The sequence below is a fragment of the Oncorhynchus tshawytscha genome, linkage group LG27 (genome assembly GCF_018296145.1).
Source record: "Oncorhynchus tshawytscha isolate Ot180627B linkage group LG27, Otsh_v2.0, whole genome shotgun sequence".
Lineage (NCBI taxonomy): Eukaryota > Metazoa > Chordata > Actinopteri > Salmoniformes > Salmonidae > Oncorhynchus > Oncorhynchus tshawytscha.
In genome coordinates this window covers 18,023,885-18,168,063 of record NC_056455.1, presented here as the reverse complement: position 1 = coordinate 18,168,063, position 144,179 = coordinate 18,023,885, and the positions used below count along the sequence as shown (strand labels likewise).

Sequence of the window (144,179 nt, the reverse complement as noted above, 5' to 3'; positions counted from 1 at the left end):
CAGTCCCTTCTCCCACACCTCATCTGCCAGAACAGTCCCTTCTCCCACACCTCATCTGCCAGAACAGTCCCTTCTCCCACACCTCATCTGCCAGAACAGTCCCTTCTCCCACACCTCATCCCAGAACACCTCATCTGCCAGAACAGTCCCTTCTCCCACACCTCATCTGCCAGAACAGTCCCTTCTCCCACACCTCATCTGCCAGAACAGTCCCTTCTCCCACACCTCATCTGCCAGAACAGTCCCTTCTCCCACACCTCATCTGCCAGAACAGTCCCTTCTCCCACACCTCATCTGCCAGAACAGTCCCTTCTCCCACACCTCATCTGCCAGAACAGTCCTTCTCCCACACCTCTCCCAGAACAGTCCCTTCTCTCATCTGCCAGAACAGTCCCTTCTCCCACACCTCATCTGCCAGAACAGTCCCTTCTCCCACACCTCATCTGCCAGAACAGTCCCTTCTCATCCAGAACACCCCACACCTCTCTGCCAGAACAGTCCCTTCTCCCACACCTCATCTGCCAGAACAGTCCCTTCTCCCACACCTCATCTGCCAGAACAGTCCCTTCTCCCACACCTCATCTGCCAGAACAGTCCCTTCTCCCACACCTCATCTGCCAGAACAGTCCCTTCTCCCACACCTCATCTGCCAGAACAGTCCCTTCTCCCACACCTCATCTGCCAGAACAGTCCCTTCTCCCACACCTCATCTGCCAGAACAGTCCCTTCTCCCACACCTCATCTGCCAGAACAGTCCCTTCTCCCACACCTCATCTGCCAGAACAGTCCCTTCTCCCACACCTCATCTGCCAGAACAGTCCCTTCTCCCTTCTCCAGAACAGTCCCTTCTCATCTGCCAGAACAGTCCCTTCTCCCACACCTCATCTGCTAGAACAGTCCCTTCTCCCACACCTCATCTGCCAGAACAGTCCCTTCTCCCACACCTCATCTGCCAGAACAGTCCCTTCTCCCACCTCATCTGCCAGAACAGTCCACCTCATCTGCCAGAACAGTCCCTTCTCCCACACCTCATCTGCCAGAACAGTCCCTTCTCCCACACCTCATCTGCCAGAACAGTCCCTTCTCCCACACCTCATCTGCCAGAACAGTCCCTTCTCCCACACCTCATCTGCTAGAACAGTCCCTTCTCCCACACCTCATCTGCCAGAACAGTCCCTTCTCCCACACCTCATCTGCCAGAACAGTCCCTTCTCCCACACCTCATCTGCCAGAACAGTCCCTCCCACACCTCTCTGCTAGAACAGTCCCTTCTCCCACACCTCATCTGCCAGAACAGTCCCTTCTCCCACACCTCATCTGCCAGAACAGTCCCTTCTCCCACACCTCATCTGCCAGAACAGTCCCTTCTCCCACACCTCATCTGCCAGAACAGTCCCTTCTCCCACACCTCATCTGCCAGAACAGTCCCTTCTCCCACACCTCATCTGCCAGAACAGTCCCTTCTCCCACACCTCCTCTGCCAGAACAGTCCCTTCTCCCACACCTCATCTGCCAGAACAGTCCCTTCTCCCACACCTCATCTGCCAGAACAGTCCCTTCTCCTCATCTGCCAGAACAGTCCCTTCTCCCCACCTCATCCTCATCTGCCAGAACAGTCCCTTCTCCCACACCTCATCTGCCAGAACAGTCCCTTCTCCCACACCTCATCTGCCAGAACAGTCCCTTCTCCCACACCTCATCTGCCAGAACAGTCCCTTCTCCCACACAGAACAGTCCTCTGCCATCTGAAAGAACAGTCTTCTCCCACACCTCATCTGCTAGAACAGTCCCTTCTCCCACACCTCATCTGCCAGAACAGTCCCTTCTCCCACACCTCATCTGCCAGAACAGTCCCTTCTCCCACACCTCATCTGCTAGAACAGTCCCTTCTCCCACACCTCATCTGCCAGAACAGTCCCTTCTCCCACACCTCATCTGCCAGAACAGTCCCTTCTCCCACACCTCATCTGCCAGAACAGTCCCTTCTTCTCTGCCAGAACAGTCCCTTCTCCCACACCTCATCTGCCAGAACAGTCCCTTCTCCCACACCTCATCTGCTAGAACAGTCCCTTCTCCCACACCTCATCTGCAGAACAGTCCCTTCTCCCACACCTCATCTGCCAGAACAGTCCCTTCTCCCACACCTCATCTGCTAGAACAGTCCCTTCTCCCACACCTCATCTGCTAGAACAGTCCCTTCTCATCACACCTCATCTGCCAGAACAGTCCCTTCTCCCACACCTCATCTGCCAGAACAGTCCCTTCTCCCACACCTCATCTGCCAGAACAGTCCCTTCTCCCACACCTCATCTGCCAGAACAGTCCCTTCTCCCACACCTCATCTGCTAGAACAGTCCTTCTCCCACACCTCATCTGCCAGAACAGTCCCTTCTCCCACACCTCCTCTGCCAGAACAGTCCCTTCTCCCACACCTCATCTGCCAGAACAGTCCCTTCTCCCACACCTCATCTGCCAGAACAGTCCCTTCTCCCACACCTCATCTGCCAGAACAGTCCCTTCTCCCACACCTCATCTGCTAGAACAGTCCCTTCTCCCACACCTCATCTGCCAGAACAGTCCCTTCTCCCACACCTCATCTGCCAGAACAGTCCCTTCTCCCACACCTCATCTGCCAGAACAGTCCCTTCTCCCACACCTCATCTGCCAGAACAGTCCCTTCTCCCACACCTCATCTGCCAGAACAGTCCCTTCTCCCACACCTCATCTGCCAGAACAGTCCCTTCTCCCACACCTCATCTGCCAGAACAGTCCCTTTCTCCCACACCTCATCTGCCAGAACAGTCAGTCCTTCTCCCACACCTCATCTGCAGAACAGAACAGTCCCTTCTCCCACACCTCATCTGCCAGAACAGTCCCTTCTCCCACACCTCATCTGCCAGAACAGTCCCTTCTCCCACACCTCCTCTGCCAGAACAGTCCCTTCTCCCACACCTCATCTGCTAGAACAGTCCCTTCTCCCACACCTCATCTGCCAGAACAGTCCCTTCTCCCACACCTCATCTGCTAGAACAGTCCCTTCTCCCACACCTCATCTGCTAGAACAGTCCCTTCTCCCACACCTCATCTGCCAGAACAGTCCCTTCTCCCACACCTCATCTGCCAGAACAGGTCCCCACAGAACAGTCCCACACCTCATCTGCCAGAACAGTCCCTTCTCCCACACCTCATCTGCTAGAACAGTCCCTTCTCCCACACCTCATCTGCCAGAACAGTCCCTTCTCCCACACCTCATCTGCTAGAACAGTCCCTTCTCCCACACCTCTCCCACACCTCATCTGCCAGAACAGTCCCTTCTCCCACACCTCATCTGCCAGAACAGTCCCTTCTCCATCACCTCATCTGCCAGAACAGTCCCTTCTCCCACACCTCATCTGCCAGAACAGTCCCCTTCTCTGCTAGAACAGTCCCTTCTCCCCACACCTCATCTGCCAGAACAGTCCCTTCTCCCACACCTCATCTGCTAGAACAGTCCCTTCTCCCACACCTTCTCTACCAGAACAGTCCCTTCTCCCACACCTCATCTGCTAGAACAGCCCCTTCTCCCACACCTCCTCTGCCAGAACAGTCCCTTCTCCCACACCTCATCTGCTAGAACAGTCCCTTCTCACACACCTCATCTGCCAGAACAGTCCCTTCTCCCACACCTCATCTGCTAGAACAGTCCCTTCTCCCACACCTCCTCTGCCAGAACAGTCCCTTCTCCCCCACACCTCATCTGCCAGAACAGTCCCTTCTCCCACACCTCATCTGCCAGAACAGTCCCTTCTCCCACACCTCATCTGCCAGAACAGTCCCTTCTCCCACACCTCATCTGCCAGAACAGTCCCTTCTCCCACACCTCATCTGCTAGAACAGTCCCTTCTCCCACACCTCATCTGCTAGAACAGTCCCTTCTCCCACACCTCATCTGCCAGAACAGTCCCTTCTGCCACACCTCATCTGCCAGAACAGTCCCTTCTCCCACACCTCATCTGCCAGAACAGTCCCTTCTCCCACACCTCATCTGCCAGAACAGTCCCTTCTCCCACACCTCATCTGCCAGAACAGTCCCTTCTCCCACACCTCATCTGCTAGAACAGTCCCTTCTCCCCCACACCTCATCTGCTAGAACAGTCCCTTCTCCCACACCTCCTCTGCCAGAACAGTCCCTTCTCCCACACCTCATCTGCCAGAACAGTCCCTTCTCCCACACCTCATCTGCCAGAACAGTCCCTTCTCCCACACCTCATCTGCTAGAACAGTCCCTTCTCCCACACCTCATCTGCCAGAACAGTCCCTTCTCCACACCTCATCTGCCAGAACAGTCCCTTCTCCCACACCTCATCTGCCAGAACAGTCCCTTCTCCCACACCTCATCTGCTAGAACAGTCCCTTCTCCCACACCTCATCTGCCAGAACAGTCCCTTCTCCCACACCTCATCTGCCAGAACAGTCCCTTCTCCCACACCTCATCTGCCAGAACAGTCCCTTCTCCCACACCTCATCTGCCAGAACAGTCCCTTCTCCCACACCTCATCTGCTAGAACAGTCCCTTCTCCCACACCTCATCTGCCAGAACAGTCCCTTCTCCCACACCTCATCTGCTAGAACAGTCCCTTCTCCCACACCTCCTCTGCCAGAACAGTCCCTTCTCCCACACCTCATCTGCTAGAACAGTCCCTTCTCCCCACCTTCTGCCAGAACAGTCCCTTCTCCCACACCTCATCTGCTAGAACAGTCCCTTCTCCCACACCTCATCTGCTAGAACAGTCCCTTCTCCCACACCTCATCTGCCAGAACAGTCCCTTCTCCCACACCTCATCTGCCAGAACAGTCCCTTCTCCCACACCTCATCTGCCAGAACAGTCCCTTCTCCCACACCTCATCTGCCTAGAACAGTCCCTTCTCCCACACCTCATCTGCCAGAACAGTCCCTTCTCCCACACCTCATCTGCTAGAACAGTCCCTTCTCCCACACCTCATCTGCCAGAACAGTCCCTTCTCCCACACCTCATCTGCCAGAACAGTCCCTTCTCCCACACCTCATCTGCCAGAACAGTCCCTTCTCCCACACCTCATCTGCCAGAACAGTCCCTTCTCCCACACCTCATCTGCCAGAACAGTCCCTTCTCCCACACCTCCTCTGCCAGAACAGTCCCTTCTCCCACACCTCATCTGCTAGAACAGTCCCTTCTCCCACACACCTCATCTCTACCAGAACAGTCCCTTCTCCCACACCTCATCTGCTAGAACAGTCCCTTCTCCCACACCTCCTCTGCCAGAACAGTCCCTTCTCCCACACCTCATCTGCTAGAACAGTCCCTTCTCCACACCTCATCTGCCAGAACAGTCCCTTCTCCCACACCTCATCTGCTAGAACAGTCCCTTCTCCCACACCTCCTCTGCCAGAACAGTCCCTTCTCCCACACCTCATCTCTCTAGAACAGTCCCTTCTCCCACACCTCATCTGCCAGAACAGTCCCTTCTCCCCACCTCATCTGCCAGAACAGTCCCTTCTCCCACACCTCATCTGCTAGAACAGTCCCTTCTCCCACACCTCATCTGCTAGAACAGTCCCTTCTCCCACACCTCATCTGCTAGAACAGTCCCTTCTCCCACACCTCATCTGCCAGAACAGTTCCTTTTCCCACACCTCATCTGCCAGAACAGTCCCTTCTCCCACACCTCATCTGACAGAACAGTCCTTCTCCCACACCTCATCTGCCAGAACAGTCCCTTCTCCCACACCTCATCTGCCAGAACAGTCCCTTCTCCCACACCTCATCTGCTAGAACAGTCCCTTCTCCCACACCTCATCTGCTAGAACAGTCCCTTCTCCCACACCTCCTCTAACAGAACAGTCCCTTCTCCCACACCTCATCTGCCATAACAGTCCCTTCTCCCACACCTCATCTGCCAGAACAGTCCCTTCTCCCACACCTCATCTGCTAGAAGAGTCCCTTCTCCCACACCTCATCTGCCAGAACAGTCCCTTCTCTCACACCTCATCTGCCAGAACAGTCCCCCTTCTCCCACACCTCATCTGCCAGAACAGTCCCTTCTCCCACACCTCATCTGCCAGAACAGTCCCTTCTCCCACACCTCATCTGCCAGAACAGTCCCTTCTCCCACACCTCTCTGCCAGAACAGTCCCTTCTCCCACACCTCATCTGCAGAACAGTCCATTCTCCCACACCTCCTCTGCCAGAACAGTCCCTTCTCCCACACCTCCTCTGCCAGAACAGTCCCTTCTCCCACACTTCATCTGCTAGAACAGTCCATTCTCCCACACCTCCTCTGCCAGAACAGCCCCTTCTCCTACACCTCCTCTGCCAGAACAGTCCCTTCTCCCACACTTCATCTGCTAGAACAGTCCATTCTCCCACACTTCATCTGCTAGAACAGTCCATTCTCCCACACTTCATCTGCTAGAACAGTCCATTCTCCCACACTTCATCTGCTAGAACAGTCCATTCTCCCACACCTCATCTGCCAGAACAGTCCCTTCTCCCACACCTCATCTACTAGAACAGTCCCTTCTCCCACACCTCATCTGCCAGAACAGTCCCTTCTCCTACACCTCCTCTGCCAGAACAGTCCCTTCTCCCACACTTCATTTGCTAGAACAGTCCATTCTCCCACACCTCCACTGCCAGAACAGCCCCTTCTCCCACACGTCATCTGCTAGAACAGTCCCTTCTCCCACACCTCTCTGCCAGAACAGTCCCTTCATCTACCAGAACAGTCCCTTCTCCCACACCTCATCTGCTAGAACAGCCCCTTCTCCCACACCTCCTCTGCCAGAACAGTCCCTTCTCCCACACCTCATCTGCTAGAACAGTCCCTTCTCCCACACCTCCTCTGCCAGAACAGTCCCTTCTCCCACACCTCATCTGCTAGAACAGTCCCTTCTCCCACACCTCATCTGCCAGAACAGTCCCTTCTGCCAGAACAGTCCCTTCTCCCACACCTCATCTGCTAGAACAGTCCCTTCTCACACACCTCATCTGCCAGAACAGTCCCTTCTCCCACACCTCATCTGCCAGATCAGTCCCTTCTCCCACACCTCATCTGCTAGAACAGTCCATTCTCCCACACTTCATCTGCTAGAACAGTCCATTCTCCCACACTTCATCTGCTAGAACAGTCCATTCTCCCACACCTCATCTGCCAGAACAGTCCCTTCTCCCACACCTCATCTACTAGAACAGTCCCTTCTCCACACCTCATCTGCCAGAACAGTTCCTTCTCCCACACCTCCTCTGCCAGAACAGTCCTTTCTCCCACACTTCATCTGCTAGAACAGTCCATTCTCCCACACCTCATCTGCCAGAACAGTCCCTTCTCCCACACCTCATCTGCCAGAACAGTCCCTTCTCCCACACCTCATCTACTAGAACAGTCCCTTCTCCCACACCTCATCTGCCAGAACAGTCCCTTCTCCTACACCTCCTCTGCCAGAACAGTCCCTTCTCCCACACTTCATCTGCTAGAACAGTCCATTCTCCCACACCTCCACTGCCAGAACAGCCCCTTCTCCCACACGTCATCTGCTAGAACAGTCCCTTCTGCCACACCTTCTCTACCAGAACAGTCCCTTCTCCCACACCTCATCTGCTAGAACAGCCCCTTCTCCCACACCTCATCTGCCAGAACAGTCCCTTCTCTCACACCTCATCTGCCAGAACAGTCCCTTCTCCCACACCTCATCTGCCAGAACAGTCCCTTCTCCCACACCTCATCTGCCAGAACAGTCCCTTCTCCCACACCTCATCTGCTAGAACAGTCCCTTCTCCCACACCTCCTCTGCCAGAACAGTCCCTTCTCCCACACCTCATCTGCTAGAACAGTCCCTTCTCCCACACCTCATCTGCTAGAACAGTCCCTTCTCCCACACCTCATCTGCTAGAACAGTCCCTTCTCCCACACCTCATCTGCTAGAACAGTCCCTTCTCCCACAAACCATCAGCAAACCATTTACTTGTTATCCCCAGCTGTCTTTTTGAGCAATGCTAAAACTGTCAGATTGCATTGGCACAATGAGATGCTTGAGACATCATCAAAAAAAAGAGGCACAATAACACTGATGGTGTTTTGGCATGGCCCATTGGAACGCAATGGCCACACCACAGAATGATCATCTACACATAGTTAGCTGAGAACATGTCAAAGCATGTGTATTGCCCTTGGATTGAGAGATTTAATCCCAAACCAAATAGCACATCTGGATGAGATAAATACTATGCCTATTCTCTGACTTTCAGGGCTCTGTTGTGTTCTTACCCTTGCTCTACAGGCACTGTTTACATAGTGTTTCCATAGTAGCCACTGCCAAAAAGAGTGAATAATATCAGTGTTATCAGAGTCACCTGCGGTTCTGTTTGCTTCTTTCTGTGCCCATATCATACTTAGGTGGGCGTCTGTGGGTGGAGAGAGCGGACTATGAATCACACAGATTCATAAAGATACCACCCGCTGAACAATCAGGTGGTCAGCTGCTTGCCTCACCTCCGTCTACAATAAGCACTGCGCTGATTATCACTGAGGAAAGATCACACAAACAGTGGAAAACAAAAATCACATAATATAGAATAATCCCGTACACAACTCAAGTATGAGTAAACAAGTGTATATTTGACATGAAAGTGGCAATTATACAACACTTCACAGTATGCTGCTTGTCACAAGTCTGCCCAGCGGAACTGCAAGCATGGCATTGGTGAAACAATTCACTTTTCATAAGCCTTTAATGATGTTTTCACACCTCTTAATGCAGCTGTGAGAGAGAGTGTGTGTGTGGGAGTGTGGCAGCGGCGGGGGTGGCAGAGGAAATGGATTTATCATGGATCAGATAGCATTGTTCAAGTGAGTTAACTGCTTTCTACTATACACTGCTATTTGTATCATTTGTATCATTGAATGCGTGGAGTGTAACAATATACGGAGGCACTTTATGTGTTGGTCAGTGTGGTTTCACCTAATGCCTTCCACTCCACTGGGCAAATTGGTTAATGAGGGCTTGTGTCTGTGTGACAACTCTGGTGTAACGGTCTAATAATGCAGTACCAGTTTCTTTTTCATGGCTTGGTGTGTGCATGATTTACATCCACTATTTTTACATTCTGCGCTCTTTTTGTTGTCCAAGTAAATATCTATGATAAAACAAATACATTTATTAAACATGTAGTCATATGAATCACCTATATGTCAGATATTGTAGATACCATCCCTACAATGTCGTGATTTCAGCCATTCATGCTCATATCTTATCTGTCTATATTCTCATATCCTCTGTCTGTTCAACCTCAATGCCTCCAATGTGGCTCCCCTGTCATAGCTGCCAGATAGCATTCAAAAGAAAAGGAACAAGTAATTCTTAAAAGAAACAATCAGTGTGTAGGAACTCTGATGTTCCTTGACCTTTCAAATGGCATACTATATAGACCGAGTTACGGAAACCAGAGGGTCAAGTGTTGAACAACAACACAACAACAATCATATATGTGCAAACTTGGTATGCCCTCAAGCAAATTGAACACTGTCACCAGATATTTCACCTTGATATTCAGTAACACGAGACACTGTCACCGGATATTTCACCTTGATATTCAGTCACATGAGACACTGTCACCAGATATTTCACCTTGATATTCAGTCACATGAGACACTGTCACCGGATATTTCACCTTGATATTCAGTAACACGAGACACTGTCACCGGATATTTCACCTTGATATTCAGTAACACGAGACACTGTCACCGGATATTTCACCTTGATATCAGTAACATGAGACACTGTCACCGGATATTTCACCTTGATATTCAGTAACATGAGACACTGTCACCAGATATTCCACCTGGACCCGTACAAATCAGCTGGGCTTGACAATCTGGACCCCCTATTTCTGAAACTTTCCGCCGCCATTGTCGCAACCCCTATTACCAGCCTGTTCAACCTCTCTTTCATATCGTCTGAGATCCCCAAGGATTGGAAAGCTGCCGCAGTCATCCCCCTCTTCAAAGGGGGAGACACCCTGGACCCAAACTGTTACAGACCTATATCCATCCTGCCCTGCCTATCTAAGGTCTTCGAAAGCCAAGTCAACAAACAGGTCACTGACCATCTCGAATCCCACCGTACCTTCTCCGCTGTGCAATCTGGTTTCCGAGCCGGTCACGGGTGCACCTCAGCAACACTCAAGGTACTAAACGATATCATAACCGCCATCGATAAAAGACAGTACTGTGCAGCCGTCTTCATTGACCTTGCCAAGGCTTTCGACTCTGTCAATCACCATATTCTTATCGGCAGACTCAGTAGCCTCGGTTTTTCGGATGACTGCCTTGCCTGGTTCACCAATTACTTTGCAGACAGAGTTCAGTGTGTCAAATCGGAGGGCATACTGTCCGGTCCTCTGGCAGTCTCTATGGGGGTGCCACAGGGTTCAATTCTCGGGCCGACTCTTTTCTCTGTATATATCAATGACGTTGCTCTTGCTGCGGGCGATTCCCTGATCCACCTCTACGCAGACGACACCATTCTATATACTTTCGGCCCGTCATTGGACACTGTGCTATCCAACCTCCAAACAAGCTTCAATGCCATACAACACTCCTTCCGTGGCCTCCAACTGCTCTTAAACGCTAGTAAAACCAAATGCATGCTTTTCAACCGATCGCTGCCTGCACCCGCATGCCCGACTAGCATCACCACCCTGGATGGTTCCGACCTTGAATATGTGGACATCTATAAGTACCTAGGTGTCTGGCTAGACTGCAAACTCTCCTTCCAGACTCATATCAAACATCTCCAATCGAAAATCAAATCAAGAGTCGGCTTTCTATTCCGTAACAAAGCCTCCTTCACTCACGCCGCCAAGCTTACCCTAGTAAAACTGACTATCCTTCCGATCCTCGACTTCGGCGATGTCATCTACAAAATGGCTTCCAACACTCTACTCAGCAAACTGGATGCAGTCTATCACAGTGCCATCCGTTTTGTCACTAAAGCACCTTATACCACCCACCACTGCGACCTGTATGCTCTAGTCGGCTGGCCCTCATTACATATTCGTCGCCAGACCCACTGGCTCCAGGTCATCTACAAGTCCATGCTAGGTAAAGCTCCGCCTTATCTCAGTTCACTGGTCACGATGGCAACACCCATCCGTAGCACGCGCTCCAGCAGGTGTATCTCACTGATCATCCCTAAAGCCAACACCTCATTTGGCCGCCTTTCATTCCAGTACTCTGCTGCCTGTGACTGGAACGAATTGCAAAAATCGCTGAAGTTGGAGACTTTTATCTCCCTCACCAACTTCAAACATCAGCTATCTGAGCAGCTAACCGATCGCTGCTGCTGTACATAGTCTATTGGTAAATAGCCCACCCATTTTCACCTACCTCATCCCCATACTGTTTTTATTTATTTACTTGCTCTTTTGCACACCAATATCTCTACCTGTACATGACCATCTGATCATTTATCACTCCAGTGTTAATCTGCAAAATTGTAATTATTCGCCTACCTCCTCATGCCTTTTGCACACATTGTATATAGACTCCCCCCTTTGTTTTCTACTGTGTTATTGACTTGTTAATTGTTTATTCCATGTGTAACTCTGTGTTGTCTGCTCACACTGCTATGCTTTATCTTGGCCAGGTCGCAGTTGCAAATGAGAACTTGTTCTCAACTGGCCTACCTGGTTAAATAAAGGTGAAATAAAAAAATAAAAAAAATAAATAAAACCTTGATATTCAGTAACATGAGACACTGTCACCAGATATTTCACCTTGATATTCAGTAACATGAGACACTGTCACCGGATGCCAAGTTGCCAACTCTTTCCAGAGCCCTTTTCTTCCCCCATATAGCAGCAGTACAAACACAACCACGGCTCACAACACACAAGCAAAATAAACCCTCAAAAATCTATAACCACCGTTTGATTTTATGCCAATCAGGGCACCTGTTTTCCTCCTCTGATTGTGCATGTAGGGCCATTCTGTTGGCATGGAATAGAAGCTACACAAGGTGCCTTCTTTTTCTTCTGTCCTCTGTTCCTCCAGCTAAGGTGTAGCGAGGTGAATGACTACGATATAAATGTGACGCTACATTCATCTATATATAATTGATTGTCACATTGTGCAGTAAAAATGTAATACAATTACAATCAGATATGTCAGATAAGTTTGGAAAAAGGCACAGACATTATGTACATACAGTGATCTTGTGGTAAAACATATAAACACAGATTGAAATTATACAAATGTCTTCAGAAATAACCTAGTATATACACGGTTTTACAGGCAGTATCAAGTCATTGTAACACAAATTCCATTGGCTTGATGTAGAGTTCAAACACTCTCAGCCCGTTGATCAGAAATGTAGCATTAAAATAATGAAAGGTGCTATGGCCTTACAGAGTGCTTCTCTTCTCTATATGTGTATAGCGCTGTACATTTAAATAGACATTACTTGAATAACACAAAATATTAATGCAAGTTCCATCAGGTAACTGACTTCAGAGACAGTTATTTTACATTATAGGTAGCTTATCTCCAGTGAGGAGTTCTTCTCCACTGGCTCCTCTGGCAGTGGTTTGACACTCCCATTGGTGTGTCCATTATGCAGGGATGCTGGAGGCCCCAAGTTTGGGCCTTTCCCACCAATGTCACCAGCTTTGGCTTTCCTTTCTGGGGATACCACATGCTCAGATGCCCCTGGAGCTGGCGCCTTGGGTGTTAACAGGGCCAGGGAACTCTCAGGATGTCCGTTCCCATTCTGGGCGATCCTACAGATCTCCGTCATCTCTGTGACGTCCTCCCTGTCGTCATCATCCTCTTCCTCCTCCTCATCTCGTACGACCCTCCTCAAGCTCTCCCGGGGCTTCAGCACCCTCCTTCTCTCCTCCTGCTGCTGCTGGCGCTCAGTCAGGTCGTGGCTCTCCACTTTGCGTGAGGAGCGACACAGGGCCTTGCGGAAGCCCCGCTTAAAGTTTTCTGACAGGAAGCCGTAGACGATGGGGTTGGCGCAGCTGTTGGCGTAGCCCATTACCACAACAAAGTAGTAGAGGCCCGGGTACTCTGATGGCAGAGACACCAGCAGGTTGAGGATGTTGAGGGCGTAGAAGGGCAACCAGCAGAAGACAAACACGGCCACCACGATCACCACCATGCGCGTCACCTTGCGCTCCGATTTCCTGCGCTTGGTGGACGTGGCGTGGACCTTCTTGCCAGAGCTGCGGATCTTGAAGACGATGAGCAGGTAGCAGAGGCAGATGATGAGGAGTGGGCAGAAGAAACCCACTGTGGACGTGTAGATGATAAAAGCCGCCCGCCAAATGTCGGCCGGCCGAGGCCAGGAGATATTGCAGGTGCCGCCCGTCTTGTGGACGTTGGCGAAGATTACCACAGGCAGGACCACCAGGAAGGAGATGGCCCATACTGTGCCGTTGACCACCTTGGCCACCTGGGGCCGCCGCCACTTGGAGGAGCGTATGGGATGTACCACTGCCAAGTAGCGGTCAATGCTCATGACGGTCAGGCAGAAGATGGAGGTGAACTGGTTGATGGAGTCCACGGTCATGACCAGGCGGCACATAAAGGAGCCAAAGGGCCAAAACTGGAGGGTGTTCTGGACAGCCAGGAAGGGCAGGCCCAGCATGAAGAGCTCATCAGCGATGGCAAGGTTCAGGATGTAGATGTTAGTCACAGACTCCGTCTTGGAGTAGTGCAGCACAATGTGGATGACCAGGCTGTTCCCGCCAAGGCCGATGACACAGACGATGATGTAGATGAGTGGGATGAGGACCCCTGCTACACTGGGTCCTAATGGCATCTCTGGAATGTTGGTGGAGTTGATACAGTTGAAGAGAGTGTCGTTGAGGAGGGTGTCATTGAGGAGGGTGTCGTTGCATAGTAGCAAAGACAGGGGGAGGTGGGGGTAAGGGCTGGGGACTGTTCTGTTCTCCCACATGTCCTCTGCCATCTCTGAGGGGGCGGTGAGCAGAAGTCCAGGCAGGAGAGATGGAGGAGCAGGGGGATGTCTGTCTGTCTCTCTCAACTCCCACCCATCTGTCCTGTGGAGAGACCAGAAAGACTTATTAAACTGAGATCTTTCATATCTCATTTTTTATTGAGAAGCATCTGTAGCTCAATGGAGAGACACAAATTAAAAGGGATGTGACAGACTTGATGTCTTTTTTATAACCTTTATTTAACTAGGCAAGTCAGTTAAGAACAAATTCTTATTTTCAATGACGGCCTAGGAACAGTGGGTTAACTGCCTGTTCAGGGGCAGAACGACAGATTTGTACTTTGTCTGCTCAGGGATTTGAACTTGCAACATTCCGGTTACTAGTCCAACACTCTAACCACTAGGCTACCCTGCCGCCACACATGTCTGTTATGCCTCTTATGGGCTCTTTCAGGGCCAAGGCACAATAGTAGCCAGACAATACCTCATTGAGGGTTTTCTAAACAGCTTTAATTGTGTTCTTGCACTTCATTCAGGTGAAAGCCTTCTTTGGTAAATTCCCAGAAGCATGAGGTACATGAGAGAAGAAGACGTCAGTGTCTGGTTGTGTGAAAAGCTGCTGTTAAAACAAGTCTCAAGACAAATGAAGAGCTGGGGAAACAATGAGAGCGAAGATGAAACAAAACAAAAAAGAGCAGCAGGTGGTGGAGGTCAAATGAAATGATAAGTATGAAATTATGAAAAAGGACACCCAAACGGGATACTAGGTACGCAGCCCAGCATGAGTCAGACAGGAAATAATTAAGGCCAGGCAAGGAGTGAGGGCATGGAGAGAAATTGACCAGATCGCAACACCTGTCTTTGGCTTCTCTTTGTAGCTATTGACCCCTCAGACAAACTAAACAGAGTGTGTTCCCACAAACAGCCACTGCTGGGGCTAAATATTTACATTTTATTGGTAACTAGGTACTCTGGTGCACCACAGGCCACTGTGTGTAGCTCTTCTGCCAACACATATGCTGTCATTGGTGTCTATGTACTTGTATGAATGTAAATATGGAGTGTGTGTATGTGTGCACAGTTAATGTGAGACAGGAGAAATATCAGGTAAGCTCAAAGGCTTTGGAGGGCCCTTTTTGTATCTAGCTGTGGAGTCGCAATGCCACGCTGGGTAAACATCCACTACTGATGACGTCTAGGGGTTCTGGAACAAATTAACACCTGGCTTTCTCTCTATCTACCTCCTTCCATCATACTGTGTAGATCCCATGAAAACACATACAAGAATGACCCTGGATTCATCTCTTTATGCTACGAAGCTGTAACAGCATTGTATATCGTTTTAAATCACTTGCAAAAATGTGACTTTTATTATTTTTTATTATAAAGAAGATTATGTATTGATTTAACATAATGTCCTGGGTCAAGCAGGTCATCCTTTGTCCCTTGGTACGTGGTCCTGTTTCATAGGTACCATCATCACAAGAGAGGTATTTGGTCAGCAATGGATGTACTGAACTACAAAATGGACACATACACATGAATTCTAGGGACTTCCCACTGGGCAAAAACTGGTTGAATCAAGGTTGTTTCCATGTCATAAAAAATAAATACATGTGATGATGTTGAATCAACGTGGAAAACTGATTGAATTTGCAAAAAGTCATCAACGTAAGGGAATTTTTAACGTAAATCCAACATCATGGTGCAATTTTTTTGTTGATTTGACGTTGACTTTGCATTAGTTGACAATTCAACTAAATATACATAAAAATAGTAGTTGAACGGACATCTGTACCAAGTGGTTTAGAACATGTCATATTTATCACCACAGTTAAATGTGATCCAGTTTGGTATATTATCATGCTTTTCAAATCTATTCGTTTCTGTTCCATGAAATATGCATAATAATATTTTCTCTGTTTTCGGAAATGTAATTTAATGAATTTTTTTCAGGAAAATCAAGACCCTACTTATAATAGCACAGATGTGAGCTGAGCTCATTGATAGGGTTCATCAAACACTGTTTCCTCAGTTCACTAAAAGGTTATCATCACTTCAAAATCTGGAAGCTGAGGTGAAGCAGATTCAAAGCAGGCTTTCCACCTCACTGACGCTCAGGTTCTGATCTGAGGGAGATACATGAAGAAAGACCAACTGTGAAAATGTACTGGCAAAGGAACGTGAGAGATAAACAGATGTTTTAGGGGTTGAAATTAAACATTATACAGTATATACACTGAGTGTACAAAACATTAAGACAGACTGATCAGGTGTATCCGGGTGAAATATGTGATCCCTTATTGATGTCACTTGTTAAATCCACTTCAACGCTGCCGGGTTTTTCAAGCTCAACAGTTTCCCATGTGTATCAAGAATGGTCCACAACATAAAGGACATCCATCCACTTTTGACACCTTGTAGAGTCCATGCCCCGGCGAATTGAGGCTGTTTGGAGGGCAAAAGGATGCAACTCAATATTAGGAAGGTGTTCTTAATGTTTTGTACACTCAGTGTATATTTCTTAAATGTTTCATTTTGACTAAGAGCATTTTTCTACATTGCACAATTTCTATATTCTAAATGGTTTGATTATTTTCATGCGAGGTTCATACATTTACCATCCTCCAACATTGGTGCTGGTTTCCACGAGCTGCGGAGACACCAGAAGGAATGCGTTGGGATTGCTGCCATAAATCAAACAGAACCAAATCAAGGGCACACATGACAGGCTAACAAGATCACACTCTGAAGTCTTCAGCTCCACATGGAGAAGAGAGGGAAGCCATTGCATTTATCTTCATCCTTGGGTTATGAACATAACATTGTCACTAATGCCTTGATTTCCTTCAGTTATTAACATATTGTCAGTGGAATGGTCTTTGCACGATGGGACAGTTTTTCTCTGAAGACTCTCTCTTATCTCCAGCATTTCTCTTCTCTGCACAGAGAAGAGCAGCTCAGGACCTGTGGGCCAACCTTAAAAAGACTAGTACATTTACAAATTGGGGTTCTGAGCTGATCAGGGTACCATGGGGAAGGCAGGAACATAGTATGAATGCAGACCACACACGTCTTTCAATCAATGTCATTCTCTTTTACTCTTTCACTCGGGAGCCATTTGTCCAGCAAACAAATATTTCTGAATGAGTCTGGCCAGTCAGTGTGGCAGTGCGGAGCTGCCATGGGAAAAGAGACATTAAAACTAAGTGACTAATTCAGAGCCAGATCCACATAATCAGCCCTCTTAGCCAGATCAATTGTGTTCCATAGCGGGGAAGAACAGAAGACACATGCCTCTTAAAGATGATCACTAATGCATATGATCATACACGGTTTAATCGGTACACCCATCTAGTACCGGGTCTAACCCCCCTTTGCCTCCAGAACAGCCTGAATTATTTGGGGCATGGAATCATTGCTCAATTGATATCGAGGGACCTAACGTGTGCCAGGAAAACATTCCCCATACCACACCACCGCCACCAGCATGTACCGTTGACAACAGGCAGGATGAGGCCATGGACTCATGCTGCTTACACCAAATCCTGGGTTTTGTCGGAACAGTCAATGTTTTTCCACTCCTCAATGGTCCAGTGTTTGTGATGGCGTGCCCACTGGAGTCGCTTCGTTTTTAACTGATAGGTGTGGAACCGGGTGTGTTTGTCTGCTGTAATAGCCCATCTGTGACAAGGATTGACAAAATGTGCATTTCGAGATACACAGCACTGTTGTACTGCACCGTTATTTGCCTGATTGTCGCCCGTCTGTTAGCTTGCCATTCTCCTTTGACCTCTCATCAATGTGCTGTTTTTGCCCACAGGACTGCTGCTGACTGGATGATTTTTGTGTGTCGCACCATTCTCTGTAAACCCTAGACACTCTCGCGCGTGAAAATCCCAGGAGGGCGGCTGTTTCTGAGATACTGATTCTGGCGCACCTGGCACCGACGATCATACTTTAATTAAACATTTTATTTCACCTTTATTTAACCAGGTAGGCCAGTTGAGAACAAGTTCTCATTTACAGCTGCGACCTGGCCAAGATAAAGCAAAGTAGTGTGACACAAACAATAACACGAAGTTACACATGGAATAAACAAACATACAGTCAATAACACTATAGAAACGTATATATGCAGTGTGTGCAAATGAGGTAAGATGAGGGAGGTAAGGCAATAAATAGGCCATAGTGGCGAAATAATTACAATTTAGCAATTAAACACTGGAGTGATAGATGTTCAGAAGATGAATGGGCAAGTAGAAATACTGGGGTGCGAAGGAGCAAAAAAAAGAAATAACAGTATGGGGATGAGGTAGTTGGATGGGCTATTTACAGATGGGCTATGTACAGGTGCAGTGATCTGTGAGCTGCTCTGACAGCTGGTGCTTAAAGTTAGAGAGGGAGATATGAGTCTCCAGCTTCAGTGATTTTTGCAATTCGTTCCAACTGGAACTGGAAGGAAAGGCGGCCGATGTAGGAATTGGCTTTGGGGGTGACCAGTGAAATATACCTGCTGGAGCGCGTGCTATGGGTGGGTGCTGCTATGGTGACCAGTGAGCTGAGATAAGGCAGGGATTTACCTAGCAAAGACTTATAGATGACCTGGGGCAAGTGGGTTTGGTGACGAATATGAAGCCAGGGCCAGCCAACGAGAGCATACAGGTTGCAGTGGTGGGTAGTATATGGGGATTTGGTGACAAAACGGATGGCACTGTGATAGACTGCATCCAATTGGCTGAGTAAAGTGTTGGAGGCTATTTTGTAAATGACATCGCCAAAGTCAAGGATCGGTAGGATAGTCATTTACGAGGGTATGTTTGGCAGCATGAGTGAAGGATGCTTTGTTGCGAAATAAGAAGCTGATTCTAGATTTAGTTTTGGAATGGAGATGCTTAATGTAAGTCTGGAAGGAGAGTTTACAGTCTAACCATGTACAGTATGTATTTGACACCTATGTATTTGTAGTTGTCCACATATTCTAAGTCAGAACCGTCCAGAGTAGTGATGCTGGACAGGCAGGCAGGAGCGGGCAGCGATCGGTTAAAGGGCATGCATTTAGTTTTACTTGCATTTAAGAGCAGTTGGAGGCCACGGAAGGAGAGTTGTATGGCATTGAAGCTCATCTGGAGGTTAGTTCACACAGTGTCCAAAGAAGGGTCTGAAGTATACAGAATGGTGTCGTCTGCGTAGAGGTGAATCAGAGAATCACCAGCAGCAAGACTGACATCATTGATGTATACAGAGAAAAGAGTCGGCCCAATAATTGAACCCTGTGGCACCCCCATAGAGACTGCCAGAGGTCCGGACAACAGGCCCTCCGATTTGACACACTGAACTTGGTCTGAGTAGTAGTTGGTGAACCAGGCGAGGCAGTCATTTGAGAAACCAAGGCTGCTGAGTCTGCCGATAAGAATGTGGTGATTGACAGAGTCGACAGCCTTGGCCAGGTCGATGAATACAGCTGCACAGTATTGTCTCTTATCGATGGCGGTTATAATATTGTTTAGGATCTTGAGCGTGGCTGAGGTGCACCAATGACCAGCTCGGAAACCAGATTTCATAGCAGAGAAGGTAAGGTAGTTGGTGAACCAGGCAAGGCAGTCATTAGAAAAACCGAGGCTACTGAGTCTGCCGATAAGAATATGATGATTGACAGAGTCGAAAGACTTGGCCAGGTCGATGAAGATGGCTGCACAGTACTGTCTTTTATCGATGGCGGTTATGATATCGTTTAGTACCTTGAGCGTGGCTGAGGTGCACCCGTGACCGGCTCGGAAACCAGATTGCACAGCGGAGAGGGTACGGTGGGATTCGAGATGGTCAGTGACCTGTTTGTTGACTTGGCTTTCGAAGACCTTAGATAGGCAGGGCAGGATGGATATAGGTCTGTAACAGTTTGGGTCCAGGGTGTCTCCCCCTTTGAAGAGGGGGATGACTGCGGCAGCTTTCCAATCCTTGGGGATCTCAGACGATATGAAAGAGAGGTTGAACAGGCTGGTAATAGGGGTTGTGACAATGGCGGCGGATAGTTTCAGAAATAGAGGGTCCAGATTGTCAAGCCCAGCTGATTTGTACGGGTCCAGGTTTTGCAGCTCTTTCAGAACATCTGCTATCTGGATTTGGGTAAAGGAGAACCTGGAGAGGCTTGGGCGAGTAGCTGCGGGGGGGCGGAGCGGTTGGCCGAGGTTGGAGTAGCCAGGAGGAAGGCATGGCCAGCCGTTGAGAAATGCTTGTTGAAGTTTTCGATAATCATGGATTTATCGGTGGTGACCGTGTTACCTAGCCTCAGTGCAGTGGGCAGCTGGGAGGAGGTGCTCTTGTTCTCCATGGACTTTACAGTGTCCCAGAACTTTTTGGAGAGAGCTACAGGATGCAAATTTCTGCCTGAAGAAGCTGGCCTTTGCTTTCCTGACTGACTGTGTGTATTGGTTCCTGACTTCCCTGAACAGTTGCATACAGTTGCATACACGACAGGACGAAGACAAAGAAGCCTGACTGCTACGACATCTTGGAATGATACCACGCTCAAAGTTGCTTAGATCACTAGTTTTTCCCATTCTAACGTTCAATCGAACAGTAACTGAATTCCTCGATGCCTGTCTGCATGGTTTATATAGCAAGCCATGGCCACGTGACTCACTGTCTGTAGGAGCGAACCATTTTAGTGAATGGGGTGGTGTACCTAATAAACTGGCAACAGAGTGTGTTTAAAAAAAATGTTTCCATAGGCGCTTTCATTTCACTGTCATGAGGATATGTTGCTATGGAAAGGTTATTGAGAGACAGGGAGTGCCCTCGTTTTCTTGGGCATGATATAAATAGGACGACAATAACAACAAAAAACAACAGCAATCCAATGTTTTTTGACAACTGCCACCCAGTCCTACTCTTGGCTTCGTCATTCTCTTTGAAACAGGTGTCACAGCCTTTGATGCCAGTCTATTTTGATGCTCTTCGATTGGTCGAGGGACTTGACTCAATAATGAGCACTTTCTGTCATTTCTCCTCTTTGCCCATCTGAGATAATGTATACGACATGAAGTTCATAGAGATAATGATCTCTTAATTAATCATTTATAAACAGTTTAAAAATAGTTTACTTACCATTTATTAATCATTGTTCCTACATTTGTAAATGTCAACAAGCAATCTCTAAAGAGTAATGTATATTCCCAATTTGTAAATGATTAATAATGTTCTACTATTGTACTTGTAAAACAGTTATAAAGAAAGTATTATCAACTCATAAAATGATTTATAAGGCATTTGTTAATGGCTGACTAATGGTTTGATATTTATAAATGTATTTACATATAGTGCCTTCAGAAAGTATTCACACCACTTGGCCTTTTCCACATTTTGTTGTGTTACAGCCTGAATTAAAAAAGGATTAAATTCAGATTTCTTTTCACTGCCCTACACACAATACCCCATAATGTTAAAGTGGAATTATGGTTTTAGACATTTTTACAAATGAATTACAAATGAAAAGCTGAAATGTCTTCAGTCAAAATATATTCAACCCCTTTGTTAGGGCAAGCCTAAATACGTTCAGGAGTAAACATGCGCTTAACAAGTCACATAATAAATTGCATGGACTCACTCTGTGTACATGATTTTTGAATGACTACCGCATCTCTCTACCCCACACATATAATCATCTCTAAGGTCCAGTAGCAGTGGGTGGGTACAATCACCAAGCCAGAAAAAAGGCATATTACAACCTATGTGTTGTGATAATTGCGTTGTTTGCTCTATAACCTGTTAGTTCATACAGTATGCCTTGCGGCCATGATATATAGGCCTAAGACCTAGACAATAAGAGGACACAGTGGCAGAATAAATTCAACCCAACTTTTGTTTCATCACAAAACCAGAGAGCAACCTCTGTCCGGTGAAGTCCACAAAGCATAATGTATGTAGTTACAACTAAAAGATACCAAAAATGATTCAATCCAATCAATGTAACATAAATATGATGTGGCTGTCCATGGTTCTGATTTATGTGTGTGTGTTGATTCACCCTACTTGTAGAGAAATGTCAATGCTATCCTCCTCTCTTTCATGTTGACGAAACGTCTATGTCCTAGGCTACCTGGCTAACATGCTTGCTCGCTAGCCTAACTTCCTTTCATGGACCATGTTAGCTAGTTACAGTTTTTTCCAACTGCTTACACACAAAATCTTTTCATGTCACACAATTTTTGAAACCTCTCACTCAAAGTGCAAAACTACACACCAAATATCCAAAACCATAAGCTATTTCTCAGCCTTTGACTCAGTTATCAATTGCATAAAACACTTCTTTCAAAACACTACACACAATTCTCTACCTAAAACACAACCAATCAAAATGCTACAATTATTCACCAGGTCACACACACACTCCTCACATGTGCAAACACTAATAGCTTAACTCATCACTTACCAATCCCTGCTTTACTGTAGTATAGGCCTATAAATAGGTCAAAGGTCAGATTACCTGTTTTGAACAATGGATGCCAACATTGGTCAGAGAGCAAGAGGAGTAGGAGGGAGAGGAAGAAGAGGACGGGGGCAAAGAAGAGAAGGAAGGAGAGCCATCTATGATGAGATTAGGGCAACACTTGTTGATCATGTGATCAACCACAGTTTGACCATGAGAGAGGCTGGACTGAGAGTCCAGCCCAACTTGAATCGATTTACAGTGGCGTCCATAATTCGAACCTTCAGAAATGTGAACAGGTATGCAACTATCTAATGACTATTTTAGCATTACAGTAATGTACTGTAAAATACGTATGACTGCATAGTATTGCATAAACATTTGTAACTCTAAGCGATCCATTTACTGCACTGCATTGAATGAATGAGGTTGGTTATCATGCTGGTCTACATTTTTTTTTTACATTGTTTACAGCTCCTATGCTGAACACATACTGTGTTTGAATTCTGTACAGAGTGGAAAGGCAAAGACATCATGGAGGACGAGGACACTTGTTTACAGATGTACAAGAGACTGCAATTATAAATATGGTTTTGGCCAACAATGCAATTAGGATTCGAGAGATAAGAGAGCATATCTTGAATAATGACACCATATTTAACAACATCAATGCTGTAAGCCTGTCGACCATACAACGTGTCCTCCAACGGCACCGAGTGACGATGAAACAACTTTACAAGGTGCCATTTGAGAGAAACTCTGACAGAGTCAAGAATATGCGACATGACTTTGTAGAGGTATGTATGCAACACTACTTCCAGTACTTCAGACATACCATATTTACTCATCTGTATATAATTTTGTCTGTTGCAGAGAGTATTGGAGCTGGATGCCCATGTAATTCGCCATTAATTTATTTATGTGGATGAGGTTGGCTTCAACCTCACCAAAACCAGGCGCCGCCGAAGAAATGTAATAGGACAGAGGGCAATTACCAATGTCCCCGGACAGCGTGGGGGTAATATAACTATGTGCTGCCATCACTCAAAACGGGGTCCTCCATCACAATGTCACACTGGGTCCGTACAACGCCGGCCATATGCTCACTTTTCTGGATGTAATTTACACAATGCTTGTCCCTGATCCAGATCAGGAGCCTGATAGATTTGTCGTTTTTATGGGATAATGTTAGTTTTCACCGGGCTGTTCTGGTCCAAAACTGGTTTGCCACCCATCCACAATTTGTAGTTTTGTACCTACCCCCATATTCACCTTTTCTAAATCCCATAGAGGAATTCTTCTCAGCCTGGCGCTGGAAAGTGTATGATCGTCAACCCTATGCCCGCATGCCGCTTCTCCAGGCAATGGAGGACGCATGTGGGGACATAGAGGTTGTCTCTGTCCAAGGTTGGATGCGCCATGCTAGGAGATACTTCCCTCGATGTTTGGCAAGAGAAAACGTATCTTGTATTGTATTGTGGCCGGACCCAGGCCGGAGAAGAGATGAAGCGTAACTTAGCACTGGTGACTGCCCCCCCCACCAATTCCTGGACTACCCCCCCGGGACCCCACACACACAATTGTGTTCTTTACTGTATTCTAAAGAATATACTTTTGGTTTACATATGTTTATGGTTTTGTTGTATGCTACTGTATACAACAGTAATGTTTGGCCTAATAAATATTTTTTGTTTCTACATTGCATTGGTGTTTACAGTGTACTTGTTACCCCTCTCAGCAGATTACTTTCACTGTAGAACATTGTATTGAAATGTAGATATAAGCCTATGAAATACCAAAGAGCTTTAGATTGAGAACAACAGTGTTTACATGGTATATCCAAAAATGTACTATTATGAAGGCAGTGTTTGCCATTTGATGCAAATGCTTCATTCTGACCTGTGTTTATGGCATTTTGAATGCAGTGTTACATTTTGAAGGAGATGTGAGGCATTTTGCATTTTGTGTGTGCAGTTTTGGGAATTGTGTGTAGAGTTTTGAAGAAAAATAGTTTTGAAAACGCGTGTAAGCAGTTGGAAAAAACTGTAATATTAACCTTCTACATCTAGCTACATATTGAGCTTCCATCCTCACAGGCTGGGGGCACAATGTATGAATTTATGATTGGATCAGAATCTCTGTTATAATCATTGGCCAGTATGGAGATTTAGGTTAAACCACAAGTCCAAATCCCTATCTCCATCCATGGCTAATTTAGGAAAGGGACAATTTTAGCTCGCTAGCTAGCCACCGGAGGACAACAACACAATGAGATGCAACAATTCAAGTTGTTTCTGATAATGATGTATTGATCTCGATGTGATTTGAGTGAAGCCAAATTCAAATTGGCTTCTCTTGACACTTTGTTTTGGTGCACCAGGACCATTCACAGTTGCGCTCACTCAGTTTAGCTCAACACTAATTGGCTATTATTTTATACTTTTTTTATCAAGGGAGGCCAAATTATGTCTTCCTTTGCATTCAAAGGAAGGGAGGTGTCACGACTCCGACCGAAGGACACTCCCCTTCCCGTTCGGGTGGCGCTCGGCGGTCGTCTTCGCCGGCCTACTAGCTGCTACTGATTATTTCCTCCCCCTCCTTATGTGTTGATTGTGTTCACCTGTTTTGAGTTAGGTAGTAGGCTTTATTAGTCAACCGGCCCGCAGGGTTCCTTGTGCGGGATTAATTATTGTGATCGTCTGTTTGGTGTACTTATGTGCACGTCTATTGGGTTTTGTGTTTTCCCATTTTGTGGGTTTTCCCTGGACGGTTTAAGTCCCCCTGTTTGGGGCATTTGTTTGTTCAGTACGCCCTGTGTTTTTGTGAGGGTTGGCTTATGTTCAGCGTTTGTATCTGTGCATTAAAATAGCACTCCCCTGAACTCTCTGCTTCCTGCGCCTGACTCCTCACCCACTACACTCAGACCGTTACAGGAGGCAACAATGTCATTCAAGGGAGGCAACAATGTTATACACTTTTTGACCAGACATAATCGGATAGATGGCCTACACATAGGCATAGAGACAGAGGGGCGCTGTTTCACTTGCTAAGATGCTTTCTCCGGTGAAAGATATTCAGCCTCTTGCGAATTAAAGGAAAATTATGAAACACAGAGAGACGAAAGATAAGTTATTTTATGTTTTTATCTAGGTACATTTTTTAGGGAAGCCACTGGTAAGGTCCTTCAGTCGAGCAGTGTATTGTTGGATGGAGGTGGAGGGGGGGGGGCGGATATTGAATATCCCTTTGTGCATGGTGAAGTTATTAATTACACTTTGGAAAGTGTATCAATACACCCAGTCACGTCCTAACACAGTGGCCGGAGAGGAAGGAAACAGTCCAGGGATTTCACCATGAGGCCAATGGTGACTTTAAAACAGGTACAGAGTTTAATGGCTGTGATAGAAGAAAACTGAGGATGGATGAACAACATTGTAGTTAATCCACAATACTAACCTAACTGACAGAGTGAAAAGAAGAAAGCCGGTACGGAATAAGAAAAATGACAAAACATACATCCTGTTTGTAACAAGGCGCTAAAGTAATACTGCAAAACATGTGGCAAAGCAATTCACTTTTTGTCCTGAGTACAAAGTGTTATGTTTGGGGCAAATCCAATACAACACATTACACATTACATCACTCTCCATAGTATAGTGGTGGCTGCACCATGTTATGGGTATGCTTGTATTTGTTAAGGACTAGAGGAAAACCTGGTTCAGTCTGCTTTCCACCAGACACTGGGAGATTAATTCACCTTTCAGCATGACAATAACCTATAACAAAATGCCAAATCTACACGGTAGATGCTTACCAAGAAGACAGTGAATGTTCCTGAGTTACAGATTTGACCTAAATCTATTTGAAAATCTACGGCAAGACCTGAAAATGGTTGTCTGGCAACGATCAACAACCAATTTGACAGTGCTTGAAGAATTTTGAAAAGAATAAAAGGCAAATGTTTCACAATCAAGGCGTGGAAAGCTCTTAGAGATTTACCCAGAAAGACTCACAGCTGTAATCGCTGCCAAAGGTGCTTCTATAAAGTATTGACTCAGGGGTGTGAATAGTCTGGTAAATGAGATATTTCTGTATTTCATTTTCAATAGATTTGCTAATATTTCAAAAAGCAGGTTTTCACTTTGTCTTTATGGTGTATTGTGTGTAGATGGGTGAGAAAAAATATAAATTTAGTCCATTTTGAATTCAGCCTGTAACACATATAAATGTGGAATAAGTCAAGGGGTATGAATACTTTCTGAAGGCACTGTATATCATGAATGGGATATTTAGGAATTTTTAATCAGTGAATTTATAAATGTGAGTAGGTCTACATGCACTTATTAATACCTCAGATGACGATTAATGTAGTTGCTTAGAAACCATTTATTAATTATTATTCAACCATTTTGCAGCTCCTAATCTAAAGTGTGCACTATATATAGCTACTTTTATAAATGTTTCATAAATGACTTGTCACTCCCCAAAAGCTGACCACATTTGTAGATAGTACCTGACGCTCCACCAATGGCTAGAAAGAACGTAAAACAAGCAACGGTAAAAGAAGTACACAATTAAGGGACGTATAAGATTTTAAAAAATTAAAAACAGAGTATCTCCAGAATACATTTTAATGCATGAACTTGCTTGAATAATTTCAGTTACATATTTCATAAGCTTCATAACTGCAGTCATTAACAAAGGCCTGATAAATCACAAGTGATCATCAATTTGGGTAACTTGCAGTTGAACCAGAAGCATACGCACAGTGTTATATGGCTGCCGAACACTAGACTAGCCAGGCTATTTCTAAGAATCTCAGATAAAGTGGTGATAATAGCTGTCCATGGGAATGAAGACTCTCAGCTGTTATTTGGTCCCACTAACTGGATGACTAGATGTAGAACACCGTCCTTTGCTACCTGGGAGGTATAATCACTGCTTCCTTGAACTGTTATTTTCTGTTATTTTTGCCTGCTGGCGTTTACAGATAATGCTTTTTCGCAAGCTGTGACCCTCTAGGGGGTCACAGCTTGGGCCATTCCGTTTTTAATTAAGTATCAGTCCCATTTTTTTACCCAATCTAATCTTCCCCTTCAAACGGAAAGCAATCTCAAAGATTCTTGCCTCATAAATATCAATCTTGTTTTTTCATGTTGTGCCACTGTCAGTCAGTAAAAACTGATGATTTAGAGGCCACATTGTTTGAGGAAATAAGGGAACTGAACACAATAATGTATCTATCAGTACAGAAAGACTTAGAATTTAGCATACTGCTAACCATTTTTACCAATCAGAAAGCATTTAAGCACAAATTGGCCAACAGATTCTCCTGACAGATAGGTGATCACAGCACACTAACTAATCCAACTAGCACTTGCATTACTCCTAACATATAGTACTAGGTTTACGTTTACTTAATACTTAATCTGTTTTTACTGTAAAATATATTTATCAACTCTCCTTCCGTGGCCTCCAATTGCTCTTAAATACAAGTAAAACTAAATGCATGCTCTTCAACCGATCGCTACCTGCACCTACCAGCCTGTCCAGCATCACTACTCTGGACGGCTCTGACTTAGAATACGTGGACAACTACAAATACTTAGGTGTCTGGTTAGACTGTAAACTCTCCTTCCAGACCCATATCAAACATCTCCAATCCAAAGTTAAATCTAGAATTGGCTTCATATTTCGCAACAAAGCATCCTTCACTCACTCATGCTGCCAAACATACCCTTGTAAAACTGACCATCCTACCAGTCCTCGACTTTGGCGATGTCATTTACAAAATAGCCTCCAATACCCTACTCAACAAATTGGATGCAGTCTATCACAGTGCAATCCGTTTTATCACCAAAGCCCCATATACTACCCACCATTGCGACCTGTACGTTCTCGTTGGCTGGCCCTCGCTTCATACTCGTCGCCAAACCCACTGGCTCCATGTCATCTACAAGACCCTGCTAGGTAAAGTCCCCCTTATCTCAGCTCGCTGGTCACCATAGCATCTCCCACCTGTAGCACACGCTCCAGCAGGTATATCTCTCTAGTCACCCCCAAAACCAATTCTTTCTTTGGCCGCCTCTCCTTCCAGTTCTCTGCTGCCAATGACTGGAACGAACTACAAAAATCTCTGAAACTGGAAACACTTATCTCCCTCACTAGCTTTAAGCACCAACTGTCAGAGCAGCTCACAGATTACTGCACCTGTACATAGCCCACCTATAATTTAGCCCAAACAACTACCTCTTTCCCAACTGTATTTAATTTTTATTTATTTATTTATTTTGCTCCTTTGCACCCCATTATTTTTATTTCTACTTTGCACATTCTTCCATTGCAAAACTACCATTCCAGTGTTTTACTTGCTATATTGTATTTACTTTGCCACCATGGCCTTTTTTGCCTTTACCTCCCTTCTCACCTCATTTGCTCACATTGTATATAGACTTGTTTATACTGTATTATTGACTGTATGTTTGTTTTACTCCATGTGTAACTCTGTGTCGTTGTATCTGTTGAACTGCTTTGCTTTATCTTGGCCAGGTCGCAATTGTAAATGAGAACTTGTTCTCAACTTGCCTACCTTAAATAAAGGTAAAATAAATAAAAATAAATATTACATCAAAGACTAATAAATCAATTATCACACTTGTGAGGTAAAGCATAGCTGTTGTGACAAATTGTCTAGATAGTTGTTGGCAAAGATAACCTGTAAACCAAACACAGTGCTAGCAGACAGGCTTCTTGATAAAAGCCTTGTTTTACCTGTATGGGCCAATCAGTTAATTAGTCGGTATGGGAAACACAACTTAGATAGCCAATAAATCCATTCCTTCAGACAGGGTCAACTCCGCCCACAACACCCCTCACATAACCTGGTTTTCCAGTCTGTTTGTGCTTGAGCCAACTCCTCTCTTGTTGTCATGCCAAATGTTAGGTGGCTACAACACAAAGAGCATGGGACCAGGCTACCTCACATATTCTCATGAAATAATGATCAGATATGCTAAACAACATGCAAAACTACAGCAACCTAACAAAAATCTAAACTAAACATTCATAGAGCCCTCAAATCAGTTGGCACGTGCCCTACAGATTCAGTGCCATGTTAGTAACTGAATAATATGCAGCCAAAGGCATGGGTCAAAGTCGAGTACCATCATACAGTTGTAGGATCTTAATTTGATCACCCTGTTGCAGGAGAACTGCAATGCAGGAAATGTTTTACTTGTAGTAGTGTATTTGAGGTTTAAAAATACTTTTGCATTTTGTAATTTTCACTTTGAAACTTCAAACTTCATTTTCCCTATGACAAATGTATCAATCAACCCATATAAAAATGTCCATGAACTATAATCCACATGATAATCCACATTTATTTTTGCTGCAGGATTACTTTCCTGCTGTAGCAAACTGGCTCAAATGAAGATCCTACATCTGTACATAACCACCATGTATGGCTTAGACACACCATTCGAATCAGTCTCCTTCAGTGTTGAATGCAAACAGGACCACGTGAGAACCAAGGTCAATGTCATTGCCATGCAAAGATGTTTACATACCTTATCTGCTTCCATATTTCTGCCTTCATCTAAAAATCCCATCCCAACAGTCACAGAACTAAGACACTGCTCTACTGACAACTCATAATATACACTCTTAGAAAAAAATATGCTATCTAGAACCTACAAGGGTTCTTCGGCTGTCCCCATAGGAGAATCCTTTGATGAACCCTTTTTGGTTCCAGGTACAACCCTTTTGGGTTACATGTAGAACACTTTCCATGGAAACCAAAAGAGTTCTACCTTGAACAAAAAACAGTTCTACCTGGAACTGAAAATGGTTCTCCTATGGCGACAGCCAAGGAACCCCTTTGGAACCCTTTTTTTTCTAACACTGTAGTCTCAAGATGATGTCTTAATAAAAGCCATTCATTGTTTTCTAATAACAACAAACATCATTGGACCTTCTACAGAAGTTGCCACATGACCACACATACTGAGTGTGCATGTGTGTGGGATGTGCCAGATTCAATGAGTGGGGAAGTGTGTGTGTGTGTGTGTGTGTGTGTGTGTGTGTGTGTGTGTGTGTGTGTGTGTGTGTGTGTGTGTGTGTGTGTGTGTGTGTGTGTGTGTGTGTGTGTGTGTGTGTGTGTGTGTGTGTGTGTGTGTGTATGTGTGTATATGTGTGGGAAAGCTGCTGGGATCCCAGATTTTCCATCTGAGCAAGGTCCTACCCACATATAAATAAATTATAAAGAGTGATGATCCAGCATGTCTATAATTTCATTGTTTTTGTTATTATTTTTAACCTAATCCTGTGGGTGTTTTTCTACGGGGTATAGCTCTTCAGGGGTTGTGGACTCACATACTGTCCCCCCAGAGCTACAGACAGACAGATGGAACTCATCATCCTCATTGGTGAGTCTGCTCTCCTATGATCTTTAACTTTAACTGAGCTCTAGTTTTTTCCCTTTTGATCGCCCCCGGGCCCTCTGTCCCAGATTTTCCACCAATCTGAGTGCAGACCTGAGTGCTAAAAACATCCACAGATTGACTCAACTCTGCGCTCTGTCCATCTGCTTGTCCATCAATCTCCAGCAGACATCAGCCCCCAGCTTTTTTCTTATCAAAACTAAAGAAGTAAAAAATATATATATTTTTTTCTTTTTTGGCTGGTGGGAGGAGGTGAGCAGGGGGGTGAGGGGCGTTTGGAGTGGGCATGGTCTGCAAGAACACCTTGCCTCTGTATTTTACACCTAGGGAATGTTGGCGAGACACTGTGATGAACAGCACCGTCTAGCAACCCAAAGGGTGCGAGTTCGAATCTCATCACTGACAACTTCAGCATTTTAGCTCATTTGCAATTTTTCAACTTACTTACTAGTTTGTATCTACTTTTCAACTACCTAGCATGTTAGCTAACCCTTACCCTAACCTTAAACCTTTTAGCTAACCCTTTGACCTAAGCTTAACCATTTTAACCAATACTTCCCTTAAATCTAACCTTAACCCTTTAACCTAACTCCTGAACTTAACCCTAACCTTAACCATAACCCCTAAACTAGCTAATGTTAGCGAGCTAGCTATTGTTAGCCACCTAGCTAGAATTTATAACAGATCATATGTTATGCAAATTCGTAACATATTGTACGTTTGGCAAATTCGTAACATATAATATAAATCATATTTCATAACATATCATACGAAATGGGTGATGGAAATACACAAATTAATACATACCATACAAAACGTAACATATTATACTAAATGATGTGTCTTGGCTTTACAAACAGAATAATAATAAATGCTCTGAGAACAGGTTGTGTTCAAAGCCACTTAAATCTTACTTCTTGCCCATTCACCCTTGGAATGGCACACATACACAATCCATGTCTCAATTGTCTCAGGATTAAAAATCCTTCTTTAACCTGTCTCCTCGACTTCATCTACACTGATTGAAGTGGATTTAACAAGTGACATTAATAAGGGATCATAGCTTTCACCTGGATTCACCTGGTCATTCTATGTCATGGAAATAGCAGGTGTTCTTATATGTTTTGTACACTCAGTGTATATTGCTCTAGTAATAGACTAAACAAAAACCATTTAAAAAAAAATCTTACCCTTCACTTTTGCAAACACGTTTTTTTCGGTAAGTATCCACAGCTGGGTGATTAAATAATGGTGAAGTTGCGCTTTCTCTTGAGAAATTACCCCCAAAAATGTTGCTTGCAAATAATAGGGTACACAATTGTTTTTCTTTACTGTGTCCGATATAAAATAAATCAATTAAAACAGAATGAACTTTCTTTTACGCGCACTTCCACCTGACTGTTCACAGTCCGAGAGGTAGCCTGCACTGAAAGCCACCAACATTACATTAGGCTACTCGTTGCACCATCACTCGCTTGTAACTAGGTAACGGGTCTTCTGCTCGCAGGCGCCCCAGGGAGAAAAGTAGGAGGTGTTGAAATAAATTACTGTGTGTTTGTGTGTGTGAGAGAGAGAGAGATGGGGGCTTTGGGGATTCTACTCTTTGAATTACATCTAGAGTCACTTGGACATCGCACTCCACCAGACTCTGCCCACTTAATCTGTAGCCTGGTGTATGCCCTCTTGATAATAACCGAAGTATGCTATTGTTAATGTAGAAGATGTGGCGATCTTTTTCCCAAGGGAGTTCAGGATAAATGTTCCAGCACAATAATCAGTCACATACGTTTATAGCATAAGCATATCTGATAAGTATTGGTTTATAATGGCACAATAGAACCTATTGGACCACAAATATCTTCCTCCTATACAGAGAATATGTTTGACAAGACCAACAGAGACGCTAATGCTGGCATTTAGAAACAAATCTATATCTGCTTCTCTTCTGTTAGTTTGCTGTCATACGGACAATTCCAGTGCTCTCTCTCAGGCAAATCACTCTATCCTCACCAGGAATCCACTCAGCTGCTGTACATATCTGTGAAGAGCCACTATAATGGAAGTCAGAAACCAGGAACATTTGGCCGAGACTGCAGGCTTAAGAATAGCTCCATCGGCAGAGAGCCCTTTGAGCCTGTCTAAATGGTGTTTTTTTGCACAAAATGGTCATTACTTGACTTATAATGGGGACCTCAAGGGAAAAAAATGGGCTGGTGTGGGGGCCTCAAAGAACAAAACAAGCCAATGTGTTCTAAATGTCTGGGATGATTTCTGTTCCCAGTCCGTCCCTGTCTATCGGCCATTAAGAGTGGCAGCAGACCTCTATACATTACAGAGATATTGCGACAGGGAGAGACCTCCCCCACAATGCCTGAAAGGTCACCCATCTCTCTCCTGCCTCCATCATTAGAAAAAATTCTGGTTGTAAATGATACACCAGCAGTCCCCTTTAGCCCATTGGAGGAGCTAAGCAGGTGAATTAAAAACCGAAGCAACCAAACCAAAGTTACTGCACACGTCACCACTTCCTATGTTCCCCATCTCTTCTCTCAGAGCCCAATTGTCTGCTGAGGACACTGCATCCTCAGTTACACATCATGTGTCCTAGATTTTTTTCAAAAGAGTGATTGACATTCTGTGCATGAGGATATGATCCAAAGCAAGTTGCTCAGTGTTCTCAGGACCATGGAAGTTGTGGTTGCGTGGGAGGTGTTGTGTAAGAAATGGCTCAATTGTTACTCTGCCTGCGATGGCATTGACAAATAAGGTATGAAATGGATTAGTGAGCTGTGTGTAGGAGTGTGTACTTTATAGAAACAGAATTCTAGACCCAGGAGGACTTCTTTTCTGTTTTCTATCTTTTTCCTCTTCCTTTCAGCTGAAGAGACCCAATCGCTGGCTCACCTCAAAACCTTAGGCAGCCTTGAATGACACACACAGACGCACATGGACACAAACATATGCACACACATACGTACACACTATCACGATCTACCTCATTTTCTCGAGGCAATCACAACATTGTGCAAAAAGCTTGCTGAGTAATGCAGCAACATTTTTTCAATTTGTCTCAGAGCAGTGTCAATGTTCTCTCCCTTTAGTTGGAAGCCTACGTTTATTTTATTTTATTTATTTTTATTTCACCTTTATTTAACTTCTCTAGGGTAGGGGGCAGCATTCGGAATTTTGGATGAAAAGCATGCCCAAATTAAACAGCCTGCTACTCGGGCCCAGAAGATGATATGATATGATATGCATATAACTGGTGGATTTGGATAGAAAACACTCTAAAGTTTCCAAAACTGTTAAAATAGTGTCTGTGTGTATAACAGAACTTATTTGGCAGGCGAAAACCTGAGAAAAATCCATTCAGGAAGTATTTCTTTTTTGGTTTTGTAGTTTTCTATTCAATGCCATTACAGTATCCATTGACTTAGGACTCAATTTGCAGTTCCTATGTCTTCCACTGGATGTCAACAGTCTTTAGAAATTGTTTCAGGCTTGTATTCTTATAAATGAGGGAGTAAGACCAGTCTGAATGAGTGGGCCCTGACGTGTCACAGAGCTTTTTCATGCACAATCCCGAGAGAGTGCATTTCTTGTTTACCTTTTATATTGACGACGTTATTGTCCGGTTGAAATATTATAGATCATTTAAGAGAGGTTGAACAGACTGGTAATAGGGGTTGCAACAATGGTGGCTGATAATTTTAGAAAGAGAGGGTCCAGATTGTCTAGCCCAGCTGATTTGTACAGGTCCAGGTTTTGCAGCTCTTTCAGAACATCTGTTATCTGGATTTGGGTGAAGCAGACGCTGGGGAGGCTTGAGCAAGTAGCTGTGGGGTGTACGGAGCTGTTGGCCGGGGTCGGGGTAGCCAGGAGAAAAGCATGGCCAGCCGTAGAGAAATGCTTATTGAAATTCTCGATTTTCATGGATTTATCGGTGGTGACAATGTTTCCTATCCTCAGTGCAGTGGGCAGCTGGGAGTAGGTGCTCTTAATCTCCATGGACTTTACAGTGTCCCAAACATTTTGGAGTTAGAGCTACAGGATGCAAATTTCTGTTTGAAAAAGCTAGCCTTTGCTTTCCTGACTGACTGTGTGTATTGGTTCCTAACTTCCTTGAAAAGTTGCATATCGCGGGGACTTTTCGATGCAAGTGCAGTCCGCCACATGATGTTTTAGTGCTGGTCGAGGGCAGTCAAGTCTGGAGTGAACCAAGGGCTATATCTGTTCTTAGTTCTACATTTTTTGAAAGGGACATGCTTATTTAAGGTGGTGAGGAAATTACTTTTAAAGAACTCTACTGACGGGATGAGGTCAATATCCTTCCAGGATACCTGGGACAGGTCGATTAGAAAGGCCTGTTAGCAGAAGTGTTTTAGGGAGCGTTTGACCGTGATGAGGGGTGGTCATTTGACCGCAGACCCATAGCGGATGCAGGCAATGAGGCAGTGATCACTGAGATCTTGAATGAAAACAGCGGAGGTGTGTTTGAAGGGCAAGTTGGTCAGGATAATATCTATGAGGGTGCCCATGTTTACGGATTTAGGGTTGTACCTGGTGGGTTCCTTGATAATTTGTGTGAGATTGATCTTAGATTGTAGGACTGCCGGTATGTTAAGCATATCCCAGTTTAGGTCACCTAACAGAACGAACTCTGAAGATAGATGGGGGTCAATCATTTCACATATGTTGCTTTGATGAGCGATGTAGTATTTGCTGTGCTACTAAAAAAACATGAAACATACTGTATGTGTATGGTACTATTTAATCAAAACAAGCACAACTATCACATATCTCCCTCAAAATGTATAAACTGTCCAATGGTGACCAGTGAGTCCAGCTTCAAGTTGGCCTAAAGGCAATGCCACGCTCTCATCATTGAAATGAAATGTACCTCTCGTTATCTCATCCTCAAACAGCCTTGCTCAGTCTTTTATCCAAGACTCATCTAAATCTATAAAGAAAAGACTACAGAGCGTTTGTATCTATGTGTGTATTCATGTTTGGTGGTGGGTTGTTCTGAATGCTTGGCAGTGCTCTCTTTCATCTTTCAATTGAGAGTGAGATGCAGGTGCCCACACACCTCTTAATGAGTGAGACTAGCCTCCTCTCATTCGCTCAACTACTTCTGCTATTCAAGCAATTACTATTTCCAATATGACATAGCAGCATCTTCAGTGGAGTGCCAGAGAGGATCATGTGGCCTTGCACCAGCTGGCCCCAGGGTCAGTACCAGAGCCCAGCAACAGCGGGACAGAAAGGGAGATTGAGGGCTGGAAGTGTGGAGCTCGTCATTTAATAAGCCTCTTCTTGTTTAACTAATGCTGGAACCACACATTATTTGCTTAGACCCATGCCCCTATGTTAATATTTTTGTCAGAGATTGAGCCGTATTGGAGGGGAGAGTTGCCTACATACTAGGTTTCTGTTGTGGTTATGTAATAATGACGAGGAAAGGTTGTACAAGGTCATCCTGGGTCAGGAAAAGAAGGAGGTAAAATTAATTAACGAATATCCTCATTCTCTCCCCCTCAACCTGTTAGGAAAGAGAGAGATTCCACAGACTAGAGTTTGGAGGCATCAATAGAACAAGGATGAAAGAAGAAGATTTGGGTACTGTCGTGCCGAGAGATTGCCACAGTTGAAGATTGAATCTCAAACCATATCTCAAATGGAGATTGAAATAATGATTTGATTGTGTATTATACCAATAGTGTAATGATGAGATAATATATTATATTAATTATTCAGTATGAAACATAGTGTCTATGCTGTTAAGAGATATGGACTAACACTATTTTTGTTACTAGCTTTGATTCTGCCAATTGTATTTCATATAGAGCATGTTGTTTCAGTATTCAGTATAGGATATGTACCAGAGGAAACTGCAGGGAGACAGGGACAGGTAGCATTGAAACCCCCATGTTGCAAGACCACGCCAGGAGACATCATGTACAGATTTGTGGAAGAGTTTCTGTCAAATGTTGGCATAGCAATGATTCAAAAGCTGTCATGTGGGAAATCAGTACGCTATTCTGTTGAATGTGTGAGATGACCTTCAAACATTGTCCCCTCAGACAATTGGAAACACAACAACAAAATGACAGTGAATGAAGCTACAGTACAGTACATTCAACCATTTTGTATGGATGAATGTTATGTTCTGTTTCCCCAAGGTGTTTTACATAACCAGCAGTCTTCAACATTATGATTCCTCTGATAGGCTAATCTGAATTCTGTTCAGGAGGAAAGATACAGCATATCGAACAATTTTGGATCTGATCCAAAACTCCTCTGGCCACAGTATTGTGGGCAGCACATACCACCTAATACAGCATCAACGTGTTCACATGCTCTGTTTTCCCTCTGCATCGTAATGAGATCTGCTCATTGTAATTCCTTAAATGTTCCGCCTCGGATGGGGCCAGGCTTTCTCATTTGCAGCTGGTGGCGGAGTCCTGAACCTGGGAGCTAACCTCAGCTGACCCCTCCGCTTTAATCTAAGAAGCTGTTTGAGGCATTGTGCATCAATTGCGCCCAAAGAGTGACTGTGTGCAGAATCAGCTTCGACTCCAGCTGATTGCCTTTCTGTCTTTAGCTCAGTGAGGCTCTGTGATACGAGGCGACGGTGGCAACTGCCTCCTTGATCCTCCTCACTGGCAGCATCGTTGAGCATGGTCCCATGGGACCGCCCTGACTTTGCACATACTGCCCTTCTTATTCTCTGAAAGCCAAATGTTTATATGTCTGGTGTCTTGTTAGGACTGAGCTCTTCCTTACCATGTGTCGTAACCAGGAATAACTCTAGGCTCTAGCTATAGTCAATAGGCCCAAGTCAACAGGAATGTACTGTCTGTGGCCTGATTCCCCTCCACTATAATCTGTAATGTCTCTTCATCTAACTCCACTATAATCTGTAATGTCTATTCATCTAACTCCACTATAACCTGTAATGTCTCTTCATCTAACTCCACTATAACCTGTAATGTCTCTTCATCTAACTCCACTATAACCTGTAATGTCTCTTGATTACAGGAGAAGGTGAAAATCTTCAAAGATCCTCAGCATACACCTCATTGACAATCTGAAATGGTCCACCCACACAGACAGTTTGGTGAAGAAGGTGCAACAGCACCTCTTCAACCTCAGGAGGCTGAAGAAATGTTGCTTGGCCCCTAAGACCCTCACAAACTTATACAAATGCACAATTGAGAGCATCCTGTCGGGCTGTAACACCGCCTGGTACGGCAACTGCATTACCCGCAACCGCAGGGCTCTCCAGAGGGTGGTGCCGTCTGCCCAACGCATCCCCGGGGGCACACTTCCTGCCCTCCAGGACACCTACAGCACCCAATGTCACAGGAAGGCCAAAAAGATCATCAAGGACACCAACCACCCAAGCCACGTCCTGTTCACCCCGCTACCATCCAGAAGGCGAGGTCAGTACAGGTGCATCAAATCTGGGACCGAGAGACTGAAAAACAGCTTCTATTTCAAGGCCATCAGACTGTTAAATAGCCATCACTAGCCGGCTACCACCCGGTTACTCAACCCTGCACCTTAGAGGCTGCTGCCCTATATACATACACATGGAATCACTGGACACTTTAATAATGGAACACTGGTCACTTTAATAATGCTTACATACTGTTTTACTCATCTTATATGTATATACTGTATTCTATTCTACTGTATTTTAGTCAATACCACTCCGACATTGCTCGTCCTAATGTTAATATATTATTACTTTTAAATTTGCGTGTATTGTTGTGAATTGTTGATACTACTGCACTGTTGGAGCTAGGAACACAAGTATTTCGCTACACCCACAATATCATCTGCTTCAATGTGTCTTCGTCTAACTCCAGGGCTCAGTCAAACACGTCCTGATGTGGCTGAGAGCTGGAGCTGTGAACTTAGTGACAGCAGCGTTTGTACTTTGGCTTAACACCCTTTGATGTCCATGGGAGGGTGTCTGATTGAAGTTTCTTTACCAGGCAGTCACACAGAGACACACATGTGGCAGATCAGAGCTGGTCTCACAAGGACCTAGAGGCTGAGCTGAGCTGTGTGTTCACAGATACAATAACAACATTTGATTTGAAACTTAATCACCATCCAAATCAGCTTATCAAACAGTGCCTGGAGCGGTTGTGGACCAGTGGTTGTACAGTGGATAAGGAGCCTGCTCCAGGTTCCCCATTCTCAATCATCTGTTGTTGAGCGCAGGCACACCAAAGTCTCAGCCAAAAAGCTAGTCTTAATGATTTACTTAATTTCTCTCAAAGCTTTATTGACACTTAGCTCTACGGAGTGTGTGTTTGTCTACATCAGGGATCCCCAACCCTGGAGAGCTACAGACCTGTAGGTTTTCACTCCAACCCCAGTTGTAACTAACCTGATTCAGTTTATCAACCAGCTAATTCTTAGAATCAGGTGTGCTAGATTAGGGTTGGAGTGTAAACCTACAGGACGGTAGCGCTCCGGGAACAGGGTTGGAGAGCCCTGGTCTACATCTTTGGCTAAAAGCAACACAGTCACAGCAGGCTTTCAAGTAGTGATTCAATGACAGCCTTTATCGTTAGGACTCCACACAGAGCTCATGTTTGATTACTGAAACAACTGTTCCAGCAGCATCCAGTCACACACTGTATTGTAACCTACTGTGCTGTACCTGAGGAGAGAACAGACAAACCACCCGTACATAACATGAGTGTTTGAATAAACCCTTAACTGTATGTGTGAAAATGATGAATTGCGAGAGCCATTTCCTATTTTGTATCAAACTTTTGATTGTGAGATGCCTGTTTGCTCAGAGTCTAGTTGCCAGAAGGATGGATCAAAGGGTTCAGCAGACATGCCTGTCATGAGTCAGAGGAATAAACCTCTTCATCCTGCCGCTCTGAAACTCCTCTATTCCCCTACAGGAAACATGAGAGAGTGATGCCTGTGGTTGGAATCAATACACAAGGCTACTAGAGAAAATACAGGTTTATTTTAAGACAGAGTGGATTTCTGTGGTAGTACATGTCAGTTTCCGACACATCACAGTACTATGCTGTAGCCCTGGAGGGGAGATGATGTCTAGGTAGCTGTTGTAAAAATAGGCCCCAGTAGAACACTCCCCTCCATATGTATTTGGACAGTTAAACATTTTTATTTGGCTCTATACTCCAGAATTTTGGATTTGAGATTAAATGTTTCGTATGAGGTGAAAGTACAACATGTCACCTTTTATTTGAGGGTATTCTCATATATATTCCTATCTGTTCTACCGTTTAGAAATGAAAACACTATATGTATCTAGTCTCCCCCATGAGAGTAAGTCAGTAGTATTTGGAAAAATTCACTTATAGCGTATTCAAATAGTCAAAGGTTTAGTATTTGGTCCCATATTCCTTGATTTGGTCCCATACAGTATTCCTTGATTAGATGTTTCTAAAGGAATCCTGATAATGCCATGATAAAGACAAATCATGAATGAATCATAAATAATGCCATTCGACTAAATAAGCATGGGTGGGGTATGATCTTTGTGCCCCATATCATTATTCACGATTAGCAATAATCATGGTAGCATCCACATGAAACATATTGGCACAAGACATTATTCACCATTCAGTTCCAAAACATAATCAGAAACACAACCAATACTAACCACAAAAGCACCCATTTATGAATTTTTAAAAACTTTTTACCCCTTTTTCTCACCAATTTCATGATATCCAATTGTTAGTTACAGTCTTGTCCCATCACTGCAACTCACGTACGGAGTCATGCATCCTCCAAAACACAACCCTGCCAAGCTGCACTGCTTCTTGACACTGCTCGCTTAACCTGAAAGCCAGCCGTACCAATGTATCGGAGGAAATACCGTACAACTGGCGACCGTGTCAGCATGCATGCGCCCGGCCCACCACAGAAGTCGCTAGAGCACAATGGGACAAGGACATCCCGGCCGGCCAAACCCTGCCCTAACCCGGACGACACTGGGCCAATTGTGCGCCGCCTCATGGATCTCCCGGTCGCAGCCGGCTGCCACACAGCCCGGGTTCAAACCCGGGTCTGTAGTGACGCCTCAAGCACTGTGATGCAGTGCCTTTGAGTGCAGTGCCACTCGGGAGGCCAGCACCCAACACATTTGAAAAGTCACAAGCTTGATGTAGTCATTGTGTGCAAGGAAAATGGTACCAAATGCTAAATTTTTGACTTAAGTCCAAATACTTATGATTTCTTCAAATGGGGGGACGAGATCCTGGCGGGCTGTATCACCGCCTGGTATGGCAACTGCACCGCCCTCAACCGTAAGGCTCTCCAGAGGGTAGTGAGGTCTGCACAACGCATCACCGGGGGCAAACTACCTGCCCTCCAGGACACCTACACCACCCGATGCTACAGGAAGGCCATAAAGATCATCAAGGACATCAACCACCCGAGCCACTGCCTGTTCACCCCGCTGCCATCCAGAAGGCGAGGTCAATACAGGTGCATCAAAGCTGGGACCGAGACTGAAAAACAGCTTCTATCTCAAGGCCATCAGACTGTTAAACAGCCACCACTAACATTGAGTGGCTACTGCCAACACACTGTCAATGACACTGACTCTACTCCAGCCACTTTAATCATGGGAATCGATGGGAAATGATGTAAATATATCACTAGCCACTTTAAACAATGCTACCTTATATAATGTTACTTACCCTACATTGTTCATCTCATATGCATACGTTGATACTGTACTCTATATCATCGACTGCATCCTTATGTAATACATGTATCACTAGCCACTTTAACTATGCCACTTGGTTTACATACTTATCTCATATGTATATACTGTACTCAATATCATCTACTGTATCTTGCCTATGCTGCTCTGTACCATCACTCATTCATATATCCTTATGTACATATTCTTTATCCCCTTACACTGTGTATGACAGTCGTTTTTTTTGGAATTGTTAGTTAGATTACTTGCTCGTTATTACTGCATTGTCGGAACTAGAAGCACAAGCATTTCGCTACACTCGCATTAACATCTGCTAACCATGTGTATGTGACAAATAAAATTTGATTTGATTTGATACATAAAGTGCTTTCATTTCCAAATGGCAAAACAGGTCATGTATGTATGAAAATACCCTCAAATAAAAGCTGGCATGCTGTACTTATCACTGAGTATACAATTTAAAAAAAAAACATAAACTGACCAGGTGAATCCAGTTGCAAGCTATGATCCCTTATTATTATCACTAGTTAAATCCACTTCAATCAGTGTAGATGAAGGGGAGGAGTCAGGTTAAAGAAGTTTTTTTAATCCTTGTGACAATTGAGACATGGATTGTGTATGTGTGCCATTCAGAGGGTGAATGGGCAAGACAAAAAATATTAGCGCCTTTGAACGGGGTATGGTAGCAGGTGCCTGGCGCACCAGTTTGTGTCAAGAACTGCAACGCTTCTGTGTTTTTCACGCTCAACAGTTTCTCGTGTGTATCAAGAATGGTCCACCGCCCAAAGGACATCCAGCCAACTTGACAAAACTGTGGGAAACATTGGAGTCAACATGGGCCAGCGTCCCTGTGGAACGCTTCTGACACCTTGTAGAGTCCATGCCCCGACAAATTGAGGCTGTTCTAAGGGCAAGGGGACACACAAACACACACACACACACACTCATATGTTTTTTTAATGTTAAATTAAATTGTAATAGAGAGAAAAGTAATACGGTACCTTAGAAATATAGTAGAATGCTGTATCATGTCAAAATATGAAAAATACATTTTATAGAGTAAACAACATGATCATTTTAGAAAGTTTCTTATATTAGGATGGTGCAATACATTTCTGACTATACACACTGTATTGTTTTGTCTATGTATTTTTCAGTGTCTTTCTTGTACAGTAAGGATCAGTCACTGCATTAACAAATCATATAGATGAAGTGTATAAGAAAATGAGTCAGAAACCAAAACCAATACCAATATATGAATCTAAAACACTTATCCATGTGTACATATCCAGGATTTGTCTTGAAAATATTAAGGACATTTATATTGATGCTCCAGAAAGTCTGATGGTTGTTTTCAGACCTGAACAGTGGTCTAACATTGAGAAGAATCGTAGATCCAGCTATATGCCTCAATCCCCAACCAGTGGGAAAGGTAGGCACCATCTGTAATGGTACAATCCGACGGTCCAACTATCTTCCATTCATTTGGGATTGAGGCATTCACTATATACTGTAATTATAGCTGGATATACACTACAGATGGCAAGACTCAACACTACATATGTTGACTCATCTGAACATTAGAACACTTTGTAAAACTGCCAAACTTTGTATTTAACTAAAATCAACATTTGCTGTTGTGTGATTCCTGAGCCCTTCCCTCTTGGTCTATCCACAGGTCTGAGATCAGATGAGTAGACAGGGTCGTTTCTTCACCTTGGTGGGCTGGGGGCACAGCACCGCTCGGATGGCCTCGTCAAAGACCGTTTTCAGCCCCCGCTGGGTCAGGGCAGAGCATTCCAGGTACTTCACAGAGTCTACCCAGAAAACACACAAAAGATGTATGAGGGACATGAAGAGGATAGACTGTTTATCTGGCATAATGCACGGCTGGCAGGCGATGACTTGGGCGACATGAAATCTCAACAACTATGCAGTATAAGGACTAAGAGCAGAATACAAAGTGTTCCATGATACTGTACAGCTCTGTGAACGACAATCATTAAAATGACAGATAATCAATCAATCGCTGATGCAGTCATATCCAATCACAAACCCAGAGTGGCCACTGTATATGTGACCACTGTATACCAATCATGGTAGATCTCTGATGCACTATCACTAATTCAGGATCCCAGAGACCTACATACCTATCTCTTTGGCTAGTGCTAAGCCTTGTGGGTAGGTGATGGGCGCTAGCTTCTTCTCCTTCAGCTTCTCAATGGTTTCCTTCTCGTCCCTCAGATCCAGCTTGGTGCCCACAAGGATGATGGGTGTGGAGGGGCAGTGGTGTCGTACCTCAGGGTACCACTAGAGGGAGCAAGCACACACACACAGAGTCGGTCAACATGACCGCAGCAAAAGACACTGAATTACTTTTCACTTCCTTTTTAGTGATACAGCTCATCGTTAATTCTACCAAAGATAATCTATATTCTGACAAGATACTGGACTGATCGCTTTAATAATGAGAATAAATGTCCGCAAAGCGGACTGCAGACAGGAGGAGGCGGGGTCAGGTGGGAACATTCTAACCAATGAGAGGGCACATACACATGTGAACAACAGGCATAACTCCAAAATAAAATACTTTTTTCAAAGTTGCAGGAATGCCACGTGTGTCCACTTATATCAGAACATTCGTAACAACCTAAACATTACAAAACGTCTATTCGATCAAATAAGGCTCCCGTAGCAAATTAGAATTACATTTTTTAGTTGACGAAATTCGACACTCATTATAAAAATCCTTACTTGTGGACAGATTTTGTGGACAGAATTTGGGGCAGAGTCAAGCCTCTCGCTTCGCCTCTTCCCCTCTGGTTCTACTACTGTATTATGGAGTAGCCAGTTAATGCAGAGGTTGATTCCTGGTATAGCTCCTCACACATAAAATCTAGGATACTCTGTCTATTACTATTATTATTACTACTATCATTACCGTCATTATTATTACACACTATTCAAATAAAATGGCTGCTCTCTTGTTTCTATCAGTCACTCAATGAAAAAGGAAGTTCCTTCTTCCGCATTGAGTGACTGATAGAAACAAGAGAGCAGTGTATGCTTTTGCAGAATAGGAAATGAATGCTTATGAATGACGTTAGTGAGTCACCTTCACTTATTTTAGTGTGCCTGTTTATTTGGAGGCCTTTCATCAGCTTCTCTGCTTAACACCTGGTTAACAGCTCTACGTATGTTCATACGTCAGTAATTATTGGCGTCTCTAATACAATATAGGATCCATCCTGCAAGCCATCATTAGCTGTTACAGCAGAGTGGAGGGAATGTCAAGGTTGAAAATGTTTCCTTTTTATAGAGCATGAATGTATAGTAATGAGAACAGTGACAGTGAAGCACGCACATACTGTATGCACACACACACATTTCAGGTATTTCACTGAGTCTACCGATAAAACACACACACACACACACACACACACACACACACACACACACACACACACACACACACACACACACACAAACACACACACTACATTCTGTGAGAAATGCATCAAGAATTCTCAGTACCATTGCTTGCACCAAGGTTTTTCTGCCTCTCGTGTCTGTCTCTCTTTCATTGCAGGGTAGCCATTATTTAGTAATCGTCTATGGGGACAAACGCCCACTCCTCTGCACTCTTTGGCCTTCCTGCCATCAAAACTTGACTGCCACACAAAGGACTGGGGTAGATCTCTGTGAGATCTACCCCAGTCCTTAGCTCCTTAGGGGGACTTAGCTCCTTAGGAGGACTCATTGGAGAAGAGCAGCTTTACAATAAAAGGCTTTTACTATTCAGGAACTAAGGGGTTACCTCTGCCCTGACCATACAGACTCTGTGGAAGAGAGATGAAAGGATGCTTCTCTATATACCAGAACAGGTAAGAGATGTCACTTTAACAAATAAAACTTCCCAGCTTCCTACTAAGAAAGGCGATGGTGCCATGAGTTAAATCATCCCTAACTTCCATTGGGGCTGACTGGATTAAATGGAAACACATTAATTTGGTGGTGTAGCAATTCTGTGTTTTCGAAAATGGCACCTTTAGTTTACTAGTATCTCTATGAAACTGAGTGAGGGAATTAGGTTCTGCTAGGTTAAGATATGAGTTGGCCAATACAGTGTTATGATAATGGGAGACATAAACCACAACACTTGTCTTGAGAAGCTTGGAGAGAAATTCAAGCTCCAACCATTTACCCAGCGATGGCTAATTGATTATTGATCTCCTGCTGATCCAAAACGGTGATAGCAGTAGGAGGAGTACCGTGGCAATAATCAGAGATAACACGGGTCAATTGAATCTCCTTTTGACAGGCAAATACCAGAGTGACATGGGTGGGTTAGTGTGAGTAACATGCTACATGGCTGTGACTCTGGCTGTGACTCTTCCCCCACACAGTCTGTAGCCTAACTTCCATGTTAAATAGATCCCAATGTCACCTGAAAGCCTGGTAATCTACTAAGGCGCCATTTGCATACATGGTCAATGTTACCATGGAGACTCTTTGGGAACATGCCATGAGAAAAACAGACTGAGAAAGATGGAGAGAGGAAGAAAAAACGACTAAAGAGGTTTGTTCTTTAAATGTGAAAAGCGGCAAACATTTGCATAAGGGCTGGAGAAGCAAGATTGCTATTGTTTGAAGCTAATCATAAATTAAAGGGCTGAGTAAAGTCATTTGGGAAAGCGGTGCGATACGAAACGGCACAAATTGGAATGGATTAACACTGGTCTTTTCAATAATTGCCAATAGCAGGGGCATTTTTCTTTCCCCTCCTTCTTAGTTTGAGCACTTGAATAAATGTCACATTAATACTTTCCAGTGACCTACCAGACCTGCCTTCAGACCACTCTGGACCATATTAGGGTTGTTTTGACAATGACACATTAATACTTTCCAGTGACCTACCAGACCTGCCTTCAGACCACTCTGGACCATATTAGGGTTGTTTTGACAATGTCATATCAAGTAAAGCAGATTTATCAAACTTCATTGTCTTTTGACCTCCACTGCTCTTGATATAATGCTGTCCTCTCCAACACTGACCGTTCCCAAACTAATCAGCTCAATTCAAATGGTTGACAGTGAAGTCAGAGGAGTCAGACACTTACCTGTCATTTTTTACATTTTATTTATTTCATTTAACCTTATTTAACTAGGAAAGTCAGTTAAGAACAAATTCTTATTTACAATGACAGCCTACCAAAAGGCAAAAGGCCTCCTGTGGGGACGGGGGCCTGAGATTAAAAATAAAATAAATACAATATAAATATAGGACAAAACACACATCACAACAAGAGAGACAACACAACACTACATAAAGGGAGACTAAAGACAACAACATAGCAAGGCAGCAACACATGACGACACAGCATGGTAGCAACACAACATGACAACAACATGGTAGCAACACAAAATGGTAGCAGCACAAAACATGGTAGAAACATTATTGGGCACAGACAACAGCACAAAGGGCAAGAAGGTAGAGACAACAATACATCACACAAAGCAGCCACAACTGGCAGTAAGACTGTCCATGATTGAGTCTTTGAATGAAGAGATTGAGATAAAACTGTCCAGTTTGAGTGTTTGTTGCAGCTCGTTCCAGTTGCTAGTTGCAGCGAACTGAAAAGAGGAGTGACCCAGGGATGTGTGTGCTGAGGGGACCTTTAACAGAATGTGACTGGCAGAACGGGTGTTGTGTGAGGAGGATGAGGGCTGCAGTAGATATCTCAGATAGGGGGGAGTGAGGCCTAAGAGGGTTTTATAAATAAGCATCAACCAGTGGGTCTTGCGACGGGTATACAGAGATGACCAGTTTACAGAGGAGTATAGAGTGCAGTGATGTGTCCTGTAAGGAGCATTGGTGGCAAATCTGATGGCCGAATGGTAAAGAACACCTAGCCGCTCGAGAGCACCCTTACCTCTGATCTATAAATTATTTCTCTGTAATCTAGTATGGGTAGGATGGTCATCTGAATCAGGGTTACTTTGGCAGCTGGGGTGAAAGAGGAACGATTACGATAGAGAAAACAAAGTCTAGATTTAACTTCAGCCTGCAGCTTTCATATGTGCTGAGAGAAGGACAGTGAACCGTCTAGCCATACTCCTAAGTACTTCTATGAGGCTCTAAACCCTCAGAGGTAGTAATAACACCTGTGGGAGGAGGGGCATTCTTCTTACCAAACTACATGGCCTTGGTTGTGGAGGTGTTCAGAACAAGGTTAAGGGTAGAGAAAGCTAGTTGGACACTTAGAAAGCTTTGTTGTATAGCATTTAACACAACATCCATGGAGGGGCCATCTCAGTATAAGACTGTATCATCTGCATATAAATGGATGAGAGAGCTTCCTATTGCCTGAGCTATGTTTTGATGTAAATTGAGAAGAGCGTGGAGCCTAGGATCAAGCCTTGAGGTACTCTCTTGGTGACAGGCAGTGGCTGAGAAAGCAAATTTTCTGACTTTACACACTGCACTCTTTGAGAGAGGTAGTTAGCAAACCAGGCCAAAGACCCCTCAGAGACACCAATAGTCCTTAGCCGGCCCACAAGAATGGAATGGTCTACCGTATCAAAAGCTTTGGCCATGTCAATAAAAATTGCAGCACAATATTGCTTAGAATCAAGGGCAATGGTGAAATCATTGAGGACCTTTAAGGTTGCAATGACACATCCCTAACCTGAGCAGAAACCAGATTGCATACCTGAGAGAATAATATAGACATAAAGAAAGCCAGTCAACTGATTATTGACAAGTTTTTCCAACACTTTTGATAAACAGGGCAAAATAGAAACATGCCTATAAAGATTAGGATCAGCTTGATCTTCCCCTTTAAATAAAGGACGAACCATGGCAGCCTTCCAAGCAATGAGAACCTCCCCAGAAAGGAGAGAAGGGTTAAAAAGGCCGGAGATAGGCTTGGCGATGATAGGGGCAGCAACCTTAAAGAAGAAAGGGTCTAAACCATCTAACTCTGTCAAGTTTAAGGAGCTCCTTTAGCACCTCGGACTCAGTAACCGCCTGCAGGGAGAAACTTTGTAGCGGGGCAGGGGGAAAAGAGGGAGGAGCATCGGGGATAGTCGCATTAGAAGGGATGGGAGATGAGGAAATGTTGGATGGGCAAGGAGGCATATCTGAGTCAAATAGGAATCCTGACTTAATGAAGTGGTGATTAAAGAGCTCAGCCATGTGCTCCTTGTCAGTAACAACCACATCATCAACATTAAGGGACATGGGCAGCTGTGAGGAGGAGGGTTTATTCTCCAGGTCTTTAACCATTTTCCAGAACTTTTTGACAAAGCCTATGGCTGAGGCAATGGTATGAGAAGAAGCAACATTAAAAGTGTTTGAAAAGGGTAACGTTTGGCAGGCTTTTTTGGTGATATTATAGCTCTTTGATGTGAATTAAACTTCTATAGTAGTGTGTCATTGTGTGATGATTACTTCTCTCTGACGTAAACCTGAATGAATATGATTGAATATGATTTCTATTGATGAACAGACCTCTATATCCTATCCAAATGGAGTGAGGTTCATTGGAATCCAACGGGATGCAAGGTGTTACCTGAATAGATGTGCTGTTCTAGGCCTTGGATTTGAAATATTTTATTTATGACTGTCTGACTGAAGCGACTAAACCATGGCCTCTGCAACAATAGGTAGAGCTGAAAGCAGCAGATCACAAAACAACTATTGACAGTAGCATTACTCAGACATAGTTCAAATAGAAAAATATTCATTGTCCATTGGACTATATCCTATTACTGTACCGTAAATGCCAGAATCTGCAATATGTTTGTTTTATTATATGGTACACTTGGATGTTCTATTGAAAGCAGGTAAACCAGAGTAGCCTATCCTGACTTCATTATCTTAATCTTGACAGGCATTTTATAGATTAACTGGCATTCTACTGTTTTCCTGCTCTGTCCATCAACCCCCTCTGTATTACTGACGGATGATCGCCCATCTGTATTCACAGAAAGGTAAGCACATCTAAATACCCCTGTGCTTTAGGAGTGATCAACAGTTTTGACACGTTAATCTCTCCGTATAGTAATCTATAACGTATGCTGCATACTGAAGCTCTTGGGGATGCTGCAGCCTTTATAATGGCACTGTGTCAATCAACGCCAATCAACACCTACATTATGAGAACAAAGTCCTCCGCTATCCCAGCATTAGGTACAGAGGAAAACACCGGCGGCGGATCAAATAGAATATGTGTGTATTGCATACTATATGTACCTATACACTGTAGCACAACAGCCATGAAGATCACACAGCATCCACTCACCTTGGCTCTGACGTTCTCAAACGATGCTGGGCTCACCAGAGAGAAACAGATGAGGAACACGTCCTAGGGGACAAACATAGTGCCTGATCAATGGTAGTATTAAAGGTGTAGGGAGATGTTGATGTTGTAAACAGATTAGATCTAGTGATTCATATAGTGTATATGGTCATTGGTCAGTGAAGGTGTAGGGAGTAATACATGTGGTTGTACCGAAGGTTAGAAAGGTGTATCAGAGTAGTAGAAAACGTGGGGTCCGAAATTATTGACACTTTTGATAAATATGAGCGATAATGACTATATAAAATGTAGTATGCAAATACTGAACTATATTGTGTGCTCCAAACAACGTCGAAATTATATTATTTTATGCTAATACAATTGCTCAAAGAGATTTAGTTTAACTAGTAATATTATGTTTTTCTCAAAAAAGTAGTCGTCAAATTTAATGACACCCCTGAAGATTCTTATAAATAAAGTAGTCAACAGCTTACATCCTAAATGAATCGTGAATAATGATGAATGAGAAAGTTACAGAGGGTCAAAGATCATACCCCCAAGACATGCTAACCTCTCGCCATTACCAATAACAGGGGAGGTTAGCATGTTTTGGGGCTATGATTTTTGACCCTCTGTAACTTTCTCATTCATCATTATTCACAATTCATTCAGGATTATTCGTAATCATGGCAGCATCCATTATTAATTGGACAGTATACAGTCATCACTGCTCATCTTTATCAAGGGTGTCAATAATTCCGGACCCCACTGTATATCATTTGTAATAGAGATTCTGTATGTGTGTTACCGTCTGAGGATAGGACAGAGGTCTGAGTCTGTCATAGTCCTCCTGTCCTGCTGTATCCCACAGTCCCAGGTTCACTGGCTTACTGTCCACCATCACATTGGCTGAGTAGTTATCAAACCTGCAAGACAAATGAGTCCATTACATCTAGAACATATCACAGTGAAAAACCTTACACAGAATATACAGTATACAGTTTATTAGGTACACCACCCCGTTCACGAAAATGGATCGCTCCTACAGACAGTGAGTCACATGGTCGTGGCTTGCTATATAAAGCAGGCAGACAGACATCAAGACAACTTGAATCCATGGACCCATCCTGCCTGGTGTTAACAGTACTGGTGTGGGGAATGTTTTCCTGGCACACGTTAGGTCCCTTGACAACAATTGAGCAACAATTGAACACCATACCATAGGTGTTTGTGAAAGTAAAGTCAATATCTAGCGTACCAATCCCTATAATTATTGTGAATATAATATTATTTCCTATTTCTGGTTATTGGTTGCATTATGTATGATGTTTGTCCATTCAGCCCACACATTTGTCACTGTACCAGCCATATCATGTCCACTGTGTCTGTCTGTGGTCCAGTACTTACACTGTGGGGATGTACTCTCCAGGGAAGGCGTTGGTTGTGTAGCTGATGAGCAGGCATGTCTTTCCCACAGCACTGAAACAGACTTTGGGCAATCAGTTGTGTGCCAACACATACACACACATTTTCTTGCTGCAATAGCACATTGACACACTCTCGTGTGCACGAGCACGAGCGAGCACACACACACACACACACACACACACACACACACACACACACACACACACACACACACACACACACACACACACACACACACACACACACACACACACACACACACACACACACACACACACACACACACCACACCTTTACTCTAGCACACACTGAGAGAACCTATTGTCATTACAGGGTAGCTGCCAGCTGTCAGAGTAACTCCCTTCTCTTAAAAAAAAAAACACGTCAAATACTGTAGCTGTTTTCATATTGAGGTAAAATTTCACAAGTGAAACCATATTAATTTTCTATTCAGTTAGAATTGCATTTTCATGAGAAAATCACATTTGGAGTTTCATATGTAAAGAAAACTTCACATGTGAAATGATCACTTTCACACTCCAATGTTTGTTAACAAATTGAATGTAAACAAACACTGTATAAGCCTAATAATATGGTTAAAACTATCATTTTGATAGCATGGATGGTCAGTCCTCGCATCCATAGTGTAGTCTATGGATTTGAAAGTGGTTGCGTTTCTCCAGCCCCATCCCTCAGCGTTTTACCGAAACTGTGGTAGGGAGGACACCTGTTAATGTTTCAATTAAGGATTGCTGCTTTAAACTCCTTAGTTTAGATTAGTAGTGTTACTACATGGTGCCATTCTCTAGTGAGAAAAAAATGTCAAAGCGAGGGAAAATGAATTGTAAATGGATTTAATTCAATTAAACAATGTTACCCTGGCCTTTGCTTTCGATGGATTTTTCCAGTGGTGGAAAAAGTACTCAAATCTCATACTTGAGTAAATGTAAAGATACCTGAATAGAAAATTACTCAAGTAAAAGTGAAAGTCACCCAGTAAAATACTACTTGAATAAAAGTCTAAAAGTATTTGGAAACAAAGAGATCTTCTGTTGAATCTGACAATTAATCTTAATGGTTGTACAGTCGTCTCAAATAAAACTGTGAAGGACCTCGGCGTTACTCTGGACCCTGATTTCTCTTTTGAAGAACATATCAAGACCATTTCAAGGACATCTTTTTTCCATCTACGTAACATTGCAAAAATCAGAAACTTTCTGTCCAAAAATGATGCAGAAAAATTCATCCATGCTTTTGTCACTTCTAGGTTAGACTACTGCAATGCTCTATTTTCCGGCTACCCGGATAAAGCACTAAATAAACTTTAGTTAGTGCTAAATACGGCTGCTAGAATCCTGACTAGAACCAAAAAATTTGATCATATTACTCCAGTGCTAGCCTCTCTACACTGGCTTCCTGTCAAAGCAAGGGCTGATTTCAAGGTTTTACTGCTAACCTACAAAGCATTACATGGGCTTGCTCCTACCTATCTCTCTGATTTGGTCCTGCCGTACATACCTACACGTATGCTACGGTCACAAGACGCAGGCCTCCTAATTGTCCCTAGAATTTCTAAGCAAACAGCTGGAGGCAGGGCTTTCTCCTATAGAGCTCCATTTTTATGGAACGGTCTGCCTACCCATGTCAGAGACGCAAACTCGGTCTCAACCTTTAAGTCTTTACTGAAGACTCATCTCTTCAGTGGGTCATATGATTGAGTGTAGTCTGGCCAGGAGTGGGAAGGTGAACGGAAAGGCTCTGGAGCAACGAACCGCCCTTGCTGTCTCTGCCTGGCCGGTTCCCCTCTTTCCACTGGGATTCTCTGCCTCTAACCCTATTACAGGGGCTGGGTCACTGGCTTACTGGGGCTCTCTCATGCCGTCCCTGGAGGGGGTGCGTCACCTGAGTGGGTTGATTCACTGTTGTGGTCATCCTGTCTGGGTTGGCGCCCCCCTTGGGTTGTGCCGTGGCGGAGATCTTTGTGGGCTATACTCAGCCTTGTCTCAGGATGGTAAGTTGGTGGTTGAAGATATCCCTCTAGTGGTGTGGGGGCTGTGCTTTGGCAAAGTGGGTGGGGTTATATCCTTCCTGTTTGGCCCTGTCCGGGGTGACCTCGGATGGGGCCACAGTGTCTCCTGACCCCTCCTGTCTCAGCCTCCAGTATTTATGCTGCAGTAGTTTATGTGTCGGGGGGCTGGGGTCAGTTTGTTATATCTGGAGTACTTCTCCTGTCCTATTCGGTGTCCTGTGTGAATCTAAGTGTGCGTTCTCTAATTCTCTCCTTCTCTCTTTCTTTCTCTCTCTCGGAGGACCTGAGCCCTAGGACCTGAGCTCCAGGACTACCTGACATGATGACTCCTTGCTGTCCCCAGTCCACCTGGCCATGCTGCTGTTCCAGTTTCAACTGACCTGAGCCCTAGGACCATGCCCCAGGACTACCTGACATGATGACTCCTTGCTGTCCCCAGTCCACCTGGCCATGCTGCTGCAGTTTCTGACCTGAGTTTCAGGACTTCCACCTGACTGTGTCCACCTGCTGCTGCTCAGTTTTTCAACTGTTCTGCCTCCAGTTTCAACTGTTCTGCGACCATGCTGGTCATTTATGAACATTTGAACATCTTGGCCATGTTCTGTTATAATCTCCACCCGGCACAGCCAGAAGAGGACTGGCCACCCCACATAGCCTGGTTCCTCTCTAGGTTTCTTCCTAGGTTTTGGCCTTTCTAGGGAGTTTTTCCTAGCCACCGTGCTTCTACACCTGCATTGCTTGCTGTTTGGGGTTTTAGGCTGGGTTTCTGTACAGCACTTTGAGATATCAGCTGATGTACGAAGGGCTATATAAATAAATTTGATTTGATTTGATTTGGTTTTAAATATACTTAAGTATCAAAAGTAAATGTAGTTGCTAAAATATACTTAAGCATCAAAAGTAAAAGTATGAATAATTTTAAAAAGTACTTATATTAAGCATACCATATGGCACAATGTTTTTGATGTTTTTCATTTATGGATAGCCAGGGACACACTCTAACGCTAAGACATCATTTAAAAACAAAGCATGTGTGTTTACTGAGTCCACCAGATCAGAGGCAGTAGAGATGACCAGGGATGGTCTCTTGATAAGTGTGCGAATTGAACCGTTTTCTATCCTGCTAAGCATTCAGAATGTAACAAGTACTTTTGGGTGTCAGGGAAAGGTATGGAGTAAAAAGTACATCATCTTCTTTAGGAATGTAGTGAAGTAAAAGTAAAAGTTGTAAAAAGTATAAATAGTAAAGTAAAGTACAGATACCCCAAAACACTACTTAAGTAGTACTTTAAAGTATTTTTACTTAAGTACTATATGCCACTGCTTTTTCTAGTTGCAAGTTTTGGCACATTCATTCCAGCAGGATAGCAACCTGCAGGCAGACAGGTTTGCTGAGCAGAGTCGGTTCTGGTCCGACCATGGATGGGAGACCAGACGCAGATGGAAGTGGTGAGAAATGTTTTCTTTTTTTTAAGGGTTAGCTGCCTTAATATGGTAAGAAACGTAAAATTGCAGATTACGTAAATTCTTTAAATGTTTCTTGTTTGGAAAGCTTCCACCATATTTTCGACAGAATACCATCATTAAATTCAGCTTGGTGTCTATCATTGTCCACTCCCACTCATGATAAAATGGTACAACAACAGCACACCAACTAATTTTAGGGATTTTCCCTATGCAAAGAAGATGCCAATATACTGTCCTTATTGCTTGCTACAGTATGATGAATGGCCATAGACATTCTAACCATGTAAAATGTGCTGAATGAACAGCATGATGGGGCCTGGCTTCTTTCAAACTTGCCTACATTATGAGAAGCAGTAATCCGCTTTCTCTAGCTTCTTGTCAGTGTTCTAAAACACAGTCAAGGTTTTTGCAGTACAATTCCAATAAGAAGCACGCACCTGCATGTACAGACAGGAGGGAAGGAATGCTAGTCTGAGGAGTGCTCCCAGAGTTACATTTTTAGGGCAAGGTTAGAAAGTGACACCCCGGGCTATACGTAGGCAGGCTACCATCAGCTTCTTCTACAGATTGGCTCCACCTTGAACATCATTAGGTTAGCATTCAAGGTTGGGTAGAAGAAACCTGATAGATGCCATTGAAAAGAACTGGAGAAACATTCATAGTTTATACCCTTGTGGAAGACATGGTGATATGAGAGAGAGACGTGATATGAGATAGAGAGAGAGAGAGAGGTGATATGAGAGTGAGATACAGGGTAGTGTGATAGTGTCTGTTTCCCTCTCTCAGTGGTGAGTTAGTGTGTCATTGAGCGGTCTGTATCTCTGCTACCCTCTGACTCACATACACATGCTGTTGACTGTGGTCTAAGTGTAGGGGCCCCATGCTTCCTACTCTCCACCTGCTCCTCCTGCATGAGGCTCCCTCTCTCTTCTTACCCCCACACACAGATGGACAAGGGGCAGGGGTGGATGGAAGCCCTAAATCCAATGATGGCATTGTGATAACTTACTACATGACTGGAACCATGTGAAATGCTATATTCTATGATGCATCTGAAAGCTACTCCTTTTAACAGGGCAATGACTTTTCAACTCAAAGTTCTACAACGGAACAAAAGACTGAAAAGTGCCAATCATGCTACAGTAGTTAAAAGTTACAGCACATGAATGCTTTTCAATGATACTTCATGGTGGGAATCCAACATATACAGCATCTGACTTCAAAGACCAACCTAATTACCACTGGCTGAGCAGAGTTCATTTTAAATGCTCTCACTTCTCACTTAGTCAGAAGGCCTAAAACTAAACACAACTGAGGAGGATATAGATGTCAAAATCACACTTACACCTAAATGCCACACTCCAGAAGGAAGATGTTGGCCTATTTGTGTCCTATTTTGTTTCTGTCACCTCTGCCTTGATGTAGCCTACAGGCATAAACATATCTATGTTCCCCACGTATACATACTGTATGACTGCATTCAAACAAGTAAGCCATCACAGTTTCAAAGCTATTCAAGTCTCCTGATCTACAGGGGTTCTCCACATAGGGGGACCGGGATGTCAGAGTTGGCAGGAGGCAGGGCGGTGACACTGAGTGACAGTCAGGACGATAGGGGCATAGAACCTCTCATGAAGTGTACCTTTGTATAGTATTTATCTTTGTCTGTCATTCTCTCTCTCTCTCTCTTTCTTTCTCTCTCTCTCTCTCTCTCTCTCTCTCTCTGTCAAAAGTTTGGACAACCACTCCCTCTCTGTTTCACTTCTCTCTCTTTCTCTTCTCTTTCTCTCCAGTTAACGTCCCCTCTATCAGCTCTTACTGACACCGACCCATGGGCCTCCTCTCTTTCCATGTACTGTAACCAGCATCCTCACCCACTGAGCACTAACTGACACTGGACGTCGATGGAAGTTGAAAAGTTGCTTAATTTTGTTAGTCCGACCTGGCCTTAATTTTAACATCCACAGACGTCTGAACCGGCCTTCATTTGGCCCAAACATAGACATGCATGACTGGTTCAAAAGTTTGGACAGCACAGTACAGTACAGTACAGTACAGTACAGTACAGTAAATAATAGTTGAATATAATTCAGTACAGTACAGTACAGTAAATAATAGTTGAATATAATTCAGTACAGTACAGTAAATAATAGTTGAGTATAGGTCAGTACAGTACAGTACAGTAAATAATAGTTGAGTATAGTCCAGTACAGTACAGTATAGTAAATAATAGTTGAGTATAGGTCAGTACAGTACAGTACAGTAAATAATAGTTGAGTATAGTTCAGTACAGTACAGTACAGTACAGTACAGTAAATAATAGTTGAGTATAGGTCAGTACAGTACAGTACAGTAAATAATAGTTGAATATAATTCAGTACAGTACAGTACAGTACATAATAGTTGAGTATAGTTCAGTACAGTTCAGTACAGTAAATAATAGTTGAATATAATTCAGTACAGTACAGTACAGTAAATAATAGTTGAATATAGTTCAGTACAGTACAGTAAATAATAGTTGAGTATAGGTCAGTACAGTACAGTACAGTAAATAATAGTTGAGTATAGTCCAGTACAGTACAGTACAGTAAATAATAGTTGAGTATAGTTCAGTACAGTACAGGAAATAATAGTTGAGTATAGTTCAGTACAGTACAGTACAGTACAGTACAGTACAGTACAGTACAGTACAGTAAATAATAGTTGAGTATAGTTCAATACAGTACAGTACAGTAAATAATAGTTGAGTATAGTTCAGTACAGTACAGTACAGTAAATAATAGTTGAGTATAGTTCAGTACAGTACAGTACAGTAAATAATAGTTGAGTATAGTTCAGTACAGTACAGTACAGTAAATAATAGTTGAATATAATTCAGTACAGTACAGTACAGTACAGTACAGTACAGTACAAGTAAATAATAGTTGAATATAATTCAGTACAGTACAGTACAGTAAATAATAGTTGAATATAGTTCAGTACAGTACAGTAAATAATAGTTGAGTATAGGTCAGTACAGTACAGTAAATAATAGTTGAGTATAGTCCAGTACAGTACAGTACAGTACAGTAAATAATAGTTGAGTATAGTTCAGTACAGTACAGGAAATAATAGTTGAGTATAGTTCAGTAGAGTACAGTACAGTAAATAATAGTTGAGTATAGTTCAATACAGTACAGTACAGTACAGTAAATAATAGTTGAGTATAGTTTAGTACAGTACAGTACAGTAAATAATAGTTGAATATAATTCAGTACAGTACAGTACAGTAAATAATAATTGAGTATAGTTCAGTACAGTACAGTACAGTACAGTACAGTAAATAATAGTTGAGTATAGGTCAGTACAGTACAGTACAGTAAATAATAGTTGAATATAATTCAGTACAGTACAGTACAGTAAATAACAGTTGAATATAATTCAGTACAGTACAGTAAATAATAGTTGAGTATAGGTCAGTACAGTACAGTACAGTAAATAATAGTTGAGTATAGTCCAGTACAGTACAGTATAGTAAATAATAGTTGAGTATAGGTCAGTACAGTACAGTACAGTAAATAATAGTTGAGTATAGTTCAGTACAGTACAGTACAGTACAGTAAATAATAGTTGAGTATAGGTCAGTACAGTACAGTACAGTAAATAATAGTTGAATATAATTCAGTACAGTACAGTACAGTACATAATAGTTGAGTATAGTTCAGTACAGTACAGTACAGTAAATAATAGTTGAATATAATTCAGTACAGTACAGTACAGTAAATAATAGTTGAATATAGTTCAGTACAGTACAGTAAATAATAGTTGAGTATAGGTCAGTACAGTACAGTACAGTAAATAATAGTTGAGTATAGTCCAGTACAGTACAGTACAGTAAATAATAGTTGAGTATAGTTCAGTACAGTACAGGAAATAATAGTTGAGTATAGTTCAGTACAGTACAGTACAGTACAGTACAGTAAATAATAGGTGAGTATAGTTCAATACAGTACAGTACAGTACAGTAAATAATAGTTGAGTATAGTTCAGTACAGTACAGTACAGTAAATAATAGTTGAGTATAGTTCAGTACAGTACAGTACAGTAAATAATAGTTGAGTATAGTTCAGTACAGTACAGTACAGTAAATAATAGTTGAATATAATTCAGTACAGTACAGTACAGTACATAATAGTTGAGTATAGTTCAGTACAGTACAGTACAGTAAATAATAGTTGAATATAATTCAGTACAGTACAGTACAGTAAATAATAGTTGAATATAGTTCAGTACAGTACAGTAAATAATAGTTGAGTATAGGTCAGTACAGTACAGTAAATAATAGTTGAGTATAGTCCAGTACAGTACAGTACAGTACAGTACATAATAGTTGAGTATAGTTCAGTACAGTACAGTACAGTAAATAATAGTTGAATATAATTCAGTACAGTACAGTACAGTAAATAATAGTTGAATATAGTTCAGTACAGTACAGTAAATAATAGTTGAGTATAGTTCAGTACAGTACAGGAAATAATAGTTGAGTATAGTTCAGTAGAGTACAGTACAGTAAATAATAGTTGAGTATAGTTCAGTACAGTACAGTACAGTACAGTACAGTACAGTAAATAATAGTTGAGTATAGTTTAGTACAGTACAGTACAGTAAATAATAGTTGAATATAATTCAGTACAGTACAGTAAATAATAATTGAGTATAGTTCAGTACAGTACAGTACAGTACAGTACAGTACAGTACAGTAAATAATAGTTGAGTATAGTTCAGTACAGTACAGTACAGTAAATAATAGTTGAGTATAGTTCAGTACAGTACAGTACAGTAAATAATAGTTGCATATAGTTCAGTACAGTACAGTACAGTAAATAATAGTTGAGTATAGTTCAGTACAGTACAGTACAGTAAATAATAGTTGAGTATAGTTCAGTACAGTACAGTACAGTAAATAATAGTTGAGTATAGTTCAGTACAGTACAGTACAGTAAATAATAGTTGAGTATAGTTCAGTACAGTACAGTAAATAATAGTTGAGTATAGTTCAGTACAGTACAGTAAATAATAGTTGAGTAAAGGTGACTGTGTTACAGGTGGCAGCTGTGGTTTGGTTCCTTTATTAACCATGAGACTGTGCAGACAGAATGCACCACAGACTAAAGAGGAACTTCAAAACTAAAACTGGAGGATAAAAGCAGCCTAACAGAACTTCTCTTTTACAAAACGAGAAGAGGTTTAACGAACGGAGAACAGGAGAAGGCTGCTTTGACCTCACTGACTGCTGTCTGTCTGTGTCTTTGTAGATGTTCTCTTTAGTTGAGGCCCTCATTATCACCATCTCCTCTCTCCTACAGACATTACACCCACGGATCCCAATCTCCAGCTAGCATCTCAGCATCCATTTAGTCTTTTTCAACTTGTCACCAATCTTGCATACACTACAAAAGGGTTCTTCGGCTGTCCCCATAGGAGAACCCTTTTGGGTTCCACTTAGAACCCTCTGTGGAAAGGGTTTTTACATCAGTAACCAAAAGGGTTATTCAAAGAGTTCTCCTATGGGACAACCGTATAACCGTTTTAGGTTTTAGATAGCACCTTTTTTTCTAAGAGTGTAGGCACTTCCTTCCTGTCTTCTGAATTCAGTGTGTATTGCTACACTGTCTCTTCCTTATTGATTTAAGGGCTGTTGAACAATGTCATTATCAAGTCATCATACATTCCTCAACCTGATGTTAAAACTGAACATGCAAATTAGGAATTTAAAGTGTTAATTGTGTGGCCTGTTTTACAGTTAGAGGTTTGCTCTACTGGGAAGTGCCTGCCTTGAGGGCGTCATTATGTTGTTGTATTGACTCTGTGATAAAGAACTATTGAGCTTCTGGACATCAAGGTTAATACTGTACACAAAAGGACTGTTACTTGAAAGTATTAGTTCTTTGTCTAGCTAATACAGATTAGAACAAGGTTAGATTGTACTGTGGCACCTTTGACAACCTTACCCCCCTCATGTCTATCAAGCTGAAGAACACAGCTATCAGGAAGTTATGAAAAGTGCAAACTGCAGACAATAACCTCATCATTAAGAGTATGACAACCAAATTGAGATAAAAAGTACATACATTCCACATTACTGCAGCTCCCACGTGCAATAGGAAACGAATTCATTCAGAAAAAAACAGAAATTGTCTCTTGACACAAGAATGTGTAGTACAATAAACAGAGAAAAAAATCATCTCCCAATTAATAGACAATTGAAAGAAGGCTAAATAGAGTTTTTCTAAATGTCCACTTTTTAACACACCCAAATCCAAGTAGCCTACCAGTTGTTCAACTGCGCGCATACGTAATTTAAAGAACTTACCCATCTCCAACCACCACACACTTGATGGCTTGCATTTTCCAGGGGCTGATTTAACAACTTGTGAGTTTACACTTAGTAGGCAAGATAACAATGTAGAATCAGGTACAGTACAGGAAATACGTTTGCCTATGTTATCTTACCCACCGCCTCGACTCTCGCGTTTACTCTTGCGCAGAGCAGTTGAATGCAGCGAAGTTTATCATTGGGTCTACTGAAGCACATCTCTCATAGCAGGAAGTTGGCCTATGTGAAACTGTAATATTAATGTCCTTCAAATTTGATTAACAAAATGCTCAGTGAAGCTTTCAGAAGCTGAGATTATGACTCACACTGACATTTGAGCATATCTAGGCTATGACTTTATTGTCCCAACGCGAACACACTTTTTTTCAGCTAGGCTATGACAGTGTTATGCACTTCCGTTTTATTTTCACTAGATGGTGCCCTATATCAAGAAACTGGGAGCAGCGTTTGACAAGTAGCCTATACTCACCCAAGTTATATAAACGGCGGACAACTAGCCTTTACTCACAGAAGTTCTATGTTTATTGTTGCAGAAATCTGTAAATGAACATGAAAAATATGAAAAGGCTGCTTTTAGGCCTAGCTAAGAAGTAGTCAGTGAATTATATAATTTCACCTTTGATGCCTAGGGGTGCGTTCGTAAAATGTGCTCTTGTTATCTTTTCCGATTTCAGATCACTCGTCTGAGTGTGCAGTAGTGCAGAATAACTGATGAATTTACGAACATGCATCACCCTTTGAATATGACCGGTTTCGGCAACAACAAAAAAACGTAATTAAATTGTTGCAATCAGCACAGTTAGTCACGAACGCTCTAGAAACATGAAAACAGCCTAACCAGCTCTGCTTATCAAACTTCTACAGATGCACAATCGAGAGCATCCTGGCGGGCTGTATCACAGCCTGGTATGGCAACTGCACCGCCCTCAACCGTAAGGCTCTCCAGAGGGTAGTGAGGTCTGCACAACGCATCACCGGGGGCAAACTACCTGCCCTCCAGGACACCTACACCACCCGATGCTACAAGAAGGTCATAAAGATCATCAAGGACATCAACCACCCAAGCCACTGCCTGTTCACCCCGCTGTCATCCAGAAGGCGAGGTCAGTACAGGTGCATCAAAGCTGGGACCGAGAGACTGAAAAACAGCTTCTATCTCAAGGCCATCAGACTGTTAAACAGCCACCACTAACATTGAGTGGCTACTGCCAACACACTGTCAATGACACTGACTCTACTCCAGCCACTTTAATCATGGGAATTGATGGGAAATGATGTAAATATATCACTAGCCACTTTAAACAATGCTACCTTATATAATGTTTACTTACCCTACATTATTCATCTCATATGCATACGTAGATACTGTACTCTATATCATCGACTGCATCCTTATGTAATACATGTATCACTAGCCACTTTAACTATGCCACTTGGTTTACATACTCATCTCATATGTATATACTGTACTCAATATCATCTACTGTATCTTGCCTATGCTGCTCTGTACCATCACTCATTCATATATCCTTATGTACATATTCTTTATCCCCTTACACTGTGTATAAGACAGTAGTTTTTTTTGGAATTGTTAGTTAGATTACTTGTTCGTTATTACTGCATTGTCGGAACTAGAAGCACAAGCATTTCGCTACACTCGCATTAACATCTGCTAACCATGTGTATGTGACAAATAAATTTGATTTGATTTGATTTGATTTGCTAGGGCGAGTAAAATGGTCAGATTGAGGTGTTCTCTCGTTCATGTCTGGAAGTAGCCAGCAAGCTAGCCAACTTTAGCCTATTAGCTTGGGTGCTTGACTGCCATTGTGAGGTCAGAACACTCGGATCAACCCTACTCCTTGGCCAGAGCATCCAGTGTGCGCTTTGAACGCCCCTCCACCCAAGAGCGAAACAAACGCACTCTGGCACTCCAGAGTGTATTTACAAATGCACTCACAGTTTGAATTGTGCAAGTCTGGGCATGGTACTTGACTTGAGGCTCACAAGTGGCTTCCACCCCTGCCTGAAGCACTCTTCGGTCACTTATGTTGGATACATATTTACACTGACTGCCGAATAATGATGGATATGTGCATTAGATCTATCTCGAATTGCACACACACACACACACACACACACACACACACACACACACACACACACACACACACACACACACACACACACACACACACACACACACACACACACACACACACACACACGCACATACACACACACCTCTTTACTTGTACAGTATATGTATATTGTACAGTATATCAGTAACAGCACTGACTTTAGGTGGTCAGTTCATTATGTTTTGAGGATGCTATTGACGCTGTAGCTCATGTCCTTCTTGCAGTAGGCTACATGACTTCAACACTGACACATGTTTCCTGTACAGTCACAGTCTCTCTCCAACACCTCCAACATGGGCAGCCAAAGAAAAGACAGCTTCCTCTGGGGAAAAGGTCAGGTTTTTACGTTTTACAGTCCATTTTGCAATTTAACATCCCTAATTAGGCTATATTATCTGGGGATTAACACCACGAACAATACATGGGTGTCTTTATGTAAGATGATGAAGTGTTGAAGTGTCAGTAGACAATGGGGGTTTGAGTTGTTGCTGTGAAAATCTTACTTGAGAAATGAAAATGAAATACACTAATAAGAAAGTGTACTGATATAGTACCTGTCTTCACAATAGATATTCACTACAGTCTACAGTGACTATTGTGCTTTCAGTCTCTTTACCTTGACCTATATACACTGTGGTATAAAGTCAGCAGTGTTCAACGGATTCAAATGGTTTGTTTTGATCACTTTTACCACAGTGATGAGTGTTATTCACTTTATTGTAGCATCACCTGACTTTATAGAGACATATTGTTGTCATATAGCCTTTATACACCTCAAGTTCTCATTACTGACTATCACATAACGTTCAGAGGCGTTGTTCACAGTATAGTGTTCAACAATCTAATTGCCAAGATAGATGGAGTTTGGTGATGTTGTATTATCTAGTTAATGTTGTATTATCTAGTTATAATGTTGTGTTGTCTAGTTATAATGTTGTGTTGTCTAGTTATAATGTTGTATTGTCTAGTTATAATGTTGTGTTGTCTAGTTAATGTTGTATTGTCTAGTTATAATGTTGTATTGTCTAGTTATAGTGTTGTGTTGTCTAGTTAATGTTGTATTGTCTAGTTAATGTTGTGTTGTCTAGTTATAATGTTGTATGGTCTAGTTATAATGTTGTGGTGTCTAGTTATGATGTTGTATTGTCTGGTTAATGTTGTGTTGTTTAGTTATAATGTTGTGGCGTCTAGTTATGATGTTGTGTTGTCTAGTTAATGTTGTATTGTCTAGTTAATGTTGTATTGTCTAGTTAATGTTGTATTGTCGAGTTAATGTTGTATTGTCTAGTTAATGTTGTATTGTCTAGTTATAATGTTGTATTGTCTAGTTATAGTGTTGTGTTGTCTAGTTATAATGTTGTATTGTCTAGTTAATGTTGTATTGTCTAGTTATAATGTTGTATTGTCTAGTTATAATGTTGTGTTGTCTAGTTATGATGTTGTATTGTCTAGTTATAATGTTGTATTGTCTAGTTATAGTGTTGTGTTGTCTAGTCATAATGTTGTGTTGTCTAGTTAATGTTGTGTTGTCTAGTTATAATGTTGTATTGTCTAGTTATAGTGTTGTGTTGTCTAGTTATAATGTTGTATTGTCTAGTTAATGTTGTGTTGTCTAGTTATAATGTTGTATGGTCTAGTTATAATGTTGTGGTGTCTATTTATGATGTTGTATTGTCTGGTTAATGTTGTGTTGTCTAGTTATAATGTTGTATTGTCTAGTTATAGTGTTGTGTTGTCTAGTTATAATGTTGTATTGTCTAGTTAATGTTGTGTTGTCTAGTTATAATGTTGTATGGTCTAGTTATAATGTTGTGGTGTCTATTTATGATGTTGTATTGTCTGGTTAATGTTGTGTTGTCTAGTTAATGTTGTATTGTCGAGTTAATGTTGTATTGTCTAGTTAATGTTGTATTGTCTAGTTATAATGTTGTAGTGTCTAGTTATAATGTTGTATTGTCTAGTTAATGTTGTATTGTCTAGTTAATGTTGTATTGTCTAGTTATAATTTTGTATTGTCTAGTTATAATGTTGTGTTGTCTAGTTATAATTTTGTATTGTCTAGTTATAATGTTGTGTTGTCTAGTTATGATGTTGTGTTGTCTAGTTAATGTTGTGTTGTCTAGTTATAATGTTGTATTGTCTAGTTATGATGCTGTGTTGTGTAGTTAATGTTGTGTTGTCTAGTTATAATGTTGTTTTGTCTAGTTATAATGTTGTATTGTCTAGTTAATGTTGTATTGTCTAGTTAATGTTGTATTGTCTAGTTATAATTTTGTATTGTCTAGTTATAATGTTGTGTTGTCTAGTTATAATTTGGTATTGTCTAGTTATAATGTTGTGTTGTCTAGTTATGATGTTGTGTTGTCTAGTTAATGTTGTGTTGTCTAGTTATAATGTTGTATTGTCTAGTTATGATGTTGTGTTGTCTAGTTAATGTTGTGTTGTCTAGTTATAATGTTGTGTTGTCTAGTTATAATGTTGTGTTGTCTAGTTATAATGTTGTATGGTCTAGTTATAATTTTATGGTGTCTAGTTATGATGTTGTATTGTCTAGTTATATTGTTTTATTGTGTAATTATAATGTTGTGTTGTATAGTTATAATGTTGTGTTGTCTAGTTATAATGTTATATTGTCTAGTTATAATGTTGTGTTGTTTAGTTATAATGTTGTGTTGTCTAGTTATAATGTTGTGTTGTCTAGTTATAATGTTGTATGGTCTAGTTATAATTTTGTGGTGTCTAGTTATGATGTTGTATTGTCTAGTTATATTGTTTTATTGTGTAATTATAATGTTGTATTGTCTAGTTAATGTTGTGTTGTCTAGTTATAATGTTGTATTGTCTAGTTATAATGTTGTGGTGTCTAGTTATGATGTTGTGTTGTCTAGTTATGATGTTGTATTGTCTAGTTAGAATGTTATATTGTCTAGTTATAATGTTGTGTTGTCTAGTTATAATGTTGTATTGTCTAGTTAATTTTGTATTGTCTAGTTAATGTTGTATTGTCTAGTTAATGTTGTATTGTCTAGTTATAATGTTGTGTTGTCTAGTTATAATGTTGTGTTGTCTAGTTATGATGTTGTGTTGTCTAGTTATAATGTTGTGTTGTCTAGTTATAGTGTTGTGTTGTCTAGTTATAATGTTGTGTTGTCTAGTTATAGTGTTGTGTTGTCTAGTTATAATGTTGTATTGTCTAGTTATGATGTTGTATTGTCTAGTTAATGTTGTGTTGTCTAGTTATAATGTTGTATTGTCTAGTTAATTTTGTATTGTCTAGTTAATGTTGTATTGTCTAGTTAATGTTGTATTGTCTAGTTATAATGTTGTGTTGTCTAGTTATAATGTTGTGTTGTCTAGTTATAAACTGAAAAGGGAGTAATGAATATCCCTCATCTAAAAACCGTGAGAAGTTGTTATGAGGACAAGACTAGAGCAGATCACTTACTAATGGACATTACTGGGGCTCATTCTATAAAAAGCTGAAGTTCAGCAGTTATATTTAGCTAGTGCTGAGAAGTGCAGTATGTTGAGTTACTGTATGCTAGAGTTGGTGTGAGGGTGGTTGTCAAGGCACACTTCTGACACATTTGATATGTTCAGTGTATACAGGAAGATGTCTCAATTAGGTCTCAGGGGTTTTGTCCGACTGCTTCATTTATGCATTGGATGATAATGATGGTTTCATCTGTATGTTTGTTTTTGTGTGTATAATCAATTATACAGCTTCCACAATGCTTAGCTCAATGGAGAGGCAGGAGATAGACACCATGAAGTTTCATAAGAGTGACCTATTAGATGACATTCAGGTACAGTAAATCATCCTCTCAACCAGGGCTCTTTTTGTACAGTCAAAATGCTTTATGAAACTGAATTTTGCCTGAATAAAACTAACTGTATTGTGACATTACCTACAACAGTTATTACATTCACAAAAGCCTTCCTCAAAAGTTACAACATCTCAGAAACATCCAGTTTTATGAGTTGACTGACCCTGTACCCTGTATGTGCCAAGGGCTTGAGTCAGCTATGGCTAAAATACCACATATTATCATCTCATCCCTTTGACATCATTTCCCCTTGTGTAGAAGCTGAGGTTGGAGATTGACAGCGTCATGACAGAAATCCACAACATTGAGGCGGACGAGGAGAAGTAAGTCAGAGATTGCACAATAGCTCATTCGGATAGGTTACCATTGACCAGTAGGCCTCTTCTTCTGTGGGAGAGTTAGCTACAGTAACACTTGGCAGTGTGTCGTAGCTTCTTTTGAATCTATCACAGCACAAACACCAGATCAACAATACTCCCTGACATCCATCTTGACAAAGAGGCCCCTCACATCTCTGACGTCCTATCCCTCCCTAAGAAAGAAAGGTAGGGAGGCATAGCTGCGGGAAGTAGTGATGCAACCCTACCCATAAGTGGGCTCTGGGGACGTTGTCTTCAAGAACAAGAACAGATTCTGCCCCCCATCTGTAAGGCCCCTCTGTATATGTGTGTTTCCTGTTTCTTCACTAGCAGCTACAGGAATGTGGTAAAACTCTTATATGTCAGCAGCATGAAACACTGAGACATGTTCCAGGCAGGACAACCCCAGCTTCCTTTAATTGTCTCGCTCTCACTGTGTGTCATCTCTTATGCAGTGGACAGTAGTATAACGCCCCTGGGTAAAAGTGGTGTCATTAACCTTTGTCAATATTAACCTTTGTCAAAATATTCTGTTTTGTCTTTGTCTCTCTTCAGCAAAAATGTTGTGAGAAACAAGAGGTTCTTATGTGGGAAAAAGAAATTCAACATGGACCATAAAAAGGTGAGCTCATTTCACACACTGTAATTAGAGCCCTTAGTTTTTCCTGGTGAGGTTCTCTGGTAAGACAAAGTCATAACATTACTCAATATGGAATACACTAATACACTAAACACAAATACATACGGATCAGATATGTACCGAAATGTGAAGTGCTTAAATTATAGAATTTAAGTATTAAAGATATATATAGTTATCACATCTCTACTGAAGGAGGCTTGCCACAGCTAGAAGTTTAAATAGTTAACTGCAAGATGACAGAACTGCGGGGGCAGAGAGAGGGGGAGAGAAAACGAGAGAGAACCACATCCTGTTCCGTGAAGAGGAGCGGAGGCGCACACTCCTGCTCAAACCACAAACACCCCTCCTTTCCTCTCATCTGAAGAGAGGTCAAAGCCATAATATAAAGGCCCCCTGGCCTGTATGACCACCCTGGAGATAAGCCTGGCCTGTATGACCACCCTGGAGACAAGCCTGGCCTGTATGACCACCCTGGAGACAAGCCTGGCCTGTATGACCACCCTGGAGACAAGCCTGGCCTGTATGACCACCCTGGAGACAAACCTGGCCTGTATGACCACCCTGGAGACAAGCCTGGCCTGTGTGACCACCCTGGAGACAAGCCTGGCCTGTATGACCACCCTGGAGAAAAGCCTGTATGACCATCCTGGAGAAAAGCCTGGCCTGTATGACCACCCTGGAGAAAAGCCTGTATGACCACCCTGGAGAAAAGCCAACCTGTATGACCACCCTGGAGAAAAGCCTGGCCTGTATGACCACCCTGGAGAAAATGCCTGGCCTGTATGGCCAGCCTGGAGAAAAGCCTGGCCTGTATGACCACCCTGGAGACAATCCTGGCCTATATTACCGCCCTGGAGAAAAGCCTATGTTTGTGTGCAGAGGCTAGAGATCTAGTCAAGCAGACCATTGGTTTCTTTAGCTGGAAGCTCCGCATTGTTTAGATATAAGAAGATATATTACTTCCGGTGGCTCTCTCAGAATGGCAGACAATGCATACAGAATATTTAATATGTGCATGACCACTACTGCACATCACAGTGCTTTGGACCTCGTTAAGATTTCTGCAATTTTTTAATTCCACATACAAGTATGCGTTAATGCATTCATATCTTCCAAGTTCATACATGTTCATTGATTTGTCATGGCCTCTTCCCCCAGGGTATTCAGTACCTGGTTGACAATGACCTGTTGGAGTGGACAGCAGAGGCAGTGGCTGAGTTCCTATACAAAGAGGAAGGACTGAACAAGACAGCCATTGGGAACTTTTTAGGAGAGAGGTACACAATGCTTCTGAACATGACCAGGATAATGATGGCTTTGTTGATGGGGATAATGATGACTGTCATAACCACTCATTATCTAAATAATCTCCATATCACTGATTTGAATCTTGTTTGTGTTCATGCAGGGAGGAAATGCACCTTCAAACTCTGAAAGCCTTTGTAGAACTACACGAGTTCTCCGACCTGAATCTGGTGCAGGCACTGAGGTTAGTGCTGCACTACACTGGTGTATCTCTTACACTCATACATGAATATATTATCATTATTATATTAATTTCCACAGTAAATCCTGTCTGTTCCCTGGCTCATCCCTGTAGGCAGTTCCTGTGGAGTTTCCGTCTCCCTGGAGAAGCCCAGAAGATTGATAGAATGATGGAGGCATTCGCTACACGCTACTGTGACTGTAATGCAGGGGTCTTCCAGTCAACAGGTACTGTACAGTACTGTAGTGCACAGGAACCAGCCTCCTCTACCATGCTGCTGGGGGGGGGAGTACATTTTGAGGCATATTCAAATCATTTCACAAAGGTGATGCTGATTAAGGATGCAAATACATATCATTGACCAAACAGTAAGGAAATGTGTGGGTGTTTCAAACAGACACCTGCTACATCCTGTCCTTTGCCGTCATCATGCTGAACACCAGTCTCCATAACCCCAACGTGAAGGACAAGCCCACTCTGGAGCGCTTCTTCAGTATGAACAGAGGCATCAACAATGGGGGTGACCTGCCCAACGACCTGCTCATGGTGAGGCCTCAGGGGTCAGAGGTCAGGAGTTAACTCCACTCTCAGAATGTGACCCCTATTTGGTTGTTGTTGTCTGTAGCTGTAGCTAACTCTCATCTACTACCTCATTAAATCCAGAAACTCTATGAGAGCATTCGGAACGAGCCGTTCAAAATTCCAGAGGATGATGGGAACGACCTCACACACACCTTCTTCAACCCAGACAGAGAGGGTTGGCTGCTCAAAATAGGTGAGATGATTAGCAATATAACTAGCTGAGGGAATTGTCTTATAATTGTGCCATTACCAAGCATTAAAAATAAGCTTACCACAGAATGATCTGATTTCCTTTATGGAGCGTGTTGGATGGAGAGTTTCATGATTAAACGTTTTATTTGTGTAATGAAATGTAAACTTTTCCTCTCTGCAGGAGGAAGGGTGAAAACATGGAAGAGGCGGTGGTTTATTTTGACAGACAGCTGTCTGTACTACTTTGAGTATACCACAGTGAGTATGCTATACCCCCAACTTTGTCATAGGGTTTGCCAGTAATGGAATTTAGGATAAAATATGGTAGTAGTTACTGCTAAGTGATAGTTCTTGACCAAAGCATCTCTCTCTCCTCCTCCCTCAGGATAAAGACCCCATAGGGATCATTCCCCTTGAGAACCTCTGTGTAAGAGAGATAGAAGAATCTACCAAACAGGTAGTGTATTCCACTGACTGCATACTTCTTTCTAAGGTTTATGGCAGTGCCACCTGTTCTATGGTGTTTCAGTCTCATAGTCTGTGCAGAAGTCACATTTACAGAAGCTACTCTCTTAGCTGTCACGGCACTGTATGACTCATAGCCACTGTATGACTCATAGCCTCCGTATGAGAAAGGAAGGTTTTAACTGGAAGATTAGGAGTAATTAGACCAATATACTATGGGATCATTTCCTTTAAAAAAAGAAGTTATTACCAGTAATTTGGCTTGGGCAGGTGTTTTGTGAACATTTGTATGCATGTGTCTGCTTCTTTGTGAGCAGTACTGTCTAGAGATCTACAACCCCAGAGGGCAGAAGATCAAGGCGTGCAAGACAGAGAACGGAGGCAGGGTGGTGGAGGGGAAACACCAGTCCTACAGGATGAGTGCAGCCACAGCAGATGAGAGAGATGACTGGATAGGCTCCATCAGGTCAGACACCTCAACCCAGGCTTAACACATACCTGTACTACATGCCATACACTTCACACATGACATCCCAAATGACAGTAGGACACAACTGGCAATCAATAGAATAAAGTGAACTTGATGATTATCATTTGGACACTTGTCTTATTCTTCTCTCTGTCTTTCCCTCAGAGCAAGTATCACCAAGGATCCCTTCTATGACCTGGTGTCATTGCGCAAGAGGAAAGTCATCAACAACAACAATGCTTCACTTGACTGAGACATCAGACATGATATAAAGCATCATGGGAATTGAGCCCGGTAATGATCTGTAGAGGTCCCTCTCCGTAGCAGAAATGCTTGGAAATGATAGACTGGTTCAAGTAAATAGACATGGCACTTAACGTTACAGTGCTGTACAGTACAGCATTAGTGCAATACTGTAACTCAGAATGAAAAAAGATCATTGTGACCTGTGTGTGGTTTAAAGCTGTCAAACCAGAAACTCCCCATATCTCATACTGTAGGTCTAATTTTATGGTTGAAGTTAGAGTCACTCAGTCTGTTCAATTACTAATAGAAAGGGATTTCTGTCAATATTTATTAGAAATAAGAATTTAAAAGTATGTGGGAGAGAGATGCAAACCAAAATAAGTGTGTAGCACTGTAAGAATAATGCATCATTCTATAAGGACAGATTTGAACATGTAATGTATAACACAAAGTTACTAAAATGTAGTTGTATATAGTTCTAGTTGATTCTGTACCATGAGCATAGAACAAAGGAACTATCAGGTAAGCATTATGGAAATGCTCCACCTTTTCACCTTGCACCAGGCTCAGCGATTTCAGTTCCTAGTAAGCCTCTGTACTACGAGCCTTTTCCTCTCCCAAGCCTATAGAATTCCTGTTACGTGGACACAAAACTTCAACACTGATTCAGTGTTGCGATGTTCTTCCATTGTCTTCCAGGCATTGTGTAAATATTTTTTTTTAAATATGTATGGATTTATTTTTCAACTCCTAACATACATATTTTGTAAATACTGTATTATAATAGAAAGTTATTTTGCACATTGCCTTTAAAGTACAGACAGTGATAATACACACGTCTGTATACATGCCTTAATAATGTTGAATTGTCACGCCCTGACCTTAGTTATCTGACCTTAGTTATCTTTTCTTTATTATTTTGGTTAGGTCAGGTTGTGACGAGGGTGGTATGTGTGTTTATCTTGTCTAGGGTTTTTGTACATCTATTGAGTTTTGGTTTGTCTAGGTAAATGTAGGTCTATGGTGGCCTGAATTGGTTCCCAATCAGAGGCAGCTGTTTATTGTTGTCTCTGATTGGGGATCCTATTTAGGTTGCCATTTTCCATTTTGGTTTTGTGGGTTATTGTCTGTGTAGTTGCATGTCAGCAGTCGTGTGTATAGCTTCACGTTATGACGAAATTGACATGAATAAATAATACATATTTTATTATAAATATGTGTGTACTTCTTTCACAACAGATGACAGATAGTAGCAGATTATAATTACATCAAACGGGCCTAAAAAGCGGGGCTGAAGACCTTTCTCTTCAGGAGGGCTCTATGTTGATAGCGGTGCTCATTGGTTTCATTGTCCCTTGTGTTCTTTGTGTCAGTTTCCCTGTCCATTTTATATTTATTCTGTATAATGAAATGCACTTTACAAATGTAATACACCTTATCATAAATATCTTAGATATATACTGAACAAAAATATAAAACGCAACATATAAAGTGATCGCAGACAAGTTCAAAATGTTCTACATTTTTATTTTCGCAAATTTGTTTACATCCCTGTTAGTGGGCATTTCTTCTTTGCCAAGATAATCCATCCACCTGACAGGTGGGGCATATCAAGAAGCAGATTAAACAGCATGATCATTACACAGGTGAATCTTGTGCTGCGGACAATTAAAGGCCACTCTAAAATATGTTACACAACACAATGCCACAGATGTTTCAAGTTTTGAGGGAGCGTGCAATTGGCATGCTGACTGCAGGAATGTCCACCAGAGCTGTTGCCAGAGAATTTAATGCTTGTTTCTCTACCATAAGCCACCTCCAATGTCGTTTTAGAGATTTTGGCAGTACGTCCAACCGGCCTCACAACCACAGACCACGTGTAACCAGGCTCTCCAGAGGGTAGTGAGGTCTGCACAACGCATCACCGGGGGCAAACTACCTGCCCTCCAGGACACCTACACCACCCGATGTTACAGGAAGGCCATAAAGATCATCAAGGACATCAACCACCCGAGCCACTGCCTGTTCACCCCGCTATCATCCAGAAGGCGAGGTCAGTACAGGTGCATCAAAGCTGGGACCGAGAGACTGAAAAACAGCTTCTATCTCAAGGCCATCAGACTGTTAAACAGCCACCACTAACATTGAGTGGCTGCTGCCACACACACTGACACTGACTCAACTCCAGCCACTTTAATAATGGGAATTGATGGGAAATGATGTAAATATATCACTAGCCACTTTAAACAATGCTACCTTATATAATGTTTACATACCCTACATTATTAATCTCATATGCATACGTATATACTGTACTCTATATCATCGACTGCATCCTTATGTAATACATGTATCACTAGCCACTTTAACTATGCCACTTTGTTTACATACTCATCTCATATGTATATACTGTACTCGATATCAGCTACTGTATCTTGCCTATGCTGCTCTGTACCATCACTCATTCATATATCCTTATGTACATATTCTTTATCCCCTTACACTGTGTATAAGACAGTAGTTTTGGAATTGTTAGTTAGATTACTTGTTGGTTATTACTGCATTGTCGGAACTAGAAGCACAAGCATTTCGCTACACTCGCATTAACATCTGTTAACCATTGTTATGTGACAAATAAAATTTGATTTGATTTGATTTGACCAAGACATTCACCTGTGGGATCGTCTGCAACCAGCCACAGCTGATTAAACTATGGGTTTGCACAACCAAATAATTTCTGCATGAACTGTCAGAAACCATCTTAAGGAAGCTCATCTGCATGCTCGTCATCCTCACCAGGGTCTTGACCTGACTGCAGTTTGGCATCTTAACCAACTTCAGTGGTAAATGCTCACCTTCGATGGCCACTGGCACACTGGAGAAGTGTGCTCTTCACGGATGAATCCCGGTTTCAACTGTACTGGGGAGATGGCAGACAGTGTGTATGGCGTCGTGTGGGCACAGTGCCCCATGGTGGCAGTGGGTTTATGGTACGTGCAGGCATAAGCTACAGACAACGAACACGATTGCATTTTTATAAATGTCCATTTGAATGCACAGAGATACCATGACGAGATCCTGAGGCCCATTGTCGTGCCATTCATCCGCCGCCATCACCTCATGTTTCAGCAGCATAATGCACGGCCACATGTTGCTAGGATCTGTATACAACTCCTGGAAGCTGAAAATGTCCCTGTTCTTCCATGACCTGCATACTAACCAGACATGTCACCCATTGAGCATGAGTTTGGGACGCTCTGGATTGATGCGTCCAACAGCGTGATCCAGTTCCCATTAATATCCATTAATTTAGCACAGCAGAGGAGTGCGACAACATTCCACAGGCCACAATCAACAGCTTTAAAAACTCTATGCGAAGGAGTTTTGTCATGCTGCATGAGGCAAATGGTGGTCACACCAGATTTGATGTTTTTCTGATAAACACCCTTACCTTTTCTGAAAGGTATCTGTGACTGACATATGCGTATCTGCATTCCCAGTCATGTGAAATCCATAGATTAGAGCGTAATGAATTTATTTCAATTGACTGATTTACTTTTATGAACTGTAACTCAGTAAAATCTTTGACATTTTTGCATGTTTCGTTTATATTTTTGTTCAGTGTAAAATCTAATTAAGTACAGTTTTAAACCATTTTTATTATTTAGTGATACAAATTTAATCAACCTGATATTGTTCAACACAAATAAGGAAAAACACAAAGATATTATCGAAGAAGACACTATTTGAATTTCTAAAATATCCAGTAGATGGTGCCAGATTATAACCTGTTGTTGGTTTTCAGTTTTCAATACTAGGTGTCAGAGTTTAATAACCACTCATCCATATGCTTTATGTCTCCCATGACATGGGAAAATATATTTTAGCAACCCAAATGCACAGCTCCTAATGAAGAAACATTGAATCATGTTAATGTGGTTTTTTTTTTGCATAATGTGATGAAAGATGCATCATACCGGCTGTATTTCTCTATTTTGAAAGTTATACATCTTGAAAACATTTTGGGACTATATCAGCAATATCAGCAATGGACTATAACAAAATATTGTTTTTGGGTAGGGTTTTCCTGTATTTCTACTGTGAAATGAGGCCTGCATCTGTGGTACGAAAAACACAAGCATCCTTCCTGTGCACATCAGTTCCTGTGTGCATGTGTGTCTGTCATAGGGCTGTGGTTCTGCTCTGAGGTCACTATAGCCCTTATGCAGATATGAGAGACAAAACATACAGGGAGGAGAGAGTTGATGCAGGGAGTGATACACTAACCCTCCCCACGTGTGACAGCAACATCCATGAAGAGGGCTACTGTAATATACACAGTATGTATATGTTGTAAGTCCTCTCTCACTCACAGTTAAATATACAGTACTGTATGTCCACACACAATATACAGTACACTGTTTGAGTGAGGGTACAGTAAGCATAGGCTACAATCTTATGAAACCTTTCCCTAAAGCTTTACAGGCAAGAGTGAACCAAAGAAATGTCTATATGCTTTTTGTAAAAGGGAATTCTCGCATAAATTTCTCTTCAAACAAGGGTGGGAATAAAAACACTGATGCACCAAGAGAGAGAGAATAAAAACACTGATGCACCCAGAGAGAGAGAATAAAAACACTGATGCACCAAGAGAGAGAGAATAAAAACACTGATGCACCCAGAGAGAGAGAATAAAAACACTGATGCACCCAGAGAGAGAATAAAAACACTGATGCACCCAGAGAGAGAGAATAAAAACACTGATGCACCCAGAGAGAGAGAATAAAAACACTGATGCACCCAGAGAGAGAGAATAAAAACACTGATGCACCCAGAGAGAGAGAATAAAAACACTGATGCACCAAGAGAGAGAGAATAAAAACACTGATGCACCCAGAGAGAGAGAATAAAAACACTGATGCACCCAGAGAGAGAGAATAAAAACACTGATGCACCCAGAGAGAGAGAGAATAAAAACACTGATGCACCCAGAGAGAGAGAGAGAGAATAAAAACACTGATGCACCCAGAGAGAGAATAAAAACACTGATGCACCCAAAGAGAGAGAGAATAAAAACACTGATGCACCCAGAGAGAGAGAATAAAAACACTGATGCACCAAGAGAGAGAGAATAAAAACACTGATGCACCCAGAGAGAGAGAATAAAAACACTGATGCACCCAGAGAGAGAGAGAGAATAAAAACACTGATGCACCCAGAGAGAGAGAGAGAATAAAAACACTGATGCACCCAGAGAGAGAGAATAAAAACACTGATGCACCAAGAGAGAGAATAAAAACACTGATGCACCCAGAGAGAGAGAATAAAAACACTGATGCACCAAGAGAGAGAGAATAAAAACACTGATGCACCCAGAGAGAGAGAATAAAAAAAAACACTGATGCACCCAGAGAGAGAGAATAAAAACACTGATGCACCCTGAGAGAGAGAATAAAAACACTGATGCACCCAGAGAGAGAGAGAGAATAAAAACACTGATGCACCCAAAGAGAGAGAATAAAAACACTGATGCACCAAGAGAGAGAATAAAAACACTGATGCACCCAGAGAGAGAGAATAAAAACACTGATGCACCAAGAGAGAGAGAATAAAAACACTGATGCACCCAGAGAGAGAGAATAAAAACACTGATGCACCCAGAGAGAGAGAATAAAAACACTGATGCACCCAGAGAGAGAGAATAAAAACACTGATGCACCCAGAGAGAGAGAATAAAAACACTGATGCACCAAGAGAGAGAGAATAAAAACACTGATGCACCCAGAGAGAGAGAATAAAAACACTGATGCACCCAGAGAGAGAGAATAAAAACACTGATGCACCCAGAGAGAGAGAGAATAAAAACACTGATGCACCCAGAGAGAGAGAGAATAAAAACACTGATGCACCCAGAGAGAGAGAATAAAAACACTGATGCACCCAGAGAGAGAGAATAAAAACACTGATGCACCCAGAGAGAGAGAATAAAAACACTGATGCACCCAGAGAGAGAGAATAAAAACACTGATGCACCCAGAGAGAGAGAATAAAAACACTGATGCACCCAAAGAGAGAGAATAAAAACACTGATGCACCCAGAGAGAGAGAATAAAAACACTGATGCACCAAGAGAGAGAGAATAAAAACACTGATGCACCCAGAGAGAGAGAATAAAAACACTGATGCACCCAAAGAGAGAGAATAAAAACACTGATGCACCCAGAGAGAGAGAATAAAAACACTGATGCACCCAGAGAGAGAGAATAAAAACACTGATGCACCCAGAGAGAGAGAATAAAAACACTGATGCACCCAGAGAGAGAGAGAGAGAATATAAACACTGATGCACCCAGAGAGAGAGAATAAAAACACTGATGCACCCAAAGAGAGAGAGAATAAAAACACTGATGCACCCAGAGAGAGAGAATAAAAACACTGATGCACCAAAAGAGAGAGAATAAAAACACTGATGCACCAAGAGAGAGAGAATAAAAACACTGATGCACCCAGAGAGAGAGAGAATAAAAACACTGATGCACCCAGAGAGAGAGAGAATAAAAACACTGATGCACCCAGAGAGAGAGAATAAAAACACTGATGCACCAAGAGAGAGAATAAAAACACTGATGCACCCAGAGAGAGAGAATAAAAACACTGATGCACCAAGAGAGAGAGAATAAAAACACTGATGCACCCAGAGAGAGAGAATAAAAACACTGATGCACCCAGAGAGAGAGAATAAAAACACTGATGCACCCAGAGAGAGAGAATAAAAACACTGATGCACCCAGAGAGAGAGAGAGAATAAAAACACTGATGCACCCAAAGAGAGAGAATAAAAACACTGATGCACCAAGAGAGAGAATAAAAACACTGATGCACCCAGAGAGAGAGAATAAAAACACTGATGCACCCAGAGAGAGAGAATAAAAACACTGATGCACCCAGAGAGAGAGAATAAAAACACTGATGCACCCAGAGAGAGAGAATAAAAACACTGATGCACCCAGAGAGAGAGAATAAAAACACTGATGCACCCAGAGAGAGAGAATAAAAACACTGATGCACCCAGAGAGAGAGAATAAAAACACTGATGCACCCAGAGAGAGAGAATAAAAACACTGATGCACCCAGAGAGAGAGAATAAAAACACTGATGCACCCAGAGAGAGAGAATAAAAACACTGATGAGAGAGAGAATAAAAACACTGATGCACCCAGAGAGAGAGAATAAAAACACTGATGCACCCAGAGAGAGAGAATAAAAACACTGATGCACCCAGAGAGAGAGAGAATAAAAACACTGATGCACCCAGAGAGAGAGAATAAAAACACTGATGCACCCAGAGAGAGAGAATAAAAACACTGATGCACCCAGAGAGAGAGAATAAAAACACTGATGCACCCAAAGAGAGAGAATAAAAACACTGATGCACCCAGAGAGAGAGAATAAAAACACTGATGCACCAAGAGAGAGAGAATAAAAACACTGATGCACCCAGAGAGAGAGAATAAAAACACTGATGCACCCAGAGAGAGAATAAAAACACTGATGCACCCAGAGAGAGAATAAAAACACTGATGCACCCAGAGAGAGAGAATAAAAACACTGATGCACCCAGAGAGAGAGAATAAAAACACTGATGCACCCAGAGAGAGAGAATAAAAACACTGATGCACCCAGAGAGAAAAGAAAAAAAAACAGCTATCAATTGCACTTATTATACTGGCAGCCAAAACATTTGTATACCCACCCAAACCATATCTACAACTAGCAGAGTTATGATTAATCGGAGCTCATGCATATTCATCAATTTCTTCGACAAATCTACAGATAAGATAGTGGCAGGAAATGTTATCTAAAGGTTGCGCAATAAAAATATGATCATGTCCAAAAACAAAAAATCACATGACTGTGGAGAAGAGAACTTGATTTAGCAAAACTATCTACATGTCCTCTGTAAATGATTGCAAAACAAAATACAAAAGTTGTTTTTAATATTATGATTTCATATAAAACAACATTCACACCTCAGAGATAGGAAGTCAGTCAATTACATTAAGTATGTGTGGTCTCATACATCTTTGGCATTTTTATATACAAGACTTCACACTATAATTTCAATGAGAAAATGTCCTTTGCTCTTTGTAATTGCTATGCATAAAAAATAAGCAAAATATGTCTTAGTCCCTATTGCTTCTTTTTTATTAAGATGACAGATATAGCCATGGACCAGTGACATGGTTATAATGTCACATAGGTTTAGAGACAATGTATTGTTGCATGTTAACAGCAGAAGTGTGTGATTGGTGTCTGATCTGTTTAAACAACATCCATTATTCAGACACTACACACTCCAGTGGAGATAAGGGCCAGTCCACTAACAATTTAACAAAGTGCCCTTGGTAAGGTGATACCTTGTGTGAGAGAAGAGAGCTGATCACTTTTCCTTCTCCATAGTAACCTGAAGGATAGACACATTCAGAATACATCTATACCTGGGATAGATGTGGTTTTAACGCCATCCATTTATTTAGGTTTAAAAGCGGCCGTTTCAATGACAGTGATACAGGGAAGAGCAATACAACATGTTGATTTCTTATGACATGTGAGCAGTAAAATAAGATCAGTTTTCAAGCATCGAATGACTGACCGATCAAGTCTGTATTGGCATTTCCCTGACACAGGTGGTGAATGCCATCTGAGACGGGCAGGACTCAGGAGACACTCACTGGTATGTGGCATCAGATCACTCCTGCTAAACAACAACATTAGGCTCATATTAAAGGAAGTGGGCCTGGCATTGAAGACTCTCACTACTCTAACTGATAAGGCAGTGGCGGTCCACACAGTCTCACACCAAGTCTCACTAAGGAACATTATAGTAGTACATAGAATGAGCAGCACATGTAATTACTATACTCCTGCCATGACATGTAATCACTATAATCCTACAATGACATGTAATTACTATACTCATGCAATGACATGTAATTACTATACTCCTGCCATGACATCTAAGCACCATACTCCTGCCATGACATGTCATTACTATACTCCTGCCATGACATGTCATTACTATACTCCTACAATGACATGTAATTACTATACTCATGCAATGACATGTAATCACTATAATCCTGCAATGACATGTAATCACTATAATCCTGCCATGACATCTAAGCACCATACTCCTGCCATGACATGTCATTACTATACTCCTGCCATGACATGTCATTACTATACTCCTGCCATGACATGTCATTACTATACTCCTGCCAAGACATGTCATTACTATACTCCTGCCATGACATGTCATTACTATACTCCTGCCATGACATGTCATTACTATACTCCTGCCATGACATGTCATTACTATACTCCTGCCATGACATGTCATTACTATACTCCTGCCATGACATGTAATCACTATAATCCCGCAATGACATGTAATCACTATACTCCTGCCATGACAAGTTATCACTATACTCCTGCCATGACATCTAAGCACCATACTCCTGCCATGACATGTCATCACTATACTCCTGCCATGACATGTAATCACTATACTCCTGCCATGACATGTCATTACTATACTCCTGCCATGACATGTAATCACTATACTCCTGCCATGACATGTAATCACTATACTCCTGCCATGACATGTAATCACTATACTCCTGCCATGACATGTAATCACTATACTCCTGCCATGACATGTCATTACTATACTCCTGCCATGACATGTAATCACTATACTCCTGCCATGACATGTTATCACTATACTCCTGCCATGACATGCCATTACTATACTCCTGCCATGACATGTTATTACTATAGTCCTGCCAAGACGTGTCATTACTATACTCCTGCCATGACATGTCATTACTATACTCCTGCCAAGACATGGCATTACTATACTCCTGCCAAGACATGGCATTACTATACTCCTGCCATGACATGTAATCACTATACTCCTGCCAAGACATGTCATTACTATACTCCCGCCATGACATGTAATCACTATACTCCTGCCATGGCATGCAATTACTATACTCCTGCCATGCCATCTAATCACCATACTCCTGCCATGCCATCTAATCACCATACTCCTGCCATGACATGTCATTACTATACTCCTGCCATGACATGCAATTACTATACTCCTGCCATGCCATCTAATCACCATACTCCTGCCATGACATGTCATTACTATACTCCTGCCATGACATGCAATTACTATACTCCTGCCATGCCATCTAATCACCATACTCCTGCCATGACATGTCATTACTATACTCCTGCCATGACATGCAATTACTATACTCCTACCATGACATGTCATTACTATACTCCTGCCATGACATGCAATTACTATACTCCTGCCATGCCATCTAATCACCATACTCCTGCCATGACATGTCATTACTATACTCCTGCCATGACATGCAATTACTATACTCCTACCATGACATGTCATTACTATACTCCTGCCATGTCATGCAATTACTATACTCCTGCCATGACATGTAATCACTATACTCCTGCCATGACATCTAATCACCATACTCCTGCCATGACATGTCATTACTATACTCCTGCCATGACATGCAATTACTATACTCCTACCATGACATGTCATTACTATACTCCTGCCATGTCATGCAATTACTATACTCCTGCCATGACATGTAATCACTATACTCCTGCCATGACATCTAATCACCATACTCCTGCCATGACATGTCATTACTATACTCCTGCCATGACATGTCATTACTATACTCCAGCCATGACATGTCATCACTATACTCCTGCCATGACATGTTATCACTATACTCCTGCCATGACATGCCATTACTATACTCCTGCCATGACATGTTATTACTATAGTCCTGCCAAGACGTGTCATTACTATACTCCTGCCATGACATGTCATTACTATACTCCTGCCAAGACATGGCATTACTATACTCCTGCCAAGACATGGCATTACTATACTCCTGCCATGACATGTAATCACTATACTCCTGCCAAGACATGTCATTACTATACTCCTGCCATGCCATCTAATCACCATACTCCTGCCATGACATATCATTACTATACTCCTGCCATGACATGTCATTACTATACTCCTGCCATGGCATGCAATTGTCCTGCCATGCCATCTAATCACCATACTCCTGCCATGACATGTCATTACTATACTCCTGCCATGACATGACTATACTCCTGCCATGCCATCTAATCACCATACTCCTGCCATGACATGTCATTACTATACTCCTGCCATGACATGCAATTACTATACTCCTACCATGACATGTCATTACTATACTCCTGCCATGACATGCAATTACTATACTCCTGCCATGCCATCTAATCACCATACTCCTGCCATGACATGTCATTACTATACTCCTGCCATGACATGCAATTACTATACTCCTACCATGACATGTCATTACTATACTCCTGCCATGTCATGCAATTACTATACTCCTGCCATGACATCTAATCACCATACTCCTGCCATGACATCTAATCACCATCTCCTGCCATGACATGTCATTACTATACTCCTGCCATGACATGCAATTACTATACTCCTACCATGACATGTCATTACTATACTCCTGCCATGTCATGCAATTACTATACTCCTGCCATGACATCTAATCACCATACTCCTGCCATGACATCTAATCACCATACTCCTGCCATGACATGTCATTACTATACTCCTACCATGACATGTCATTACTATACTCCTGCCATGGCATGTCATTACTATACTCCTGCCAAGACATGTCATTACTATACTCCAGCCATGGCATGTCATTACTATACTCCAGCCATGGCATGTAATTACTATACTCCTGCCATGACGTCATTACTATACTCCTGCCATGGCATGTCATTACTATACTCCTGCCAAGACATGTCATTACTATACTCCAGCCATGACATGTCATTACTATACTCCTGCCATGGCATGTCATTAATATACTCCATCTAATACTGCATCTGATACGGGCAATTACTTCAAAATGTCCTCTGGCTCTGTCTCTCCCAGCTGATCCTGTCCTCCCTCTCTTCATCTCAGGACTGAATGCAGTTCCTCTTGGAAGGCTTCTTGTGTCCCTTTCCTAGAGGGAAAGGAGAAAAGAATGGATGAGTCAAAAAACAACAACTCCATGTGTGGGACTATTGCAGTTAATATTCAAAGACAAATGAAAACCACAAATGGTAGAATATAACAACATACCGTCATCCTCTCCTTTGTTGAGGGTCATTAGAGACATACTTCTTTGAGGCAGTTTTGAAGGCTTTTTGTTCTTAAATTTCAACAGGGACGGTTTCTCTACCATCTCAAATGAGTCATCAGTGGCAGTGCTATTTGTCTCTGAGACTTTGTGGGTAGAGGAGGGTTTTGAGGGTGTTGAGTGGGTAGGGGAGGGGTTTGGGCGGGTAGGGGAGAGGGTTGGGTGGGTAGGGGAGGGTGTTGAGTGGGTAGGGGAGGGGTTTGGGCGGGTAGGGGAGAGGGTTGGGTGGGTAGGGGAGGGTGTTGAGTGGGTAGAGGAGGGGTTTTGGCGGGTCGGGGAGGGGTTTGAGCGGGTAGGGGAGGGTGTTAAGTGGGTAGGGGAGGGGTTTGGGCAGGTAGGGGAGAGTGTTGGGTGGGCAGGGGAGGGTGTTGGGGGGAGGGGGTTGGGTGGCTAGGGGTGGGGGTTGGGCGGCTAGGGGAGGGGTTTGGGTGGGTGGAAGAGGGGTTTGAAGGAGTGGCCCCATCCTCCTCTATAGTCTCACTGTTGTGATTGGATCCTCTGCCTTTCAGGAAGAGCCTGAAAGAACTGCGTTGTTTCTTTCCACCTAAGACCTGGCGCTTCAGCGAACCTCCCTTCCCATCCCCCTCATCCTCCACAGGAGAACTGGGGGACTTCACAGTGACCATGTCCAGTTCCACACTACTGCCCCCTTTGGCATGGAGTAGCGTCGACAGTCCGTTCCGTTCGAGTCCACCGCCCAGTGAGTCTCTGAGTGTGGAGAGGTCCTGTAAGGACCCAGTGAGCCCGAGACTGTTCCCCACCACCAGAGAATACTTAGGGTTGTGGTATTTATGTGCAGGCACCCTCTGGTCAGCCTGCCCACGAGAGTCCCCTAGAGACACCTGGAAACGGGAGGTGGACATCAACAGGGGCTTGGGGACCACCACCTTCCGTACCGGCGCAGGCATGGGAGGCTTGGTTATGTGGAACTCCTTGTAAAGGTCCACATTTTCAGATACAGCATACATTTCCCTGAAGTCATTGTCGAAGAAGTCCACCACCTGCCCAGACATTACTGTGATGGTGTTCCTGTCCATCCTTGAGGAGCTCCATGTGAAGCTGGAGATGACAGAACAACAGAGTGAGACACAGACTCAAAGCGTAGGTCAAATCATGTTTGCTCTGGCTGAATGACTGTGAGTGGAAGTGTATGACTGAGAAAATGACTGACCTGTAAGAGCCAAACATAACCTTTTCTCCGTCCACCAGCATGTATTTGGAGCACAGAGAGCCGGGCAGCCTGCCAAATGACAGGGCCAGCCCAGAACCTTTCACCGTTCGCACACGCAGGTTCTGAAAGAGTCACACAGATACTGAGTTAGACAGGTGCCCTTATTACAGTATAAACCATGAGTCAGTGACTATCAGACTTCCAAGTACTGAACAGTATCATATCAAACACTAAGGGAAATTGTGCTGTTACCACCCACGACCAAAGTAAACCTTCAAGGTAAGCAAATCCGAAACTGGCGATGCAAGGGTTGAGTTAAACCCCTTGAGTATACAGTCGAGGCAGGTCTATTTACTGAGCAAGGAATGGGAGTGAGTTGGAGAGAGTGAAAAAGACTGTCCGAGACATAAACAGACACGTCAGAAGGATGCTACCCTATGCTGTTAACACTTGTTTGGTCAAGGATCAAGTTCCACAGGACTGGATTGTATTCGGCTCAATGAACAGCAGTTTCTATGAAACAACAATGACAGAGTCTCAACACTGGAAGGGCCTTTCAGAGGCTTATCAACTGACACCACACACACACACTAGGTTATCCAGCATTCCATATAAAATAGACTAGATCTACTGCACAAGCTTTCGTCTACATAGATCAACATCGACAGATGTAGGATCTTAATTTGATATCCATGTTGCAGGAGAACTTTCCTGCATTGCAGGACATTTTTAACTTGTGGTGTATTTGAGGTTTAAAGAGGCTTCTGGAGTTTGTAATTTCCACTTTGAAATGTCAGACTTGATTTTCCCTTATGAAAAATGTATCAACCCCTACAAAAATGCCCATGAATTATATTCCACATAATAATTCCCATTTCCGGTTGCTGCAGGATTATTAGCAATCTGGTTCAAAATAAGATCCTACACCAGTATAGAATGTGCTAATATGGATGATAATAAAAGAATAGGCCAGAGGAATATTCTGCTTTATACTGCCAAGACGTTGTGGCTGCACTTTCAATTTACGTGACACTCTGCTATTTACCTGGTCATGACATGGTAATACCATAGCTAACTATTACTTGTTCCTGTTGTTTGTTGCCTACTGCCTGCCAAAGCATCCCTGTCTTACCCGCAGATGCAGAGCAGTGATCTGTAAACGAGTGCACATATCCAGGAAGTGGGGCATACCACGAGCCTCCAGTATGATGTACACAGCCACCCCTCGTCTCTGTGCTGCGTCCAATAGGTCCTGAAGGATCTGCAGGTCAGTAAGGTGGTCCATGACCACGGCTACTACCTGAGGATCACACATAGGACCGTTAGAGGAAGAACAGAAGGGGATGATATCTCTGAATCAAATCAAATTCTATTTGTCACATGCGCCGAATACAACAGGTGTAGTAGACCTTACCGTGAAATGCTTACTTACAAACCCTTAACCAACAATTCAGTTCAAGAAATAGAGTTAAGAAAATATTTACTAAATACACTAAAGTGAGAAAAAAATGATAGTAATCTAAAAGTACCACAAGAAAATTACATAACAATAACGAGGCTTTATACAGGGTGTGGATTTCCTCAAAGCAGGAGATTTGTGGTTCAATTGCTTGAGTAAGATTAAAATCTCCCTAATTAACTGGAAAAACGAGTTGAACCGAAATGTCAAGATGTATTTTCTTATGACATATTTTCCACTTCAATCCAAACAGAAGTATGTCAAAATATTTGAGAGGCTTGAGGTGACTGATAAATCTGATGAATAATACCAGACTAGTTGATATTTACAAAGATCAAGCTAGAGAGGACAGAGGAAAGACAAAAGTGTAAATTCAATAAATAACCCCGACATCTCACACATGCGTGCGCACACACGATCATATACACACACGCACAGACACACACACACCCACACACACACAGTTATTGAAATGTAAATCCTATAATCCTTGAATGGCATTCATTTAGGTAAAAACAGAAATGGTTGTCTTTAAGGAGCACAGATTTTGCATGTGAAGAAATGTGAGCACTGGTGCATTACTATGACCTAGTCCTGTACCACACTAGGATAAGGCAGTCTAATGCTCTCTGTCTTATGCTGACAGTGGTAAAGGAGTGTTGATGACCAACTATTGGACAGTGAAGGCCTTGTTATAGTAGAGTCACTTCCTGGCTCATCCTTTATTTTCCATGTTTTAATCTTTATTTTAACAGGCAGGTCAACTTAGAACAAATTCGTATTTACAATGACGGCCTGTCATGATTTCAGTTTGTTTAGTTCATTGACATACCTAGTCATATGCACACAGAACAGCTGGTCACGGGTTTGTCTTCCCTGTCAGTAGATCATTAACCTGTCTCAAGGAGTGAACGATGACCTCTCATTTGCATTGTTCTCAGTGAAATACCATGTTTTGGTATTTTTTCATTAGTCCACTGTTGAAACAGTCCCACAATCGTGTGCATCATCATGATGATGTGGAAAATAACACTTTGCTTCTTGAAAGTTCAATATCTTGAAAACTTGACTGCTGACAAGCAAAACATTTTGGGACTGTGTTAACAGTGGACTAAGGAAGAGCCAGAAACCAGATATGGACAATAATCAACTTAGCATATATGAGGATAAAAAATATGAATATTGAGATTGCATGAATTGGAGATAAAATGTGAATGTAAAGTGAGTATGCATTATTCCATTGTTCAAGAGAAGTTAACTGTAACCTGGTCAAACACTCCCGTCTCTTATCTGGATTTGGGCTACTTACACCCACAGTGTTTAAGCTCAAGTTTGCATGCTTATCTCCTTGCCTTATAGCCGTGTCCTCCTGTGCCAAGCTTAACCCCAGAGTTATGTGTGTTCTTCCTCCTGACATTTAGCATGACTGACACGTTACCCAGCCATTTAGAGGGGGAGGGACTCTTGATGGAGTGAGTTGAATTACAGTGGATGTGGGAGGAGAAAGCGTCGCGTGGATGTGTTTTTAAACACTGACGTGAGGCTGGGGAAACGCTTTTGAATGACTTGTTACAGGTTCTGATGTGAAACTGTCTGACATTTAGAACTGTGAAATGTTTGGCCTTTCCAGCTCCTCCACATGGGGCGCTGCTTGTTACAACATGCCTATCTACTGCATGTGTTCCATCCAGTTAGACATCTACTGTGAACATTCATTTCAAAACTCCTGTTAACTGTTGATCATTCATTGTAGAACGTAATGACGTGATGAAGGGGGAAAAAATGAAGATGATTGAGATTACCATATCAGTGTTCTATATCTATGATAATAACAACATAACATAAATCAATAGTCAATAATGGTCAATTGTGTAATCGTTTCTTTCATAATAAAATCAAAATAGAAGTAGATATTTTACATTGTTGCTAATCGCCTTGGTTCATTTTACAGTACGACTCCTCAGTTGAGCCAGGACCTGGCTGTTCTAAGCCTTAAGGACACACATCTCTTGTTGAATTCACATGACTGCCAAAGTCAAGGGGTGTGAATAGTTTCTGAGGGTACTGCAGGTCAATGAAGAACAATTAGACACGTTCCCCTTGATCTTTTTTTAAAACATTTATTTAACTAGACAAGTCAGTGAAGAAAAAATTATTATTTACAATGAAGGCCTAGGAACAGGGGGTTAACTGCCTTGCTCAGGGGCAGAACGACAGATTTTTACCTTATGAGCTCGGGATTCGATCTAGCAACCTTTCGGTTACTGGTCCAATGCTCTAGCACTAGGCTAGCTGAGAAGTAACCAAGCAGGCAATAAAACCTTGTGTCAAAAAACGGAGTTTGCTGTCACAAGGCCTATGTAGCGACTGTAGTAACTACTCAGACCTGATAAATAGACCACTAGAACTGACACTAACTATTCTATGTAGTGTTGAGAAGTTTACATTAAATTAACAGAACCCATTTTATAACTTGTCAAGATGAAGAACAGAAATGCATGATTCAAGGTCATGCTGACTCAGGATTCAAAGTAATTTGTAAACTGTTCTGAGCTACAAAGAATGAGAGGGAACAATGTGAGGGCATCACTCAATAATTTAGGGCAGAGAATAAATTATGTAAACTACGTTATTCACGTGTAATGTGCCGTTATCAATTTATATTAGAAATGGAATTACCTTGTTAGATTCTTGAATGAGTCTCCTGACAACCTCTTTTATATGGGGCCCCTTGTTTTTGGGTGGGTGCGTGTGAACGGATACTCGAGTGACACCTTTATAGAAACTAGTGCTGCCTGGCCATCCGATGTCAAGCGGCGGGACATCCGTGTCCGACATCTGAGGCCAGTATGTGGAGTGGACCCCCGAGTCTGCATTGGACTCCTGAGCCTTTTCGTATTCTCCCTTCTCGGACTCACTATCGGAATCATATTCATCAAACGTTTTTCGAATCCATTTAATCTCGCGGGCGGATAGAAAGTCTCTGACGTTGTCCTCTTTCAATCGCATCTTGAACGCGCCATCACCGTTCTTCAATAGTTGCTCGAGCGCGGCTCGCTGCTCCTCGCAATAGTAGAATTCTGCTTTGGATTCGGGTATCTTTTCGTTGACATGATCTTCGTCCATGCACAGAAGCTGAGACTCGGCCATAGCAGCGGTATCCGGAATTTGTCCAACCGTTAATTCTTCCTTCCCCCGCAGTTCTTTGCATACACCTTCACCTGTAGGTGTTGGCCGCGTACACAGGTGACGTTCAAGAGGTAGGGGGAGGAGTTCTAAAACTGTTATAATCAGGTTCAAATGTCAAGTTTTATTGTCACGTGCACAAGAACAGTGAAATGGCTTTCTTGCAAACTCTTTCCCAACAATGCAGTAATAAATATAAAACAAGGAAAAATAATCACAAAATAGCAAAGACGGCAACCATACAGTACGGCGCCATCTTTGTGTGTTGTTGGGGTAATTATTGCATGGAGAATGTGATTATTTTGAATTTCCATAAAGGCTAACCAAGAATTGAGTGGTGTCACGTAAAGCACATTCATACTGTAGTGTATAGGCTTATAGGTTTAACATATAACTCAATACAGATAAATTAGCCTACATGATGTTGTAATGTCTAGCCAACTAAAATGAAATGACTCAAAGCAAAAACCAAAACAGTTCAATTCCAAATGTATTTATCAGACCCTGATACTTTTCTTGGATGCTCTGGTGACATACATCAAAACTATGACATAACACAAAGGGAATCATGTAGTAACCAAAAAAAGTGTTAAATTAATAAAAAATATATTTGAGATTTGAGATTCTTCAAAGTAGCCTTGATGACAGGTTTGCACACTTTGCATTCTCTCAACCAGTTTCATGAGGTAGTCACCGGGAATGCATTTCACTTAACAGGTGTGCCTTGTAAAAAGTTAATTTGTGGAATTTCTTTCCTTCTCAATGTGTTTGAGCCAATCAGTTGTGTTGTGACAAGGTAGGGGTGGTATACAGAAGATAGCCTTATTTGGTAAAAGACCAAGTCCATATTATGGCATGAACAGCTCAAATAAGCAAAGAGAAATGGCAGTCCATCATTACTATGACATGTAAGTCAGTCAATCCGGAAAATGTCAAGAACGTTTAACGTTTCAGAGTGAAGGAAAAGCAGCCAACAAGTGCTCAGCATATGTGGGAACTCCTTCAAGACTGTTGGAAAAGCATTCCAGGTGAAGCTGGTTGAGAGAATGCCAAGAGTGTGCAAAGCTGTCATCTAGGCAAAGGGTGGCTACTTTGACAAAACTTTTTTTTGCATACTACATGATTCCATGTGATATTTCATAGTTTTTATGTCTTCACTAGTATTCTACAATGTAGAAAATAGTACAAAATAAAGAAAAACCCTTGAATGAGTAGGTGTGTCCAAATTTTTGACTGGTACTGTAGGCTAGTTTACCAAGCCACTAAATACTTCACTCTGGAAGAAGTTAAGCTACACTAATGCTTCCCCTAAGGAACATAGTTTACTTAACTAAAGTTACTTTGAAACGTAGTTTACTACATCCAAACTTGTTTGTGAAAAATTATCATATGTAAATCTGAAATGTCATAGACTACAAATTGCAAGACTAAATTCAAATCTAGGTAGTGTTTTCAGTAGATAATTCCTTTTTTTTGCAATGTAACGCTGAAGTAATTGGATTAGGCAAGTCTGATGCTGAAAAAGAATGGAAACGATTGCCTACTTCACACATATTTTTACTTTATTTGAAATAAAAGTAGTGTGTATTTCCAGTAGTTACTGCAATGTTACATTGCAATTTTTTTTATAACTACTGAAAACACTACCTAGATTGAATTTAGTTCAACTACCACTGAGCTACCCCAAAATGTAGTTAAATTACTAGTTGAATTAAATGTAGTTCACTATTACCCAACACTGCAGGTCAGGAATGTAGTTCTCAGTGTCAGATCATTAGAGTAATTTTTTGAAAATACTTTCTCAACTAAATAAAAAAATACATGTCATTTAAATTAAATACTGAAGTATTCCATGAATTCCTATGGAAGACTGCTTTTGAGGAGTGACAATATGGCCGACCGGTGGATTCAAAGCATCTCGTTGGCCAATACATAGCATCAGCAAGCCAGGGTTTATATACACATCATTGTTTTAATTTAGACAGATGACAAGCATACCCAAACTGACATTGTAAATTTGGAAGTTCACTAACAAGACATAATTTGCTATGGCGACCTTACAATAAAAAGCAAGCACTACAAACAATACAAAAAGGTAGCAATACAAAAAGTGTAGTTCCATACAGTAAATGTGTGGCAGCATAGCTCCCAGTTTTCAACCTCCAATGGATATGACACTGTAGTTGGGTTGTGGAAGTTCCCTTATAAACAGGGGCGGACTTAGTGATTTGGGTGCACAACATTTTGTTATCGGTTTTAGAGTAAAGACATCATTTAACTGTCAAAAGAAATGACCTTTTAATGTGTCATTTTTGTTTAACCTGTAACCTTTATTTAACTAGGCAAGTCAGTTAAGAACAAATTCTTATTTACAATGATGGCCTACCAAAAGGCAAAAGGCCTCCTGTGTGATTAAAATGAACACAACAGGCCATGATGTTTTCATTTGATTGTTAAACGATCACTTCTTAAAGTAGCATCCAAACAATATTCCTTCAGTTTGCAAGTGACAAACTATCTCACTGGAGATGATTTGATTATCCTAGTGAGCCAAACAACGCCCTTGTCTTTCTATATGGTTCCAATGTATCTGATTCTGTCTGGCCAAAAAGCGAATGACATGCCATGCTCTGTTTGGCCAGATTACATCAGATACATTGTCTACACATACATGTCTTCTGCCTCGATAACAATGCCAGTATTACAAGCAGCACTTGTCTTTTGACTAAAGAAATGCATTAACTTACAACATTTTTCTGTTAAATCTTCTTTCTTTCTTTTTATTTTCACTGGTTGCATTAATTGCACATTTCTCTATCCCGCTGTGAAAGCACCTCATTGATACAGCTTAATTACAATGAAAGTCAAATTTGCAATCATATCGCGTGAAACAATGCACAGGAACTCTGTCAAGGTGGAATAGTCCATTATTATGAACCAGTTGTGGGTTGTCTCATGCAGAGACATTATTGGGGAAAAAAAGAAGATTGCTAGTATTTTATTATTATGCCCAGCTCAGAAGGCATCTTGATGATGTGAGGCCTGAGGCAATTGCCTCTTCTGCCTAATGGTAAGTCCGCCTCTGCTTATAAATCAATGTCATTTAGGTATGTCAATTGTATCATGCTGAGCACCAGCTTTAAAATAAAAATAAATGTGTGAGCATATGTTATCAGAAATCAAATGTGAACCAATTTCTTTTTAGTCCTACAGTTTGGGCTGCTGAAGTTTCTGTGTGTTGCCCGACTCTTATCATCACAGTCCATATGATTGGAGATGCCCAAAGAGCGACTTCTCTCTCTCTAAGCTTTCCTCATAATGGTGTGGTATAGTTGGCAGGGAACAGACCACTTTTACCCCGCAATCTTCCTTTCCACCACGATGGATCAGAGTGATCCAAAATGTCAATGACATCACCTGCACGGAAGCCAAGCTCGTCCCCTTCCTCCGCTGTGAAGTCGTACACTGCTTTCACCTGTATGACTGCCCTCTGGTACACACACACACACACACACACACACACACACACACACACACACACACACACACACACACACACACACACCCCTGTGTTAGATAATAGTTGGCCATAGGAACCAGTAATTTCAGAGGACATCAAGGATGTGCCCCCATTTACTGACTACAGTAGGCTTACTGTACCTGTGAATGAGGTATGGTTTCAGATGTCCTTTGGGGGGCTGGGAGAGAGGTTAGGGGGGTGTTTCTACCAGGGGTGCCTATGGTGTGAGCCCTCTCCTCCATCCCAGGTCTCTTACTCTGGGGGAAGAGAGGAGAGAGGTTGAACTCTGGTCAGACTCTAACCTTTAAACCAACCTACAGTATGTCTCAGAATCACAGTAAAACATTACAAACCCAATGAAATCAAATAAAAGCAATGACATGGTTTTACATGACCATGGTACATAGCAGCTTCTGAAAAACTGACATGATTCAAAAGACTGCATTGTAGGTAGTGTAGGTTTGTACTTTGGGGTGAGTGGTGTTTACCTGCTGACTGTGAGGAAGGTCTGAGGCCCTGCGGTGTGACGTGGCTGCAGTAGGGGCCCCATAGCTTCTCTCCTCAGGTAGACTCCCCCTCTTCAACTGACAACAGAAGGATGTGGACAGGAAAGGGTTAATAAAGGCCCAGTGCAGTCAAAATGTAGTTTTTATATCCAATTTACAACAGCTGATGAAACCAACAAAAACATTTGATCAGTGTTATTTCCTGATAGTTGCTGGTTGAAAGTACAATCTACACAGGACCTTCTGTTTAGAGGTTTGGTTTTCCATGGTGACATCACCATGCAGTACATTGGTTAATAGACCAATACCATTGGTTAATTGACAATTCTGGTGCAATAGCTCACTGATTTCAGTTCCTGTATGTGTGCTTGAGAGTACAGAAGATACAGAAGAGTGGGAAGTCAAGAAAGGGAAGGAAGGCTTCACTAAAGAGTTGATTGAACTGAGATAATATACGGCTGAAATACCGGTTGGGGTACGGATGGGCTCTGGTCATCCCGGCTACCGTCTCTAAGGTAGATGCCCCGTTGCTTGGAGATGGAGGTGTTCTTGTAGAAGTCCACCAGCTTGTTGAGGGAAGTGAACTTCTCTGACCACAGGAAGTAGTGGCCTTTGCTGTCCTTCATCACTTTGAAATGCTGCACGTCAAACTCATGTCTGAGGGGAAAGGTTTTATATATCAGTGAGGCATGTCACAACACAACATCTGGCCTCTTAGTCACATACAGTACAATGCAGGTTTAGGGTCAATTCCAATTCAATTCCAGTCAATTCAGGAGGTACACTGACATTCCAATTCCAATTATTTTCAATGCTTTTCAATGAGGAAGATTTGGAATTTGAATTTGGTTTAGTGTCTGAATTCATTGGAATTGAAATGGAATTGACCCCAACCCTGGTTGACACTGCCTGGGACTATTTGTATATGACATTTGTGTTGATTTGTGATAAGCATGCCGCTGTGAAGACATTTAGAATAAGTGGAAGGGACAATCATTGGTTTTCAGATAACTTGGCAGAATGAATTAGAAAGAGAAATTGCTCTTGGGCTCAAGCTAGACATACAAATGCTCCTGTTGACTGGGCCTCCTTCAGAGCGCTAAGAAACAAGTACACAGGGTTGATCAGGAAGTCCAAATCAGATTACTATTTAGATGCAGTCACAGAGAACCTAAACAACCCTACCAAGTTCTGGAAGCTAATCAAATCAGTGTCAGGTTCTAATGTATCCTCTGGCCTTCCTGACCATTTAATGATGGATTCTAATGAAGTGAAGGATAAAGCCCATATTGTAGGGTTTTTTAACAAGCACTTCATATCTGCTGGTTCGGTTTTTGATAATGGTGGGCCCCAGGTCTCTAATGTAAGCTCTGTTACAGTCAACTATGATATAGGCCCTCATGACGTGATCTTCCTGTCTGGGTTGGCGCCCCCCCTTGGGTTGTGCCGTGGCGGAGATCTTTGTGGGCTATACTCAGCCTTGTCTCGGGATGGTAAGTTGGTGGTTGAAGATATCCCTCTAGTGGTGTGGGGGCTGTGCTTTGGCAAAGTGGGTGGGGTTATATCCTGCCTGTTTGGGGTATCATTGGATGGGGCCACAGTGTCTCCTGACCCCTCCTGTCTCAGCCTCCAGTATTTATGCTGCAGTAGTTTATGTGTTGGGGGGGCTAGGGTCAGTCTGTTATATCTGGAGGACTTCTGTCTTAACCGGTGTCCTGTGTGAATTTAAGTATGCTCTCTCCAATTCTCTCTTTCTTTCTCTCTCTCTGAGGACCTGAGCCCTAGGACCATGCCTCAGGACTACCTGGCATGATGACTCCTTGCTGTCCCCAGTCCACCTGGCCATGCTGCTGCTCCAGTTTCAACTGTTCTGCCTGTGATTATTATTATTTGACCATGCTGGTCATTTATGAACATTTGAACATCTTGGCCATGTTCTGTTATAATCTCCACCCGGCACAGCCAGAAGAGGACTGGCCACCCCTCATAGCCTGGTTCCTCTCTAGGTTTCTTCCTAGGTTTTGGCCTTTCCAAGGAGTTTTTCCTAGCCACCGTGCTTCTACACCTGCACTGCTTGCTGTTTGGGGTTTTAGGCTGGGTTTCTGTACAGCACTTTGAGATATCAGCTATATAAATACATTTGATTTGATGTGAACCATTTGATCTTTGAGCCTGTTTCTTATACTGAGGTCTATAACGCACTAAAGGCTATAGACACTAAAAAGTCTCCAGGTCCAGACAACTTGGACCCCTACCTCTTAAAGATAGCAGCTGGTATTATTACTGAACCTGTGACTCACATTTTCTACTCGAGTCTCTTGACCAATTCCATACCTGGCATTTGGAAATCAGCTTATGTCCTCCCGCTGCTAAAGGGTGGAGATCCCTCAGATGCTAAAAACTATGGTCCTATCTCTAAACTCACTAACCTGGCCAACGTCTATGAATCCCTAGTGAACTCACAATTAAAAAACTTCTTAATTGAAAAAAACATACTGAGCGGGGTTCAGTCTGGCTTTAGATCGGGGCACAGCAACACAACTGCAGCTATGGCAGTGGTAAATTACATCATTAATGGACTTGATATAAAGCAACATTGTGCTGCTCTGTTTGTGGATTTAGCAAAGGCCTTTGATTCAGTTGACCATGAATTGTTGCTAGCTAGATTCAGAAACATTGGTCTTAGTGAATGGGCAGTAAATTGGTTTAGGAACTATCTTTCTGACAGAACACAATATGTATATACTGACAATCACAAATCTAGTTTTCTTGAGATTAATAGAGGTGTGCCCCAAGGTTCCATTTTAGCTCCTGTGCTGTTCTCAAATTTTTATTAATGATTTTGGAAATGGCATGCAACCAGCAAAGTTACATCTATATGCAGATAATACAGTCATATATTCATGTGCTCCTTCTCTGGTTCAGGCTGTTGAAGAGCTCCAGACTGCTTTTCAGTCACTGCAGGCCTCCTGTTATGGTCTCAAACTGGTCTTGAATGTACAAAAAACTAAATTCATCACCTTTACCAGAGCTAGAACTCTGCCAGAGAACGTCAGCATTGTCACATCTGGTGGCTTATCCATTGAAAAAGTGTCATCCTACAAACACCTAGGTATTCAGTTGGATGACAAGTTATCCTTTAAAGTTCATGTGGATAATCTTGTGACAAAGCTTAAATTGAAATTGGGTTTTTATTTTCGTAATAAGGCTTGCTTCCCACTTATGGCTAGAAAGAAGCTTGTTCAGGCCACTTTTCTCTCTGTCATTGATTATGGTGACATGTTGTATATGCATGTAACCTCCTCCATCTTACAGAGACTGGACTCTGTTTATCATGTAACCTCCTCCATCTTACAGAGACTGGACTCTGTTTATCATGTAACCTCCTCCATCTTACAGAGACTGGACTCTGTTTATCATGTAACCTCCTCCATCTTACAGAGACTGGACTCTGTTTATCATGCAACCTCCTCCATCTTACAGAGACTGTTTATCATGCAACCTCCTCCATCTTACAGACTGGACTCTGTTTATCATTCATCCTTGCACTTTATTACAAACGCCAAGTCACTCATCCACCATTGGTAGGTTGGACCTCACTTTATATGCGCAGAAAGATACAAATGTATGTGTTCATCTACAAAGCCCTTTTGGGTAAACTCCCTCTTTACCTCTGTAGTCTGGTCTCCTTCACCACCAGCAGTTACCATACCCGGTCTGCTAGGTGGTTGCTACTTAAAGTCCCCAGGACATTCACAGTATTAGGCAAGACTGCCTTCTCTTTTTGTGTACTAGACGCATGGAATAGTCTACAATCCATGTTTCATCTAGATATGTTAGTGCCACTGAATGAATGTAAAATATTGATGGGAGACTTTTTTTAGGCTGGATCATGTTGTTTTATGTTTTAATTCTGTAATGTATTGAATGTTGCTGCCTTCTTGGCCAGGTCTCCCTTGAAAAAGAGACTGTGTCTCAATGGGCTTATCCTGGTTAAATAAAGGTTAAATAAAAATAAATAAACAATGATAGGATGTGATGTGATGAGTTATGATTCAAACAATTTAGTTGTGTCCTGTCCTATTCCATAAATCCAAAGTCAACTGTTTCTCTGGTGCAGTACTTTCATTGTCCCCTGCTGGCTTATGTTAGATATTGCAAGGAAAAGCTGTACCAGTAATATCAAGTATAGCCTACAGAAACTGAACTCTTCCCCTGGCTCATAGACATTTCATGAGAAATGGAGGGAGATTTTGAACATGTTCACAGATGAGTTTTGCAGGTTAACATGTTACCACATTTTACAGAGTTCATGCGGTGCAAACTCTATCCCCCCCTAGGTACTGTTTTGTAATCAGTGAGCTAGCTCCCTTTAATATCCTGGCCTGAGCCTACACCCACCCACCTGACAGAGATGGAGAATTCTCCAGGGGAGCTCTGACTGCCACGGATCAGGAATCCCCCCACCTCCCTAGACATCAGGAGCTCCTCAGCAGAGCTGCGGCTTGCCGTCTCCTTGAACCAGCTGGACAGAGAGAGATACAGTATACAGATGTGGATATACTTTTCTTACTGTAAGCATACAAACTCATGTTGTATGTGTGTGTTCAAATACATTTTATGGATGAGAATGACTAAACCTTAACTTTATTTCACCTTGGGGTTTGTCTCTCAATGTAGTTTTGGGGCACAAAGCCTTCCTGTCCATGCAGCTCTGCCTTAAACCACTCATCTTGACTACCTAGAATCTGATTAGGGAACAGAGATATACAAAAACAACAGAGCTCACTGTTTAGGTTTAATATTACAGCAGAATACAACAGTAGAAGTTTGTGTGTAGAATTTAGGAATTAGATTAGTGGAATGTGTCTTTAAAGCCAAGTCCCACACTCAGTTGTATTACTGCCATTCTTTAGTCTTACTATGGCACGCTATTCTGAATTGTAATGTGTCTCCTCCCATTCTCAGGTCATACTCACTTTCAGGATGTCTCCCTTTCGGAAGCTCAGCTCATCCTCAGCCGTAGCATTAAACTCGTACTTTCCTCTGGCTTCCATGGCGAGCGGTGGAAGGGTCAAAGAGTTGGAATAGGGATGCAAAAGGACTGCAGTCGGTCTATGGAATGAGATGAGTCAGGGAGAGTTGTGGGTTGGTAGTTTCAAAGTAAGCAAACTATACAGTGCAGTCAAACATGTTATTTCCTGTGTTTTAGATATATTTCGACACTGACGTTGGAATAATACTGTGAAATTGTGAAAATGATGATAATGCCATTTTAGTGTAAGAGCTGTTTAAAAAGACTGCCCGAAATATCATCCTGTTTTGGTGGGATGGAGTTTTGGCAGTAAATGAGTTAATAGACCAATATGAAAGAGAGTTCCAAACTCTGTGCGGGAATGCTTTCTTCATTCCGGCCGCACCCGAAGCTTTTGATACCGCACCCGCCCCCTCTCCCTGGCTCTCTGTCCGACTCCCACCCGCTACTGCAAGAACGTGTCCCGAACCCAACCGCAGTTCCGCAATGTTACTTCAGGAGTATGTGACGCATCTCACTTGCCAGCCATGGTCCTAGCAATTGTGTGCCCTATATAGGCAATATCAAAATGAGCAAAAAATAACCTAAGAAATAAGTTAAATTACCAGAGATTCTCACGTGGCCCATTATATTAGGCTATCGGTGTTACTGGGCTATATCAGCCAATAGGCTAGACATAGTTTGAAGAGAGCAGACACATTCACTTTCTCTTGAGAAACATTTTATAGCGTACCTTTTAGGAGTGGGACCATTTTCGGACAGAGATAAAAAATAAAAGTTGATCAATATGTATTTCTAGGCAATGTAAACTACAGCCTAATCATATTTAGGAAGTTCATTTCATTGGAAAGATAATTAGTAAGCTATAGACTAGTTGAGACTACACACACACCTGATCAGAGCCACAGGAAGTATGGGTGCTGAGAGTGCTGCAGCACCCCCTAAAAAAATAATAAAATGTAACAATGTTTTACTAGTCCTGTATGAAAGACCGATTTAGCTGTCTGTAGCATTTTCAAAGAAATATTCTCATCCCCAAAATTGTCTGTCTGATCGCCAGCTTCCATCTGCAGCATGCACAATTATAATCGCGCCTCAATGATCTCTGTCAGACCCACAGCCCTCTACCTCTTTGCCAATAACAGCTAGAGTTTTCAGTTCTCCTCCTCAGTCAGTCGACTCACAGAGAGTCCTAGCTTACTTTTAGCTAAGAAGCTTTTCTTATTTATTTTTTTACCATTTTAATTGAAAAAAATCCCAGTAAGGTACTTCATTGATAATCAGAAATGATTTGATATTGAGATGAAAATGGCTGCATTAGACCTACAAATAACTGCATTGTTTAAACAGCTTACTGTATACTTGTATTTTAGGTCGACATTGCCAGTAATTTAACTCTGGTGGGGTAATTCTGCTGAGGTGGTGCAGTGGTAGTTTGCAAAATACAATTGTTACTAGACTAGACTATGCTGTACATTCTGTAATCTGTGAATATTGCACCTGAGGCTGTAACAGCCATTGCATGGGGGAAATATATTCAGTTGGATAAAACGCAAAAAAAAAAAATTGTAATGGAGGAGATGACATAAGAGGAGTTGTGCAATAAGAACACAGATTTAGTTTCAAAACCCTTTGGTTCGGTTGTATCCTTCTGAACACAAGCCTAAGTATAACTTTATCCATTCCTAGCTATGAAGTTTAGATATGGAAAATGAGAAATAAAGAAATGGGGATTCTGGAGAAAAAAAATTAAAATGGAAGCAAAACAGAGAAAAGTTGTCTGAGCCAGACACTTCCCCTTACCTTCTGTCACGAAGCTGAGGAGAGAACAATTCTTGTTTCGGTAGTTCGTAGCATTCACCATGTGTTAATGTTTACCTGCGGGATACATAAACAGACATGAGCATGGAGGAACAGGCAGAAGAGCGAGTCAGAGGAGGACAAACAATATCAGGAGCTGTCCATTTCCCCTTTCAATTAAGTAAAAAAAAAAAACGCTGTAATTTTTAGAGATTGAAATCTCATGATGGTAATTATCTTTGATGTTCAATTTGCTGCTCTCCCACGTGTGTGTGTGTGTGTGTGTGGTTGAAGGGGGGTCTGCAGTGCATGCTCCAAAATCACATACATTATCCATCCCCAGAACCATAGATACACATGATTACATACAATTTCAGAAATCTATCCCAGCCCTACCTCTCTACCTATTCAGCCATCAGACACCGGAGGGAGCCAATACCAGCGCTGTAGTATCAGCTTCTATTGCTCACCACGGCTCCAATCCTGTACCCTGATTAAAACTCCTACTCTGCAGTAAAAGACCCCTTCTGTTCCCCCTCTCTGTCTTATTCAGAGCGGATATGAGTGAGGGTAGACAGATGATAATGAGAATCATTCACAGAGCTCTACTAAGCCGGGTGGAAGGCCGCATAAACAAGATGAGGACAACTGAAGATTAAATTCAATTACATTAAGAAAATCGTTTCAAACTATGTGTGTTTGTCAGACCCAGATGTATCTCTTTCTCTCCCTTTTTCTTTACCAGACAGGAACTATTCATTAAACCAGAGGAGGAAACTCTCCTCTCTCTAAAGTCAACACAACATATTCACTTATTGACAGTAATAGCTCACATATCAGTTTAATAGAATTGTTTTATTTAAATGTAACCTTTATTTAACTAGGCAAGTCAGTTAAGAACAAATTATTATTTACAATGATGGCCTACTCCAGCCAAATGCGGACGACACTGGGCCAATTGCGCGCCGCCCCATGGGACTCCCAATCACTGACAGATGTGATACAGCCTGGATTCGAACCAGGTACTATAGTGACACCTCTTGCACTGAGATGCAGTGCCTCAGACTGCTGTACCACTCAGTAGCCCACATATGATAACAAGAGTCTTTTTTCTTGGAGGTGTGGATGAGCAAGGAGAAGGTTAAGGGATATCACCACACATTCCATTGACATAAATTCAACAAATTGTTTAATCTAAATGATTCCCACTTCAGTTGAACCATGTGTGTACACAGAAGTGCACTCAATCTGTGTTATCTAACTCCTCCGCTCCATAAAACCATGTACTGTAAACACAGTAAAACATGCATGCAGCCAAACAGGCACAGTTTTAAATCACTTGCCTCACCGAATGGCTCTAATGTTTTACTAATGAATGGAACTAATGAAGTGAACCTCCTGATTCCATTGCAGATTAGCCCTCATAAACATTATCAATATAACTCTTACTTTTGATTTTAGATAAAAATATATCCCAGCAGCTTGCTGAAAAAGCATGTACATAAACTGCATACATCCAACAAATCTCAAAATACTGTCAACTGCACTGACGAGAGAGATATAGTAAGGTAAGACACTACACTGACGAGAGAGATATAGTAAGGTAAGACACTACACCGACGAGAGAGATATAGTAAGGTAAGACACTACACCGACGAGAGAGATATAGTAAGGTAAGACACTGCACTGACGAGAGATATAGTAAGTAAGACATATAGTAAGGTAAGACACTGCACACGAGAGAGATATAGTAAGGTAAGACACTACACTAGATATAGTAAGGTAAGACACTGCACTGACGAGAGAGATATAGTAAGGTAAGACACTGCACGAGAGATATAGTAAGGTAAGACACTACACTGACGAGAGAGATATAGTAAGGTAAGACACTACACCGACGAGAGAGATATAGTAAGGTAAGACACTACACCGACGAGAGAGATATAGTAAGGTAAGACACTGCACTGACGAGAGAGATATAGTAAGGTAAGACACTGCACTGACGAGAGAGATATAGTAAGGTAAGACACTACGCTGACCACCACTAAACCCCTTACCCCAATGAGCATAAACTACTGATAAAATCTTTGTAAAAAACACTGGCCAATAAAACCCACAAACTACTTAATCATTCTGCTGTCAGGACAATTCTGCTATTAGACAGCTGTGAACACACACACACACACACACACACACACACACACACACACACACACTCGTTGTTGTCACTCTAAAGCCCTCAAACTCAACTCTGGCCAGTTCCACTGCGTTTGTTCATTGTTCCACTCTAATTATGGACTGATTTAGACCTGGGACACCAGGTGTGTGCAATTAATTATCAGGTAGAACAGAAAACCAGCAGGCTACGGACCTCACAGGGTAAGAGTTGAGTGCTCTAGAGCAGGTATTTGTACGCACAATGCCGTCGGGGGTACGCCAAATAAAAATGTGATTCACACTTTTTTTTAAATAATAATATTTGTTTTTCTTCACATTTTCAAACAGTTTGGGTGAGGTTTTTTAAATTGCCTGAGTAGCCTCGTTTCACTGCCAAAAATCAAATGAAACCATCTAGTGTTCAGCGAAATAACAACACAATGTCAAATACGGGTAGCCTAGTCAAATAATTAACATCCAATCACATTAACTGTTACTCTCTCGCAGGAATTCCACTAATGGTCCATATGTCGCTGCTGCTCATGTTGCTATCTGTACTGATGGCTCAAAAGCCATGACAGGGAGACATAGAGGAGTGGTAACGCGCATGCAAGCAGTTGCTCCCGATGCCACTTGGGTACACTGCAGCATCCACCAAGAGGCTCTTGCTACCAAGGGAATGCCTGACAGCTTGAAAGACATTTTGGACACTACAGTGAAAATGGTTAACTTTGTTAAAGCAAGGCCCCTGAACTCTTGTGTATTTTCTGCACTATGCAATGATATGGGCAGTGACCATGTAACGCTTTTTACAATATACAGGTTATCAAGGGGCAAAGTATTGACACGTTTTTTAAATTGAGAGACGAGCTTAAAGTTTTCTTTACTGACCATAATTTTCACTTGTCTGACAGCTTGCATGATGATGAGTTTCTCACACGACTGGCCTATCTAGGTGATGTTTTTTCTCACCTGAATGATCTGAATCTAGGATTACAGGAACACTCTGCAACTATATTCAATGCACGGGACAAAATTGAGGCTATGATTAAGAAGTTGGAGCTCTTCTCTGTCTGCATTAACAAGGACAACACAGGTCTTTCCATCTTTGTATGATTTTTTTGTGTGCAAATGAACTCAAGTTTACGGACAATGTCAAATGTGATATAGCGAAGCACCTGAGTGAATTGGGTGCGCAATTATGCAGGTACTGGATGAGACAAACAACTGGATTCTTTATCCCTTTTATGCCCTGCCTCCAGTCCACTTACCGATTCTATTCAAGAGAGCCTCATCGAAATTGCAACAAGCGGTTCTGTGAAAATGTTATTTCATCAGAAGCCACTGACAGATTTCTGGATTTCTGGATTCAGTGTGTCAAATCAGAGGGCATGCTGTTCGGTCCTCTGGCAGTCTCTATGGGGGTGCCACAGGGTTCAATTCTCGGGCCGACTCTTTTCTCTGTATATATCAATGATGTTGCTCTTGCTGCGGGCGATTCCCTGATCCACCTCTACGCAGACGACACCATTCTATACTTCCGGCCCGTCCTTGGACACTGTGCTATCTAACCTCCAAACGAGCTTCAATGCCATACAACTCTCCTTCCGTGGCCTCCAGCTGCTCTTAAACGCCAGTAAAACCAAATGCATGCTTTTCAACCTTTCGCTGCCTGCACCCGCACGCCTGACTAGCATCACCACCCTGGATGGTTCCGACCTTGAATATGTGGACATCTATAAGTACCTAGGTGTCTGGCTAGACTGTAAACTCTCCTTCCAGACTCATATCAAACATCTCCAATCGAAAATCAAATCTGGAGTTGGCTTTCTATTCCGCAACAAAGCCTCCTTCACTCACGCCGCCAAACTTACCCTAGTAAAACTGACTATCCTACCGATCCTCGACTTCGGCGATGTCATCTACAAAATAGCTTCCAACACTCTACTCAGCAAACTGGATGCAGTTTATCACAGTGCCATCCGTTTTGTCACTAAAGCACCTTATACCACTCACCACTGCGACCTGTATGCTCTAGTCGGCTGGCTCTCGCTACATATTCGTCGCCAGACCCACTGGCTCCAGGTTATCGACAAGTCCATGCTAGGTAAAGCTCCGCCTTATCTCAGTTCACTGGTCACGATGGCAACACCCACCCGTAGCACGCGCTCCAGCAGGTGTATCTCACTGATCATCCCTAAAGCCAACACCTAATTTGGCCACCTTTCGTTCCAGTTCTCTGCTGCCTGTGACTGGAACGATTTGCAAAAATCACTGAAGTTGGAGACTTATCTCCCTCACCAACATCTGCTATCTGAGCAGCTAACCGATCGCTGCAGCTGTACATAGTCTATCGGTAAATAGCCCACCCATTTTTACCTACCTCATCCCCATACTGTTATTTATTCATTTACTTTTCTGCTCTTTTGCACACCAATATCTCTACCTGTACATGACCATCTGATCATTTATCACTCCAGTGTTAATCTGCAAAATTGTAATTATTCGCCTACCTCCTCATGCCTTTTGCACACATTGTATATAGACTCCCCCTTTGTTTTCTACTGTGTTATTGACTTGTTAATCGTTGACTCCATGTGTAACTCTGTGTTGTCTGTTCACACTGCTATGCTTTATCTTGGCCAGGTCGCAGTTGCAAATGAGAACTTGTTCTCAACTAGCCTACCTGGTTAAATAAAGGTGAAAAAAATATATAATGTAAAATAAAAATAATTAAAAAATTAAAAAGTAAAAATTGGGCTGCACTCAGAGTATTCTGCCTTGGCAAATCACACTGTTAAGAGACTGATGCCTTTTGCAACCATGTACCTATGTGAGAGTGGATTCTCAGCCCTCAATAGCATGAACAGGCACAGACTGTGTGTGGAAAATTATTTAAGACTGAGACTCTCTCCAATACAACCCACCATTACAGTTATGTGCATCCTTTCAAGCACACCCTTCTCATTAACCTGTGGTGAGTTATTCCCAATTTTCAATTAACAAATAAGGTTTTATATGTAAGATGGTTAAATAAAGAGCAAAATTATTGATTATTATTATATTATTATTTGTGCCCTGGTCCTATAAGAGCTCTTTGTTACTTCCCACAAGCCGGGTTGAGACAAAACTCACACTCATTCTTATGTTGAATAAATGTATCGTATAGTGTGTGTGTGGCAGGCTTACAATTATGGCAAAAAACAACATTGTAGAGTGCACTGACCCTGGTGCTAGAGGTTGAATGTTTGAAGGTGTACGGGACTATAAAACGTTTGGGAACCACTGCTCTAGAGGATGGAAGTCTCAAACATGTAAAACAGTAACAAAACAATAGCCGAGTCCCCTGGGAAGAGACAGTGCAGAGCAGAGGGGATCTACTCCAGTGAGGTGGGCCAGGGGCATGTTGGCAATGTGCCAACGTCCCTAGAGCTCCCCTGGTACGGAGACCTGGGTGAAGGGGATATTTGCAGTGGTTTCAACTCTTACTGCCCACATTCATTTTAGCTGGATTTTTTCAGCTCCCAACTGTTTTTTCTTAGCACTTTTGTGCCTCTTCAACAGCCCAGTCGGTTGTTATATAGTCTTGTAGGGCCAAACATTCCACCATTATTCAAAGAAACAGGATTATGATGTCTTAAACAGATATCTTTATTAAATATTTGGACATTGTCGAAGTGGTAAGATCTATTACGGAGTAGCGTGCATCATTTACTTTGTTGGAAATGTTAGAAATGGTAAGTTTTATAATTAAGGATTTACATTATGCAAAGCCTAACTATGTGAAGGCACAAAACATTTCTCTACACTTCACAAATCAGAGATTAGTGAGGAATGTGCAGAATGTGTTTTTGAGAGTAACTATGACATCCAACTACCCAGCACTGAGGAGAACAGCACTAGACAATACTGTATATACATTTATAGATATCCATCCATTCTCAATTATGGGAAATCCAAATTCAACAAGTTCTATATATTTTAGTAAACAACAATTTACCACCATGTAAAGCATTGAAAGAGTCAGTGATACTGTACTGTTTGTAATCTATTTGACACACCATAGTAGCTCACACTATGCCAATTAGACTGACATGGAGGACCTTGTTTTAGCAAAAAAAACAACCCTGAAAAAAACATTAACTTATAAAGCTTGCTCAATAGTGCACCTGTCCTCTCAGTGGCTTTCTATTTTAACTGAGTTTCATATCAAAAGAAAACACATTATGAACATACTTCCTCATCACATAAATACAACTATTGTTGAACTTATCTCCTACTACCCATAAATGACCACATCCCAGAGGAGAAGCTATTTGACCTTGTAGAGCACTGAGCACACAAACCAATGAGGAAAAACCGTTCCAACAAAAAGCTATTTCAAAATACCTTCCACATCACCATGGCATGGGCAGGGGGACTATATGTAAAGGTCGTTTTCAAATCATTTAGCAATAAGGAAAATGTTTCAACTGTTAGGTCAAACATAATATCTTTGTTGTTCTACATTTATAATAGCATTGCATAATATGGTGACAAGTTGTCTCATAGCCTACTTATGTGCTCCAGAACTATATTGCATATCCTTTTCACCAATGTCTGTGGACAACTGTTGGTTACTGGGGACAGTTATTGCTTGTATCAAACAGGTAGTTAAAGTGCTCTATGTGGCACTTCTTTCAATTGTCAGGTTAGTTGCCATAGATTCAGAATCTAAAAGATTTCCAACAAATTATAGGGATACCACTCTTGAGAGAGAGACAGTTCTCTAACCACTAAAGAGCAATGATTCACAATTCAGATGAGAGGAAGCTGACTAATTATTATAATTAATTACATTACAGAAAAAGTGGAGTGGGTATGACTGTAACAGCTGTTCATACGATTAGAGGGAGAGACTTTGATGACTATAAACCAGTCGCTGGAGTTGAATGGATTGCTCTGCATGCAGTGTCTTCAAGCCAGCATGACACTATAAAAAGTTTGGTCATTTTGGTGACATGATTTGGCTGGCCATATAACAGTGGGTATATTACATTTACATTGATGGTTGCATCACGTATGTAAGAATAATCAAGCATTCTTCAAATGGCTCAACTGTATATTGCAATATGATATTTACCTTTATCTCATGTAAAGAGCCACGCGTTGACAGTCACAAGAGGTCGGGAAATTTACGCAGCCAGCCAGGGCTTTGCCAACTAGATCATAATTTCAGTCAAAATTTCGCAATTTCGCATCAAAAGGAAAACGTCATATTCGTAAAAACAAATCCGTTAAATACTGTTTACTTCCGCGTTCTTTCATTGAAGTATAACAACGCGGAGACTTTCGAGTTCCCTCCCCAACACGCACAATAGCTGAATGTCCCAACGCGGAGATGAACCAGTTACTTGCACTTGGTTAGAGACCGCCTCTTTTCAAAAGGAACTTTTGGACTTTGCTTCAAAAATGCTGATGAATAAAACGGATCATATTCATAATGTGACAATAAATAATAAAAGCTTATGCACTTGGTTAGAGACCGCCCCTTTTCAAAAGGAACTTTTGGACTTCACCACAAACATTCTGAGGCACTGCATCTCAGTGCAAGAGGCGTCCATACAGTCCCTGGTTCGAATCCAGGCCGTATCACATCCGGCCGTGATTGGGAAGTCCCATAGCGCGGCGGACAATTGGCCCAGCGTCATCAGTGTTTGGCCATGGTAGGCCGTCATTGTAAATAAGAATGTGTTCTTAACTGACTTGCCTAGTTAAATAAAGGTTAAATAAAATTTAAATAAATTTAAATGAATAATGTGACAATATGTAATAAAGGCTTATTGCATGAGGTGAAACATTATGATAAACACACACAAACACACACACAGTATAGACTTTATTCCTGTGATCTTCCATGTGTCTTTCGGATAGGAAAATTAATACTCCTTGGCATCATCTTGAACATGTCCAAATGTTTCACATTCTTTCGGACGGCATGCATGAAGATCTCATTGGAAATGGGCTTCCCACGATAAAACACTTTCTATGACAGATCGTATAGGCTAATTCTTGTCTATATCAACACATATCAAAACATATCAATGTAGGCTTTCAAACCAATATAAGTTATATAATTCAGCCTGCGTTATACAGTTAATGGAAACGGATGGCTTTGGAATTTGGTTATATAAAGTTATCTACAGTCCTCATATTTCTCTTTAGAAAAATGCATGTTTGGTGTGTTTTTTTTGGCTATACATTCATAACACATGCTGCTGACCATCATTATAGAGAGCAAGCAGGGAGTTTACTCCATGCAAAGAGGCTGAGGGATAGATGGTGTAGCTCTGCCGAAGGTGGCAGGTGGTACCTTAATTGGGGAGGATGGGCTCTTCATAATGGCTGGAACGGAATAAATGAAATGGTATAAAACACATGCTTTCTGTCCTCCACTTAGCAGCCTCTTGTGCAAGTCTTCACATGTTGCTAACTAAAGCTGCAGTCTGTGACAGGAAGTCAAACCCATAGAGATTACAGCGTGGTTTCGCTCTCTTTTTTTTCTAGTTCAATATTATTTCTTGCTGACTCTAAAGCTTGGTCCACTTGATGTTCTAGATGTAAATGACAAGTTATTTTTCACAGAGTAGAAATAACTATTCAAACTCCTCTTTTATTCTTTCACACCAGTTGTAGTGAAGTTGTAATAAAGATCACCAGATTAAGTCAGCGTAGTTGGCAATGAAATTCCACATAACATTGTTTAACTGTGACAGCAGCAGAGGAAGGAATGTGAATGGACAGCAGAGTAAACATGAAATTCAGTTGACATGGGGAAGTAATGTGTAAGCCCCCAGGGTTCAGTCTATAGCTGCACCTGCAGGCCCTCAGTTTAGCACGATTCAACCCTCAGAACCAGAGTAGCAACAGGGGAAAAGTTTTGGACTAAGTAGTATAGATGATCTTTCTCTTTCAAACATCTGGCTTGTACTGTAAGTTTATGATAAACTGCACAACCTCTTTCTATAGTGACTACGGTGTATTGCACTGGAAATGTGAAAATCTATAGTGACAGCCTTCCATGTAACTGTAGATGATTTACAATTTGCAATGTTACAGTGCTTACGACAGCACCTATTACAATGTCAACACAACATAATGAAGTGATCGAGAGAAAGAGGTGTCAGCATAATTTATTGCTAGGCAGGCAGGGTATAAAAGTCCTATTGTAATCTGACATATTTCTATTCACTTTTGCTAATGTTAAGAATATGATCAAATGTGAAACAATACTCAACAACACAAATAGTTAATAAAAATAAACAACATAATCAAGGATTTAGTGCATATCAATGTCCTTCCAATTAATGGATTTGATGAAAACATCCAGCTGAACAAAACATGTAGGCCTACAGTAGATTTATGGAGAAGGGAATACTCTCCCATTTATTTACAGAGCTTTTGGTTTATATTTAAGCAATAAGGCCCGAGGGGGTGTTGTATATGGCCAATATACCACTGCTAAGGGCTGTTCTTATGCACAACGCAATGCAGAGGGCCTGGATACAGCCCATAGCTATGGTATATTGGCCATATTACACAAACCCCCCAGGTGCCTTATTGCTATTATAAACTGGTTACCAACGTAATTAGAGCAGTAAAAATAAATGTTTTGCCATACCCGTGAAATACCACGGTTGTCTGCCAATCAGCATTCAGGGCTCGAACCACCCAGTTTATAATACATTTTTTATCACTCTGCAGTAACATCATAATTTCACTATGGTCCCTGCAGGTTCGTCCAAAGCTTCTATGATGAGCAATATATCCATTATATGGGAAATGTAATATTTTCTTCAAAAAATGTTTATGTTTGTCCTGAAAATACATTTTCTTACTTGAACAAAATCTACAGCATTCTACGTAAATGCCAAAAAGGGAACAAAAAGGGAACAAAAAAGGAAACCAAAAAATAATTTAAAATACAAACATACTTTAAATGAATGCTTAGCTTGCTGTTACTATTTCAAAGCTTTTAAGGCCACGATTCAGGCCAAACAGTGTTGAGTCTATTGCAAAATTCCTATTAAAGCTGCCTCTTTGTAAGAACCTTCTATCATCACACTCACATCCTTTCAGTGGTGTGAAGTACTTAATTAAGTAAAAATACTTTAATGTACTACTTAAGTGTTTTTTTTGTATCTTTACCTTTACTCAAGTATGACAATTGGGTACTTTTTCCATGAGTGGATACATTACATGAGTGGATATATCCTTTATGGATCATGACCCAAGAAAAGCATAATGGAATATTTTAACATTTGACTGATTCATTGCTGCATATCCGTTATAAAGAAGAGGTGGTGGTTAGGGGGAGGTGAGCTCCCTTTCCAACGAATTAGAGTCGGATTAATCATAATCAGTCAAATATTCAATAACGTTTTTCTTAGGTAGTGATCCAGAAAGGATATATCCACCTACGTACAGTATGTGAGCGTGGAAGGTTGGAAGGTTCTTACAAGGAGGAAGATTTCATTGGGATTTTGCAATAGACTCAACACTGTTTGGCCTGAATCCCCAGCCTAACTATGCCAGCAAACCAGCCAAACCTCCTCATCTACAGCTGCAGGTTCCACACTCACTCACATCCGTTTGTGACCAACCAGCGGCGTAATGTGTGTGTGTGTGTGTGTGTGTGTGTGTGTGTGTGTGTGTGTGTGTGTGTGTGTGTGTGTGTGTGTGCACGCGTGCATGTGTGATTGTGTGTGTGTGACACCAGTGTCAGACACTTTCTGGGCATGAAAATATTTTTGCCACTAGATGGGGCCCTTAGTATAGAGCAAGAATGCTGAGAAGATCATCTGAGTTGATGCGGTACATGTACGGCAGAGGAGGCTTGTGTGATGAGCTATAGGAGGACAGGCTCATTGTACTGGCTGGAATGGAATATATGGAACAGGTCAAACATGTGGTTTACATGTGTTTGATGTGTTTGACACTTTCCATATGGGTGCGCCCATCCAGAAAGATGTCTCCTCATGGATATAACCCATTTTAACATGGACATTGCAGTTGAGGGCTTCCACCATTTTAAAGTAGTCAACTGGGTAGGTATTCCTATGAGTTGGGAGGAATCAGCCAATGAAGAAGAACAAAACATTTACTAAATTAAACTGGAGATAGACTCAATTGAGCTGCCCATGCTGTCACCGACGCTATAATGGCACAGATACAAAGATGAGTCCTATATCTAGCTCTATGGGTGCTCCTTCACTCAGTACATCGCATTTTCAAATCCCTCCCATCAACCCTCCCATGCGCGAAATGAGCAATGACGTCAGGATAGTAACTCCAGCACAACTTTTCAAACATGTTGCATTCTACCAGACAACCAGTCAGTATGTGTTGGGCACTGAACTGTTGAATGCGCCTAACGGGATAAGGAGAGATGGCATGGAGCAGACAGGTCAAGATTCGCAAGGTGCTTCGAATAACAAATAGTCCAGTTAAGTATCTGAAATTGATCATTTATTAGAAGTAATTCACATTGGATGTATTTATTTATTTTTATAAGATCAAAGCTTTTTAAAACTAGCGCTCGTATGGCTGTCCCGAACGTGGATATATTGTATCTGATTCTGACCAAATAACTTCTGTTCATGGAAACAATTCAGCAACAATTGTATCGAACGGACTACAGTCGATATTGTTGAGTTGGAAATTCGGAATATAACTGTAATTTGGAAGCGAGTGTATTCTGGAAGTTGCCTGATGTCTAATGCCACTGGACGAGAGTAACTTTTCTCCACGCCGTGCTTCTTTACGAAAACCTGTCAGAGTTAGTTAACAAACTGTCTGAACTGACCAATTCTTAGTTGGCTTCATCACCATGAGAAAGTGTGGATTCCAGTGTCAAATACCACGATGGACTGAGTATATTTGTCACAAATAGTTTATTTTGAGAATAGTGCCTGCTTTACCGTGCTTTATAGGGAGCACTTTGACATATAATATAGCCTACATCTGAACAAAGTCGTGATGATTTCGGAGGAACGAAGTAGTCATGTATCCAAGCAAGCCCTCAACTTCCCAGTGGGCCTATTGATCCGCTCGCCGAAGAAGAGCCTGGCAAAGCTGGGGAGGAAGCCAAGCAATGGATCCCTGCAGTAAGTCATTATTTATATCCAGTGTGTCTACTTTCTGGGGTATTTAAAATGGGGTACCCTTATTTTGCAGAATTGGATTTCAGTTTTGTTACATGCAGCTGCCTGTGATTTTCTATATTCAAATGGCCTTACGGCCTTCTATATATATATAATTTATTTGTAGAGAGATGCCCGAAATACTGTCCTCTTATTAATTACACATTCATTTTGTGTCCTCTCTTGAACTCTCACTTTCATTTACATCTTTGCCTTGCTCTCTCTGTTTCACTCTGTCACTATCTATGTCTCTGTCTCTTATTTATGTCGCTCTCTCTCTCTCTCTCTTTCATCTATCCATCCATTTCTCCCTCTCTCAGGTCCAACACCTCGGATGGCACCACCCATTCCGCAGAGAGTACAGGCGTGAGGCAGCCGGCCAAGAACAAAATCCGCCGCCACAACAACAGACTGTCAACGGTGTTCAACCGGAGCCCCCTCCTGCGGGGCGACAGTGGACAGGGGCATGCCCCAGGTGGCAGGAGCATGGCGGGGGACCTGCAGGCTGCAGATGACCCTGCTGAGCTGTCCAGTCAGATGTCTGCCCCAGGTATCCTAAAGATCTTTGGCAGCGACATTTGCCAGGGAACCAACTACAAGAGCGTGCTGGCCACGACTCGCTCCAGTGCCAAGGAACTTGTCAAAGAGGCCCTGGAGAGGTGAGGGGTTAGGGATGCCCACTGGCATAATGTGATTTGTTAGCATTAGCTTTAGTGCTAACAGGCAAGCAGAAAGGGAACATTCCTCAAGGCTGAATGGCATGGACTGCAATACTGCTCATCCTAATATAGTGGGAACCATTGCAAATCACTTAAAGCTGGTGATATGGATATTTTACCCAAATGATCTCAAAGCCATTTTATTTCAGGGGGAATTAGATCTTATCATGGTATTCTGACTGAATCTCTTTTATTGTTGCTTAGATACTGTCTGGAGAAGGAGGATCCCAGTCGATATGTGCTGTGCGACGTGATTGGCCAGACCGGAGCAGACCACCAATGGAAGACAGAGTGCTTTCGGATCGTGGGTGACCACGAGAAGCCCCTCATGCTGCAGTCGCTATGGAAACCCAAAGAAGGCTTCTCCAGACGCTTTGAGATCCAGAAGAGAGTGAGCGTAGAGGAACAGACTGCTAAAGAGACCGACACCGTCACTGCAGGTACGTCAACCACACAGGTGCAGCTCAGTGACCCCACTAACAACAACCTAAAGCCCAGGTCATCATTCTGTCTCTGTTGGGGTGGCATTTGATGTCCTATCTCTGTCACTAAGTTTTTGGTAATAGAATCCATTGTCCAGCTTATCATGAGACAGAGCAGGGGAGATGGCAGGCAAGTGAGAGGTCAGAGAAAAACAGAAGCTGCAGTGAGGGGTAGACAAGGTCAGCTCTCTTATCTGGGATTGACGACAGGGTCCCAACAAGTCACTCTGAAGCCCCCAGGGCAGGGGACTGGCTGTGGCTGGATAAGCTTTTTCTGCTGGGGCCTGAATGTGTCCACCGCTCCACATGTTATTCTTTCCATCAGAGCTTCCTGCACACTGGACACTGTGTGGTCTTGTTGACTTTGGCGTGCGTTTGTCTCAGTGCGTTTGTCTCAGTTTTCATCAAACCCCACAACCCCACATCACCCTCCACTCTCTTTGCTCCACTCTGATTGGGGGAAGCTGGGGGAAGTTGCCCCCTCTGCAGGCCTGACCAGCCCCCCTGACACAGTGTGGCAGAACAATGTGGAAGAACGCCCACTTCCACAGCTGATAAGGCCTGGGAGCAGGAGCTGTTAGCTGGTGTGAAGCTGAGCTCTCTGGACATTCCATGGTGCTTAATGGCTCCAAATGAGCTGAATAGTGTTTATGTTGCGGTACATCAGCCCAACAGCCAGGAACGCCTGTTGATATCAGATAGAGGACAACACCTCTCACTACACCTCCAGATTTCCTCTCCTTCCCCTTCTATGTTTGGTTTGACTGAGAGCCAACTCAGTAAAACATTATGATATGTTGGTGTGTGATGGAATGATTTGATGGAAGATCTCCACTAATAGTTTGAGTGTTTAGCATACTGTGACGTTTCAGTTTATGCATAGATGATAAAGTTTATGTTACAGTGACTATATCAGGACACAATCTATGATTTTGTAATAAACTATGAATACACGATTAATAATCACTTCTCTGCATCTAGTCTCATCCTCCCTCTCTCCCGTGCTCCTCTCTGCCCCAGGTATCAACGCCCAGGCTCGTAAGCTCCAGAAGGGCCGTTCGCGGGTCACCTCTCTGTTCATGGACGGCAGTGGTGAGTATGTGGAGGGCCTGGGGATGTGGAGGAGTCTCAGTGAGATGGACCTGTCTGCCATGGAGAAGGAGGCCGTGCAGGCACAGCAGAAGGCCCAGCTCATCAGGGAGGACCCGGAGGCCGAGGCCGACAAGGAGGCCCTGCGTCTGGGCATGGAGAAGGAGGAGACGGAGAGCAGTGACGACAACACCACCCAGTACTCCATCCATCCGCCCTTTGACTTCCCCTACTTCCTCCTGCTGCAGGGATACAGCTACAGACAGGTAGGAAAGCTGGAAAGTGAAGCTGTTGCCACTGTTATACATTAAACCCAGATGGATTTGTTTATCTATCGGATTATTGATTAACTTAAATGACGAGTAACTTTAATGAAAGGTTTGGCTTCAGTTTACACAGCTGAAGTCAATTTGTTAGATTAGAGTCAGTCTGTCCTTGAATAGTTAGGCTCAGAATAGGTTTGTATGGTTGGAGAATGTGTCCGGCTGCGACAGAGAAATGTCATGCTGAAATCCTTCACAGAGGGCCTGGGCAGCCAGATAGCAGCAGCTGTAATTGGTTGAGCCGGGTGGCTGCTCCATTGAAGACCTTTCAAGGTTTTCAAGTGTCTCTTGGCAGGGTGGCAGAAACACTGTGACGAAAGGCTTATCAGAGACACTGAGGCGTAAACAAGTGTACTCCGCTACACTATAGAGGCTCCCACTGAACTTCTTAGGTTAAGACCTGGGGTTAAAATCCCCAGAAACAGAGCGAGACAGTGAGAGAGAGGAGCAGAGAGCAGAGGGCTTTAGCTGCAGTGATGATGCTATAACAGGGACAGCGAGAGACTGAGTCTTGCTGCTGGATTACAATGGGCTCAGAGTATTGGACTCGGAGTAGACCGGCATGTTGTGGACAGGTGATCCTCGTGTCCACACCCTGAGTGGGCCAGCCTGGGCCAGCCTGGGTCATGTACTGGAGAGGTGGGGAAAAGGAGCTGGCCCTGGCCCAGCAGTAGAGTTCCCACACTGGGATGTGTTGTCTGTCGTCAGGGCTCGTTGAATAGATAAGGAACACTGTGTTCACAATCACAGTTCAGCTCAGCCCTGCTGGCTCTGCAGTGGAGGTGGCGATAGGCCTGATTAAAGGTACATAGTATTAGAGAATAGAGCAGAAGGAACACTGTAATGTCTAAACAAACTCAGTGGATGGTCACATACACATGCCTAGCCTAGACATTTGCACACAGGCTCGTGCATGCCAGAACACACATGCACATTTAGGCACAAAAGCTGCACATTCAACAAAAATGATAATATTCTTCTCAAAAAGAGATTTCTGTCAGTGATAGATTTTTTTTCTGCACTTTAATGCCTTTACAAAACATTCTGGATATTTCAATGCAATGCAAAGAGCTAGAGGGCCAGAGAGCCAGGCCCATTCCTAGAAACAGGAAATGCTGCTGCTCTCTGTTGTTTGTTCCTCATTGTGGAGACTGCTGAGTGTGCAGGACACTGGGTGGGGTGTGCCAGATACTGGGGGAAGTACTGAGCCCGCCCCTGGTCTGGCCACTCGACAACAATAAGTCACTCATATATCAGTCCTATGGAATAGAAATGTTCCAGCTCCATAAATGAAATAGTTTTTCTCAGGCTTGACTAGTTATTTTCGTAAGTGTCTTTGTGTTTCCAGACCGGATTTTCCTGAACTTAATCACCTGTGAACCATGAGAGCTGTAGTGGATTTGATTTCCTTGTAAGTGTTGTTGTTCAAGTGCAGGTCAGTGTAGTCACAATTCACATTGACTCACAGCTATTAACTCCCTCCCTAGACAGTTTGATCTATTCTGTCAGATATCATGTGCAGGAAAATAAATAAAGGTTGTTTTGAATATTGCTTTGAATAGTCCATATGGAGCCAGGGACTCGAACCATTTAGTTAGTTAAGTGTATGTGCTCGCACACACTGCTCAGTGGCTGATTGGCTTCCATGATAGCTGGGATGATACAGTATCATGACCTGCCTGAAAGGCTCTGCATGGTCAATCCAATGTCTGAAGTGGCCGTACAGCATTTACTGCGATGCAGCCTCCGAAGACGTCAGGGCTTTCATACTCGATCTTAGCGGAGCAGAGCAGTGTTATAGTTAAGGAAGTTGTCAAGGAAGTGAGTTTGTGTTTATACATGACGTACCGCCCCCACCTACCGTCAACAAATCATGTCAATGCGGAGCTATAAGGAGCCCTTCACATTGTTAAAACATTTGAGAGGTGCGATGCGGTACGGAGCTTGATTTGGCCCCTGCATGCCTCCGGAGGCTCCACAATTGTGACACACCCTCCATATGGAGCCTCCGACTACATTTTCAGATCAACCATAAATTGGCTTTAATAGCCTTGGGACGGATGACCGAGCGACGGGTGGTCTTAGAAGGTCATGACCTCCCCCACACTGATCCTCAACAGAGGGTCCCCACAGGGGTGCTCAGCCCACTCCTGTACTCCCTGTTCACCCATGACTGCGTGGCCACACACTTCTCCAACTCAATCATCAAGTTTTCTGATGACACAACAGTGGTAGGCCTGATTACCAACAACAAGGAGACAGCCTACAGGGAGGAGGTAACGGCCCTGGCGGAGTGGTGCCAGGAAAATAACCTCTCCCTCAGCGTCAACTAAAGGAAGGAGCTGATTGTGGTCTACAGGAGACCGCAGAGAGAGCCCGCCCCCATCCACATAAACAGGGCTGCAGTGGAGAAGATCAAAAGCTTCAGCTTCCTCAGCATGCACATCACCGGGGACCTGAAATGGTACATATATACAGTACCAGTCAAATGTTTGGACACACCTACTCATTCAAGGGTTTTTATTTATCTTTAGTAGCTTCTACATTGTATGTATAATAGTGAAGACATCAAAACTATGAAATAAACCATATGGAATCATGCAGTAACCAAAAAAGTGTTAAACAGACTCTTCAAAGTAGCCACCCTTTGCCTTGATGACAGATTTGCACACTGGCATTCTCTCAACCAGCTTCACCTGGAATGCTTTTCCAACAGTCTTGAAGGGGTTCCCACATACACTGAGTGTACAAAACATTAAGAACCCTTCCTAATATTTTGCCTTCCGAACAGCCTTAATTTGTTGGCACCCCATCGGTGTCGAAAGCATTCCGCAGGGATTCTGGCACATCTTGACTCCAATGCTTCCCACAGTTGTGTTAAGCTGGTTGGATGTCCTTTGGGTGGTGGACCATTCTTGATACACACAGGAAACGTTTGAGCGTGAAAGACCTAGCAGCGCTGCAGTTCTTGCCACAAACCGGTGCGCCTGGCACCTACTAGCATATCCCGTTCAAGGCACTTAAATATTTTGTCTCGCCCATTCACCCTCTGAATGGCACACATACACAATCCAGCATTTTCACGTTTGGATAAAAAGCGTGCCCAGAGTAAACTGCCTGCTACTAAGTCCCTTCCACTGGATGTCAACCGTCTTTAGAAACTTGTTTGAGGCTTCTACTGTAAAGGAGGGGCTCATAAGGGCTCTTTGAGTCAGTGGTCTGGCAGAGTGCCACAAACACTCGTTCACGTGAGAGGTAGCTCTCGTTCCATTGCTTTTCTACAGACAAAGGAATTCTCCAGTTGTAACATTAATGAAGATTTAAGTTAAAAACACCCTAAAGAATGATTCTATACATCGTTTGACATTTCTACGGACTGTAACGGAAGTTTTGGACTTTGTCTGGACCTAGTGCTCGCGCCTCATGAAGATGCATTACTGGGCTGAACGCGCTAACAACAAGGAGGAATTTGGACATAAATGATGAACTTTATCGAACAAATCAAACATTTATTGTGGAACTGGGATTCCTGGGAGTGCATTCTGATGAAGATCATCAAAGGTAAGTGAATATTTATAATGCTATTTCTGACTAATTTTGACATATTACATGGCGGATATTTCTTTGGCTGGTTTGGTCTCTGAGCGCCATACTCAGATTATTGCATGGTGTGCTTTTTCCGTAAAGTTTTTAAAAAATCTGACACAGCGGTTGCATTAAGGAGAAGTCTATCTTTAATTCTGTGAATAACACTTGTATCTTTTATCAATGTTTATTAGGAGTATTTCTGGAAATTGATGTGGCTCTCTGCAAAATCAGCATATTGCAAACTGAAACCAGTACATTAATTATTGTGCCAGTCATTCTCATGGATTCTGCTGGTTGACCTTCCATTGCCCCTCCTTTACGCTGCAGGACTTTGTCATCTACTTGATGAGCGGCACCACCACCATCTTCGGCTGCTGCAGGGAGCACTGTAACGGAGAGGACGAGGAAAGGCTCAAGGTGGACATCCTCCTCTTTGCCCCAGACATTCTTCCCCAGCACTGCTGTGTCAGGCGCCTGGACTCTACCAACTCCTTCCCGGGGGACACCAAGCGGACTCTGACCCTGCTGAAGCCCCTCCACGGCGCCCCCGTCACCCGGAATGGTTTCCTCCTGAAGGAGGAGGTGGAGCTGACCCCTGGGGACCTGGTGGGTCTGGGCCGACACTACTTGTTCATGTTTAAAGACCCCACCGCCGCCCCAGGGGCCCCACAGACCCCTCTCTGGATGAAACAACTCTGCCCCGCCCATGACGGAGGAGTGGGAGTGTCATCCTCCTGTCAATCATGTGGCTCCGCCCTCCCCATGAAATGCCCTAGGGTCCAGAGGAAGCCGGCTCCTCCTCGGTGGAAGGACCCAGAGGGTGGAGAGGTATCTCTGAGCTATGAGTTGGAGCAGGAGGACAGGGTCCTGCAGGAGGTCCTGGTCATGGTGGACCCCAATGGGGACGAGGCCAAACTGACCCCTGCCTTCCTGCTGAGCCTGTCCATCCAACACTCAGCCACCACGTTCCAGCTGACACACTTCCGAAGGTTGCTGCTCCGCATAGCCAGTCAGATCCAGCTCACCATGTGGGTGAGTAAAACTATGCACCTCCACTATGCAAAAAAACAATGCACTCTCTCCAGTCAAATGATTGACCTTTTATATCATCACGCCACAAATAAACCTTGAATCGTTGTGAATTCAACATACTGTGTGTCTCAAGGGTACTGTAAAGAAAGAAATGTAATCAAAGGTGTCATCAGGATGGAATATCATTTAGATAGGCTTGCTGCTGGTTTGAAATCAATGCTGTGTATATCTCTGTCCCCTTGCAGGAGAAGACAAAGGAGCTTGCTGTGATCCAACCAGAAAGGTGAGTAGCCGCCTCTCCAACCTCAATCACTCAGCCTGCCCCAGAAATGCTAACAATGAACAGCAAATATGACAACAGGGTGCAGAACAGTGGCAACCTGCTGCCTCTGACACTAACACCCCTTTCAACTTTAGTGTTTGCTATGAGTCATATACAGACTGTATGTAGAGCTAGGAGTCTTAGAATAGGATGCTACTGCCCTCCAACAACAATGCTACTTGAATTTATGTGAGGGATGTATAGTACACAGATATAGTATTCTCTCATTGTCACATGTCCCAGTGACTTCTTTACAGAATAAGAAGCTGAGAATGAGTCATGGTCTCTTGATGTTCATACTTCTCTATCTGCCGCCCATTGAAGTGTATGAAGTCAAAATGATAGCTCATGATGATTTAATGTTATGGAACATTATTGCAGGGCACTGTATTCCAAAGCTTTGGCTGCCTGCTGAGAAAGGAGGAAGGATTTTTAAGAATGAATGTTTCATTTCATATTTCACTCAATTGTACATGGAAATCAAATGTAATGGTTTAAATTAGCATTCATTCCAAGGGATAGAGACATGCTGTAAAATATGAGTCACTCGCAAGCCACTTTTAGTGCCATTCACCCAGTACAGGGTATTTGTTGGCTGTTGGACTGAACTCAGACCTGTCTATATGTCTCCCCTTGAAGGAGCTTCAGTGATGTCCGTCAGGAGCCAGAGGATGTGCAGCTGCTGAGCATAGAGGAGCTGATCCCAGGCCTGCGGCCCCTGGTGTTCTGGATGGCCAACTCCATTGAGCTGCTGCACTTCATCCAGCATGACGTTCCCCAGCTGCTGCCCTGGAGGCAGGAGGAAGAGGAGGAGGAGGGCTCAGAGCCGGAGTCAGAGATGTGGTCCACTAGGACTGCCAGTGAGGAGGCCATGACGGTCCTGGAGGAGGTCATCATGTTCACCTTCCAGCAGTCTGTCTATTACCTCACCAAGGTCAGTGCATAGTCACACATACTATAATCATACATTGTAGATGGCATTCCATTTGCTCCGTTCCAGCCATCATTATGAGCCGTCCTCCCCTCACCAGCCTCCACTGATACACTCACCAATAGATTACATGCATGCAACATGCACACAAACATAGACACGTGCCTCACACACACAATTAGCACACACACCGCACATGTACACAAATAATAACATCCTTGACTATTTGCTCCAGAAAACCTTGCACAGCCCAAATAGAAAGCCATCTTTTGCCTGTGGACTACGGGAAGCAGGACTAGAGACCTTATGAACACCATTCTCTGTTTGCTGGTAGCATGCCAGACAATAAGCCATAATAAGCCAGGGGAAACATGCACACTCTCTCTGGCTCTCTCAGTAAGGATAGGCGTGTCAGATTTCCAGTGGAATAAAGGACTACTTATCATCTTTTTAATATTCTGTAAATCCACTTCGAGGGTATTTCCAAAGTCTTTTGAAATGTTTATAGAGAGCAACAAAAGGTCTATCCTGTTCAACAGTGAGCCCCAGGAAGACACTCCCAGGCAGGGTTTACTGGAGTTTCCTATGTTTGGGCCCTATAACTAACTCTATGGCATTAACAGAGCACCCAATAGACACCCAATGCCTGGCGATGACTGTTCCAGGATGGGAGGGAGCACCGGCATGGGTGGGAACAGGGAACAGGATTGTATGTGCTGCTGTTGTTTTGAATGCTCCGAGACCCCCTCTTCCTGTCCCTAGATTTCCGTTTCATGACAGAAACCATTGATAAAAGAAGGCTTACACATGCCTGTCAACTTTCCCTGTTGATTTTCCCTGTTGACAGGTACATTTACATTTTTACATGGTGAGGGGAAGGTCATTTTTCCCCCCAATAGTTACAGGCTCTAGTTAGACAGTCACCGCTGGAGCTCAGGGGAAAGCAGGCTTCGTTTTGGTGGTGGTTGGATGTGCAGTGGTCAGGGAAGCAGCTGTAGTCCGGTGGAGAAGCAGGGCAGAGGAGTGGCCTTTTCCAAAAGTCTGTTTCCTACTCAGGAACAGAGGGTCTGTCTTCACATAGACACACCACAAGGAGGGATGGGTGGGGTACTCACTGCACGTTCTGGGGTCAAGTGAGAAACACAGGCCAAGTCTATACCTTAGATGAATTGTGACACTTTTTGTGCCAGTATGACCCAATTTCTGTCAACAAACTACTCAAGCTCACACCCACAGCCATCTATGTTTTCTCAGACATGCTACCAAAAGAAGGTTTTAACTTTGTTTATATTCTAAAACAGTTGGACTTTTAATGCTGTACTGGAGAATACGATCCCCAGTTCCCTTCATTCGGCCAATCTCAGCTTAATAACTAACCAGCACCTGTAGCTCTGCAGAACTGGTCTCTAATCTATCTAGTGACCTGTGGTTGAAGGAATGTATGTATGGTGATTGGGATTTAACAGGCAGGTCTTTATGATATTTCAGAGCCTCTGAAGTGTCTGTCTTAGTCATGATACGTGCCTGCTAACCTGGCTGCCTGAGGGGTGATGTCATGGACTAAAACAATGGCAGAGAGCTGTGTCAGAGGAAGGAGGAGGAGGGTAGAGAAGGGGGAGGAGGGAAGAGCGGGAGAAGGGAGGAGGAGGCCAGGATCTCTGCACTGTGACTCAAAGTATTTTTTACTTATTGAGTGCTCAATGGTCAGAACTTGGCTTCCTCTTGTTTGGGTCCTTCTCACTTTTGGTGGAAGCAAGAATGTGCCTGTTTAAAGTTTATTTTGTTGAAACATAGAACAAGGGTTTTGTTTATGTTCAACCTTTTACCAGATTGTGGTCTGCCAGGGCCCTATATTGGTCAATGGTCATAGCAAAAAGAGTAGTGGGTCTGTACATGTTTCCCCTCTCCCCTTTCCACTCACCCAGAGCCGTGTGTGTGTGTGTGTGTGTGTGTGTGTGCGCCTGTCCGTCCGTCCGGTATGGGTGCTCCCATCCAGAAAGATAGATGACTCCTCATGGATATAACCCATTTTAACATGGACATTGCCATTGAGGGCTACCACCATTTTAAAGTAGTCAACAGGGTAGGGAGGAATCAGCCAATGAAGAAGAACAAAATATACTAAATTAAAATGGAGATAGGCTCAATTGAGCTGCCCATGCTGTCACCGACACAATAATGGCACAGATACAAAGATGAGTCCTAGATCTAGCTTGAATTTTCAAATCCCTCCCGCCACCCGCCCATGCATGAAATGAGCAATGACGTCAGGGTAGTAACTCCAGCACAACTTTTCAAACAGGTTGCAATCTATCAGACAACCACTAACTGTTGGGCACTGAACTGTTGTTGGGAAACAGGTTTTCCTGCTTGTTTTCCTGCTCTGCGAAAGCCTTCCTCTACCTTGACCAGTATGTGGGTCGTTCCACGAAGTGAGTGCCTTTTGCGTCCCTTTGCTATATAAAATGGAAATTGTACACAAAAATTACATTAAATTAAGGTCCCTTTAGTATAGAACACATGGAAAATTCAATAAATCGACTTTCAATATGAATAAAGAAATCTACATTTTGACATGTCCCTCTGTGACTTCTAGGAAGATCTTAACCCACTTAACATCAACATTTATCAAAGTTTTCACCATCTTTGTAAACACTTATTTATATTTCCTGAAGATCATCAAATCAAATCAATTTGTATTGGTCACATACACATCTTTAGCAGATGTTATTGCGGGTGTAGCGAAATGCTTGTGTTTTTAGCTCCGACAGTGCAGTAATAAGTAATAAGTAATATCTAACAAATTCACAACATATGCAACAATACACACAAATCTAAGTAAAGGAATGGAATTAAGAATATACAAATATATGGACAAGCAATGTCAGAGCAGCATAGACTAAAGATAGATAGATAGAATACAGTATATACTGTACAAATGAGATGAGTAATGCAAGATATGTAAATATTATTAAAGTGACTAGTGTTCCATTTATTAAAGTGGCAGTGATTTCAAGTCTATGCATATAGGCAGCAGCCTCTAATGTGCTAGTGATGGCTATTTAACAGTTTGATGTACTTGAGATAGAAGCTGTCTTTCGGTCCCAGCTTTGATGCACCTGTACTGACCTCACCTTCTGGATGATAGCGGGGTGAACAGGCAGTGGCTCGGGTGGTTGTTGTCCTTGATGATAATTTTTTTAAATAATCTTTTTGGCCTTCATCAAATCAAATGTATTTATATAGCCCTTCGTACATCAGCTGATATCTCAAAGTGCTGTACAGAAACCCAGCCTAAAAACCCAAACAGCAAGCAATGCAGGTGTTGAAGCACGTTGGCTAGGAAAAACTCCTTAGAAAGGCCAAAACCTAGGAGGAAACCTAGAGAGGAACCAGGCTATGAGGGGTGGCCAGTCCTCTTCTGGCTGTGCCAGGTGGAGATTATAACAGAACATGGCCAAGATGTTCAAATGTTCATAAATGACCAGCATGGTCAAATAATAGGTCTGGGACAGGTAGCATGTCCGGTGAACAGGTCAGGATTCCATAGCCACAGGCAGAACAGTTGAAACTGGAGCAGCAGCACAGCCAGGTGGACTGGGGACAGCAAGGAGTCATCATGTCAGGTAGTCCTGAGGCATGGTCCTAGGGCTCAGGTCCTCCGAGAGAGAGAAAGAAAGAGAGAATTAGAGAGAGCATACTTAAATTCACACAGGACACCGGATAAGACAGGAGAAGTACTCCAGATATAACAAACTGACCCTAGCCCCCCGATACATAAACTACTGCAGCATAAATACTGGAGGCTGAGACAGGAGGGGTCAGGAGACACTGTGGCCCCATCCGATGATACCCCCGGACAGGGCCAAACAGGAAGGATATAACCCCACCCACTTTGCCAAAGCACATCCCCCACACCACGAGAGGGATATCTTCAACCACCAACTTACCATCCTGAGACAGGCCGAGTATAGCCCACAAAGATCTTCGCCACGGCACAACCCAAGGGGGGGCGCCAACCCAGACAGGAAGATCACATCAGTGACTCAACCCACTCAAGTGACGCACCCCTCCTAGGGACGGCATGAAAGAGCACCAGTAAGCCAGTGATTCAGCCCCTTCATGTGATTAGTGATTCATTTTAAGCATGCAAGTAGAAACCCCTCAGATTTCCAGTCATTACGCTAATGCTAGCTTGCATTGGCTCGCGAAACTACCACAAACCTCCTAAGTTTTGGACACAGAGACATATAAATGGTATCCACAAGTTCATCTGACTCTAGGGGATTAGATAAAGGGCCTCATTGCCAGTATCCTTTTAAGGTCAACCCTGTTACATGAACTGAACTCTCATTTAAAGATGGTGAAACTTCAGTTTTCAAAGTGCAAATAAAAAGAAACTAACAGTCAAATCATAGTGTAAAAGTAGGTGAGCTGGTTGTAGTCTTTTTGGCAATTTTCTGGTGTTTTGTGGTGGAAAGCTGAGCGGGTCGAGCATAGACAGGGTAGATATATTTTAAATATATATATATTTTTAGTGAAGCTTGCATTCAATTGCCCCTCCTTGTTGCATGAAACAAGCTTCGATTCCCCCTGTCACAAGGGGATTTATGGATGATTTAAGATGAAGTCGTCAACCCTGTTATGGTCAACCCTGTTACGGTCAAACAGGTAACCCTGTTACCTTATTTGGCACTTAATAGGCACTTACTATAGTCAATTTTTTTAATTTAACCTCTTGAGTTGGAAAAAAAGTTTTTTTAGAACATGTACTGTTTATGACAGTAGGTGAAATACTGCTAAAAGTGTACTGCTAAAAGTAGGTGAAATATAACATTTTTGTTTTTCCCAACAAGTTACACTAATCAAAAGACACCTAATTGGTGGAATAACCAACCATGAGACAAAACACTCCAGGAGAAGTTGTAGGAGAAGTTCATTCTCATGCCTATTACTCACTGGCATTACCATTCCTTAGTAGTCAACAGCATGGGCTATTATCAGCTAGTTTATGATACTTGGCATTTATTTATTATGGGAATTATCAGGAGGCTGGAGGGGGCAGAGAGGGGTTGAGTCACTGGGAAACATTTGTGTTTCTGTCAGGAATGGCAGTGGCACCAGTGTTATCAATGGGATTCCCAGGACTGTGTATGGTACACTGTTAACAATGGTGAGTGTCAAGACTGGACAGCCTCAGGCCCCTGGTTATCAGGCCCCTGGCGATCAGGCCCCTGGCAATCCCCCTTTGGAGGGGAAGTGTGTCTGTTCCTGTCTGGCTTTCTGTAACCCCTCCTCCTTGGTCCCTGACTGTTTTCTGATTGGCTCAGGGAGCTCAGGGTCAGTGGGCATAGCCCTGTTAATTAAATCACTGATTCCTCTGCAGTTTTACTGAATCTGTCAACAAATGTTTGCATGTTGATGAAGGTTTATTTTATAGAGAGTATGGCTGATAAAGTGAGAATCGCTGCCAAAACGTCCCTTTTAAAGATCAATATATAATGCAGTATACTTTCTGTATTAGTGGTACTGGGTACAGTAGCTGTGACCTAAGGTTTCTTATCTCCCTCTCTCTCCTCAGAGAGGTGCTGTGCTAGACTATGGTACAGTGAGGTAAAGTCATGTAGCTGTGACTAACACCTCTAGCATGCCTCTCTCTGTCCTCAGAGTATGTACTCGGCACTACCAAGCCTGCTGGATGGGAACCCGTTCTCGGAGAGCGGGCAGCTGCGTGTGCCCGAGGGCGTGAGTGGCATCCTGGATGTCCTGAAGGAGGCGCTGTCTCTGCTCAACGCCTTCCAGGTGCACTCTGACATCAGCTCGCAGCTCTGCGCCTACCTCTTCTTCTTCACCAACGCATCCCTCTTCAACTCACTCATGGAGAGAGGTGACACATCCAAGATGCTCTGTTTCTGACTCATGGGGTTTTGTAGGATCAAATCTTAATATCCTCAAAGTCCTATCACATGTATCCTCATAAAATACTTACTGTATGTGTTAATGGGATACTTCGGGATTTGGACTTTCCCCAGAGTAAGATGAACTTGTGGATATCATTTTTATGTTTCTGTGTCCACTATGGAGAACGTTAGAGGTAGTTTCATGAGCCAATGCTAACTAGCGTTAGTGCAATAACTGGAAGTCTATGGGTATCTGCTAGCATGCTGCATCTTATAGAAGTTTCATTACACTCAATAGCTATGATCGAAATGACATGAGCATGTCTGAGTGGTGTTTTGTTCTGCAGGCTCTGGAGGTGGGTTCTACCAGTGGTCTAGAGGGGTGCAGATCAGGGCCAACCTGGACCTGCTGATGGACTGGATACAGGGGATGGGCCTAGGAGACCTGGCTGTGGAGTTCTTCCAGAAGCTCTCTGCTGCTGTCAATCTGCTGGCAACGCCCAAGGAGAACCTACTACAGGTCAGAGGGCACTTCCTTTATTTTCACTTCCTGTTTTGGTTTGGAGAGCACTAAATAACAATGTAGCCAAGATGTCCAAAGCAGTCTGAATATATAGTGTATCAAAATGGTATTTTACAGTGTATTAGACTGTACATCACCAAGTGTCTCAGCTCATTATTGGTACACTAATCTCTTTTAACCCAAAAGTAAAATCATTATTCATTTTGTCAAATGTGTGATTTACTTCTGGGTCTATATGTGTTAGGAATTGTGAGTTCCGGCAGTTTGCAAAGTCTCCACACTCGCAAAAAGAAACTCTTATCCAAAGCCCCCTCCCCCCTTCCGATCTGTGTGGGCCACGCGTGAATCACTTGTAGCCAAGCAGTTTAAGCCCCGCCTTCGTTCAATCCTGATACGTCCATATAACCAGTGTCGAAAACCCAAAGACTGAAACTACTGCAGTTCGTTATCACAGGGATCCCATTCAGTCCCGACAGATTCTTGGGTCTACATGCAGAATCTGCCCACGGGAGATTATTGGCATACTGAACATGCCTCGAGTGGGAAACCTTTGGGAAGTATTTAGGAAAATCTGACAAAACATTGAAAACATTCATGAATCATCACTGAAACTCTGTTTCCCTACATTTCATTGCTAACTAGGTTTTACTCTTAGAAATGCATGTTGTCTTTGATGGAGGTGATACTGTTGAAGTAGTTATAAGATAATAACATTGCGAGTATAGTTTGAATGGGCCATTGTGGGGTGAGAGATGTTGTTTGTTCACTGCCAAACTAGTTGTGGGAGAAGGTGTGTGTACACAGACTGTTGGTTTTATACCTCTATAGCACCTTACTAAACATTCCCCTGCCCCCGGCCAGTTATCAGATCTGGAAAAATACTGCAGACCTCAGGTACGATACACACTTCTGATGTTATGAGAACAGTTAGACTGGTCTTAACACTATCAGTGTGATGTCAACACCTAGATGTAATGGTAAAGCAATGAAGCAATGGGGTGTTAATGACATTTCAGAACAGTTAGACTGGTCTTAACACTATCAGTGTAATGTCAACACCTAGATGTAATGGTAAAGCAATGGGGTGTTAATGACATCATTTCAGAACAGTTAGACTGGTCTTAACACTATCAGTGTGATGTCAACACCTAGATGTAATGGTAAAGCAATGAAGCAATGGGGTGTTAATGACATAATTTCAGAACAGTTAGACTGGTCTTAACACTATCGGTGTGATGTCAACACCTAGATGTAATGGTAAAGCAATGAAGCAATGGGGTGTTAATGACATCATTTCAGAACAGTTAGACTGGTCTTAACACTATCGGTGTGATGTCAACACCTAGATGTAATGGTAAAGCAATGAAGCAATGGGGTGTTAATGACATCATTTCAGAACAGTTAGACTGGTCTTAACACTATCAGTGTGATGTCAACACCTAGATGTAATGGTAAAGCAATGGGGTGTTAATGACATCATTTCAGAACAGTTAGACTGGTCTTAACACTATCAGTGTGATGTCAACACCTAGATGTAATGGTAAAGCAATGAAGCAATGGGGTGTTAATGACAACATTTTTGTCCACTATAGCAATTCTGAATGTATCCATTGTAGACCACAGGTGTTTTACAAGGTATGGAACAGATTGAAAATGTTAGAGCTGAAAGCTTTTTTTCACTGAAGGATGTCAGCTGAGTGGAACTCACATGCGCCACCACATGACATCATTAAAAAAGCCTGACAGAGCTGTGGGAGAGGGAAAAGAATGCTTGGAAACAATGGAATTTTTCCCCACCAAATTGTACTCTACATCTCGTATTATGCAATGACTTCTCATCTATTGATGAAGAAAATACACATTTTGCCAAGATAGGCAGCCCTTGCACCAAGAACTTAAACAAATAGACATAATAATAATTCATAATTATAATTAATTAATTTATCCTGTTTCACACATGTACAAGTGTGTATTATAGATGTGTGAATTGGAAATGTGTTTTTTGCATATCCCAACCCCCCCTTAGACATCCTCTGACAGTGGGGTCATGGCCAGGTTCACTGTATATATGTTTAAATCCCATGTTGTTGATGCCTGTGGCTTTAAACTGTGTGCCACGGAGTAGTTAATCCGTCCTTAAGCATGCCATTCTCTCTGTAATCCACTGAAAGGAGGATCATGTTTACTGGGGGGAAGTTGAGCCGTAACATATCTGGTGGTGGTTGGGTTAGTTAACACTGTGGGCTAGTTAGAGACATAAAGAAAGAGACCACCATATAGAACAACCCAGCTAAGGGGCTCCCGTATGGCGCAGCGGTCCAAGGCACTGCATCTCAGTGCAAGAGGCATTACTACAGTCCCTGGTTCGATTCCAGGCTGTATCACATCCGGCCGTGATTGGGAGTCCCATAGGGCGGCGCCCAATTGGCCCAGCGTCGTCCGGGTTAGGCCGGTGTAGGCCGTCAATGTAAATAAGAATTTGTTCTTAACTGACTTGCCTAGTTTAAAAAGTTTAAATAAAAAAATAAGTGGAGGAACAAATGTTAAACACACACACACACACATATCCTGTTTCTGGTCATGTTTATGACCCCTGAAAAGATAAGGGAGATAGGGAAAACCTGTTGCCAGTCTGTGTGTGACACAAGGCTAGCTTTAGCCCTGTCACCTTCAAAGAAAAGCGTGACCTCTGCCATGACAGGCCCACCCTACTGTATGTCTCATCCTATGAATGTCCAGGGGCTGCAGGAAGGCTGTGGACACGTCATGGTCTTGTAATGTTCTTCCGGGTTACTACATGAGAGAATCACCTCCTACTCAATCCCAATTACAGCACTGTTGTTGTGGATAGTTGTGGGTTTTATCTTAAAACCACAGTTTGCACAGCCCTAAAGCATCAAATTCAGTCAGAAAGTTGTATTTTCTCCTGCAGCTGCCCTCATATTTAATTTAGATCAAGAGTTTATAGTTTCTTGATCTGATTTTATTTTGATGGAACTCATTCACCAGGAATGGAGAAAGGAGCCTGCTGAGACTCAGTGCAACAAGACTGACAGGGCAGCATTTCACTCTTCCATCCACAGCCATAAGGGGCTAATACAGTATGAGACAACACATGTTCTCAATATCTAACCAGAAGGCAGCCATGGTAACAGCCCCAAAACAGCTCCCCAGTAGTAGAACCAGTCTCCCCTCAGTCAAAGGCTGCCTCTCTCCTTTATTCGTGGGGACTGTTGCTAGGAGGCTGGTGGTTTTGTGTATGTATCACTCCCATGCACGAGGTCAGATGTTGTGGTTGGTAAAATGGAGCACACACCCTTGTGATATTCTCCGTTTTCCATCTGGAGTTCTGGGCTCGAGGGAGTGAGGGACATAGTAAATTACCAGTGATGTGGCATGGTTTCGTTATGGCTGAGCTCTCTGTCTCCAGGAATTACTGATGATACAATGTTAGGAAGATTGTGTCATTGATGCCACAATGTTATGCCACTTATGACTGGGATACACCAAGTCAAATAGTAGATCTAGAAAATATAGACTTAAAATAATGTACAAAATAAGTCACTATTGCTTCTAAACATTCCCATAACTCCTCCTTCTGGCCAGCCTCTGTGCTGTCATGCGACAAAGAGGGTGTGCTCATTGGAGGAATGAAGGGATACAAGGCTGTGGTAAATATGGTCTGATATATTCTACACAATGCCTGTCAGCATACCAATAACACCTCTATGCCAATGATGTCATCTTGAAATGATTCACCTATGTCTTTCTGGTTAGTTACTGAGTCATTAAAACACCTCAGCTCTCCAAGGTGTGTCTGAGTGAATGAGGAAATAGTTGAAGGTTAAGTCTCTTGTGTGTTTATTCCCACTAACCAGAGAGAGATCAACTGAGAGGATAAAAAACACCTGATTGTTCATAGTCATATAACACATACAGGAATCTAGACTCTGTAATTAGCACATCTTCTGATGACATCTGACGCTTGACGTTTATGACTCATCAATGTTTAGTCAAATAGATGGAAAATGTGACATTCAGGAACATTGACTTCCACAATCAAGCATTTCAACATTTCTCCATTGTGTGTGTGTGTGTGTGTGTTGATTTTATTATTACTACAGACAGTGACAGGTTGGCATGACAAGTATTACTTACAGTCCTAGATGTATTTTCCTAATGAATTCATCACCACATAATCTGTCATAGGAATGACACAAATATGCAATTACAATACTTGGACAGATTTGTGGTTTGAAATATTTGTTTTACACGAATAGCTTTGTGTTGAAATAACCCCACTGAGGAAATGCTACCCTGCCATTTTTAGTTTCACTAACAACAATGACATCAAACAGCTCTGCCAGCTCTTGCATTTAATTGATGCCATGTTTACTCCTTTGTGAAATATGCAATCACATTCCTTGTATCATGGTCCTTGTGCCTGTACTTTGATATTCCTGTAACGTGTGAGTGTACATATGTGTGTGTGTTTCAGGCATCATGGAGCTCTCTGAGGACTGAGTTCATGCCTCTGAACCCAGCCCAACTGCACCACATGCTGAGGGAGTATAACCCAGGCAGGGCCTGTCCTGCAGACTGGAACCCCTCGCCAGACGAGGCGGAGGCTGCCCTCAGGACCAGTGAGTGGAACACAGATACAGCAGAGTCACGGCGGTTAGCCACACAGACACGTTCACGTGTATAAACCATATTTTGAAACAAACACACGTGTTTCTTGGACAAACAAATTCACATAGCCTATGTAGTCTGTACGCTTGTGTACACACTCACTCTGCCAAGACTCAGTCAGATCAGACTGTCGCCCTGACAGGGTTACACGGAACCCAAACCGGCTGCATGCGTGCGCCATCGTGCATAAATATATTTTGTCCCCCTACACCAAACTCGATCACAACACGCAGGTTAAAATATCAACACAGACTCTGAACCAATTCCATTAATTTGGGGACAGGTCAAAAAGCATTAAACATTTATAGCAATTTAGCTGGTTAGCTTGCACTTGCTAGCTAATTTCTCCTGTTTAGCTTGCTTGCTGTTGCTAGCTAATTTGTCCTGGGATATAAAAATTGAGTTGTTATTTTACCTTACCTGAAATGCACAAGGTCCTCTACTCCGACAATTAATCCACACGTAAAATGGTCAACCGAATTGTTTCTAGTCATCTAACCTCTTTCCAGGCTTTTTCATGGTCAGAAATAGAAAGGAGTTCTATTTTAGCCCTTGGCAACGCAGACGCTTGTTTACGAGCGCGAGCAGTGTGGGTGCAATAACTGAATAACAGAGATTTCTAAATGTATTTTGCAACGCGACGCGAGCGGTGTAGTCAGGGTATTAGTAACTAGAGGCCTATTCCCTGTGTCTGGGAGTGGCTGAGTGTGTTCCCCGGAGTAATCCTGTCTGCCTGTCCCAGTCTAACTCTAAATTGGAGCATGGGTACAGGGGGGAGGTTAGAGATGAGAACCCTGTCCAGCCCAATCAGTCTCACCACAGAGTTAACTCTCAAATCCACCCCTCTCAATATAGGACTTGGCACCTGTCTCCCCTCTCTGTCCCCTGTCACCTCACCTCTTCTGTGTGAATGGCCCAACTCCCGCTGGCACCCCCTGGGGGGAACTTTATCTTGTCCTAGAGGCCATGACTGTCTTTCTTTAACTGGAGAATCTAAAGGATTAACCTACAAATCAGATGTAATTAAGTTAATGAAGTAAAAGGGAATAACAAGTATAAATAATGTAGTGTACACCATGAGAAAGCTCTTCCAGAGCTTCTGTTGTAATCTTTTCTGAGTCACGTCTTCTGTCTTTAATGATGTCCTGTATTTCCCTCCTCATCTAGCTGACATCCTGGAGAGTTTCGACAACCACCCTCCCCTTATCCTGCCTAGCAACACCTTCCACCTGGAGTTGGGTAAACCAATCACGGAGCCCGCTCTGTTTGAGCAGCTAGGCCATCTGCAGGACTTCATCCGTAGTCTCCCCACCAGTCAAACAACACAGCAGGTAACCACCTATCTGACCTTCTGACTCTGTGTACCCAGAATTTACAAATATACAATCTAATGAGAGGCAGTGGCCGCCCTGAACTGGTGGTGCTCAGTAAATGAGACATTTTAACTTTGATGTTTTTCCATCTCTGTTTTTTTGACTTCTCCCTCCCTTCAGGCACTCAGCAGGACAGCTACAGACACCAAGTCTGCGACCTCACGCTCCTCGCCCTCTGTCACAGTGGTGGTCCCTGACCCAGTTCCCTGCCCCTCGCTCAGGGCAGAGGTGGACTCTTTGAGCCCTGCGGCGCCCCCTCAGGCCCGGGGGTCTCATGGTGACTTAAGCTGCTGCCTGGCAGAGGCAGAGTTGACCCACAAGCTGAAGAGTCTGGAGCTGCAGAACGCCCTACCTAGGAGTAGCCAGGCTGACCTGGGATGCCACAAGAGCCTGGCTCTGGACCCCTCCTGCCTGCTGACGCCCCCTAACACCCCCCAGGGCATGGAGCTGTCTCAGTCTGAGCTGGAGGCAGACCTGCAGGAGGGAGCAGCACGGCAGCACAGGAAAGGTAACACAGAGGGCTATGTCATACAGTCAGGCTACATACAGAGCATTCAGTTACAATACAAACAGCTCTGATTGATAGAAAAGGAGCATAAAAAGCCATGTGTCAGCTGAAGTGTGTTATTGACCAAACATAACAGAGGATTGATGACGCTGTAACAGTGGGGGGCACATACTGTACATAGTAATACTAAAAGAAACGGATCCTGTCTCAATCACATTGGATGAATTACGAAGACAAAGAATAACAGAGGATCCCTTCATGGCCTTTCCCTCCTTCTGCGGGTTTTGATTAAAGTGATGTAAAACTCCTGTCACAGCAAATACAGCCACCTCGGCTCACACTGTGGCTCATGTACCTAACCCCTGGAGTTAGGTCGCTAGTGCCTCCCTAATATCAGCCCACCAATGACTGACAGGCTCCATTAAAGGAAGAATTTGTCTGCTTGACCCGGGAGTCCCTGGTGCATATTTGTTTCTAGTGGCTCCAGGTTGACACAAGGTGCTTGATATGACAGGAGGAGGAGAGCTCTCATCCTCCCTTCATCTCTTCGACTCTATTGACTTTGGACAGAAACTACAGGTCATTGGAGGAATAAAGAGCTGTTCTGGCTGTGTAAAGGTCATGTTCTCCCTGTAGGGTGGATTCCATGTGTAGAGGAAAGGCCATTTTCTCCTCAGGCCTATTGTTTTTTGAAGCTCTGCTCATGAGGTCATCTGTAGGAGTGGATGGGAGGGGAAAGTGAGCAGACTGCTCTCTGGTTATGATTTATTCTGTGGTGGAGGAGTTGAGCTGAGAAAGGGGAGGAAAGGACTAAACATCTTATTCCGTAACTGGGAGGGACACTTCCAGGGTTAACTTCCAGAGATAACAATGACGTCCCCCTCCCTAAAACAGGTCAGCTTTCTCTGGCGATGTCTCAAACAATGTGTAAGATTCTAACACTTTTATATAAGTCCTATACCAGCCATACTCAACAGGCTGACCGCGGTCCCAATCAAGACTCAGAACGGGGTCAATACGGACCGTGGGTCCCGACAGAAATTACATTTGAATTGTATGTGTAATTGTATTTAGGAACTCAGCTGGGCTTTCAACTTACTGCTGTTGAGAGTTCTAATTGTAGAATGCAGAAGTGCAATTTCGAAATTTGGTAGTGCATGGACAGTTTTCCTCTTATGTCATTCACTGACAGACCTTAGAGAGCTATTTATAACCTGTCAGAAATGTTCAGTGGATTACTACTAGCCCATGTTAGCTAGATGGGTAAATTAGACTAACCAGCTATCTAAATCCTGTAGTTATCATGGCCAGATTACGTGCCCAGGGGCCTCAACACCAGCGGCCCGCATTGATTTTGTTCAGTTACTCAGGTTTCATATGAACACACAGAAATGTCCAAATGTTTAGAATATCAAGAAATTAGCTTTAAAATGTCCAAATGTGTAGAATATCAAGAAATTAGCTTTAAAACGTCAAAATGCGTAGAATTGCAGGAAACGAGGTTTAAACTGACAACATTTTCTCTCCGCCAGCAATGTGGCTGTGTACAACTTAAACAGTTTGAGGTCACATGGGTTGGGAGGTGGGGGTTTGTTACTATGCCGATTTAATGACAATACCTATCCGGACCTTTGCCACCTAGGAAATGTGTGTGACCCCCGGACATTCTCAAATAGTAGTCTAGTGCGCCTGTCATATACATTACATTGACTTTTCTCAAGGGATACAATCGTTCAGTCAAACACCTAGTAAAAGAGAGTGAGTCTATAAGTTTGATGCCACTTTATCTAAAACATTGTGAGAATCCTGAATGTTTCTGATTTCAGATACCACAGTCCCAGGTCATATCCAAACAACAGGTTAGATAATAAAAGCCTGTTAAATCCAGTACAATCTAATAGCAGTCCAAGGCCTTTCCTGTTGATTAACACCAGATAATTCCCTCATTACACAGAGACAAACGCTCTGTGTAAACATTTGATTGTGTGTAAGTGCTTACCGCCTGCTTAAAGCTTCCTGGCCCCCTGTGTGGTTGTGTGTAAATAAGGCTTTACTAAAGCTTCCATTTTGTTGATCATAATCAGAACTCATTATGATCAATGGCCCTTGTATTTATACGGGCTCTATGGTTTAATAGTTTGTCATAAACCTAAGATATTGTTATGAAAAGGATGTACTATTGAACATTACCCACTTTCACAGAAATATTCTCTAATCATGTCATATCCCTGGTTATGATATTGGCCATAGCTTCCCACCATGTATTACTGTGGCCTCCCAGTCACATAGAGTGCTCCTGCTCTCTGCTCAACCTCGGTGGTTTTGGGCGCTAACGGTAACTTACTGCTATTTTGGTAGCATTGCTAATCTTTTAATCTGTACCAAGAATTACAGAGAGGTGGTGATGTCAGGAGAGAAAAGATCAGTGGCTGACCCGTCATGGAAATTTACAGTTGGGTTGGTGCGTGGAATCTTAATCGGGACAGGCATTGTCCAGAGCAGGTCCTGCATGGGGGGCAGATGGGCTCGGGCTGGAGGTGAGCAGGCGGAGAGCAGGGGAGACCAGGGGAGATCCGAAGGAGAGCAGGGAAGAGCAGGGGGAGAGCAGGGGGAGACCAGGGGAGAGCAGGGGGAGACCAGGGGAGCCAAAGAGAGCAGGGGAGACCAGTGGGAGACCAGGGGAGAGCCAAAGGAGAGCAGGGGAGACCAGTGGGAGACCAGGGGAGAGCCAAAGGAGAGCAGGGGGAGACCAGTGGGAGACCAGGGGAGAGCCAAGGGAGAGCAGGGAAGAGCAGGGGGAGACCAGGGGAGACCAGGGGAGACCAGTGGGAGACCAGGGGAGAGCCAAAGGAGAGCAGGGAAGACCAGTGGGAGACCAGGGGAGAGCCGAAGGAGAGCAGGGGAGACCAGGGGGAGAGCAGGGGAGACCAGGGAAGAGCCAAAGGAGACCAGGGGAGACCAGTGGGAGACCAGGGAGAGCCGAAGGAGAGCAGGGGAGACCAGTGGGAGACCAGGGAGAGCCAAAGGGAGAGCAGGGGGAGACCAGTGGGAGACCAGGGGAGAGCCAAAGGAGAGCAGGGAAGAGCAGGGGGAGACCAGGGGAGACCAGTGGGAGACCAGGGAGAGCCAAAGGAGAGCAGGGAAGAGCAGGGGAGACCAGGGAGAGCCAGAAGGAGACCAGGGGGAGAGCCAGGGGAGAGCAGGGGAGACCAGGGAGAGCCAAAGGAGACCAGGGGGAGACCAGTGGGAGACCAGGGGAGAGCCGAAGGAGAGCAGGGGGAGACCAGTGGGAGACCAGGGGAGAGCCAAAGGAGAGCAGGGGGAGACCAGTGGGAGACCAGTGGGAGACCAGGGAGAGCAGGGAAGACCAGTGGGAGACCAGGGGAGAGCCGAAGGAGAGCAGGGAACACCAGGGGAGACCAGGGGAGACCAGTGGGAGACCAGGGGAGAGCAGGGGAGACCAGGGGACACCAGAGGAGAGCAGGGGGAGACCAGGGGAGACCAGTGGGAGACCAGGGGAGAGCCGAAGGAGAGCAGGGAAGAGCAGTGGGAGACCAGGGGCGAGGTGAAAGTGTAGGGCTTGCTGGTGGTACTGTTGCGGGTGGCAGGTTGTTGTGACAGGATAAATACACCACAGAGCACCAGACCAACCTGAGGAAGAGCTTTCCCAAGGCACCAAAGCTTTAGAGCTTGTTCTCAGTGGGGTTCTGTATGGTTCTCATTACAACGTCTATGCATTTAGTGGAGTCCCTACAGTTTTATAGCACTCAGACTTGACATGATTTTTATATGGAGTCCAAATACAACATCTGTGTTCAATATCAGTGGTAGTTATATGTATGTTGAGGAGGTCAAACCAACTGCATGTCCCTCTGGAGCAGACCAGATGAACCTCCAGTCTTTGATCCATATATTTTCCTATTGGTTGAAATAATAATCCTTATAACACTAATGCCTCTGGACTTCAAAACAAGCCGGGTATTGTGAACTTCTCTTTCATATGACCAGACAGACTGCCTGCCTTCCTGCCTGCCGTGAGAATGCTGTTCATCGACTACAGCTCGGCATTTAACACCATAGTGCCCTCCAAGCTCGTCATCAAGCTCGAGACCCTGGGTCTCGACCCCGCCCTGTGCAACTGGGTACTGGACTTCCTGACGGGCCGCCCCCAGGTGGTGAGGGTAGGCAACAACATTTCCACCCCGCTGATCCTCAACACTGGGGCCCCACAAGGGTGTGTTCTGAGCACTCTCCTGTACTCCCTGTTCACGCACGACTGCGTGGCCACGCACGCCTCCAACTCAATCATCAAGTTTGCGGACGACACAACAGTGGTAGGCTTGATTACCAACAACGATGAGACGGCCTACAGGGAGGAGGTGAGGGCCCTCGGAGTGTGGTGTCAGGAAAATAACCTCACACTCAACGTGAACAAAACTAAGGAGATGATTGTGGACTTCAGGAAACAGCAGAGGGAACACCCCCCTATCCACATTGATGGAACAGTAGTGGAGAGGGTAGTAAGTTTTAAGTTCCTCGGCGTACACATCACAGACAAACTGAATTGGTCCACCCACACAGACAGCATTGTGAAGAAGGCGCAGCAGCGCCTCTTCAACCTCAGGAGGCTGAAGAAATTCGGCTTGTCACCAAAAGCACTCACAAACCTCTACAGATGCACAATCGAGAGCATCCTGTCGGGCTGTATCACCGCCTGGTACGGCAACTGCTCTGCCCACAACCGTAAGGCTCTCCAGAGGGTATTGAGGTCTGCACAACGCATCACCGGGGGCAAACTACCTGCCCTCCAGGACACCTACACCACCCGATGTCACAGGAAGGCCATAAAGATCATCAAGGACAACAACCACCCGAGCCACTGCCTGTTCACCCCGCTATCATCCAGAAGGCGAGGTCAGTACAGGTGCATCAAAGCTGGGACCGAGAGACTGAAAAACAGCTTCTATCTCAAGGCCATCAGACTGTTAAACAGCCACCACTAACATTGAGTGGCTGCCGCCAACACACTGACTCAACTCCAGCCACTTTAATAATGGGAATTGATGGGAAATGATGTAAAATATATCACTAGCCACTTTAAACAATGCTACCTAATATAATGTTTACATACCCTACATTATTCATCTCATATGTATATGTATATACTGTACTCTATATCATCTACTGCATCTGTATGTAATACATGTATAACTAGCCACATTAACTATGCCACTTTGTTTACATACTCATCTCATATGTATATACTGCACTCAAGACCATCTACTGTATCTTGCCTATGCCGCTCTGTACCATCACTCACTCATATATCTTTATGTACATATTCTTTATCCCCTTACACTTGTGTCTATAAGGTAATAGTTTTGGAATTGTTAGCTAGATTACTTGTTGGTTATTACTGCATTGTCGGAACTAGAAGCACAAGCATTTCGCTACACTCGCATTAAAAGGACCACAATAACAGGAAAAGTAGGACTTTAAACAGAGTTAAGGTGGGATTGCATACTGTGTCTAATGTGGGGTGTTCTTGTGTGTGTCTCCTCAGCAGGAAGCTGCCCAAGGGAATGTTCTGAGAGAAGGAATGGGAATGTGGAGGAAGAGGAGGAGAAAGAGGGGGATGAAGTGTTTACTGTGGAGCTACACAGAGGACCTCATGGTCTAGGCCTAGCACTGGTGGATGGAATGGTGGGTGAAATCCTTGTCTTTATTCCTCCACCTCCTCCTTTGTTCATCTCCTTCACCCAAGTCTCATCTTCCTTTGTTTCTCTACCTCCCTTTCTTATTTTTCACCTCTCTGCATGGGGAAATCAATGGAACTTGAAAAAGCTCTAACATTCTGTCTGTGCCTGGTTGTACAAAGTGACAGCCTTGTCGATGCGAGGGGCGTGTGCCTCTTATTTGGTCATGTGATTTATGACATCCTAATATAAGGCCTTGCGTGGCTGTTCAAACCTCATAGTCGCAAATGAATTAGTTAAAGGTTACATAATTCCCATGATTAACTGTGTTACATCATCATGCATCAAAGGCAGGGAAATCTAGCTTTAAATGAATGATGAGTTGAACTGTGACGTAGATCTCAACTACAGAGAGGCTCAACAACTCTTCTTGCTATGTGGGACTTCGTGCGTGTGTGTGTGTGTGGTTGGTTATGGTATGTGGGTGTGGGCTTAAGCTTGGGTTTACTAACAGGTGTACAACATGTGGTAAATGTGTTGACCTCCTTTTGAAGTCAGCCATGAACCACATTGAGAACACTAAGCTAATTTATTGGAACCGGTAGACTCCTCTATTGCATAATTGGCAGCTGCAATGGTTATTATTACCCTCATTCCAAGGTCTGCCTTTGACTTCAAATTCTACTAAATTGCTGTTTTCATCATTTAATTCATAACAGAAATGTGCCTGGTCTGTGAAAGCCTGTACTCATGTATATGCATGCAGATGTACTGCTGTGGAGGATTCTATAGCATGTGGTGCCCCCTGTAGGATAGAGATGAAACAGCGGATATGTTCCTGTAATGATACTATAGTGCAGGTACGGCATGTCTTCAGGCCCAACCTCAATGCTTCCTGTGAAAGCCTGTACTCATGTATATGCATGCAGGTGAACTGCTATGGAGGATTCTATAGCATGTGGTGCCCCCTGTAGGATAGAGATGAAACAGCGGAGATGTTCCTGTAATGATACTATAGTGCAGGTACGGCATGTCTTCAGACCCAACCTCAACGCTTCCTGCATCCTCCTGTGTCCTGTGTAGAAAACACCTCTGAAGATGACTGGGATCTATATTAAGTCAGTGGTACCAGAGTCCCCAGCCGCCCAGTGCCAGAAGCTGAGGTTGGGAGATCGTATCCTGGCTGTGAACGGCATCAGTCTGGTGGGCATGGAATACCACATGTAAGTAGTGTAAGATGGAGACGGGTCTTTACCACCCTGTGCTGATTAAGAAGTTGTAATAGAGTACTGGATATTATTTAGGTAATACGAGTTAGAAAACACAACAGAGTAGTGTCGTTCCCTCCCTCTGTTTAACACACCCTCTGACGTTCTCTCTCGTTCTCTCCATCACAGTGGTAGAGAGCTCATTCGTTCATCTGGAGATGCCCTCAGATTGCTGGTGGCCAAAAATGAGTCCAAATCAACGGGGAAGAGCTCAGTGATCACGTGCTGAGTGGAAGGAAGGTTTCATTGGAGGCTTCCCCACGTGACCTTTGACCCTTGGAAGGGAGGTTAATCTTCTCTCTTTATCCAACTAAGGACCTTAGTTGTCTGTCAGTACTTTACGAGATCTGTTCCTCACCCGAAGGATAAAAGACACTTGACTGTTTATTTTGTTTTGGTGAATAATCACTTTTCACTGAGTATTTTAAATGAAGCTTTACTGTACATAGAATGAACAGGAGGACACTGAAATGAGGATGAAACCACTAGACTGAATCCACTATTGCTCAAGTCTTCTCTGAAGCACCCATTTTGAATGAATGCAAATTCAAACGCAAACACGACATGTGTATCAACATAATGGTCCAGACAGCTTTGCAGAAGTCTTTAAATCTGCATGGTGAGCTGTCCTTCGTACCCAGAAAACACTGGGTTTGGGAGAGTAGAAAAGAACAGTGGTTAAGGCCGTTGTTGCGAGCAGGGTTGAGTTATTTCAGTGTCAAGGACACTATCTACTGACAAATGGCTAGTGCACAGCATTCTGTCTGAAGATTGCTCAGCTTTACAAATGCCAAAACCCATAAGAACTTACGCAAATATAACATTTTTATAGAACTGTAAATTATAATGCATTTTTTGAGTAAAAACAATGACTCATCCTTATGTCGTAGTGGCTGTATACTTTGGATATTTACTGAAGTGCTATTAGTGAAATAATTTCTGAAGCACTACAGTATAACGAAAGGTTGTCATGGACTCTATGGTTATCTATAAGGCATTTCAGTGGATCTCAGTGATAATCTAATATAGATTTCTGGAGGTATCACAAGCTCACTGCTAAACATCAGACTTTTCCCATGTGGTGACAGTGACACTATAACTTATGACTGTTTATGAAATGTTTATAAACAAATGACTCTGACAGTTTTAAGTCAACTATCTCTCTTAACAGTGTTAAGTCTTCAATTTTATTGATGACAAATAAAAGAGTATTCCATTTTTTATACTTATATTGTCCCGTATTTTTTAACATATTAAATAAATGTTATTTAGATTTTAAAACAAAATGAGAGCTCCAAAATTCCTGTGTTATTCCCCAATCCCTACATCGCCTTCTACCCGTAAAGGTTGTTGCCTCACAGACGGTACAACCTGCATCCCCAGATGGTTGAACTCTACGACGTGGGACGTAACAAGGCCAAATAAAGCAACGGCACACTTTGGGGGGAATAAGGACTCCAGCTGTTGACCAAGTGCTTTTAAACGGGGGGAGGTAGCAGGGAACCAAGGGTGTGTCTCACACAGGGGCCACCACAAGAGCCGCCATTTATAGTGCCCTTTGGTTTCCACTAGAGCAGCACTTTCCACTACACCACTCAATTTGACACAACCCAGGGTTCTCCACTGTGCCCTGAGGCCCTGAGGAAAATGGTTGTTTTGGCATTAAAAAGGCAATCTCACACTTTGCATACTTCATGCTTGCAGGTAAACACAAAACGATGTCAGAAGCTGCTGATTGTGAGGAGTGTTCTGCCCAAGTCATCCATTTTCTCCCCTGGTATAACGCTGACATGAATGTACTTTTAACTATCAGACTTAATAATTAGCTAAACACAGCCAATTATCAGCTGTAATTGCTTCATAGTGCTAGTCACACAAGGATAAATCTGTACATCAAAAAAGTGCTGATATAGTAAGTTACACAGCTGATACTATAAGTTATACAGGTCACCTAGACAGCCTTGATGCAAAGTAGTCCTCCCCAATCTGAGGTTGCTTAGAACCAAAGTAGTCCTCCCCAATCTGAGGTCACTTAGAACCAAAGTAGTGGTCACAGTTGAGGATGGGGCAGTCAGTGAACTCCAGCCTGTAGTCATAGAACAGTGTTGCCTGTCTGGGTGAGTCCTCAGGGCCTCCAGTGAAGCCACACTTCCCCAGAGAGCTGTCTGGTGGTAGGAAGGACTCCTGGGAGGGAACTCTGGTTCTGAACACCTGCAGGCTGGTGGTCTTGATCCCATCCTGCTCCTCGATCACCCTGAACAGGCTGGACACCCTGGTGCTCCTGGGAAGAAACCACCTCAAAGCTCCCTGGATGGGCTCCTCCGTAGACAAATGGTATAAGTCTGATACTCAGAAGAATGAACCTGGAACATGTTTGGAAATAGAGTAGGTGGATGATAAATATACTGTCTCTTATGATCAGCTATGCTATTTTATACTCCTTACTGTGCAATACAAGATCTTTATGAGATGTGTCCCAAAGTGATTTAGCGCTGATCACAGAGTTACAAGGTCAGAAATAGCTTTGTCCTGAGAGGGTTGGTTGTCATGGTTAACCTCACAGACTGGCTGTTTTGGTATAGCAGCAATTTGTGGGCAGATCCTACATATTTACTGTTCATCAGTGCTGCTTGTTTGTTCCAATTGAACCACAAGAATTTGTGAAACAATTAATTCAATTTCAATTTGTGAAACAACAAATTGTTGGCCTTTAGCTTTGCCTCATTTTACACAGGCGACTTCGAACCTCCGCGTAAACATAAATGGCTGACGTGTATTTTCAATGGGAGTTCATTTTAAG

At 42.9% G+C, this 144,179-nt stretch overlaps 6 protein-coding genes across 8 annotated transcripts; 2 read left to right on the top strand and 4 right to left on the bottom strand.

Annotated features, from left to right (window-relative positions):
• Positions 1–11,700: 11,700 nt before the first annotated feature.
• LOC112234128 (somatostatin receptor type 5-like) lies at positions 11,701–14,076 on the bottom strand. Its single transcript, XM_024402127.2, has one exon. It carries the CDS (start codon positions 13,988–13,990, stop codon positions 12,545–12,547), a length of 1,446 nt encoding a protein of 481 aa, XP_024257895.1. The 5' UTR covers positions 13,991–14,076; the 3' UTR covers positions 11,701–12,544.
• Positions 14,077–42,518: 28,442 nt separating this feature from the next.
• LOC112234040 (ras-related C3 botulinum toxin substrate 2) lies at positions 42,519–61,343 on the bottom strand. Of its 2 annotated transcripts, none has more exons than XM_024402006.2 (6): positions 61,159–61,341; positions 51,290–51,361; positions 50,691–50,808; positions 49,886–49,948; positions 43,730–43,889; positions 42,519–43,396 (listed from the first exon to the last, which is right to left on the bottom strand). In XM_024402006.2, the coding sequence occupies exons 1-6, from the start codon at positions 61,191–61,193 to the stop codon at positions 43,266–43,268; spliced, it is 579 nt and encodes a 192-aa protein (XP_024257774.2). In that variant the 5' UTR covers positions 61,194–61,341; the 3' UTR covers positions 42,519–43,265. The 2 variants fall into 2 exon arrangements, with proteins under 2 accessions (XP_024257774.2, XP_042163244.1); XM_042307310.1 differs by having other exon boundaries at positions 43,336–43,396; positions 43,726–43,889; positions 61,159–61,343.
• Positions 61,344–63,463: 2,120 nt separating this feature from the next.
• Positions 63,464–72,796, top strand: LOC112234098 (cytohesin-3-like). The gene is made up of 13 exons (XM_024402088.2): positions 63,464–63,656; positions 67,047–67,129; positions 67,409–67,473; positions 68,065–68,131; positions 69,308–69,426; positions 69,558–69,638; positions 69,750–69,862; positions 70,033–70,181; positions 70,299–70,410; positions 70,591–70,667; positions 70,795–70,866; positions 71,192–71,340; positions 71,509–72,796. Exons 1-13 carry the CDS (start codon positions 63,575–63,577, stop codon positions 71,594–71,596), a joined length of 1,257 nt encoding a protein of 418 aa, XP_024257856.2. The 5' UTR covers positions 63,464–63,574; the 3' UTR covers positions 71,597–72,796.
• Positions 72,797–84,223: 11,427 nt separating this feature from the next.
• Positions 84,224–90,367, bottom strand: LOC112234041 (protein FAM83F-like). Its single transcript, XM_024402007.2, has 4 exons — positions 89,228–90,367; positions 86,222–86,389; positions 85,090–85,211; positions 84,224–84,977 (listed from the first exon to the last, which is right to left on the bottom strand). The coding sequence occupies exons 1-4, from the start codon at positions 89,696–89,698 to the stop codon at positions 84,224–84,226; spliced, it is 1,515 nt and encodes a 504-aa protein (XP_024257775.2). The 5' UTR covers positions 89,699–90,367.
• A 1,138-nt stretch (positions 90,368–91,505) lies between these two features.
• On the bottom strand, positions 91,506–108,135 carry LOC112234099 (GRB2-related adaptor protein 2-like). Its single transcript, XM_024402089.2, has 9 exons — positions 107,875–108,135; positions 100,599–100,673; positions 98,740–98,875; positions 98,417–98,508; positions 98,166–98,285; positions 94,228–94,417; positions 93,743–93,838; positions 93,395–93,511; positions 91,506–93,224 (listed from the first exon to the last, which is right to left on the bottom strand). Exons 3-9 carry the CDS (start codon positions 98,815–98,817, stop codon positions 93,048–93,050), a joined length of 870 nt encoding a protein of 289 aa, XP_024257857.2. The 5' UTR covers positions 98,818–98,875; positions 100,599–100,673; positions 107,875–108,135; the 3' UTR covers positions 91,506–93,047.
• A 3,958-nt stretch (positions 108,136–112,093) lies between these two features.
• LOC112234100 (ras-associating and dilute domain-containing protein-like) lies at positions 112,094–142,604 on the top strand. Of its 2 annotated transcripts, none has more exons than XM_042307101.1 (15): positions 112,094–112,897; positions 113,254–113,592; positions 113,857–114,092; positions 115,155–115,489; positions 119,462–120,166; positions 120,412–120,449; positions 121,128–121,422; positions 127,087–127,306; positions 127,667–127,839; positions 132,341–132,485; positions 133,702–133,865; positions 134,028–134,415; positions 139,982–140,118; positions 141,195–141,334; positions 141,509–142,604. In XM_042307101.1, the coding sequence occupies exons 1-15, from the start codon at positions 112,770–112,772 to the stop codon at positions 141,606–141,608; spliced, it is 3,543 nt and encodes a 1,180-aa protein (XP_042163035.1). In that variant the 5' UTR covers positions 112,094–112,769; the 3' UTR covers positions 141,609–142,604. The 2 variants fall into 2 exon arrangements, with proteins under 2 accessions (XP_042163035.1, XP_042163033.1); XM_042307099.1 differs by having other exon boundaries at positions 139,979–140,118.
• The last annotated feature ends 1,575 nt before the right edge of the window (positions 142,605–144,179 follow it).

What these genes read in the sequence shown, in the direction of transcription:
- LOC112234100 (XM_042307099.1), top strand. Translation starts at nt 112,770, where the DNA reads ATGATTTCGGAGGAACGAAGTAGTCATGTATCCAAGCAAGCCCTCAAC. An exon ending in CCAAGCAATGGATCCCTGCA is followed by an intron (nt 112,898 to 113,253) that starts GTAAGTCATTAT and finishes TCCCTCTCTCAG; the next exon opens with GTCCAACACCTCGGATGGCA. An exon ending in AGCACGGCAGCACAGGAAAG is followed by an intron (nt 134,416 to 139,978) that starts GTAACACAGAGG and finishes GTGTCTCCTCAG; the next exon opens with CAGGAAGCTGCCCAAGGGAA.
- LOC112234041 (XM_024402007.2), bottom strand. Translation starts at nt 89,698, where the DNA reads ATGGCCGAGTCTCAGCTTCTGTGCATGGACGAAGATCATGTCAACGAA. An exon ending in TCATTCAAGAATCTAACAAG is followed by an intron (nt 86,390 to 89,227) that starts GTAATTCCATTT and finishes TGTGATCCTCAG; the next exon opens with GTAGTAGCCGTGGTCATGGA. An exon ending in GTTATGTTTGGCTCTTACAG is followed by an intron (nt 84,978 to 85,089) that starts GTCAGTCATTTT and finishes TGTCATCTCCAG; the next exon opens with CTTCACATGGAGCTCCTCAA.
- LOC112234128 (XM_024402127.2), bottom strand. Translation starts at nt 13,990, where the DNA reads ATGGCAGAGGACATGTGGGAGAACAGAACAGTCCCCAGCCCTTACCCC.
- LOC112234098 (XM_024402088.2), top strand. Translation starts at nt 63,575, where the DNA reads ATGTTTCCTGTACAGTCACAGTCTCTCTCCAACACCTCCAACATGGGC. An exon ending in AATCTGGTGCAGGCACTGAG is followed by an intron (nt 69,639 to 69,749) that starts GTTAGTGCTGCA and finishes TCATCCCTGTAG; the next exon opens with GCAGTTCCTGTGGAGTTTCC. An exon ending in TAGAAGAATCTACCAAACAG is followed by an intron (nt 70,867 to 71,191) that starts GTAGTGTATTCC and finishes CTTTGTGAGCAG; the next exon opens with TACTGTCTAGAGATCTACAA.
- LOC112234099 (XM_024402089.2), bottom strand. Translation starts at nt 98,817, where the DNA reads ATGGAAGCCAGAGGAAAGTACGAGTTTAATGCTACGGCTGAGGATGAG. An exon ending in GAAAGGGAGACATCCTGAAA is followed by an intron (nt 98,509 to 98,739) that starts GTGAGTATGACC and finishes TTCCCTAATCAG; the next exon opens with ATTCTAGGTAGTCAAGATGA. An exon ending in GAATTCTCCATCTCTGTCAG is followed by an intron (nt 94,418 to 98,165) that starts GTGGGTGGGTGT and finishes CTTTCCCCTCAG; the next exon opens with ACATGAGTTTGACGTGCAGC.
- LOC112234040 (XM_024402006.2), bottom strand. Translation starts at nt 61,193, where the DNA reads ATGCAAGCCATCAAGTGTGTGGTGGTTGGAGATGG. An exon ending in CTCTGTCCTATCCTCAGACG is followed by an intron (nt 49,949 to 50,690) that starts GTAACACACATA and finishes TTTGTCCCCTAG; the next exon opens with GACGTGTTCCTCATCTGTTT. An exon ending in TTGAGAACGTCAGAGCCAAG is followed by an intron (nt 43,890 to 49,885) that starts GTGAGTGGATGC and finishes TGCTCCCTCTAG; the next exon opens with TGGTACCCTGAGGTACGACA.